The sequence below is a fragment of the Lynx canadensis genome, chromosome D3, assembly GCF_007474595.2.
Source record: "Lynx canadensis isolate LIC74 chromosome D3, mLynCan4.pri.v2, whole genome shotgun sequence".
In the NCBI taxonomy this organism is placed as follows: Eukaryota; Metazoa; Chordata; class Mammalia; order Carnivora; family Felidae; genus Lynx; species Lynx canadensis.
Window position 1 is genome coordinate 72072155 of NC_044314.2, and position 121896 is coordinate 72194050.

General features: G+C 45.7%; 2 protein-coding genes and 2 long non-coding RNA genes across 13 annotated transcripts in view; 2 read left to right on the top strand and 2 right to left on the bottom strand.

The window, feature by feature from the left end:
- LOC115527896 overlaps positions 1 to 6548 on the top strand; it is a 9319-nt gene extending 2771 nt beyond the window's left edge. Inside the window, exons 2-3 of one of the 2 annotated variants that reach the window (XR_003973096.1) lie at positions 427 to 1152; positions 2807 to 6548. This is a non-coding gene — a long non-coding RNA (uncharacterized LOC115527896). Of the gene's footprint in view, positions 1 to 426 lie in introns of both variants that reach the window. The other variant, XR_003973095.1, reaches the window with a different exon arrangement.
- Positions 6549 to 20842: 14294 nt separating this feature from the next.
- LOC115528406 lies at positions 20843 to 94007 on the bottom strand. 3 transcript variants are annotated; one of them, XR_004344286.1, is made up of 3 exons: positions 93857 to 94007; positions 77513 to 77733; positions 20843 to 20883 (listed from the first exon to the last, which is right to left on the bottom strand). It is a non-coding gene; the product is annotated as an uncharacterized LOC115528406 (long non-coding RNA). The 3 variants fall into 3 exon arrangements; XR_003973254.1 differs by lacking the exon at positions 20843 to 20883 and adding an exon at positions 63558 to 64521 and having other exon boundaries at positions 93857 to 94006; XR_004344285.1 differs by lacking the exon at positions 20843 to 20883 and adding an exon at positions 75003 to 75440.
- Positions 94008 to 94117: 110 nt separating this feature from the next.
- SMTN (smoothelin) lies at positions 94118 to 116385 on the top strand. Of its 7 annotated transcripts, XM_030336507.2 has the most exons (21): positions 94119 to 94269; positions 95956 to 96085; positions 100633 to 100781; positions 101171 to 101264; positions 101351 to 101429; positions 101525 to 101622; positions 102520 to 102840; positions 102929 to 103001; positions 103599 to 103670; positions 103751 to 104272; positions 104462 to 104634; positions 107766 to 107918; positions 108006 to 108081; positions 109170 to 109334; positions 109432 to 109494; positions 109717 to 109783; positions 110735 to 110908; positions 111101 to 111218; positions 111810 to 111961; positions 112917 to 113082; positions 116081 to 116385. In XM_030336507.2, exons 2-20 carry the CDS (start codon positions 96035 to 96037, stop codon positions 113059 to 113061), a joined length of 2745 nt encoding a protein of 914 aa, XP_030192367.1. In that variant the 5' UTR covers positions 94119 to 94269; positions 95956 to 96034; the 3' UTR covers positions 113062 to 113082; positions 116081 to 116385. The 7 variants fall into 7 exon arrangements, with proteins under 7 accessions (XP_030192366.1, XP_030192368.1, XP_035920218.1 ...); XM_030336506.1 differs by lacking the exon at positions 112917 to 113082 and having other exon boundaries at positions 94118 to 94269; XM_032595378.1 differs by lacking the exon at positions 103599 to 103670.
- Positions 116386 to 116544: 159 nt separating this feature from the next.
- On the bottom strand, positions 116545 to 119223 carry SELENOM (selenoprotein M). The gene is made up of 5 exons (XM_030292235.1): positions 118859 to 119223; positions 117621 to 117656; positions 117403 to 117437; positions 116972 to 117050; positions 116545 to 116894 (listed from the first exon to the last, which is right to left on the bottom strand). Exons 1-5 carry the CDS (start codon positions 118976 to 118978, stop codon positions 116736 to 116738), a joined length of 429 nt encoding a protein of 142 aa, XP_030148095.1. The 5' UTR covers positions 118979 to 119223; the 3' UTR covers positions 116545 to 116735.
- Between the last annotated feature and the right edge of the window lie 2673 nt (positions 119224 to 121896).

Sequence of the window (121896 nt, forward strand, 5' to 3'; positions counted from 1 at the left end):
TTCTATGTAAATTTAAATTCAGTTCTTGTGCTATCCATGGAGCCACTTCTTCCCCCTCCCCCCCCATCAACCACTGCCCAACAGCCTGAATACAGTCACATTACTCCCCCAGAATATGAGACTTAAGGCAGTTCCTTGTTTGCTGCTTTCCTAAGACAGTTTGTTCTCAAGAGTCAGGAAGCAGTCCCTGCCAGAGAACTGTTTCTGTTCTTATCATCATTAATTGTTAATCAGAAGGCTTTTTTAAAAAAAATTATTATTATTCCCCATTTTCCCATCTGTCAGCTTTTTAGCTAGGCTTACTGAGAATTAGTACCCATCCAGCAGCTGATAATCCTGACAGTAGACCCACTCTAGTGTTAGGAGTCCTGTGTTTGTAATTCTGTGCATTTGTTATCTTACCTGTTTTGTTCCTATCCCTTCCAGTCCTGTGCCTCCTGATGGCTGAGTGTTCACCTGGACCTTCTGACCACCTTCCTTGTACTGTTCCATCAGCCTATAGATCTGGTACCTGGAGTTTTGCCCATGGTGATTCCTTCACCTTACTGCTGAAGAAGACACCATTCCAGTGGACCATGGTGATCCAAGAGGCATTCAACCATCATGATGTGGCCTTCATCTCCACTCCTGTCCTGTTCTACCCAGATTCAGTACAGCCCTTTATAGTGAAGTCAAACTATTCAAGCCAGATAGCTGAAGCTATTTTATCACAGCAAAAGGCCCAGTTTGTTCCATGAGTGTGCATTTCGTTTCTTCAATTAAAGCCTTCAGAGACACATAATAAATTTGGACCAGGGGATTTTTAGTTATCAACACTGAAGAATGGTAACATCTTTCAAGAACGACGTTGGATCATACCCCACAATTTCGAATGATTGAAATTCGTGAAGTGTCTAGGGTCCTATCCAGATCACGGGACCCTATTCTTTTCCCACTTCAAGTCTGTAGTAGCCTACTGAATAGAAAGCAGATATTCTGACCAGCAGATACTGGAATTAAAACAAAGGCACAGTGAACTCAGCATCTTTGGGATTACTCAGGAACCAGAACTTTTCACACAAATGTAAGAAATTCTACCAAGGAATCCCTTTATCTAACAGCATCTCACAAAGCTCCAATCAGATTCCAGAAAAGGCCTCTTGATACATCCAGGTAGAACCTATCATGGTAATCCCTTATGTTTATATAGCACTTTATAGTTTCAAAGCACTTTTACATGCATAAATCTCAATTATCAAAACAACACAATAGATTATAATTTCTTTTTGCAAATGAGGAAATTGAAGTTTAAAGGTTATCCAAGGTGACATAGCTACGAAGTGATAAAGGTCAGGCCTTCTGACTCCCAGTCCAGTTCTCTCCATGGAATTAATTTAGCCTCTACTTTACCTGCAGTGTTAAAATGACTGGAGTTTGGTAACCCCAGAAAAGTTTCCCACTTCCTGATATGGTGCCCTCAGTCAGTCAGGATGTCATAAGTGTAATTTTATGATGGCTCCATCTAAGCCAGAATTCTATGGCACTACCCCTAAGGTTTAAGAGCAGACTGTCTCCTTAGTGGTAGATTTATCCAGTCAACATGGCACATGGTCATCTGACAGTAAGACTACACAACATGAAACACAAAGCTACTTCTAGATCCATTGTTCACATAGTCTTCTCACATTCCCAAATGGCCTGATTGGAAATCCCTTTTCATGTTTTGTTCTTTGTAAAATTTTTAAAAAAGTTTTATTAGTACTCTTGGACACTGAGATCTTATCTAAGGTCTTCTATCCCTCAAAATTTACTTAAAATGGATCCTCCATTTCTTTAGAGCAGTGCTGTTCACATATGTGTATGTATGCATGTATATGATGCATGCATACAACATCTATATGTAGAGCTTGTGTAGTCTTGTAAGGTGGTAAAATACGTGTTCCCTTCCCAATTGAGTGTAGCATATTAAAGGATCTCAGAAGACTTGCAACAAAGAGCCTCATTGAGATATTTAGCCTAGTGTGTAGTAAGTTTAATCAAGGACAGACTGTTCTTTTGGGAGCATTCCTTTTAATAGAGAAACTGCTTTGGAGCAGTATAGCCAGTGCTTCCTGATTGCCCTGAAGACTCAGGAGTAAACGGAATCTTTGAAACCCCCACCCTCTTTTCTTACTTTTGTCAATAACTGCTTGAATTTGTATGTCTTTATCATCTGAGAGTCCTACGTCTTGACCGTTACCTCTTATTTTCTGTGAAAGGAACCTCTAGAAGGTTTGTGGGGATATGTGGGAAGAGAATGGGGAAAAGTTTATTTTGCCCCCAAATTGGTTGAATTCCATGACATTTAACAACATATTTTTCTGTCCCTAAAATTGTGCTGTAAACCTAGTTTAAGGGCATTGTATCTCAGGTGGGTGAGGAGATTGGGAAGGGAAGGGAGGAGGAAAAGGATGGTGGGAGAAAAGGGGGAGGAGAATAATATTTTCATAGAATTTGAGTTGTGGCCCATTGAGATCTTCAAAGATCTTGAAGAGAAGTCATCTAGCCATGGACTTGGGATAATACTTGCAAAGAAATGAAAGCATTTTGCAGCTGTATGCTGACTGCAAAAATCCCAGTGCTATTGTCACTTAAAACCAATAGCCCTGTTCACTGATAGTCACAAACCCAATTTGAGGCAATCAGAATTTATAGCAGAGTTGAATGTTAACTTCATCATTCTGTAATGTGGTCCGTATTAAGGAAAGAATGAATAGGAAAACACCTTGGCTTACCACAGGCTTTGCTCACAGTTTCTGGTTTCTGTGACCTATTTTTTGTATTTCAGCATTTTGTGAACAACTTATTCTTAGATCATTGGTTTTCCAAAGGCTTTGTGACCATGAAGCCCTTTCAATGAAAACTATGTGGAAGCCCAGAATAAAAGAGAAGCTGCTGTAGATGAAGCAGGAGTGGGGGGCCTGAAACCTGCCACAAGCATCTTCCTTTACCACCATGGTGACCCCTAAGGAGACTTCTTTACAACACCTAGAATTCTTCAGAACACAGTTTGAAAACCACTGCCCTAGACAACATGTGCAACCTGAATGGCATTCTGATCTGTACCTCTACCCAACCCAGTCCATGTTCAGTCGATGCTGCACATTCTTAGGAATGCTTACTGTGGGCAAAGTCAGAAAAGTGCAAGAAGATGGGCATATCTTTGCCATCCCAGGGTAGTCAAGTGGGCTGAAAGTGGTATCAAATGGACCTAGATTAACAGCCCTGTACCCCCAGATGGATTTCAAATGAGTGATTCCTGGCATTCAATATAGTCAGCAATGCATATGTACTCTACACTGACACACTCCCTTACCCAACTTCTATCACAAACACCACATGCTCTAGTGGTACTTGAAATACATAACTTTGAAGTCTTGATCTCCTTGGATACCTGAATCGCCAGGTATTGAAGCTGGTACTAAAGTTGATGATGCCTCGTTGAGGCCATATAAGACCAACTTGTACATTGGACCTCCCATCATCAGCCATGGTACTCTACTTCGTGTGCAAGGGATAACCATTAACTATGAAAGCAGAACTGAAATTCTGGCAACATTACCTAAAAAGGTACCTGGTTATTCATGTTATTCTCAAAACTGCAAGTCACTATGACTCAACCAGTGGCAGTTACACTGCTCCTTGGTTTTTATTCAGTTTAACTGCTGTTTCCAGGATAAATGAGGTAATAACCTTAAAAAACAAAATTTCCTCCATCACTGGCATATCTGCTCCAAAATTATGAATATTCTGCTCTAACTACAGGTAACATCTGGTCCACAAGAGACAATTTTTGAACATCCTCTGATGTATGTGATTTTAAATGTGACCCTTTGGAAGATTTTCTTCTAACCAATGAGAGATGTTCTTTTATGATGGACCTTTTGATGTCAGGTACCATCAACTACAGGTGTTAGGATTATTTGGAGGTAGACCTTTTGACCAGGCCATATGGAGCTTGCTTGCTGGGCATCTCAAGTTGCATATCTACCTTTTTGCTGAAAATGTAGACTGACTTGAAAAAAAATCTACAAAGCCTGCAGCTAAGAATTTTATCAGTAGACTCAAGAGCTTCCTGCAGCTTCTTCCTAATGTCACAAGACCACAGTGTCTTGTCCTTGTGGATATTTTAATGGAATTTCATCTGTCTCAATATTGTTTTACACTGATTCAGAGTGGCTGACTTCATTCCTTGCTATGAGATACTCTCAGGCATTAAGACACTTATCTGTTTCTGCAGGATGGATTCAATTCATGAACTCCCAGACCAGATCATGTCAAACAAGTAGACTTCGATTTTTGTCATGAGAAAAATCTCATTCTCTTACTTCACAGTCTACTTAAGGGGCAGCTGTCCTCAACTACTTTAATGAATGCACTGGTTAAATGTTGGGAATGATTTCTTTGTATCTTTGTCTCTTACTCTTTAGACTAACCCTGATTACATGATTCTGTCTACAAATCATCAAACAAGGCCTGCACATCCTCAACTAATAAAAATCTAATGACTAGCTGCTTGTATATACAACTATTGTTTGTTAATAAGAAGTTATCTACAGACTCCATTTTCCTACTACCTTCAAAACATCAGCTCAATTTTCTCTTTCTCCTGTACATTACAGAAAAAGACATTGGTCTACACTGCCAGTCATTCCCTTTAATCCTGTCAAATGCAGTCAAAATGAGGGGCTTAAGGTGAGGATGATCATCTGTTCAAGAGTCTAATATGCTCTGTGTATAAGAATTGATAGTTGAAAATGCAGAAAGCCTAAAACTGAAACCTAGGATCTTACCTACTATCTCCCTGCTTCAGATCTCAATATAAGTCTCAGCAGCACCACCCACCAATCTAAGGCCTTGTTTTTAAGCTGATTCTCAGAGATGGACTGAGTTTCAGAAGGTGGAGACTTGATTACCAAAGAGAGTAGGGCCAACCTTGATGAATCTGGCTCTCCCAACCTTGTCATTCCCAGATGTAGCATAGACTCCTCAACAGAACCTCAAGTCTGAATTGAGAATATAGCCTTCTACTGAGCTGAAAGTTCCTGGGCAGATAAACAGGAAAATTAAAGCTGCTATACCTGACTGGCCCTTTAAGATCAGAAAATGGTATCCAGAGTCAACCCTATGGAATAACCCTGGAGGACTCAGGGTAAAAGCTAATTTACAGAGCTTTGATATTAATCTGCCCATTCTTCCAGATCACATCCTGGCTATTGGTGTGGCTAGCCCTGCTGAAGGTACTCTATTTACCTGCTTACCTGACTCAGCCCTCGTCTGCCTTTTTTGACACGTTGCAATCAGACCGGCTGTGCTTGAGAAGACTACAACTGGTATCAGCCTATCTTACACCCAGTTCCACCAGGGAATTTTGAACAGAAGCAACCTGCACCTCACCTCCCCCCCAGCCCCCAGGACTTACTGTTCATAACTGGAAGGACCATGCTATGTACTCCTTGACCAGCAGCCTTTTTGTTTGTTTGTTTTGTTTAGTTTTGTTTTTAATGCAGAGTAAGCCTCTATGCCTATATATATTTGATCATTTTCAGCACCTGAGATCCTTTCCACCCAATCTGAAGGAGTACAGCAGATTACAAGCTCTGTCCATTCCTCTCTTCTGCAATAATACAGAGATGACAGAAATGTTCCAGTTCAACTTGGCAAAAGACTAAAGAAACACAAGAGCTTTCCACTGAACTTAAAATTTACCACTGACTTCAGTAGTCTCACAGAACTATTTGCCAGTGGGAGGCTAGTTGTCCTGCTTCATGTCAGCAAGATGGTTGGGCTGTCAGATTCATGGCCACTGAGTTTTGCTTTTATTGAAACTTTATTGCATCATCCAAAGTATGCTATTGGATATGATTATTCCATTCAAATGGATTACAAGCTTCCTGAGTACAGGACAAACTTACTCATGACGTTTTTTCAGAATTCTTTTATTGTCAAGAAAGTAACAATGCCAGCTGTTACTGAACACAGACTAAACTTTTTTAGTATCTGGTCTTATCATTGGCATCAGTTGTTTTTGATTGACCAGCATTCATTCCATCTCATTGTAACAACTCTGATGTTTCTTGGAACCACTTCCCTGTTTCTAGTCCACATGGTTCAAACAGTCTGGCCTACCTTTAAGCTTCTTGGGTGGACATGTAATTCAGACCTGATCAATCAGCATGGTCCATCTCCTTCACCATAGTAATTGGTTCTGGAATGGCCGTGTGATTAAAGCTGGTCCAGTGATACTCAGCCCTAGGAGTTTTACTGAACTGTGGAGGAGAGGCTGAGGAGCTCTCTTTACTGAGATTGCTTGACTTTGTAGTATGAAAAGTTCTAACCAACAGGGCCCACCCTATCAAATGAGCCAGAGAATGAAGCCAGTGCAAAGGAAAGCAGAGCCAAATGATGGAGAGACTTGAGTCCTGATGACAATGTTTATGCCCCTGGATCCAACCGTGCCTGAAGCTAGTTTATCCCTATGGACTTTTCAGTTATGTGAGCCAATAAATACCCTTTTTTGCTTTAAGTTACTTTGAGTTGGGTTTCTATTGTTTAAAATTGAGTCAGCCCTGACTAAATACTATCTACCAATATCAAAACTTGACAAATCCAAATATTTATTAAACTAGAGGTCATGGCCACACTGAATATTATTTTCCATGCCAGAAGACAAAGTGAAACAAGAAGTGACAATGTTTAAGTTACTACAGAAGCATAAAAATTACATGGTAGAAAAATATAGAGGAAAACCTAAGTGTTTATCCATAAAGGATTGTTGAATAATATATGGTTCAGCCATATAAGGAAATCTACATGTCTGTTAAAATTAATAAAGTACATGTATTGTGTATGGACATGGGAAAATGGCCATGATATATTAAGTGAAACTATTAATAGAAAAATGTATAGTGTGAACTCACTTAAAAATTTGTGTTTATGATGCATAGAAAAGTCTACTAATGGCTTTCTTCGAATAGTGTAGATTACATGAGACTTTCAACTTTATACATTTCTGTATTTGAATATTTTACACTACTCACATTACTTTTAAACTTTATTTAAAATAAAAGAATTTTAAAAATTAAATTTATTGCTTATTGTTTGACTCTGGCAAGTTACTTACCACCAAGCCTATTTTGTCAAATAATATAAAATACCTGTCTTCATGTTAGTGAATATTTAGATAAATATATTCATCATCCAGTACTGAAACTGACAAGGTCATTGTACCTTGTTTGAGGAACTCAGAATTCAGTAATTGTTTTTTTTTAATTATCCAAGCCTATCTCTTTAAATGAGTGTATTTGGACTATCAGGATATCATAGTATCAGTGTTCATCAGTGATTCACCAGTTCTTAACTGATATTGATCTACTAAGGCCTATTGCAGTGTTCACACTGGGTAGGTAGAAGGGGGGAAAAATCACATTTTCTTTGAAATCCTTGGTTATTCTTACCTCACTACAGTCAAGTTCGATAGTGGCCTTTTTATTGCAAAGTCCAGTACATGTACCTCTTCTGTGAACTTCCAGCAGACTGCTCCCAACACACCTTGGCACTCTTTTTTCCCTTAGGTGTTGTGACATTTCTCATTTTCTTCCTGCCTTTCTGGCTATGCTCCACTGTAGATACTTTTCTTCTCCCCATCATTTAAATATTAGTATAATGGTCATCCATTGATTTTTGCCTCCCCTGAGTCATTTCTCCTTTCCTTTAGTGATAGATCCCCACTTTTCTTTGGGATGACTTTTGAGTCTTAGGTGACCCAAAATCAGGAGCCAGGTCATTCTGATGGTAGTGTTCCAAGGAAACTCTATCAGAATTGGTGCAAGGACATCCCTCTTGGTTCCCTGGTTCCTGTTGTCAAGGCCCAGCTATCCCAAGTTTTACTTTGATTTTTATAGACCCCCATGTATCCATAAAATATGTTCCCTTTTCATTTGTTAGCTAAAGCAGGTTTGTATTGCTTGCATCCAAATTACTGAATGATAACAGGAATTGATACCACGGAATTAAGCTTCAGACCCTGAGGAACATGGAAGATCTGGAACTGAGACTGAAATACAAGCAGCAAAAACTTGCTCTGTGTCCCAGGGTGGGGGAAATGAGCAATTCTTATTGGCAAAGGAGCCAGTACAGGTACATCCCCCTTGTCATTTGGAAGCATGTGCCGAGTGACAGCAAAATTTGGATAACCAGGTAGCTGTTGACAATAGAACAATTTTAAATGGATAAGAAAGCTGTTCTACTGGCAGTGTCTTTTCACTAATGTATACAGGTGTGTTGGTGATGGTTAAATATGCCAGCAGATGCATAAGTTGTACATTTCAAGGCACACCTTAGTTTAATAACTGAAGGAGACTATCACCCAGAAATCTTAGGTTTGACACTGAATGTGATACATGGAAATTATTTTTAAGTTCTCTCCTGGGGGAGAAGAATCCATTTTCTACAGTATATTGAATGGAAACATTTATAAAATTATTCATGTTGAAGAATGCATGTTCTGGACAGCCAAAGGATGTAACATAATGGACAGCTATATTCATTTGCCCAGTGCCTTTTTCCTCCTTTGAAAGCAGCACTTCACCTTCCCTTTGGGAAACTGCCCTTCTCCCATGTTACCAGAAAACAATTTGTAAGGGGCATATGAGTTCATGTTACTGAGACTTCCTCAGTTGCCCAGATTTCCTGATTTTCTTGAATGTTAAGCTTCTCTAATTCTTGGGAACTGCCTTATTATATCCTTCCAATAAATTCCATTGGCCGTACAGGCTGTTACATATGGCTGCGAAAGATATCCCTGTATAACCATATGCAGAGGCCCTTGTAGCCAGGGTCAATTTTTGTTACAGTCAGAGAACCCCAAGTGAATCAGTGCCCCTCCTATGTCTTGGGCTTTCTTGCCCTACTCTGAAAAATCTCAATTTCCATGGCTTTGGTGTCCAACTATATGTTGATAACTTCCAGAGTCCTATTTTCAGCCCAGATGTATTTCCTGAGCTCTAGATCTGAAAGTCCACCTGGCATTTGGATGTCCTTCTGCTTGATGAACACACAGATACTTCACACTGACCCCATCATTTTCCCCCTCAAAATCTGCTCTTCTAGTGTTCTGTTCTTGATAAATGGCACCACCCTCCACCCTGTTTATCAAACCAGAACACAGGAATTATTCTTGTCACTTCCTTCTCCCCTGTCACCCCAGACGTCCCTGTTAGTCATTAAACTCTCTTGGTGTATCATGTAAATAAATATACCTTAAAACTGTCTGCTTCTATCATCCTTGTCCAATGTATCTATTGCTAGGACTACTGTGCTGCCATTCTAGTGTCACTGTCTCTGCTGTTGTCCTACTATAGTCTGTTCTTTACAGAGCAGCTGGAGTAATCTTTGATACGCAGATCTGATTGAGTCACTCCCTGCCTAAAACCTTTTAATGGTTCTCCAATTGTTTCAGAATAAAATCTCAATTTTTATTCTGGAACTTTATCCATGTTTACAAGGCTTTTTGTTATCTTAACTCAAGCCTTTTATCTTTCACCACTTGAAACAGGAACAGCTCAACTTCATATATTGGAGTTTCTTATAATATTTCATATGAAAAAAGGATTCCATGTGGTTTTAGTTTTTATTTATTTATTTATTTATTTATTTATTTATTTTTGAGAGAGACAGAGCACAGCAGGGGAGGGGCAGAGAGAGAGAGGGAGACACAGAATCCAAAGCAGGCTCCAGGTTCTGAGCTGTCAGCACAGAGCCTGACACGGGGCTCAAACCCAAGAACTGCAAGATTATGACCTGAGCCAGTCAGACACTTAACTGACCACCCAGGTGCCCCGGATTCCATGTATGTAAAGAGAAGATTCCATTAAAAGAATAAAATCAAAACCCATTGGTATTCAGAACTACCCAATTGGGACACCTGGGTGGCTCAGTTGGTTAAGTGTCTGACTTCAGCTCAGGTCATGCTCTCAGTCTATGAGTTTGAGCCCCGCTTCGAACCTGTGCTGACAGCTCAGAGTCTGGAGCCTGCTTCAGATTCTGTCTCTCTCTCTCTCTCTCTCTCTCTGCCCCTCCCCCACTCGTGCTCTGTCTCTCTCCTAAAAATAAACATTAAAAGATTAAAAAAAAAAAAACTACCCAATTGATTACCTATTTCTGTGAATACTATATTTTCTTCCAAATATCTCTTTCCATGAAGTTTCTAAATTAAATATCATATGTTACTACTATATAGAACTACAGTAAATGCCTAAAACGCAACCAAATCCCGACTCAAAAGATACACAATGCCAGAGGGACTACAAATTTAAATGCTAAAATGAAATATTGGAAGCATTTTTAGGAGACTTTGTAATCTTATGATGGGGAATCATAAGCAAAACAAAATCTAGAAGCCCTCAAGGAAATTATAGACATATTTGACTACATGAGCAACTTTGGGGAGAACAAGTCTTGGTTCTATAAAAGACACCTGACAGATGGGAAAAATTTTCCAACACAAGTGACAGAAATAGAATTAATATCCCTAGTATACAGAGAATTCCTACGCATTGATTACTACAAAACAGTCATCCCAATAGCAATGCAAGAAATCTAAAAGATCAACAATAATTATCACTAACCATTTATTTAGAACTTGCTGTGCGGTAGACATTGTTTCACTTTACAAGTATTATTTACCCTTGGAGATAGGTAATGTCCTTATTTTACAGCTAAGAAAACAGGCTCAGAGGAGTAAAGTAACTTGCCCAAGTCATACAATAGGTGGTCCCACGTCTTGAGCTATGACACAAACCCAAGTAATTCGACTCTTGAGTCCATGCTTCAAACCATTATTCTCTCTGGCATTTCAATAAGCATATGAAAGCAGATCAAGTGTACACTTGGTCAGTGAAATGTAAATCAAAACCCAGTACCATTGGTCACCTGTCAATCAGATGCAAAATTTAAAAGAACAATGATCAGTGCTGGCAATAATTAGGATACATGACAACTTTGTACATTGTTGGTGCGAATGTGGATTGTTCCAGTCTTTTAAAATAATCTGGCCATATCAATTACAATTTTTAAATGCATCTTTTAACCTAGCAGTCCCACTTTGAAAAACTGTCTCAAAGAACTAAAAGCACTGAGATACAAGGACATCAGTAGGAGACATTAGCTGCAACACAGCCTGTGGTAACAGAAAAATGGAAACAATTTGAGAGTCCATCAAAGGGGAATGGTTGAATCATTTATAGAACAGCTACACTCTGAAGTATTATGGTGCTGTATAAAAGAATAAGTGAGATTTCTAGCTCTTGTGGCATGTCCATGATATGTTTAAGTGAAAAGACAAAGTTACAGAATAATGTATATCGTGAGCCCCTTTTTGTGAAAACAAAACCTACAAATGTCTCAGTGAATAAATGATCATGAAAGAAAGGTGGACACACAGCAGACTATTAGGTGTAAACTGAAGAGTTTGAAGAAATAGTACTTTCTACATATTGGCATGGTTTCACTAGTTGTGGGAAATATATGCCTTTTTAAAATAAAAAACGAACTCCTTTCTAAGAAATAATATATATATATTTTTTTTAATTTTTAACGTTTATTTATTTTAGAGAGAGAGAGACAGAACGTGAGTGGGGGAGGGGAAGAGAAAGAGAAAGAGACACAGAATCCGAAACAGGCTCCAAGCTGTAAGCACAGAGCCTAAGGTGGGGCTTAAACCCGGGAACGGCGAGATGATGACCTAGGCTGAAGTCAGATGCTTAATCACCTGAGCCACCCAGGCACCCCAATTTAAATATATTTTTTAAAGAAGCAATTAAATTGCAACTGGACATTTTGTAATTAAAATATGCTAATCGAAGAATGATCATCAAAGGGCAACAAAGAATATGGTTAGTTACATTTTACATATTTAGGGTTGCTTTTTGAACGTGCTTGGTTTCCAAGTGACAGGTCCTTAGCCTTTGGATAGGCCACTCTGTGCAACAAAGAGCTGTTCATTAAGGTGCCACGTTCTGACAAAGATTGGTTGTCTCCTTGTGTCTGTTCTGCCCAGAATAAACACATTTCCCAGCCTCCTTTGCATGTAGGTATAGCCCACTGACTACATTTTAGCCAATAGGGCATGAGCAACTGCTGCAACTTGTCCATAAAAGAATGTGTGCCCATCTCTTCCTTCCATTCTGCTGACTGCAATGTGGGCTTGGCGGCTGGAACTTGAGCATGTCATAGACTATGAAGGAGAAGGAGCTGTGTGTGAATGGTGATGGAGCAACAAGCTAGAAGGAGCTTAGGTTTGTGATGAATACGGAGCCACCATACGCCTGAACTGTTTACCTCTGGGCTTTGTTTATAAGAAAAGCTTCTATCCTCTTTACCTAATTGGTACTTGAGGTTTTCTCTCCTTCACAGCTGAACCTAATCTGCCCACAAATACTTTGATGGGAATATTTCTTAGTACTTTCTCAATCCATCTGTTCTAATTTTTATGCTACCGAAGCAATCTGCCCCCTAGCTGGACTGACAAAAAGTGCAGTGCCCTAGGTGGATGACTGGTCAGGTCAAGAACTAGGCATGTGTCGCCCATCATAATCAGTTGCTTTATTAGCCAGGTGCCCATTCTTTATGCTCCCGGAGTTCCCACTGCTGTGGACATCTATTGCTTTTGTATTCTCATTATCCATCGCCACTTCTTTTGAATTTCCCTCCAGGACTTTTTGTATGCTAACTACTCCTGGCTCCAGGGTGAGCACATAACCAAGGCTTACTGACCAGAGCCCTGCAGCCCCTTGATCAGGGTATTTACGTAAGGGATGAACACATGATCTAAGCCAAACCAATCGTATAGAAACTAGAAGTTAATTCTGAGAGGTGAGAGGATGGGGGCGGGGGTGTTTAAACAATGGAGAAAGGCATTTCTTTTTGTTTTGGATCCACCAAATTTAGAACTGTAAGGCTATCAGTCTGGTACTGCTGGTAACCATCTTGCTACCTTAAGGAGACTGCCTGAGAATGGAACATGCACAGGGGCCTAAGAAAGAGCATCCTCAAAGATATTGTCCCCCCGGGGTCCAGCCATTCCTGAAGCTAAACTAACCCTGGCCTTTTTTTGCAAGCCAGTAAATCCAACTTTCACCTATTTCATTTGAGTTGTCTTCTCTTTTCATGAAATGGACAAAGTCCTAACTAAGCCATCCCATTTCAATTTATTACCAGCACCTGACATGTAATGTTTAGAAAATATTATGAGATCAGTCCATACGAGGCAGAAACTTAGAACCTGTTAACTCCAGTAGATTGAGCCACAGAAGTTTCTGCGTTGGCAGAACTGAAGACACTGGCAAGCTGCTTAACCTCTCTGAGCCAATTTCTTTATTCATAAAAGGAAGAATAGCAACAGTCCCAATCTCAAAGAATGTGAGGATTGGGACACACAGTACTGAGCACAGTGCCTGGCACCCAATAAGCCCTTAGGAAATGGCAGTTGTTGTTAGTAGTAACATTGAGGCAACAATAGCCTGGAAGCCTCTCAGCTCAGCCAGCCAGCCATTCCCCTGCCATCTTTTTAATCTCAACTTGCCAGTGTCAATGGCATACATGCCATCATATTCAATCTCTTTTATAAGAAAAATCAATTCCTTATTTGCCCTATCACTCTTGGGAGTGCTGGTGGCAGCAAAACATGTCACATTCCATTTCTCTTGTGGGCTGAGGTCCTTGGATGCCACCCATGCCAGCTGGCCTGTTAGCAAATGTGGCAGAAAGCCTGGATTAAGGAGGCTCAATTCTCATTGATAGAAACATGTTCTTCCTCATCTGTCAGAGCAGGTGGCCAATCTGGGCATGCTCCAGACAGATGAGTGGCTCACCACTTCACTGTCACATTGAGACTCAGCACTCCCAACTGCTCCTCGTTTAAAACAACAACAACAACAAGCAGGGTTAAGTCACAGTTAAGAATCCTGATCATTCACACCAAGAATAAAAGGTATTTTTCTGTTTTCTGTTCAGGTATAATTCTGACTATCCCAGAAGGCCTATGGCTTTATTCCAGGTTGCCATCCTGGACTGCCAGGACTTCGAATCTTAAGGAAAGTAGCTGAAATCAGACCTAGTCATTAGGTCAGGGAAAATTGGCCAAAGCCAAATTTCATCAAGTGGCAAGCACTGAGGGGCCTCGGGAAGCCCCAGGCTCGTTATTGTCATTCTCCTGGGGCAAGAGCAACAGAACAGAAACATCCAGCTACGTTTGCCTGACTCAATGCCAGGCTTCTTTGGACAAGAACTCTGATTTCTCAAGTTCAGAAGATGTCTGGGACTGTCTGGATTTGGGGAGAAAATAGTTTTCCCAGAGAAGGTATTCAACTTCAGATGCTGTTTTAGATGGTCCAGGACTCTGGAGATATACACAGATCAGGGCTTCAAAGACTGCGGAGTTGGTGGGAGGGAGGGAGAGGATGATAGGAGGACCATCAAGCCCACTTCACTCTTACCACAAAGATTTCCTGACATGGTCAAAAGATAATGACTACAGTCCTCAAGATGGTGTTAACTTCTGTCCCATCTTCAGAACACATTGCCTGTAGCGTACTATGAATTAACATGTTTAAATCCTTTGGTTGCATTGTGACCAGCACAATTATGCTGAAGTATATTGTTGTGTGTATGTTACAAAATTCATTTTACAATGTGATCAGTTATACCACAAATTTTGAAAAGTTTATGACAAAACAAGCATGAAATTTGAGTCCAAGGCCACCCACACATATCTGCCGCCATCACCACTGAGCTGAGACAGCCCAGAAAGCCATCCCAAAGGCAGGGCTCAGCTGGGGTCTCCATGAAAGGCAGCCTGTGGCAGGAGACCATCAAACCTCCTGTGGTCCCTACAGAGGATCTAAGTAATTACATGGCTTCTTCCCATCACTCCCTGCCCCAAAGCAAAACCCCTAGCCACTCTGAGATATTTCATTTTCTCTAATGTTGGGAAATCTTTCAGTAATCAAAAGTAAATGTGGAAAATTTCAAGAAACCTCAAGTCTATAAAAGCAGGCATCCTTGGCCTTGGCTGACAAGCAAGTTGATACCAAGTTTTTTTTAGCGCTTCGCCAAATGGATTGCTGTTTCCTCGGGCTTTGGGCACCCAAAAAGGGAACGAGGGCTCAGGCTATATTTATGGCTCTTTGCCTAGATACCTCTCCCAGTCCCCTCTTTTAAGCAAAGAGCCCCACTCTAATCATATTTTGTCTTCCAGAGCCAGACCTTGCCTATTTGGACCTGTTTTATGATAAGTAGGTACTTTTGGCTTTACTTTCTGTGCTTGTCCTTGGGCCTAAGGGGGAGAAGCAGAACCTGCTTGTTCACCCTCCCTTGCTTCTCTCATTCTGGTCTTTCTTCCACTTAGAAAATTTGAGTCAAGCTTCCATGTTCCTCACATATGGGCCTTTCAGGAAACCAACTTCCTTTTACACATCTCTGTGTACCAAGTTGATATGGAGAAGATCCTCACATACTCTCCCCAACTCTGGTTCTCCCCCTTTTCCTAATCCTATTGTGTCCACCTTCTATCCATACCTTGTGAAATTTTTTATGGAGGAAGGTGCTCAAGATATATAGAGACATAAGAAAAATGGCTGTAAGAAATTTGAAAACTATATGCAGGTTATTACTATGAATTGAGTCAAAATGTGGTGTTACAGGTCCAGTTACATAATTTGTGGACCCCAGTGCAAAATGAAAAGACAAAGGCCCTTGTTCAAAAATTATTAAGAATTTCAAGATGGCTCAGGGTGCCTAGGTAGCTCAGTTGGGTAAAGCATCTGACTCTTGATTTCAGCTCAGGTAATGATCTCACAGTTTGTGAGTTTGAGCCCCATGTTGGGCTCTACGCTGACAGCACAGAGCCTGCTTGGGATTCTCTCCCTCTCTCTCTGTCCCTCCCCGCCCCCCCCCCCCACAAAAATAAATAAATAAATAAACATTTTTTTAAAAAAAGAATTTCAAGATGGCAGCAGCAGAGCATTAAGCCAATGTGAGGCCCTCCTGAGCACAGGACTCTTCTAAGTATGGGGTCCTAAATATGCATGCAGGCCCCATGCCCAGGAATCTGGTTCTGGTGGTATATTTCTCTCAAATACCCTTTGGTTAACAGCCTGAAACACATCCATGCCACTCAGTCTGCCAATTCTGGCCAGCATTTGGTATATCAATATTATAATATATACTAGTAATTATCATTTATTAGTGCTAAGAATGGAACTAAGCCCTCTGGCTGTTAACTCAGTTAATACTCAGAATATTCTAGTCATTACAGAGGAGGAAAACCTGAGTCCCTCATCTTGTAGGTGGTCTTCTACTCAGATTTCTAACCAAAACCCCATCCTCTAAATGACAGATCTCTTTCAGCCTGGAAATCAGTGGGACCCATGGTGGTGGATAAATAACAGAGGTAAGACTTTTATAGGCATTCAAACCAGGAGATTTTCACATAACAGAATAATAACTTTCATTTAAGAAAAAACCTTTAGTTCGTGCCAGGTGCTGTGCTCTGCAGTTTACACCGTCATCTAATTTTTTTTTTTTTTAATTTTTTTTTTCAACGTTTATTTTTTTATTTATTTTTGGGACAGAGAGAGACAGAGCATGAACGGGGGAGGGGCAGAGAGAGAGGGAGACACAGAACCGGAAACAGGCTCCAGGCTCTGAGCCATCAGCCCAGAGCCCGACGCGGGGCTCGAACTCACGGACCGCGAGATCGTGACCTGGCCGAAGTCGGACGCTTAACCGACTGCGCCGCCCAGGCGCCCCCACCGTCATCTAATTTGACACCTTTCTGGTGTGAGTTTTATTCCCTAGCCCTAGTGCAAAAAGTTCCTTAAGTCTTTATCTCTCTATAGGTCGTTTAATACTGCCCTGAGTCAGCTTGCCCACATACAGCCCCACCCCAGCCATGGGCTCTTTGTGATGTCAGAAAACAGACCCCACATGGAGGCTTCTCTGCCTTCTCATGACATTATGGCTGAGGACTTCTTTTCCTTCTGGTATCCAGGGACACTGGCCCTTACCTCAGTTCCTCAGACATACACCTGGACCTTCCCCTTCTTCACTGCCAATGGTTTATTTCAGTTCCCCCCAGAAAGAAGCAATGCAAGGACAAGCAAGACCCAGGTCACTTCCATGTTTGAACATGTTCCAAATCCTGTCCTCCTTCTGATTTCAAATTTTCCATGGCCTTGAAACATTAAACACTAAGGGGATGGGGGTATAAGGCAGAAATTCCAGCCTCCTTTTGCTAGGGCTCAGCTGCAGAAAGGAACTACTGACATTAGAGGGTGGTTTTTTTTTTTTGTTTTTTTTTTAATTTCAGTAACTTGCCACATTATATCAGATTAAGAAACTTTGGCTGAAAGGAGAAGTCACTGATCTCAGGTCCTATAGATAAGAAATGGCAGGGCTGGGGATTTGAAGCTGTTGACTCTAACCTTCAACTGTGGACTCCCTACCCCAGCATTAGAGTCACCCTGAGAAAGCTCATTTAAACTTCCCAGGCCACACACTGGCCTACAGAATGAGAAACTGAGAACAGTCTGCATTTTTTAACATCCTGTGTGTTACCTAGAAGCTTTGGGAATTTTTACTTAAAATTCCAGCCAACTTCACAATATTAACTGTGGCAGACAAACTCTAAGGTGCCCCCACTATGATCAGTGCCTTCTGGCGTTCACACCTGTCTTAGCTCAGGGTGCCATAAGAGAATACCATAGACTGGATGGTCTACTCAACAAAAACTTATTCTCTCACAGTTGTAGAGGCTGGAAGTCTGAGATCAGGGTGACCTGCCAATTTGGTTTGTAGTAAGGGCTCTCCTCCTGGCTTGCAGATGACTACCTTTTTGCAACAGCCTCACATGGCCTTTCCTCAATGTGTGTGTGAGAGGACAGAGTGAGATCTTTGGTACCTCCTCTTATTTCTTCTGTAGAGGTCCCATCTCCAAATACAGCCATGCCGGGGGTTAAGGCTTCCACACGATTCTGTTCATAACACACAACATTCAGTTCATAACAACACCTTTGAGTAATCCATTCGGCTTCAGTTGGACTTCCCCCTGAAGTGGGACTTGTGATTTGCTTCTAACCAATAGCATCTGGCAAAAGTGATGGGATGTCCCTCTGTGATTTCATTGCATTATATAAAACCCCATCTTGCTAGCAAAATTGCTCTACCGGCTCTTCTTGCTGATTTGTTGAAGTAAGTGGCCATGTTGGGAAAGCCCACATGGCAAAAATTACAGACAGCCTCTAGGAGCAAAGGGTGGCCTCCAGACAAAGGAAGAAGCTGAGGCCCTCGATCTTACAGCCTTGAGTTCTGTTAACAACCTTAGTGACCTTGTGAACAGGTTTTTCCCCATTCATGCCTCTTGATGAGAATGAAGTCTGGCCAACACTTTGGCTGGTGCCTTGTGAGTCCTTGAGAAGAGGAGTCAGCCAAGCCATGCCTGGACTCTCAACCCACAGAATCCGTGAGGTAATAAATGTGTGCTTCTCTAAGTCCCTAACTCATTTGTTACACAGCAATGGAAAGAAAGCTAATACATTAGAAAACATCACAGTCTCCACTAACAGGGCTCCCTCTTTTTTTCACTTCTACCTAGAAGAGCTTGTGTACCTACTGAGCATGACAAAGAACACATGCCAAATTGTCTATTAAAAAATTTTTTTTAATTTCTTGATTATGCAAAGTAATAGATATTCATTGTAGTACATCTGGAGGCACACCAAAAAGAAAATAAAAATTACCAGGAATAATTTCCTCCCACTCCCTCAGATAACCACAGATAACATATTGGCAAACAGCCTCCCCCAACTTGGTTCTATGCAGAGAGACCAGATAAAGTTACGAACAGAGAACACTCTGTATGGACTGTTTTGTAGCTTGTCCTTTCCACAGTGTCAGCCCACATTTTCTAAAGAATTTGAAGCATTGGAGGGGTGAACTTGTTCTTGGTATTTTGGGAGATTGCCAGACCCCACTTTTAATGACCTCAGGTTTTTCCCAGGCTGGGCTTTGGCAAAGGGGACTCATAAAGAGAAAAGTGAGGCCAGAAAATGGGTGACATGCCCAAAGCCAGATAGCCTGTTGTCATCCAGAAATTTCTCCCCCCTTCAAATGCCTCATAACATTGTAGTTGAGCTGTTATATCCCCAAATCTGTTACTCTAGAAAATCTTGGGAGAGTTCGGTTCGTGTAATCCACAACCTAACCTCTAACCAAGATGGGTGCTCAGAGGGGCTTGGAATAGAGACAGCCAGCACCCCTCTCCTGAGACCTGGCCGGCCCACCATTCATGAGGTCTGATTATCCCCTGGCCCCCAGAGCAGCTAAAACGACCCCTGGTGCACCATTTCAGAACTTTTAGGGTTTGATCTTTTGAATGTGAGAGGGAAGGTAGTAAGGAAGGAGATGAGAAAAGGAAGGCAAGAATCATTTATCCAGTAAATTTGTCACGCTTCTGGAAGTCCAGGCCTTAAGCTAGGTACTGAAGCCATGGAGATAAGTACCACAAGGTCCCAACCCTAAACAATACTCCTATATTTGAATGTGATACAACAAACAGGTATTATTCCTGCAATTAAAAAAAAAAAAAAGTTTAGCAAATATATTTTTTTAAGATTTATTTATTTATGGGAGAGTGCAAGCCGGGGAGGGGCAGAGAGAGGGAGACAGGAGATTCAAAGCAGATTCCATGCTGACAGGCTGACAGCAACCAGATTGATGCAGGGCTCAAACCCACACACTACAAGATCGTGATGTGAAGTCGGACTCTCAATTGACTGAGCCACCCAGGTGCCCCAGTAAAGATATTTTTAAGAATGCCTGAGTTAGTTTAGGGGCACCTGGGTGGCTCAGTCGGTAAGCGTCCAACTTCAGCTCAGGTCATGATCTCATGGTTCACGGGTTCGAACCCCATGTCGGGCTCTGTGCTGACAGTTCAGAGCCTGGGACCTGCTTCAGATTCTGTGTCTCCCTCACTCTCTGCTCCTCCCCCATTCATACTCTGTCTCTCTCTCAAAAATAAATAAACATTAAAAAAATTTTTTTAAATAATAAAAATAAATAAATTTTTTTTTAATTTTTTTTTTCAACGTTTATTTATTTTTGGGACAGAGAGAGACAGAGCATGAACGGGGGAGGGGCAGAGAGAGAGGGAGACACAGAATCGGAAACAGGCTCCAGGCTCTGAGCCATCAGCCCAGAGCCTGACGCGGGGCTCGAACTCCCGGACCGCGAGATCGTGACCTGGCTGAAGTCGGACGCTTAACCGACTGCGCCACCCAGGCGCCCCAAAATAAATAAATTTTTAAAAAGAATGCCTGAGTTAGTTTAACATTTGTAATTGTGTGATTATTCCAGTTGTTTATTATTATGTAACAAACCACCCCAAAACTTCATAGTATAAAATAACAACCATTTAATATACTCATGATTCTATAGGGTCAGAATTGCACAGAATATAGGATGGATGATTCATCTCTGTGCTTAGATATCTGGGACACCAACTGGAGTGCCTAATATGGCTATAGATGGCTGAAACAGCTCACCTAGGGCCATCTGTCTGGGTCCTCAGTTGTTCTCTGTGATGTATCTTCTAGGTCAGGATGACCAAGATGGCTCCCTCATGTTGATGCATGGCACCCGAGCTGAGAACAGTTGGCTAGCTGGAGGCAGGTTGGGTTACTTTCTGTGACGCTGCCTTTCCACATGACTAGCTTGGGCTTCGCCTCAGCATGGCAGTCTCAGGATAGTCAGACTTCTATGTCGTTATGTGGCTTCCCCCAGAGCAAGAATTCCAGGAAAGAGGAGATCCTGTAATCAAAACAGAAGCCACAGTGCCAAAGTCACATACCATTACTTCTATTTTATTTTCTGTTCATTAGAAACAAATCACCAAGTCTAGCCCACACTTAAGGGAAAGAGAACTAAGTTCTATCTCTTGAAGAGAGGAGTATTAAAGAATTTGTTATTGTTGTTATTTTTTAAGTAGGCTCCACGCCCAGTACAGAGACCAATGCAAGGTTTGAACTCTTAACCTGGAGATCAAGACCTGAGCTGAGATCAAGAGTCACTGACTCTTGGGGCGCCTGGGTGGCTTGGTCGGTTAAGCGTCCGACTTCGGCTCCGGTCATGATCTCACGGTCGGTGAGTTCAAGCCCCACGTTGGGCTCTGTGCTGACAGCTCAGAGCCTGGAGCCTGTTTCAGATTCTGTGTCTCCCTCTCTCTCTGCTCCTCCCCTGTTCATGCTCTGTCTCTCTCTGTCTCAAAAATAAATAAACGTTAAAAAAAAAAATTTTTTTTTAATAAAAAAAAAAAAGAGTCACTGACTCTTGACACTTAACCAACTCAGTCACTTCACCAACTGAGCCACCCATGTGCCCCAGGAGTATTAAAGAATTTATGGACGTATTTCTTCAAAAGCACCACATCAGCCATATATTTCACTACATCCTGGGCCTTAGACAGGCACCCCCTCCAATCCTCTGCTCTCTTGGAACCAGTTCAAATCTCCAGCCTTGTCTCATAATGAGCAGTGTGACTGATATCCTTTTCCCTCTGGTCTCTCCCAAACACTCCTGCTCTTGTCTTCTATCCACAAGAACTTAACAGTATATATTTTCCCATCCTTTAAACAGTCCCCTCCCTTAAATGAATTCTGACACCAATTGTTAAAATAATAAAAATTCTGTTTCTTACATGAAACTTTGTATGGAAGAAATTATTCTGAAAGGAAAGTCCCTCTCCAGCCATACTGTTAAGCAAATGTGAGGACAAAAGATATCTGAAGACAGGCAGGGACTCTGAAACTTTCTCTTATACACCCCCTCTGAAGAAAAACACTTGAGAAAGTACTCCAAAACTGATAAAGGAGTCCAGGGAAAAGACTAGCAGGAAAAAAAAAACAAAAAAAAACAACAAAAAACAGGTGCCTGCATAGCTCAGTCTTTAAGCATCTGACTTTTGCCGAGGTTATGTTCTCACAGTTTGTGAGTTCAAGTCCCGCATTGGGTGAGCTCCAGCCCTGCTTCAGGTAAGCACCAGCTCCGATTCAAGTAAGCCCCCCTTCTCTCTCTCTCCTCACTCTCTCTGCCCCTTACTCACTTCTGCCCTCTCTCTCTCTCTCTCAAAAAGAAAGAAAGAAAGAACCAAGAACAGTGGAACTAAAGCAAGAAAATGTTTGAAAAAAATCCAACCTAACAGCTATTCACCAGACTTACAATACAATCTGTCAAAACCAGAATTGGATATTAGCTGTCTTTGGGACAAAAACTGTAGGAAAGAAATAGATGTCATTGTGCAAATTAAGTAAAAATCTGAAAATCCTTAAAAGTGAAGATAAGAGCTTCTGGGTGGCTCAGTCAGTTTAGCGTCCTACTTCGGCACCGGTCATGCTCTTGTAGCTGGTAGGTTCAAGCCCTGCATCTGGTTCTGTGCTGACAGCTTAGAGCCTGGAGCCTTTTCAGAGTCTGTGCCTCCATCTCTCTGCCCTTCCCCTACTCACACTCTCTCTCTCTCCCTCTCTCTCTCTCTCTCTCTCAAAAATAAACATTAAAAAAAAATTTTTTTTAAGTGAAGTGAAGATACAAGACTCTCTGCCAAAAAAGGAGGATGTAGTTAAGAAAATCGGTGGAAGGAGCACCTGGGTGGCTTAGTCAGTTAAGCATCCAACTTTGGCTCAGGTCATGATCTCACCGGTTTGTGAGTTCAAGCCCCGCATTGGGCTCTGTGCTGGCAGCTCAGATCCTAGAACCTGCTTTGGATTCTGTGTCTCCCTCTTTTTCTCTGCCCCTCCCCTGCTCACACTCTCTCTCTGTCTCTCTCTGTCTCTCTCTGTCTCAAAAATAAATAAACATTAAAAAAAATTGGTGGAGGGAGGTGGGGTGAGGAGTGAGATACAAGCTACACTGGAAAATCATGGTCAGGCTAAAATGCACATGATTTTGGACAAATGATTGTGATTTAAACAGTGAGAAACAAAAATCACCAAATAGTCTAAAACAAAGCTGACTTTATTGCCTTCCTGGCACAGGAGAGCCATGCCACTCAAATGCAAGTTCCACAGGTCTCTCTGAGTGAAAACTGAAGTAAATAAAAGGGCAGGAAAAAAGAATGCATCAAATAAGGCAAGATTCTGATTTATGGTCTAGCTGGTTCACAAAGCAGATTGTCAAAACATGTTTGCACATGGTCACCCTTAAATTCGGTATCACAGATAGAAGGAATCTGATTTCGAATAAGTCCAAAACGTTACAAGATTCCCCTGGGTCTCAGGTCATTCAGCAAGGTGCTTGAATGTACATGTTTGAAGCATAGCAAAGTGCTGTTTGTTTGTTTTTTAACAAGTATGAAACTACCCATCCCTTATTGGACAAAAAAAAAAAATGGATAGAGAAATAAGATTAATATTCTGAATTCACGATTGACTTTGTTGAGTTTAAACTAGCAGGAATAAGTATTTTCACAGGATGTCTTTTTTTTTTTTTTTTTTTTTTATCCCTACAAGCAATCTGTCACTTTTATTGGATCTTTTCTTGGATCAGCCTTTCTCAATTGCTTTCTTCTAATGGGTTCAGGTTTAAATCCTTATCCTGTTCAATAAATCTTTTTTAAAGTGTATGTGCGTGTTTACTGTCTACTTAGCCATGACAGTTGTCTTCTGATTTTCATTTGGCAGGTGACAAGGTTTTATTACATGGAAATTTAAAGTTACAGCTATTAAGCAAACAAAGTTTAATCAAAAACACAAGGTTCCCTGGGAATGCAAGCTGGTGCAGCCACTCTAGAAAACAGTATGGAGGTTCCTCAAAAAACTAAAAATAGAACTACCCTACAACCCAGCAATTGCACTACTAGGCATTTATCCAAGGGATACAGGTGTGCTGTTTCGAAGGGACACATGCACCCCCATGTTTATAGCAGCACTAGCAAAAATAGCCAAAGTATGGAAAGAGCCCAAATGTCCATCGATGGATGAATGGATAAAGAAGATGTGGTATATATATACAATGGAGTATTACTTGGCAATCAAAAAGAATGAAATCCTGCCATTTGCAACTACGTGGATGGAACTAGAGGGTATTATGCTAAGCGAAATTAGTCAGAGAAAGACAAAAATCATATGATTTCACTCATATGAGGACTTTAAGAGAAAAAAACAGATGAACATAAGGGAAGGGAAACAAAAATAATATAAAAGCAGGGAGGGGGACAAAACAGAAGAGACTCATAAATATGGAGAACAAACTGAGGGTTACTGGAGGGGTTGTGGGGGGGGATGGGATAAATTGGTAAAGGGCATTAAGGAATCTACTCCTGAAATCATTGTTACACTATATGCTAACTAACTTGGATGTAAATTTAAAAAAATAAAAAATTAAATTAAAAAATTAAAATAATTAAAATAACAACAAAAAAATAAAAGTGAAAAAAAAAACCCCACACCGTTCCCATCCTTACTATTTCACAATCTCTTTTTAGCTATAGAAGGGAGGCACCAGGGTGGCTCAGTCAATTAAGTGTCTAACTCTCGATCTCAGTCAGTTCAGGTCTTGATCTCAGAGTTGTGAGTTCAAGCCCCACACTGGGCTCTGCACTGGGCATGAAGTCTACAGAAAGAAAGAAAGAAAGAAAGAAAGAAAGAAAGAAAGAAAGAAGAATTTGAGGGAGGCAAAAGGAGACTCTGGTTTCACTTCAGTTCTTTTTCTTCTATTAAATTCTAGTAAGATAAATTAAATGTTTTATTTAAAAAAAAATTTTTTTAACGTTTATTCATTCTTGAGACAGAGAGAGACACAGCATGAACGGGGGAGGGGCAGAGAGAGAGGGAAACACAGAATCGGAAGCAGGCTCCGGGCTCTGAGCCATCAGCCCAGAGCCCGATGCGGGGCTCGAACTCGTGGACTGCGAAATCGTGACCTGAGCCGAAGTCGGACGCCCAACCGACTGAGCTACCCAGGCGCCCCTAAATGTTTTATTTTAAAAAGCTGAGACTCCATATGTCATGGTGATGAAATTAATGATGATTTTTTATTTTCATCTGTATGTGTTTGTATTTCTGTAATTTTCTTTAAACATTTAACCACAGATGATCCTGACTGGCTAAGTCAGTAGAACATGTGACTCTTGATCTAGGGGTTCTAAGTTTGAGCACCACTTTGGGCATAGAGCCTACTAAAACAAAACAACAACAACAACAACAACGACAAAATTCACTCCACCCTAAAAATAAGTTATGTTTTAAAAGAATAATTACAGGGGCACCTGGGTGGCTCAGTCAGTTAAGCAGTTGACTCTTGATTTCAGCTCAGGTCATGATCTCATGGTTTGTGAGTTTGAGCCTGACATCGGGTTCTGCTCTAACTGCGCAGAGCCTGCTTGGGATTCTCTCTCCCCTCTCTCTCTCTCTCTGCCTCTCCCCTGCTCTCTCTCTGTCTCTCAAAAATAAAGAAATGTTTAAAAAGTTAATAATTATAAAAGAAAAATAAATAAAAATTTAATCACAAATATGCATTATTTTTGAATCATAAAATGTTATTTTATAAAAAAAATTCAAATATATATTTTAATGGATGCTCATGACAACTTTAACCTTAAAAATAAAACTGCCAGTTATTTTACCAGCAAAAATTGGCTTATTCAGGAAGGCAGGGAATTGCAATCGGGGACAAACAAGCTATGGCAAAACCATAGAGGCAAGTCCACAGAACAAAGAAGAGGAATGCTTTGTTATTGAGAAAAGGGGGAGATTGGAGGGACTCTTATAAACAAAAAGTCCATTGGGGTGCCTGGGTGGCTCATCTGGTTAAACTAGTGACTTGGGCTCAGGTCATGATCTCACAGTTCATCAGTTCAAGTCCCGCGTCAGGCTCTGGGCTGACAGCTCAGAGCCTGGAGCCTGCTTTGGATTCTGTGTCTCTGTCTCTCTCTGACCCTCCCCTGCTTGTCTGTCTCAAAAATAAATAAACATTTTTAATAAATAAATAAAGAAACAAACAAAAAGTCCATTGGCATAAACTGGGAGTTTGAAGTATGGTGGCTTTTCATTGGCTGAGCTGTGACAGTCTCTCCTTGACTAAGCTGTTGCCAGGGGAGGAGGAAAGCCTTCCTCCTGCTGGGATAGTAAATAAGTATCCACATGCAAGGTGTGTCTCTTCCCGTAGGGTCTGCAATTGAGAAGTGATAGGGCTTGAGAGTGCCCCCTGTCAGCTTCCTGACTTCATTCTTTTTTTTTTTTTTTAACATTCATTTTATTTTTGAGAGACAGAGAGAAAAGAGCATGAGCCAGGTAGGGGCAGAGAGAGACAGAGACACAGAATCCAAAGCAGGCTCCAGGCTCTGAGCTGTCAGCACAGAGTCCGATGCGGGGCTGAACTCACGAACTGTGGGGTCATGACCTGAGCCAAAGTCAGATGCTTAATCGACTGAGCCACCCAAGCACCTCCCTGACTTCATTCTACATGAGGTTTCCTTTTATTAATTTCCACACAACATCGTTCATAATAACAAAAAATGGCAAGCAATGGAAAGCTCTGTCAACAAGGGAAGAGAGTGGTTAAAGTATTGTATCCTCATAAGTGATGATATAGCTATTAAAAATATTGAGGTAGTTTTACATGAAGGGACTTGGAAAAATATTAAAGAAAGCAAATCGCAGAAAAAATATAGTTTCATGTCTGTGGGGTATAGAGAGCAAGATGGAGTCACTCATGTCAAGCAGTAACTCATGTTAAGCAGTGACATAAGCAGCCAAGGGTGTTGCAAGTAAGACCAGATATCACTGAAACCAGCATAGTCTGGTGGCACTCAGACAACCAGCAAAGCCAAGAAAGCCTGGAAAAAGCAAGAGCTGATAATCACTAGAACCAGAAATTGTCTGCAAAGACCCAGGGCTGATTAAACTCCTTTAAGAAGGGAGGACTTTTGGGGCACAGGCCAAGTCATGATCTCAGGTCATGATCTCATGGTTTGTGGATGCAAGCCCCGTGTCGGGCTCTGTGCTGACACCTCAGAGCCTGGAGGCTGCTTCAAATTCTGTGTCTCCCTCTCTCTCTGCCTCTCCCCTGCTCACACTCTGTCTCTCTCTCAAAAATAAACAAACATTAAAAAAAAAAAAGAAGAAGGAGGGAGGACTTTTGTAGCCAACTGTCAGATTCTCTAGATGCTGAACCTTCCATGTCTGACTGCATTTGAAAGGCAACTTCCGTCAAACCTTCCTCTTGGGGTGCCTGGGTGGCTCAGTCCATTAAGCAGCCAACTCTTGGTTTTGGCTCAGGTCATGATCTCGCAGTTTGTGAGTTTGAGCCATGCATCGGGCTCTGCACAGAGCTTGCTTCGGATTCTCTCTCTCTCTCTGCCCCTCCCGTGCTCATGCTCTCTCTCTCAAAATAAAGTAAAAATAAAATAAAATAAAAAGCTTCCTCTCAATTGATCTCTGAACATAATAGAGATCCTCCACTGCTTCAACATAAGCAATAACACCCTAGAACAGACGACCTGGACCAGACTGAGTCATCATTTCAACTGCAGGCTCACTGACCGATTTGGTATTCAGTTCATTAACTTCTTACCCCTTATTGTATCTTGTTGTGCTGGCTTGTATTGTGCCTTGCTTTGTGTGACATGTGTGAAGCCAAGGTAAATGCCTACTGAAATGTCATTGAGTTTGGAATCCTGGTTAACAATTACGTTAACCTCGCTTTATGATAGAATGAGGGTGACGTTATGGAAAGACATAACTTGTGTCTTTGTAGTATGCTCAAGACATGGGCTACAAGAGTTCAATTTAAATTACCTAGGTATAACTCAAAGGATTTGGAGATTAAAAAGAGAGAAACATAGAGATATATGTGTACAAGTGTATATTTATGTGTATGGAAATGCAACTTGACCCCTAAATGCAAACTGGTACTCAAGTGGAAAAAAATGATCTGATTTAGGAAAACTAGGTAGAGTTACTAAAGAAGGTACAGTATATCTTAAGAGCACATATACTGAACTGTATGAAATGTGAAATCTTTTAGGGGTAATTTTGACAATAATAAAATTTTACATTATGAACTGACTTTAGAAGCCATCACTAAACACCATGTTAGGACATAACTTCACTCCTTATGTGTGGACGAGAAATTAACATCTGATAACTGATGTTAACCTTTAGTTAACAGTCGCTGGGAGACAGACTGTTACTTTGTGTTTTTTTAAGAATTTTTTTAAACATGTATTCATTTTTGAGAGACAGAGGGTGAGTGGGGGAAGGGCATAGAGAGAGGGGGGAGACAGAATCCAAAGCAGACTCCAGGCTCTGAGCTGTCAGCACAGAGCCAGACGTGGGGCTTGAACCCATTGACCCTGAGATTATGACCTGAGCTGAAGTCAGACGTTCAACCGACTGAGCCACCCAGGAGCCCCCAGACTGTTACTTTTAATACTTACCCACATAGAGTTCTATATTTTGGATTTGTTAGGTTTATTCATAATTTATCACTTTCAAAAATTATAAAGATTTATAAGTCTTTATATAATGCACATTATCTTTCTCCATTAATATATATTCTAAAAATACTATTTTTAATGGTTGCATTTAGTTGGACATTTAAGTCTTCTAGTTTTTTATAATGATAAACACTCTCATACCTAAACCTTTGTTCATTTTTCCATTTATTCTTTTATGAATTCATCCTGGGGGCGGGGGGGGGGTGGGGAGTGGGGAAAGGATATGCATTGTTTAGTAACATATTTGTGGGGATAAAGTAAAATAATGCTGAAAAGAACCTCACTTCTATAATTTTTGCCACTGGGCTTGGACCCAGGTCTGAAAATCCCTGAAGGTTAAACAAACATCTGGGCCCCATTTCAGTTGCCACAGACTAGGCTTGTCCCTGAATGGTACATGGACCCTGACCCTGACACTGACTCTGAGCTCAGGAAATTCAGCCTTTTTTTTCTTTTGAAGTTCATTTATTTATTTTGAGAGAGAGAGAGAGAGAGAGCTTGAGCAGAGGAGAGGCAGAGAGAGAGAGAGAGGGAGAGAATCCCAAGCATGAGACTCCATCCCAGGAACCACTAGATCATGACCTGAGCCTAAATCAAAAGTCTGACGCATAACTGACTGAACCACCCAGGTGCCCCCAGGGAACTCACGTCTTGAGGGGAAAACTGAAAGAAATAGTTACAAAATAATGCAACTCATGTCAAAATGAAAGTGCAATGTCAGAAGTGGGCTACACTTCTCAAACTTTAACAGGCACATGCATCACCTAGAGATCATTTAAAAGGCAGACCCCTGATTCAGTACGTCTCCTGGAATAGAGCCTGAGATTTTGCATTTCTACCAATTTCCAGGTGATGCCAAAAGTGTGGTCATTTGCACACCACACTTTTGGTAGCAAGCGTACAAATAGAAGATAAACAGAGCTTTCCAGATGCCTGAACAGAATTTTGAAAGATGAATATGAATTGCCCAGTGAGTTAAGGAGGGAAAAGTTACCTTGATGAGGTGTGGGACCCAAGGAATTTAACAAAAATCCCCCACCCCTGGACAAGCAGAGCAAGACTAACTCCATTTTGTGCTACACCCACCATCTCATGTATAACCCCCATATGACCTACTTATTGCTTAAGACACTCCCCCACCCTAGTCAAGCCGCTAAGCACACCCTTACTGGAAATCGGTTCATATAGGAATGCGGAACCCCTAACCGCCAAACTTGCGCGCCAATTCTTAAACCCCACCTTTTGCCCACCAAACTTGCGTGCCAATTCTGACCAGAGTGACAGGCAAGTTCAAACAGTTACTATAGGGTAAATTGTAATTCAATTGGCTACCTGCGTGTGGACTGACATGACTATGCAACTTTCTGTGTGTGTTACAATCTCATTGGCCACTGGCCCCTATAAAACTGCTACGCCTCTTAACCTAGGGGTCCAAGTCCCTGCTCCGCTGTGTCGGGTATACTTGGGCCCAAGCTCAAGCTTGCAAATAAACCCTCGTGCATTTGCATTGGTATCGGCTCCTTGGTGGTCTCTCGGATTCGAAATCGGGGGCATTACAGAGGGACCACAAGGCAAATGGAGGGCAAAATACAAGCTAGCACACACACCACCCCCCAAAGTGGGATATGTGTTACTCCTCAGGCAAAAACAAAGGAAAAGAATTTTGGCTGCCCAAAAACAAAGGAAAATGGGAAAAAAATGGTTAAACTGAATAGAGTCTCAAGCAGTTTACAAGAAAAAGGCAATCCCATCAACAGCCTAAAGTCCAGGAACTCCCTACTGTCTTAATGTTAATGCTTTGATAGATGGCAAAACAACATTAGCTTGACAATAGCTAGGCCTTCAATAATCTGTGAGTCTTTAGCATATGAAAATCCCTTTGGAGCTCCCTCTCCCCTGACTCCATAAAATGGTCCCCATCCCGCCCCCACCCCTACAGTGCAGCTCTTCCTGCCCATGAGTCCTTTCCCCATGCTTTAATAAAATCACCTTTTTGCACCAAAGACGTCTTCAAGAATCTTTCTTGGCCATCGGCTCTGAACCTCACGAACCCCACCATCACCCCCAAATCTCAACACGCTGGCAAAGGGAAGGGCTTATGAAAAGACACAGAGGTACAAATGGCATGGTTTGTCTAAAGCACCAAGTTCAGGGACGCCTGGGTTGCTCAGTCACCCAGTCAGTTAAGCGTCTGACTTCAGCTCAGGTCATGATCACATGGTCCTTGAGTTCCAGCCCTGTGTCGGGCTCTGTGCTGACAGCTCAGAGCCTGGAGCCTGCTTCAGATTCTGTGTCTCCCTCTCTCTTTGACCCTCCTCTGTTCATGCTCTGTCTCTCTCTGTCTCAAAAATAAACATTAAAATAAATAAATAAAGCTCCAATTTCAAAAGGTAAGATTCAAAAGCACCAAGATCAAAAGGAAAGATCAAAAGAGCTTTCTGACCTTCCCTAAGGTGGCATCAATGGTGATGAAACAGAGGAGGAGGAGACTTCAGGGTGAACCCTCCAGCTGGATAACTGACTGGATATGAGAAGTAGAGGAGGGCATTGGGGTTAGGGGGATGGGTGCCCCCACCAAGTGATTGAATAAAGAACCTAGTGCAGATTTGACAGAGAAAGTAATGAGTTCATTTTGAGATTTGTGGAAAGGAGGTGGAGGAGTAGGAAGCACTGAGACATTAGTGAGCCCTCTGGGGACAAGCTGGAGCAGGTAACAGGCAAGTTGTCAATGTGCTGGGTAGTCAAAGCCATGCACTGAAAGGAGAAGGATTCTCTAAGCCAAAGGAATAGACTGAGACACTCAGAACCACCACTGTAAAGCTGCAAACCCATAAATGATGTTTCTCATCCTATAGTTGAGAATGTGGGGATAAAGCTAGATGCCCTAGACACCCCAAAATTATCATCAACACCTCACACAAAGAAATTGCATGGAAATGTTTATAGCAGCTTTATTCATAATTGCCCCAAACCGGAAGCAATCAAAATGTCTTTCAATAGATGAATGGATAACTAAACTACGGTACATTGATACAGTGGATTGTTATTCAGCAATGTAAAGAAATAAGCTATTAAGCCATGAAAAGACATGGAAAAACCTTAAATGCATATTACAGAGTGAAAGAAGCTGATATGAAAAGGCTATGATTGTATGATTCCAGCTGGACAACACAACACTGTAGAGACAGTAAAATAATCAGTGGATGCTAGTTGAGATATTGTGATTTATAATAAGAATTAAGCATTTGGCAAATCAAAACCACAATGAGATACCACCTCACACCTGTCAGAATGGCTGACATTAACAATGCAGGCAACAACAGATGCTGGTGAGGATGCAGAGAAAGAGGATCTCTTTTGCACTGCTCGTGAGAATGCAAATTGGTGCAGCCAGTCTGGAAAACAGTACGGAGGTTCCTCAAAAAACTAAAAATAGAACTACCTACGACCCAGCAATTGCACTACTAGGTATTTATCCAAGGGATACAGGTATGCTGTTTCGAAGGGGCACATGCAACCTCATGTTTATAGCAACACTATCAACAATAGCCAAAGTATGGAAAGAGCCCCAATGTCCATCGATGGATGAGTGGATAAAGACGATGTGGTATGCACACACACACACACACACACACACACACACACACAATGAAGTATTACTCTGCAATCAAAAAGAATGAAATCTTGCCATTTGCAACTATGTGGATGGAACTAGAAGGTATTATGCTAAGTGAAATTAGTCAGTCAGAGAAAGACAAATATCATATAACTTCACTCAAATGAGGACCTTAAGATACAAAACAGATGAACATAAGGGAATGGAAACAAAAATAATATAGAAACAGGGAGAGGGACAAAACATAAGAGATTGTTAAATATGGAAAACAAACAGGGTTACTGGAGGGGTTGTGGGAGGAGGGATGGACTAAATTGGTAAGGGGCATTAAGGAATCTACTCCTGAAATCATTGTTGCACTATATGCTAACTAACTTGGATGTAAATTAAAAAAAAAAAAAAATTAAATAAAAATACAAAAAAAAAAAAAAAAGAATTAAGTATTTGGTCTTCATCCCTGTTCTGACACAAAGCTCCTAAAAACCTTGGAATTTGCTAAGTGACAAGAGTGACAAAATGTGTCTTTGTTATGTGAATGAAGTGGCTTTTGGAAAACCCCTAGGTAACCTAAGGGTGGGGGCTCCTTCCCAAGAGAAACAACCACGTGATTAAAGGGTTAGAATTTTCAGTCCCACCACCACCCCCACCTCTAGGGTGGGGAGAAGGGCTTGATATTGAACTCAATCATACCTATATTATGAAGCCTTCAAAAAAACCCAAAAGGACAGGGTTTGGAGAGCCGCCAAGTTGCAGGAAATACAAGAGAATTCCAGAATGCCTTCTGGAAACTCTGGGCCTCTTCCCACATACCTTACCCTATGCATCTCTCCCATCTGGCTGTTCCTGAGTTATATCTTTTTATAACAAACTGGTAATTTGGTAAGTAAAATGTTTGTCTGATTCTTTGAGACACTCTAGCAAGTTACTAAAACCCACGGATGGGTCATGGGAATATTTGATCTATAGCCGATTGGTCAGAAGCACAAATGACAACCCAGACTTGTGATTAGCTTCTGAAGAGTTGGGGGGTGGGAGGTTGTGTCTTGTAGGACTGAACCCTCAACCTGTGGGATCTTAAGCTCTCTCCAGACAGATAGTGTCAGAATTGAGTTAATTGAGTTAATTGCTTGTGGTGTTGGAAAAGTACACACAGAGGTTCGTGGAGAGGGATGAATAATGAGGCACAGGGGATTTTAAGGCAATGAAATTCTATGATCCTGTAATGGTGGATACAATTCATTATTGCAATTCTCAAAACTCAGAACTGTACCACACAAAGAGTGAACCTTAATGTCTGCAAATTTTTAAAAAGTCACATAGGAAGTTGGGGGATCCTAGGAAGGAAGGCAGGCCATGATAAAAGAATTTGACTCTACAAATGTATGAGTAGGTGAAACAACTTCACTGAAGGGGATCGGGTACTGATCTAAACAAATCTTTGGAATAAGTCCAGTCTTAAAGGCAAAAGGAAATACACAGAAGCATTGCTCTATTGATATCATTGTTTCCTATGTGGGTACAGGTTAACAATTCTGATATAAGAATACTGGAATAGAATGGTTAAATAAATGGGTATCAGGTGGCAATTTTCTGTGTTGGAATAGGAGTTTACAGATAACCAAAGGTAGAAACCTGGAATGATCCATGTGGTATTGGATACATCAACATGAGCTCATGTTCAGCTCTCTCTCTATATATATACATATATATAAATATATAGCTATATATAGAAAAATGCATAGATGTGTGTGTGCGCATGTGTGTATATAGTTATAGTTAGTAAAACACAAATATTTTTTGCTTTATCAGCTGAGAGGGCCTAAAAGAAATGACACTCCTGTAGCCACAAGAATGCCTAATGTCCAGATCTTGGTTTCTAATGCTGATCTTCAATAAAAGGAACCAGAACTCCTTGCAGAAATAGTTGGTTCTAGGACAGGTGCAGGAAATACACAAGATGATCCAGGATCATCATATAATGCCAAAGAGTAAAGAAATACTCAAAAAAAAAATTAATGAGAATATGTCACAGGAACCAACTGAAACAGTTCCTGATGGCCAAAGCTAAAACAATTTGAGCAAGAAAAAAAGTAGTATTGGATTATGACACAAAGCAAAAAATAAATATCCATTAGTCCATAATGATATAAATGATTGAATAAATTAAGAAAAGGGAGAGAAGACGACAAGTCTTCTACACAGAATGGAATGAGCTGAATAGTGTCCCTCAAAGACTCATGTTCACTGGAACCTCAGAATGTGACTTTCTTTGGAAATAGGTTATTTGCAAACAGAATTAGCTAAAGATCTTCAGCTGTTTCACTGGATTTACAGTGAGCCCTTAATCCAGTGATTGGTGTCCTTATAAGAAGAGAAGAGGACACAGAGATACACAAAGAAGGCCATGTGAATGTTGAGGCAGAGATTGGAGTCATGCTGTCACAAACTAAGTAATGCCTGGGGTTACCAGAAGCTGGAAGAGCCACAGAAGGATTCTTTCCCAGATCCTTCAGAGGAAACATGGCCCTGCCGACACTTTGACTTCAGACTTCTAGACTCCAGAACTCTGAGAGAATACATTTCTGTTGTTTTAAACCACCCAGTCGGTGGTAATTTGTTATTGGCAGCTCTAGGACTAATACACAAGAATTCTAAATAATTTATGTAGATATTCTGCTCTCAAGGAGGGGGAGCATCAGTCTTCACCCATTAGGCACAGTCTGTGCATAGTGACTTCCTTGCAAAGTGTACGATATAGAAAGGGGAACAACGAGTAACTTGACAGTGGAGAAACCTGACAAACACTACATCAGCCATGTGATCAAGGCCAATATCAACAGTCATAAATCGTGTATGCTTACTATGAGGTAATGAAAATGGAGACCTCTGTGGTCTCCCTCCCAATAGCCCAAAATCATGAGACAAGCCTAACAGTGGAGCAGCCTAGAAAATACTTGACCAGTAGTTCTCAAAACTGTCAAGGTCACCAACAATCAGAAAATATGATAAACAGTCACAGCCAAGAGGGGCCTAAGGAGAGATGACAACTTAGTGTAATGTGGTATCCTGGAGGAATCCTGGAACAGAAGAAGGACATTAGGTGAAAACTAAGAAAATCTGGATAAAGTATGGATTTTAGTTAATTGTAATGTATCAGTATGATTCACTAATTGTAAGCAAATGTATCATACTAATGGAAGATGTTAATAATAGGGAAATCAGATGCAGGGTACTCCATACTATCTTGTCAATTTTTCTATGAATCTAAAATGTTCTAAAAATAAAGTGTATTAAAAAGAAAAAAAACTAAACACAAAGATGTAGAAAGTGAAGATCTTTCTCTTCTGTTTTGAAGTCTTAATCCTCAGAGGATTAGATTAATTAATACATTAATAAACTTGGTGCATATCCAAAAAAGAAAATTATTAACATCTCCCAGGGATGTGCTCCAGGGAGCCATGGTTGTCATCTCTGGCATCAACCTGTACATCCCAGCAACTCTTGTCTGACTGCACGAGCAGGATGACCCTGTCAGCCCTGATGACCCAAGCCCCTTGTTCTCAGGGAGTCAGTGCTCAAGAGCACCCTACAGAGATGACCCTCCCAGACCACAGCTGATTGGCCCAGGGGTGGACATCAAGTTCCAGCTGAGCAAATCAGACTCTGCCCTGGAACGTGCTTATTCCCTCAAAAGTCAGTCCTGCAGCATTGAACTGGAAGGAAAACAAAAACTCCAGTGGCCATCTGCTGGACAGACAGGGAGAAACAGTCAAGAGGCCAGGAATCTCTTGGACAGACAGTTCCCGCTCCAGCACATGGTGAAAAGGAAGAAGCCTGTCCCTGGCAACAGGTGTTATCCATCAAGGAAAGCAACATGGCATTTTACAGAACGTGTGCTATTTGTACACATGGCAAACAACTATTATAATCCATTTGCCTTAAAAGACAATGAAGAAAACCTGGGTGGCTCAGTCGGTTAACATCCAACTTCGGCTCAGGTCATGATCTCATGGTTCTTGGGTTCCAGTCCGGCATCAGGCTCTGTGCTAACATTTCAGAACCTGGAGCCTGCTTCAGATTCTGTGTCTCCCCCTTTGTCTGTCCTTCTCTCAGCTCACACTCTGTCTCTCTCTCTTTCTCTAGAATAAATAATATGTTAAAAAACATTTTAAAGAAAGAAAGAAAGAAAAGGAAACCAAAAGATTTCTTCACAGGGGAATTTGGTAGAAAGTTTAGTGCTAGTTAGGTTTTTCTTCTTCTTTTCCTTTTTTTTGTAATCATTAATTTTGAATGTGCTGGGGGAGTTATAAACAAATCCTTGCACCTATCAATAATATTTTAAAATAACAATAACAATAATGATAGCTTATGCTTACTAGTTCCCAGTTGCCTTTATAGGAACCAGACTAAGCATTTGACATACACTGTCTCTTTCATTCTTCATTAGCCCCAGGAATTAAGCACTAATATCATCTCCATTTTACACACAAGGAAACAGACGCTTGGAATGTTAGTATCTTACCCACAATCAAATAGTGTTTAACTTGTCAGCTGAGAAGTCACAGTGTCCCTAAACAGAAGGAAATGTAGAAAATGTTGAGGCTGCTGTGCACTTCTAAGGGGAATCCATTGAGCTGAACCTGTTCAATGCCGTTTGTTTCTGTAACAGAGCCGGAGCCTCCAGAAAACTCAGGAGCTCTGAGGGGGCAAGTCAGGACTGTGAGCCGGCCAACTGCATAGACCTGTCCTACAACAAAGCCCATGGAAGAGTGGGCCTAGAGCTCTCCAGTTCAAAGAAGCACAGCTGAGATGTGGCCTACCATGGGCAAGATTTGGAGCTGGACCCCCACAACAAGACCTGTAAGGCAGAGCTGAAGCTTAGAGCGAGTCACATGGGAGGTGTCATCATCTTTGATACCACCAGCCTGCTGAAGAACCCAGGCTTCATGAGCATGGCACCAAACCCGATGTATAGTTCCCAAGTTCAACAGCTGCTGCATAGGAAGGAGAGTGCAGTAAGAGAATGATGGCAGTGATGACCATGACAGAGCTGGTGAATGCTGGACTGGAAGTGAAAGATTTAAAACAAAATGAGGATACGCAGTGGAGAAGGTTAGTCACTGAAGTCTTGACTGCTTGAAGGCAATGATTTCAGACTGGAAAACAAAAATTGAAGAAATCTACATGGACATTGGGGAAAAGGAGGTGGGTGGAAAAGTTGCCTGGTGATAGTTAAGAAGTAACTGGTCTTCAAGGTGCATAAGAGGGATTTATAGTAGGGAAATGGGATGATTTAGATCTCCTCATAGACTGCAGAGGGAGGGAGGGAGAGAGACAAACCAAAAAACAGAATCTTTTTTTAAAAATTTATTTGTATTCAAGTTAGTTAATATATAGTGTAGTATTGGTTTCAGGAGTATAATTTAGTGACTCATGATGAGCACGTAACACCCACTGTGCTCATCCCAACAAGTGCCCTCCTTAATGCCCCTTGCCCATTTGGCCCATCCCCCCATCGACCTCCCCTCCAGCAACCCTCAGCTTGTTCTCTGTATTTAAGAATCTCTTATGGTTTGCATCCCTCTCTGCTTTTATCTTATTTTACCCTCCCTTCCCCTATGTTCATCTGTTGTGTTTCTTAAATTCCACGTATGAGTGACATCATATGGTATTTATCTTTCTCTGATTGACTTATTTCGCTTAGCATACTACACCCTAGTTCCATCCATGTTGTTGCAAATGGCAAGATTTCATTCTTTTTCATCACTGAACAGTATTCCATTGTATATATATACTACATCTTCTTTATCCATTCATCAGTCAATGGACATTTGGGGTCTTTCCATAACTTGGCTACTGTTGGTAGCACTGCTATAAATATTGGGGTGCATGTGCTCCTTCAAATCAGCATGTTTGTATCCTTTGGATAAATACCTACTAGTTCAATTGCTTAGTCAGAGGGTAGTTCTATTTTGTATTTTTTGAGTAACCTCCATATTGTTTTCCAGAATGTCTGCACCAGTTTGCATTCCCACCAACAGTGCAAAAGAGATCCTCTTTCTCTGTATCCTCTCCAACATCTGTTGTTGCCTGAGTTGTTAATTTTAGACATTCTGATGGCTGTGAGGTGGTATCTCATTGTTGTTTTGATTTGTAGTTCCCTGATGATGAGACTCTTAACTATAGAGAACAAACTGATGGTTGCCAGAGGGGAGGTAAGTAGAGGGATGGGTGAAATGAGTGATGTGGATTGGGAAGTGCATTTGTCATGATGAGCAACGGGTAATTTAAATCAATCAATCAATCAATCAATCAATCAATCCCATAGCCTTAAATATGGCCCTATTACTTTAGAGAGATTTTAGGTAAGAAATTCAAAATACTAGGTAATGGTGAAGAGTGAGGAAGAACAGAATGAACCACAGAATAGGGGTGTCCATGGAGCATGAGTGGAAGAAACTCCCTCTCTATGTTGTGTTTGCCATCAGAATTGTATATGGGAGATAAAGAAGCATGGCAAGTCATTTTGGGACCAGTCTTTAGGGGTGTCAAAGGAACAACAACAGCATCAACTCTACATCTCCCCACCCACAGAGATGTCAAAAGTAGTTCTTTGTGATGTTGAAGCCACCCCAGGGCTACCATTGGCTGGAACAGTGCCTTGGTGACCAAAGCCAAAGGGTGTGGCTCCTTGTTGCCTAAGGGAGGGTGGGGGGGGGTATGTGTATATACACACAGAGAGGTCAGGAATCCTGGGATAGATCACTGGGAGGCTTAAATATGGTGATGGGATGTGCACACCGGAAGAACCTAGCATAAATGTAGAACAACCAAGCATAAGAATGAAACGGCCAACCCCACGCACCAAAGGAAGGAAGGAGCAGAACATTTCCTGTCAATCCAACAACAAAAAAAATGACAAGGTGCAAAAGGGAATCACAAGGGCAACGTTAGGCCTTCAACAGAATTCAAAAAAAACAAAGAAAGCAGAAAAGCCAACAATAATAGTCTGTTACTACAGGATGAACAAGAAAATAAATCAAAATCGGCTGGAATATAAAGAGACTCCAGAGAGCTCCGATGATTCAAGTAATGCCCTGTGAGTGGCAGGGGCCAGAGATTTGGACCTATCTCCTGTGTCTCATGAGGATGCAGTGAATTGCCAACTACAGAAAGACCAAATCTGAAAAATAGAGGGTATACCAGTGGTGATGATGGCAATAAGTCAAGTTATCAACAAGGAAAAAAAACTTGAGAGCTGAGTCTTTTTTTTTTAATGTTTATTCATTGTTGAGAGGCAGAGAGAGACAGTGCGAGTGGGGGAAGGGCAGAGAGAGAGGGAGACACAGAATCTGAAGCAGGCTCCAGGCTCTGAGCTGTCAGCACACAGCACAGAGCCCGACGTGGGGCTCGAACTCACAATGGTGAGATCATGACTTGAGCTGAAGTTGGACACTTAACCAGCTGAGCCACCCAAGCACCCCTGAGTCTTTTTTTTTTTTTAAGTTCATTTATTTTGAGAAAGAGAGAGCACTAGCAAGGGAGGGGCAGAGAGAGAAGGAGAGAGAGAATCCTAAGTGGCTTGTATGATGATAGCTTGGAGCCTTATGTGGGGCTCCACACAGGGTTCGATCCCATGAACCATGAGATCATGACCTGGGCCAAAATCAAGAGTTGGACACTTAACTGACTGAGACACCCAGGCACCCTGAGAGCTGTGTCTTAAATCCAGATCTATCTGATTCCAGGGCCCATTCTTTTGAGACCAGTTGATACAGACCTTTCAAAACAATTCATGGGTTATAGTGGAATAGAGCACAGGCAGTCTTTGCCTCAGTTTACTCATCAGGGGTGCATGGCTGGCTCAGTTGGTAGAGCATGCAATCTTGATTTCAGGGTTCTGAGTTCAAAACCCACAATGGGAGTAGAGCTTACTTTAAAAAAAAAAACAGTTCCTCATGAGTAATACCTACCTCATGATGATTAAAAGAAATACAACCTATAAAATGCCTTCATAGTGTTTGACACATAATAGGCACTTAAGAAACCAGTATTTCCAGTGTTAACTGAGTATAAAATCCAACCAGCAGAAATCTTAGTTGGCCAAAACAAGGACTGTTTGGCCCAAACAAGGACAAGGTATATGTGGGGGAAGGGGTGGGGGGGGGGTGCTCTTTGGTTATCCTACTCTTTTTTTTTTTTAATGTTTATTTACTTTGAGAAAGAGAGAGAATCCGAAGTAGGTTCCATGCTGTCAGCATAGAGCAGGACGAGGGGCTCAATCTCACAAACCATGAGATCATGACATGAGCCTAAATCAAGAGATGAAGAGTCAGACGCTCAAGTGGCTGAGCTACCTAGGCATCTCTATCCTACTCTTGTTTTTCGGAGGGGATTTCAAAGATTAAAACACACACACACACACACACACACACACACACACACACACACTGTTGCCATGTCTTGCAATGAAAAGCCACACAAGTTTTTAAGATTTTGAATTAGCCACAAACATTTCAAACTTAGGAGATCACACAGAAAAATACAGATTCCCAGTTTCTTTGGACAAATTGGAAGCCCTGGCAGCACTAGACGCTTATTCCCCAGTGCTGCAATCACCGGAGCTGAGAGGTCTTGTTTAGACAGAGGGTATGCCCTCTGTAGGCATGTGTCATAGTCACTACGACCCATAATGTTCCTAACGTGGAGGCCTCTGAGATGGCTCGCAATGTTCTTTTCTAACATTTTATTATATCAAACATACAGAAAAGCAGAAATAATAGTACAATGAACTCTGTATTCATTTCTTATGGTTGCTATTAGAAATTACCATAGATTGGATGGCTTAAAACAACAGAAATTTATTTTATTTTTTTAAGGTTTTTTTTTCAGAAATTAATTTTTTCACAGTTCTGGAGGAAGTCAAAACATGAGCAGGGCCATGCTCCCTCTGAAGGCTCTAGGGAAAAAACTTTCTTAGCTTCTTCCTAGCTTCTGGTGATTTCCAGTAATCCTCGGTGTTCCTTGGCTTGTTGGAAACAATCTCTACCTCTGTCTTCACATAATGGATTCTCCCTGTGTGTCTCTGTGTCTCCAAACCTCTCTCATTGTATCCTCATAGGATTGAGGGTCCCTTCTAATCCAGTATGACTGCATTTTAACTTGATTACACCTGCAAAGGCCCTATTTCCAAATAAGGTCATAATCAACAATACTGGAGGTTAGGACTTTAATATATCTTTTTAGGAGACACAATTCAACCCACTACAACTCCCCATTATCCATCACCCAGCTTCAATAACTATCTATATATTGCCAAAACTGCTTCATATATGCCTCCCGCCCCCTACTTTTGGCCCATTACTGATTTTTTCCCAGCCTTATGGAGGTATTTATACAATAAAATTCACCAAAGATAAGCATACAATTAAACCAATTTTGGTAACTTTATAAAGTTATACAACCATCACCACAATTATTTTAGAATATTGCCAGAACCCTAACACATTCCCCTGTGAGTGCAAACACTCACCTCCACTTCAAGCTCAGCCCTGGGCAAACAATGACCTACTTTCTGTGTCTACAAATGTGTCTCCTCTGGGCATTTCATTTAAGTGGAATCATATAATATGAGACCATGTGTGTCTGGCTGTTTTCATTTAGCATAAGGTTTTCAAGGTTCATCCCTGTTGTAGCTTGTATCAGTATTTCATTACTTTTTATTGCTGAATAATATTCTATGCTGAATAATTTTCCATTGTTACCATATTTTGTTTATCCATTCACCAATTGGTGGGCATTTTGCATTGTTTCCAGTTTGGGGCTATTATGTGTGATGCTGTCATGAACATTCATGTACAAATTTTTGTGTGGACATATTTTCATTTCTGTTGGGTTGATACCTAGAAGTGTATCTGCTGAGTAATGCACTAATTCTGTTTAGTGCCTAGTGTTTTCCAAAGCAGCATACTTTTTACATCCCTATCAACAGTGTGTAAGGATTCTGATTTCTTCATATTCTCACCAATACTTGTTATCGACTTTTTGAGTATGGCCATTCTAGTGAGTGTGAATCATGGTTTTGATTTGCATTTATCTGATGACTAACGAATTTGAGGCTCTTTGCATGTGTGTATTGACTATTTGTGTATCTTCTTTGGAGAAATGCTTATTCAAGTTTTTTGCTCATTTTTGTTTAAGTTTATTTATTTTGAATGAGAGAGAGAACAAGCATGAGCAGGGGAGGGGCAGAGAGAGAATCCCAAGCAGGCTCTGCACTGTCAGCACAGAGCTAGACTCTGGGCTCAAACTCACAAACTGTGAGATCATGACCTGAGCCAAAATCCAGAGTTGGAAGCTTAACCAACTGAGCCACCCAGGTGCCACTTTTGCCCATTTTTAAATTGGGTTATTGGGCTTTTTTATTATTGAGTTATAAAAATTGTTTATATATTCTAGATATCAGTCCCTTATCAGATATATGATTTGTAAATATTTTCTCCCATTCTTTGGGTTTTCATTTCATTTTCTTGCATTGTCAATTTGTTGTCCAAAACCGACCTCCATGCTTTGGAGCCAAAATATAACATGAAGACAGAGTTTGGGATAAAGAAGAACAATAGCTTTATTGCTTTGCCAGGCACAGGAGGCTGCAGCAGGATATGGCCTTCAAAACACTGCACACCTGCTGAGAGGAAGGGACTGGGGCAGGGGGTTATGGGGAAATACAGGATCTAGCTGGTTTTGACAGGAATCGTGTACTTGCTGCCAGCCTCTGTCAGGTCTTTAGGGTGGTACTGAGTTCTTCAAACAAAAGGCTAAGAAGGGAGGACGGGAGGTTTGCAGAAGAGAGGAAAAATGTTACTTTAAAATAGAGCCTCGAGGGACACATGGGCAGTTCAGTTGGTTAAACATGGCTCAGGTCATGATCTCATGTTTCAAGCCCTGTGTCAGGCTCTATGCTGACAGCTGGAGCCTGCTTGGGAGTCTCCCTTCCTCTCTCTCTCTGCCCCTCCCCCTCTCTCTCGTGCTTTCTCATTCTCTCTCTCTCTCTCTCAAAATAAATAAATTAACATTTAAAATAAAATCGAGTCTTATTGAAGCATTAGGGTAGCCCTTTTGATTTTTGTTCAACTTTATGCTTTTAAACTGTTCCACTTTGAAGCATAAAAGTTTTTAATTTTGGTGAAGTCCAGTTTCTCTCTTTTTCTTTTGTTCCTCATGCTTTTGGCGGCATATCTAAGAATCCATTCCCAAATCCGAGGTCATGAGCTATAACCCTATATTTTCTTCTAAGAGTTTTATACTTCTAGCTCTTACACTTATGTCTTTGATCTATTTTTCACTAATTTTTACATATGGTGTGAGATAAGAACCAAACTTCATTCTTTTGCATGTAGTGATCCAGTTGTCCCAGCACTATTTATTGAAGACTATTATTTTCCCATTAAATGACGTTGGTGGCATCCTTGTCAAAAATCAATTGGCCATAGACACATGGGTTTACTTTTGGACTCTCAATTCTATTTCATTCATCTATATGTTCTTCCTTATGCTAGTAACACACTGTCTCAATTATTGTTGCTTTGTAGTAAGTTTTGAAATTAGGAAGTGTGAGTTCTCTAACTTTTTTTTTTCAAGATTGTTTTGGTTACTCTTGGCAATTCCATGTGAAATCTAGAATCAGCTTGTCAGTTTCTACAAAGAAGCCAGCTAGGATTCTGATATTGTGTTGAATCTGTAGATCATTTTGGAGAGTATTACCATTTAACAGTATAGACTTTCCAATTCATGAACATGACATCTTTTTCCATATATTTAGATTTTTCTCCCATTTCTCTCAACAATGTTTTTTTTTTTTTTTTTTGGAGATGTTTTGTGCATCTTTTGTTAAATGGTTCCTAAGTATTTTTTCCTTTTTGATGCTATTGTAAATATAATTATTCTCTTAATTTCATTTTAAGATTGTTCATTGCAATTGTATAGAAATACAATTGGTAATTTTGCATATTGATCTTGTATCCTGCAACTTTGCTGAACTTGTTTCCTACTATAAGCTTTTTTAATGTATTCCTTTGGATTTTCTTCTTTTTTTAATGTTTATTTATTTAGAGAGAGAGAACATGAGCAGGGGAGGAGCAGAGAGAGAGAGAGAGGGGAGAGAGAGAATACCAAGCAGGCTCTGTGCTGTCAGCACAGAGCTCCCAGATGCAGGGCTTGATCTCATGAATCATGAGATCATGACCTGAGCTGAAATCAAAGAGTCTGACACTTAAACCAACTGAGTCACCCAGGCACCCCTGTTCCTTTGGATTTTCTATATACAAATCATGTCATTGGCAAATGCAGATTTACTTTTTCTTTTCCAGTTCAATTATTTTTCTTGCTTAATTTTTCTGGTTAGAACCTTTAACACAATGGTGAAGAGAAGTGCCACGAGTGGACATTTTGTCTTATTTCTGATCCTAAGGGGAAATTTTGGTGTTAAGTATGATGATAGCTGTAAGCTTTTCATAGTTACCTTTTATCATGTTGAAGTTCCCTTCTATTCCTATTTTATTGAATGTTTTTACCATGAAAAGGTGTTGGATTTTGTCAAATGCTTTTTCTGCATCTATTGAGATATTCATGTAGTTTTTGTTATTTATTCTATTGATATTATGTATTACATTAATTAACTTTTGGATGTTAACCAACCTCGTATTCCTGGGATAAATTCCACTTAGGCACGGTGTATAGTTCTTATTTTCTGTTGTTGGGTTCTAGTCCATTTTTTAAAAGTGTACTGTGTTATTATTATTGAGTTGTAAAAGTTATTTATATGTTACAGATACAACTTATTTATCAAATAATATGGTTCAAAAATATGTTTCCCAATCTGTAATTTGTCTTTTTATCTTTTTATAAATGTGTGCTTCACAGAACAAAAGTTTTTCATTTTATTAAAACCCAATTTAGTTTTTTCTTTTGTGGATCATTATTTTAGTTCATATCTGAGAACACAAAGGTTTTCTCCTGTGTTTTCTTCTAAAAGGTTTAGAGCTGTAGTTCTTAAATTTATGTCTGTGACCTTTTTTCAATTCATTTTTCAGTATGGTGTGAGGTAAGGGTGTAAATTCATCATTTGCATATTGATATCCAATTGTACCAAAACCATTTGCTGAAAAAAAAACTACCTTTTCTTTATCAAATTGTCTTGACAGTTTGTCGCAAATCAATTGACCATAAACATAAGGGTTTATTTCTGGGCTCTTGATTCTATTTTATTGATATATATCTAGCGATTTGCCAGTTGAGTTTGTATTTGGTCAGTGTAAGTCCTCCAACTCTTCTTTATTTTCCAAATTCTTTTGCCTATTTTAGAAACTTGCATTTCCATATAAATTTTAGGATAGGTATGACAATTTCTACAAAAATCCTCCTAGGATTTTACTGGGATTGTATTGAAAGTGTAGATCAATTTGGGGGAAATTGCCATCCTAACAAGTCCATGATCATGAATGCCTCTCCATACATTCCAATATTCTTAAATTTCTCTCAGCAATGTTTTGTAAGTTTTGGTGTATAATCTTGCACTCCTTTTAATAAATTTATTCCTAAGCATTTTATTCTCTTTTTTTATGCTAATGTGAATGGAATAATTTTTCTCACTCCATTTTTAAATTATTTGTTGCTAGTGCAGACAAATACAATTTTGTTTTAAGATTTTATTTTTTAGGGGTGCCTGGGTGGCTCAGTCAATTAAGCGTCTGACTTCAGGTCAGGTCATGATCTCATGGTTCCTGAGTTTGATCCCCACATCAGGCTCTCTTCTGTCAGCAGAGCCCACTTTGGATCCTCTGTTCCGCTCTCTTTCTGCCCTTCTCCACCTCGTGCTCTCTCTGTCTCTCTCAAAAACAAATAAACATTTTAAAAAGTTTTTAAGATTTTATTTTTTAAGTAATCTTTACACCCAACATGGGGCTCAAACTTACAACTCTGAGATCCAGAGTCCCATGTTCTACTGACTGAGCCAACCAGGCACCCCTACTATTTTTTCCTTTATATTAACTTTGTATCCTATAACTTTACTAAACTCATTCATTAGTTCTTACAGTTTGTGTGTGTGATGGGAGGGAAATTCCTTAGGATTTAAAAAAAAATTTAAATGTATTTTAAATAATCTCTACACCCAATGTGGGGCTTGAACTCACAAGAGCCTCATGCTCTTCCAACTGAGCTAGTCAGGTGCCCCTCTTTAGGATTTTCTATATGATGACCACGTTATCTCTGAATAAACACAGGTCTACTTTTTTATTCCCAAAGGTGCCTTTAATTTCATTTCATTCTTTTTGCCTTGATGCCTACCTAGAACCTCCAGTACAATGTTGCATACAAGTGGCAAAAGTGGACACACCCTTGTCTTGTTTCTGATCTTAGCAGAAAAGGCATTTCAATCTTTCACCATAATGATGGTAGTCATAGGTTTTTCATTAAATTCTTCTTTTTTCTTCCAAGATTTTATTCAAATTCAAGTTAGTTAACATACAGTGTAGTATTGGCTTCAGGAGTAGAATTTAGTGATTCACCACTTACATACAACACCCAGTGCTCATCATAAGTGCCCTCCTTAATGTCCATCACCCATTTAGCCCATTCCCCTACCCACCTCCCCTCCAGCAATCCTCAACTTGATCTCCATAGTTAAGAGTCTCTTATGGTTTGCCTTCCTCTCTGTTTTTATCCTAATTTTTACTCCCCTTCCCCTATGTTCATCTGTTGTGTTTCTTAAATTCCACATGAGTGAAATCATATGGTATTTGTCTTTCTCTGACTGACTTATTTTGCTTAGCGCAATACTCTAGTTCTACCCATGTCATTGCAAATGGCAAGGTTTCATTTTTTTTGATGCCTGAGTAATATTCCATTGTATATATGTACACCACATCTTCTTTATCCATTTATCTGTTGATGGACATTTTGGGTCTTTCCATAATTGGCTATTGTTGATAGTGCTGCTATAAACATTGGGGTGCATGTCCTCCTTTGAGTCAGTACTTTTGTATCCTTTGGATAAATACCTAGTAGTACAATTGCTGAGTCATAGGGTAGTTCTATTTTTAACCTTTTGAGGAACTTCCATACTGTTTTCCAGAGTGTCTGCACCAGTTTGCATTCCTACCAACAGTGTAAGAGGGTTTGCCTTTCTCCTCATCCTCACCAACATCTCTTGTTTCTTGAGTTTAATTTTAGCCATTCTGACAGGTGTGAGGTGGTATCTCATTGTGGTTTTGATTTGTATTTCCCTGATGATGAGTGATCTTGAGCATTTTTTCATGTGTCTGTTAGCCATCTGGATGTCTTCTTTAGAGAAATGTCTGTTCATGTCTTCTGCCCATTTCTTAACTGGATTATTTATTTTTTGAGTGTTGAGTTTGACAAGTTTTTTTATAGATTTTGGATTCTGGCCTTTTATCAGATATGTCCTTTGCAAATATCTTCTTCTATTCCATACGTTGTTTTTTAGTTTTGTTGCTTCCTTGGCTGTGAAGAAGTTTTTATCTTGATGAAGTCCCAATAGTTCATTTTCACTTTTGTTGTCCTTGCCTCCAGAGATGTGTCTAGTAAGAAGTTGCTATAGCAAGGCCAAAGAGGTTTCTGCCTGTGTTTTACTCTAGATTTTGATGGTTTCCTGTCTCCCATTTAGGTCTTTCATCCATTTTGAATTTATTTCTGTGTACAGTGTAAGAAAGTAGTAACCTTCTATTCTAAGTTTATTGAGAATTTTTATTATTACTAGGTGTTGGATTTTGTCAGAAGATTTTCCTGTACCTATTGAGATGATTGTGTAGGTTTTGTCCTTTATTTTCACTGGTTTTTATTTTTTATTTTTTATGCCCAATGGGCTTCTTTCATTTACGTTGGCATCTTGGCAACTGTAGGTTGTGCCCCTTATTGTTTACTTAATAAAAAAATGTTTATTTATTTATTTTGAGAAAGAGTGGGTGAGGAGGGGAGGTGCAGAGAGAGAGAATCCTAACCAGGCTCCACACTCAGTACACAGCTCAATGTGGGGCTCAATCTCACAAACTGTGAGATCATGACCTGAGCTAAAATCAAGAGTCAGACACTTAATTGACTAAGCCACTCAGGCATCACTTAATAATTTTCTTTATTAAAAAAATTTTTTTAATGTTTATTTATTTTTGAGACAGAGAGACACAGAGCATGAACAGGGGAGGGTCAGAGAGAGAGGGAGACACAGAATCTGAAACAGGCTCCGGGCTCTGAGCTGTCAGCACAGAGCCCGATGCGGGGCTCGAACCCATGGACCGGGAGATCATGACCTGGGCCGAAGTCGGATGCTCAACCAACTGAGCCACCCAGGTGCCCCAATAATTTTCTTTAAATTAGGGTGCTTGACTGGCTCAGCCAAAAGAACATGTGACTCTTGATCTTGGAGTCATGGGTTTGAGCCCAAGGTTGGGTATAGAGATCACTTCAACAAACAAACAATCAAACAAACTAACTTAAAAAAATAATTTTATTTAAATCAACTCACTTGAAAAAGTTGTTTCAGGAGCGCCTGGATGGCTCAGTCAGTTAAGCATCTGACTCTTGATTTTGGCTCAGGTCATAACCTCATGGTGGTGGGATCAAGCCCTGTGTTGGGCTCCCCACTGAGCTTGGAGCCTGCTTGGGATTCTCTCTTTCCTTCTCCCTCTGCCTCCCCCTTCCCCACACTTGCACACATGCTTCTCTCTCTCAAAAATAAATAAATAAATAAATAAATAAATAAATAAATAAATAAATAAATAAATATTTTTATTTTGAAATAATTATAGATTCACTGGAAGGAGCAAGAAATGTACAGGGAGGTCCCATGCACTCCACCCAGACTCCCCAGTGGCAACATCTTACATAATTTAACAATTTATGGACCATGCTTTTGATATCAAAACCGGGAAGCTGATCTCGATATAATCCACAGAACACATTCAGATATGCACCTGTGTCTGTGTATGTATATGTGAGTATGTGTGTGTGTGTAGTGTTATGCAGTTTTATTGCATGTGTGGCTGAACCATCATAAGACTCCCTCCTGCTTCCTTTGTAGCCACACCCACTCCACTCCCTACCCATCCTTCATCCCTGGCAACCACTAATCTAGTCTCCATCTCTATAGCTGGTATTTAATGAATGTCACATAAATAGAATTGTGCAGTACACATTCTTTTGAGGCTGACTTTTTTCACTCAGCATACTTTCTTTGATGTTCAACCAAATGATTGCCTGTATGAATAGTTTCTTAGGGTTCTTTTTGTTTTTGTTTTATTTATTTATTTATTTATTTACTTACTTATTTATTGCTGAGTAGTATTCCATGGTCTGAATGTAGCATGGTTTTTTTCACCATTCATCCACTAAAGGACATTTGGGTAATTTTCAGTTCGGGGATATTATGAATAAAGCTTCTATGAATATTTGTATACGTGTTTCTGTAAGAAAGTAAGTTTTCATTGATGGGTTGTATGGTAGGTCCATTTTTAGTTTTTTTTATTTTTAATTTTTTTTTTTTCAACGTTTATTTATTTTTGGGACAGAGAGAGACAGAGCATGAACGGGGGAGGGGCAGAGAGAGAGGGAGACACAGAATCGGAAACAGGCTCCAGGCTCTGAGCCATCAGCCCAGAGCCTGACGCGGGGCTCGAACCCACGGACCGCGAGATCGTGACCTGGCTGAAGTCAGACGCTTAACCGACTGCGCCACCCAGGCGCCCCGGTCCATTTTTAGTTTTGAAAGAAACTGTTTTCCAGAGATGCTGTACCATTTTATACTCCCACCAGCAATATGAATGATCCCATTTCTCCACATCCTCATCAGCATTTAGTGTTATAATTCCGTATTATTTTGTTCTAATAGGTGTGTGGTGATTTTACTTGCATTTCACTAATGTCTAATGATGTTGAACATCTTTTCGTACATGCTTCTTTTTGCCATCTGTATATATCCTCTTCGATGCAATGTCTGTACATGTTTTTTCCCCATTTTCTAATCAGAGTGTTTGGTTTTCTTAATGTTCAGTTTTCGAGAGTTCTTTATATATTCAAGATACTATTCTTTTGTCTGATATGTGGTTTGTAAATATTTTCTCCCAACCTATCATTTGTCTTTTGATCCTCTTATTGGTCTTCTGTAGAGCAAAAGTTTTTAACTTTGGCAAGCTCCAATTTATCAATTTTCCATTATGGACCATGCTTTTTAAAATAAGAATTGTGGGGCACCTGGGTGGTCAGTTGAGCATCTAGCTTCGGCTCAGGTCATGATCTAGCAGTTTGTGGGTTCAAGCCCCACATTGGGCTCGCTGCACTAAAGCTGCTATCATTGCAGAGCCTGCTTCAGATCCTCTGTCCCCTTCTTTCTGCTCCTCCCCCACTTGTACTTTCTCTCAAAAATAACTAAACATTTAAAAAATAAAAATAAAAATTGTATATATTAAAGGTGTACAACACGATGCTTTGATGTACATATATAGTGAAACAATTACTACAGTGAAGTTAATTAACTTACCTCCTCACATAGTTACTCTTTTCTTGGTGATGAGAACATGCAAAATCTGTTAGCAAATTTCCAATATTATTAACTATAGTCATCATGCTGTACAATAAATCTCTAGGTTTACTCACCTTACATAACAGCAACTTGTACCCTTTGACCGATATCTCCCCATGCCCCCCACCCCACCACCCCAACCCCTGATAACCACTGTTATACCCTCTGGGTTCTATGAGTTTGACTTTTTTAGATTCGACATGTAAGTGAGATCATGTAGGGTTGTTTGTTTTTTTTTTTTCTTTCTGTGAATAGCTTATTTCACTTAACATACTGTATGGATCAATGCTTTTGGTATGAAATCTAAAAACTTTTTGCCTAGTTCTGGGTTTCAAAGATTTTCTCCTATGTTTTATTTTTCCCAGATGTTTTATAGCTTTATGTTTCACACTTTAGTTCATAATTCATTTTGAGTTGCTTTTTATAAGGTGTGAGGTTTTCTTTTTTCTTTTTTTCTTCTTGCCATTTTGGCACCATTTACTGAAAAAGTTATCCTTCCTCTATTGAATTGCTTTTGCTCTGTGTCAAAAATTAATTGGGCATATTTATGTGGATCTATTTCTGGATTCTCTATCCTATTCCATTGACATTCCCTGCATTAGGTCCTGTGGCTATATAGTATGCCTTAACATTGGGAAAGTGATTCCTCCTATTTTATTCTTTTTAAAAATTGCTTTGGTTGGGGTGCCTGGGTTGCTCAGTCAATTGAGTGTCTGACTCTTGATGTTGGCTCAGGTTGTAACTTGCTGTTGTGGGATTGAGCCCCGTGTTGGACTCCAAGTTAAGCATGAAGCCTGCTTGGGATTTTCTCTCTCTCTGCCCCTCCCCCACTCACATATGGGCACTCTCTCTCTCTCAAAATAAATAAACTTCAAAATAAAACAAAATAAAATTGAGCCCTTTCCTTTTCATATAAATTTTAGAATAAGATTGTCACTGTCTAAAAAAAATATTTTTTGCTGAGATTTTGATAGAAATTTTGTTAGATCCATAGATGAATGTAAGCAAAATTGACATCTTTGTAATAATGAATCTTTCAATTCATGAACATGATATGTTTCTCTAAGTATTTAGGGCTTCTTTGATTTGTTTCTTCAGAATTTTATAATTTTCATCAGACAGATTCTGTTCATATTTTGTTGGACTTAGGCCTGAGTGTACAATTTTAAATGTAATGATGGGTTACATTAGTTGATTTTCAAATAATGAACCAGATTTGCATACCTTGAATAAATTCCACTTGGTTGTGGTATATTATTCTTTTTATTCATTGTTGGATTTGATTTCCTAAAAATTCTTTGAGAATTTTTGTGTCTAAATATATGAGAAATACTGATCTGTAGTTTTTTCTTTGTGAGCTGCTTTTGTCTGTATTTGGTATAGGGACAGTACTAGCCTCATAAAATGAGTTAGGAAGTGAAAAATTTTCTTTTATATTCTGGGAGAGAGTGTGCATAATTGGTGTTAATTCCTTGACTGTTAGGTAACATTCTCCAGTAAACCATCAGGGCCTGGAGGGTTTTTTTTTGTTTTGTTTTGTTTTTGAGAGCATTTAAAGTTTTAATTTTTTAATAATTAAAGCATTATTAAGGCTATCTATTTCACCTTGACTGAGCTTTGGTAGATTATAGGTTTTGAAGAATTAGTTCATCTCTTCTAAGTTCAGTTGTTTCTGAACTTAGAAGTTGTTTCTTCAGTGAAGTTATTTGTAGTATTCTTTTATTATCCTTTTAATAACTGCATGATTTGTTATGATATCTCCCATTCCATCCTGATATTGATTTCTCTTTTTTGTCAGTCTTGCCATAGGTTTGTCAATTTTTAAATATTTCCCCAAAGAAATAGCTTTTTATTTTATTAATTTTCTCCATTGTTTTTCTGTTTTCTTTTTTGTTTGTTTGTTTTTCTGTTTTCAATTTCATTTCTCTCTGCTCTTATATTTATTATTTTCTTCTCTCTGCTTTGGGTTTATTTTTCTCTTTCTAGTTTCTTGAGGTGGGAACTTAGATTATTAATTTAGTATCTTTACTATTTTCTAATGTAAGGATTTTTTAGTGCTATCAATTTCCCTCTCAGGACTGCTTTAGCTACATCCCACAAATGTTAATATGTTATATTTTCATTTTCATTCAGTTATATATTTTTTAAAAATGTCCTTTGGTAGGGGCACCTGGGTGGCTCAGTCGGTTAAGCATCTGACTTTGGCTCAAGGTCATGATCTCACAGTTTGTGGATCCTGCTTCAGATTTTGTGTTTTCCTCTCTCTGCCCCTCCCCTGCTTGCACTCCGTCTCTCTCTCTTAATAATAAATAAACATTAAACATTTTTTTTAATTTCCTTTGATATTTCTTCTTTAACCTATGAATTATATTAAAGTGTTTAATTTAATTTCCAGGAGTTTGGAGATTTTCCTGTTGTGTTTCTGTTACTGGTTTCTAGTTTGATTCCATTATGGTCCAAGCACATACACTGTATGATTTCAATTTTTAAAAATTTGTTTAAGTTTGTTTTATGACCCAGGATATGGTTCACCTTGGTGAATGTTCCTTGGTCACTTGGAAGGTATATATATTTTGTTTTGGTTAGGTGGAGAGCTCTATAAATGTCCTTTAGACCCTTTTGGTTGATGGTGTTGTTCAATTCTCCAAATCTCTTCTGATTTGTTTAGTAGTTCTATCAATTGCTGAGAATGATATGCTAAAATTCCCAATTCTAATTGTAGATTTATCTATTTCTCCTTCTGGTTATATCACTTTTGCTTGTATATTTTGAGCTCTGATGTTTGTTGCATATACATTTAGGATTGCTATATCTTTTTCATGGATTGATCATTTTATCATTAAATATTGTCCTTCTTTGTTTCTAGTGATTTTCTTGCTCTGAATTCTAATTTTTTGACTATTAATATAGTCATTCCTTCTTTTTAAAATTAATGTTTGCATGATATAACTTTTTTATCATTTTACTTTCAACCTACCTATACACTATGTTCGAGATGAATTGCTTGTAGACAGCATATAGTTGGATCATAATTTTGAAGTAACTATTGATATGTTAGGCTTAAGTCTGCCATTTTATTATGGTTTTCTGTTTTTTCCCTTTGTTTCTCATCCTGTTGCTTTTTACTACCTTCATATAGGTTAAACTTTTAAGTAAAGGTAACATTTTTAGAGTTCCAGTTTGATTTATGATGTTTTTGAGTATATTGCTTTGAATACAGATACAATATACATATGAAGTGTGCAATATATTGTACAGAATGTATAACATACAAATTTATATATTTGTAGTGTTTCGAGTGACTCTCCTAGGTATTACCATATAATTATGTAATTCATCACAGCCCACTGGTGTTGATATTTACCACACTGAGTGAAGTCTAGAAATGATATTTCCCATTTAGTTCTCTTTACCTTTCCACTTTTTTGAGATAATTGTCTTATATAGTTCCTCTATATACATTGTGTGCGACATCAGATGATATTATAAATTTTGCTTCAATCATAAAATATGATTAAAAATCATGAGGTGAAGGATAGTTTACTTTTATTTCTACCCATTCCGTTGCTCTTTAATTTCTAAACGTTCTGTCATTTTCTTTCTGATGAGAGAATAAACTTTACCCATTCTTTAGGGGCAAGTCTGCTAGCAGCAAATTCTCTTAGTTTTCATTCATCTTAGAATGGTTTTATTTCCTCCTTCATTCCTCAAGGATAGTTTCACCAGATATAAGATTTGGGGTTGACAGTTTTTTATTTTATTCAGCAGTTGAAAAATGTTGTGCTATTTACATCCTGATTCTATGGTTTCAGATGAGAAAGTTGCTATCATTGAAGGTAATATTCCTTTATTGGTAATGTATCATTTCTCTCTGGTGGCTTTTATTTTTTTCTTTGTCTTTGGTTTTTAGAAGTTTATTTTTTTTTTTTTTTTAAATTTTTTTTTTTTTCAACGTTTATTTATTTTTGAGACAGAGAGAGACAGAGCATGAACGGGGGAGGGGCAGAGAGAGAGGGAGACACAGAATCGGAAACAGGCTCCAGGCTCCGAGCCATCAGCCCAGAGCCTGACGCGGGGCTCGAACTCACGGACCGCGAGATCGTGACCTGGCTGAAGTCGGACGCTTAACCGACTGCGCCACCCAGGCGCCCCATGGTTTTTAGAAGTTTAATTAAGATGTACCTTGATGTGGATCTCTTTGAGTTTATCCTATTTGGGGTTCATTAAGCTTCATGTATCTATATTTTTATGTCTTTCACCAAATTTGAGAAGTTTTCAAATATTGTTTCTTTGAACACCTTTTTAGTCCCACACTCTTTCTCCACTTCTGGAACATGATATGAAAGTTAGATCCTTTGTTATCGTCCCACAGATCCATGTCCCACAGATCCATGAGTCTCTGTTCAATTTTTTTCAATATTTAAAAAAAATTTTTTTGAAGCAGTTTTAGTTTCAAAGTGAAACTGAGATGAAGGTAGACAGATTTTCCTTATTTGCCATGCCCCATACATGCATGGCCTTTCTTATCAATATTCCTCACCAGAGAGGTACATTTGTTAATAACTGATGAACCCATAGTAACACATCATTATCACCAAAAGTCCATAGTTATCTTAGGGTTCATTCTTGGTTTTATATAGTCTATCAGTTTGGACAAATGTATAACAATATGTATCCTTTGTTCTCTACATATTCATCCCTCCCTACCCCTAACCCCTGGTAACCGCTTATATTTGTACTGTCCACATAAGTTTTGCCTTTTCCAGAATATCATATAGTTGGAATCATACAGTATGTAAATTTTTCAGATTGACCTCTTTCACCTAATACTATGCATTTACGGTTTTACCATGTCTTTCCTTTCATTTCTTAATTGCTCATTTATTTTTAGTGGTGAATAGTATTTCATTATCTGTATGTACCACAATTTATTTATCCATTCTCACAAAAAGATACCTTGGTTCTTTCCAATTTTTGGCAATTATACATAAAGCTGCTATAAAAGTTTATGTATAGGTTTTTGCGTAAACATACTTTTCCACTTCTTTAGGTAAATAGCAAGGAGCACAATTGCTGGATTGTATGTAAGAGTATGTTTAGTTTTGTAAAAAACTGCCAAGATGTCTTCCAAAGTGGTTGCCATTTTGCACGATCTTTTCATATGCTTATTTGCCATCTTTATATCTTCTTTGGTGAGGTGTCTGTTAAATGTTTGGCCAATTTTTTTAACAAAATTTTAATCAAAAAAATTTTAATTTTTTTACCTTCTTATTGTTGAGTTTTAAGTGTTCTTTGCATATTTTGGATGAGTCCTTTATCAGATGTCTTTTATGTATTTTTTTCAGTCCTTTTTCTCTCTGCTGTGCAGATTGAGAAGGTTCTATAGTCCTGTCTTCAAGTTCACAATTCTATTCTCTATCATGTCCACTCCCCTAATGAGCTTTTATTTTGGTTATTGTAGTTTTTAGTTCTGTAGCTACCACTTGGTTCTTTTTATAACTTCTATTTCTTTGTTGAGATTTTCTGTTTTTACATTGTTTCAAGAGAATTTATAATTATTGTTGGAGCATTCTTATGATGGCTGCTTTAAAATCCTGTTTGTCAGACAATTCAAACATCTATTTCATCTTATAATTAGCACATGTTAAGATTCTTTTCTCATCCAAATTATGATTTTCCTAGTTCTTGGTATAATAGATGATTTTTTAAGTTTTATTTATTTAAGTAATCACTGCACCTAATGTGGGGCTTGAGTTCATGATCCCAAGATGAAGAGTCACACACTCCTCCAACTGAGCCAGCCAGGCACCCCTGACAGATGTTTTTTTATTGCATCCTGGACATTTTGGTATTGTATTAGGGGGCTGTTGATCCGACTAAAATCTTCTATTTTGGTAATCACCCTGTTCACGTGTAGGTTCTGGCCTATTTCTGTGGGCTTGAGTTCCACTGGCAGCCTAATTTTCTGAGCCCTTGTACAGCTATAATAATCTGCTTCACTCCTCTGGTGATGTTAAGGTTCCTGCTCAATCCCTTATGGTGCCATATGTGGGGGAGAAGTGTTATTCTGGGTCACTTGCTGTCACCGAGGACCTTCTGGCAGTGGTAGGGTTGAGCAGATGCCGCTGGGCCTAGGACTCCCTATGCCACTGGATACCAGAAAAGCAAGGAAACACAGGATTTTGCTGCTGCTGCTGCTTGCTGCTGCCACTGTGGATAGATGGGACTGCCCACCAGTGCCCTGGTTATGGAATGGAAGTTATTATGGCTGAGACTTTGCTCCTGCCCCTACTGGCAGCAAATGAAGCTATCCATATGGGCCACAGTTGTGGAGTAGGTCAATCATGTTACAAAACTGAATGACATGTATTACCAATTTTAACTCCTTCTAAGAACACAATGGCCACGCTAATATGTTTGGAGGACCAGTTTTAAGTTTTCCTCTACAATGCATGTAATGATTGATAGGGAAATAAAAGGTATTTATCCTTGTACCACCTGAAATCACTTCATGGACACCTAAGGCCAATTTGGGGAACCAGCCCTACAGCACACTGAGACTGAAGCTTTGTTTGCCCTGCCTGACGGTGTGGTGAGTAGAAATAATGTCCCAAATGACCTAAGGCTATTTTGTGCCAGGAGAAACTCTAGAATGGGTCTTTGATGCTGTCACCTCACCACATTACAGGCCAAAACCATGATCTGGTTGAAATTCAGAAAACAGCTTGGTGTGTGCAAGCTCCATGTCTCACCTCAAGCAGCAGCCAAATGCTCATATGCTTCCACATTTACCCACTTACATGCTAATCCACTTATATGATTGCCTGCTTACATGTTTACTTATTTACAAACTTTCTGCCCACACATTAGGTGCTTCCTCCCTGACCTCGTTCCACAATTACATCCTGACACACTTACCAGCTTACGTGTTTACCTCCTTACATGCCACACACGTATCTCCTTGCACATGTACCTCTTACGTACTAACACACTCGTGTGCTAACACAATTACTCCTCCAGTCGCTTACACAATTACAGACTCATTTGATCGCAAGCTTACACAATTACATGCTTATCACCCACTCACACAGCTCCAGTTCCAGATCTGGTGTGGTCTCAGCTGCAAAGACACCCGGTTTAACAAGGAAAGGAGGTTGGATTTCAGGGAAGGAAGGCCCTTAGTCACACTCCCAGCAGTCAGGCCCACTCTCATCTCTGGCTCCCGCCTCATACCAGCCTGTTCTTGCAAGAGCCCCTGTCCACACCTCTGACAGTTGCCAACATATTTCCTGTGGTCTGAACATTTTTGGTGGGATATTTTTCCTTCGTCTCCATGTGTGTCAAGTTGGAAGAAAAACAACCAGCATTTGGGACACTTGCACATTCACAGCTTTGTGTGAGGCACCCTGTGTACATTCTCCTCCCCAGTCTTTTGGCAACTGGCCTGCTCCATGAACTGATCCGTTCCCTCTGGTGTGAGTCAGAGTTGATTTTCAAATCAGTAGACACTGGCTTCATGGATGGTGTATGGATAAATCTCCAGGGAAGAACATCCTGAATATGGCTAGTGGAGGGGAAAGAGAACTGGACTGGGGAGTCCATTGGCCTGAATTTGGTGTCCAGATGGGCCTCTTCTAAGCTGTGTGATCTTGAGGAAGTCATTTATCCCCTCTGAGTCTCTGTTTCCTCATACAAGAGAAGGGATAACTGGGGACATAGAGAGGCAGAGACTGGGTCCTTCTGCCTTTCTTTTCTATCCCTGAGTCCGGGTACACAATAGACTAGTAAATGCCTTCCAACCGGAACAATCTTGTCCAGACATTCATACTCCGCTGAGCGCCAGACAAGTGATAGGAAAGTGACAGAGCAGTATTCTCAAAGTGGGGTCCCCTCTACCTGTATCAGAATCATTACAATGCTGTGTTAAATACAGATTCCTGGGCCCTAGCACCTCTGGGGATAGGACCCAGAAGCCAGCAATTTAACAACTTGCATAGAGAGAATCGCATGCATAGTGTGTGGGAAATAATTTACACTGCTCCCTTTTCTCCACAAAATGGATTCTTGTTCATCCTTCAAGTGAACGTCAATGTCGCCTCCACCATGAAGCCTGCCTAGACTCACCCCAGATAGAATTAATTGTATCATCCTCTATGGGATATCTTATTCACATTTGTGTCCCAGACCTATCCCAGGAGCACATAGCAGATGGTCATAATTAAAAATAACCTCCCTCCCTTGACCTGTAAGGCCCTCAATGAACTGATCCTTCCCATTTCTACCTGTCCTCCATACCCCATCAGTTCATCTCTCCTGCCTCTGCCCTGATCCTCAATGTTCCTAGCAGACTGGCCTTCATTCTGTATCTTAATCAAGCCAAGTTTTGTCCAGCCTCTCAGCCTTTGCTCTCAGTCCTTCCTCTGACTGAAGCACTCTTTCTTCAGATCTTTGCATGACTGGCTCCTTCCCACTGCACATTCCAATTCTAGATCAAATATCATCTTCTCAGAGATACCTTCTCTGCTCACCCAGCTGAAGAAGGTCCCCAGTAACATCTGTCTCATCACACCATTTTCACTTTACCGCACATTTCTTTTTAAATGTTTGCTGTCTGCCTCTCCCCAGGGAACATAAGCTCACGAGATGAGAGATCTTTATAAGTTTAGCTCTGTAATTCTTAACCAGGGTTGATTTTTTACCCCCTGCCCCGGGTCATTTGGCAGTGTCTGGAGACATTCTAGGCTGTCACACTGGGCAGGAGCTACTGGCATCTAGTGAGTAGATACCAGGAATGCTGCTAAACATTTTGCAAGGTACAAGACAAGACAAAGAATTACCCAGCCCCAAATAATAATAGTGCCAGAGTGGAGAGATCCTGGTCCAGCTCATCTCTGATGCCCCAGTGCCTGGACCAGCACCTGGCAAATCTTCCGCAGTTCAAACATTTTTGTGGCATGAACGAATAAAATGTTTCAATTAAACGTTGGATTTAATTTTGAAGCCCCAAAAGTCCTTAGAGAGCAATTAAGCCACAAGTTTTCACACTCTGTTTCTGAAAGCCTCAGGCTATGGAGCAGAGTTTCAGGAATTCTGTACACCATGAAGAATTTCCAGCTAAATGCTGACGACGTAAATTTTGTGACTACGGTCTGTTTTATATATTGGGGTCCTGATTGTCTGACAAGTTCTCCTGCTTACGAAAATTGTTCCCAACCAGCCCCCTTATTTCACCAAGCTGGAAGCCAGGATACAAAGAAGCTGATAGGCCTGGGTCTCCCGAGTACCTGGCTGGCCTTGGTCACAGACTGGCCACAGCTCTGTGATTTGCCAAAGACACAATTTAGGAGCAAGTTGATGTGATATTAGCAGTTACAGGCATCAGAGACTTATGGGGTGGGTTTTTATCTTGGCTATGCCTCCAACCAATTGTGTGACCTTGGAAAAGCCACTTACCTCTTTGAGCTTCAGTTTCCACCTGAGGATCTACAAACTAGAGATAATAATAGCACCTCCCTTATAAGGGTGTGATGCAGATCTAAGAAGTTAATATGTGAAAAATGTTCAGAACACTGTCTAGCACAAAGTAACTGCGATATGTCAGGTGGGTGACCAGCTCATCCCAGTCTGCCTGGGATTTTCCTGGTTTTAGCACTAGAAGCCCTGTGTCCCAAGAAACCAATCAATCTAAGCAAAGAGGAATAATTGGTTATCCAGGCTGCAGTGCATGTTTAATTTTTTTTTAAATTGTCTGATGTTCAGTATCTTCCTATATTAATGTTGTTTGACTTTTCATTACTTAGTATGTTTCATATAATGAGCATGAGAGAAGGATTACTGACAAATCATTTACACAGATGGGATAGCAGGGGACAACTTTAGCCTACTTTCTTCTTTTTTTTTCCCCCTAGAGTGTTTCCCCTTGCCACATATGGTAATGACATTAGTGACTTTTTGCATTGATTTATGAGAACATTTTTCCTGAGTACTATTTTTCTCAACACTTTAATATTATCCCCATTTTTTTTCAGTTTTATTGGGATGTAATTGACGTACAGCACTGAATAAGTTTAAGCTGTACGGCATAATGATTTGACTTAACCCACTTCTTAAAATTTTTTTAAGTTTATTTATTTATTTTGAGAAAGAGAGAGAGAGAGCATGAATCGGGGAGAGGCAGAGAGAGAATCCCAAGCAGGCTCTGCGATGTTAGCATGGAGCCTGACATGGGGCTCGAACCTATGAACCTTGAGATCATGACCTGAGCCAAAATCAAGAGTCAAGACACCTAACCGACTGAGCCACCCAGGCACCCATTAACCTACTTTCTAATAATGAAGCAAATGAAACTGTTGACCTTTATTTATCAATTCATGCAAGGAGACCCACAGCACCTCTACTTAGAAAGCACTTTTTTTGGCGGGGGTCGGGGGGTGCCTGGGTGGCTCAGTCGGTTATGTGTCTGACTTCAGCTCAGGTCCTGATCTTGCAGTTTGTGAGTTTGAGCCCGGCATCGGACTCTGTGCTGTGCTGACAGCTCAGAGCCTGGGGCCTGCTTTGGATTCTGTGTCTCTCTCTCTCTGCCCCTCCTCTGCTCACACTCTTGTCTTTCTCTCTCAAAAATAAATAAAACATTTAAAAATTAAAAAAAAAAGAAAACACTTTTTAAAAATGCTTATTTATTTATTTTGAGAGAGAGCACTCACCTGAGCTGGGGAGGGGCAGAGAGAGAGAATCCCAAGCAAGCTTCTTCGTGCTGTCAGCACAGAGCCCAAGGTGAGGCTCGAGCCCACAAACCACAAGATCATGACCAAGAGTCAAGCATTTGGGGTGCCTGGGTGGCTCAGTCAGTTGAGTGTCCAACTTTGGCTCAGGTCATTATCTCACAGTTCATGGATTCAAGCCCCACATTGGACTTTCCACTGATAGTGTGGAGACTGCTTCAGATTCTCTATCTCCTTATCTCTCTGCCCCTCCCCCTTCTCAAAAATAAATAAACATTAAAAAACAAGAGAGAGGGGCGTCTGGGTGGCTCAGTCGGTTGAGGGGCCGACTTCAGCTCAGGTCATGATCTCGCGGTCCGTGGGTTTGAGCCCCGCATCGGGCTCTGTGCTGACAGCTCAGAGCCTGGAGCCTGTTTCAGATTCTGTGTCTCCCTCTCTCTGACCCTCCCCCATTCATGCTCTGTCTCTCTCTGTCTCAAAAAAAAAAACAAAAAAAAAAAACAAAAAAAAAAACAAGAGAGAGAGTCAGATGCTTAACCCACTGAGCCACCCAGGCGACCCTAGACAGCACTTTTATAGCTGTTGGTTTCTTACTGGATGTCCTCAAACAAGAGAACTTTGTTTCTTTTTTCCACAAGTCTGTATTTCCAACAGTTTACTGCTTCATACTAAATTTTCCCCAGTAACACAGAATCTTGGAACTAGAAAGAAGTTTATATTTAGTACAACTGTGCTATTTCCCAGATGGGAAAACTGAGTCCAGAGAAGCCACTCCCTTTTCTGAGGTCCCATACTAATGAAGCATGACGTTTGGGCTCAGACCCAGGGTTCGATTCCTGGGCCAGGGTGTTCTCAGAGGTTCCCAAACTGGGTTCCACATCCAGTGGAAACATTAAGTGTCACAGAGAAGTGGGTAGCTAAGGAGTGAGAGGGAACCTGTGTCACTCAGCAATCAAAACCCTCCTCCTTCTATCACAGAAGCTCCACTTTCATGTGCTAAAAAAATATTTTTTGAAGGCCACTCAATTGTATTATAAGATTGACATTTTCTTCCCTGGAAAATTTGCTCCCATGGAGAAAACTTAACTACTTCTTTGAACCACGTTTTTCTTTTTTACGTGATTGGAAAAGCAGACGCGTGGCCCTTTAAAAGCCAGCAGTTAAAATGAAAGGCTCATTCACTCACGGGAATGAGCTGGGTGAGTCAGGGCGTTGGTAACAACTAGCCCAGATGTATAATCTTGTGCCTAACACTTAGGAAAATGCTGCTGTTAGGGATCACTTAATAGAACCTTAGAGTGAGGGTCCAGGGGGATCCCAAGGTAGACAGTCTGCAAGAAGCAGGATGGTGGGGGACAAAATGCAGTGAGATCACCTAGAACCCAGGCCCAGGGTGCTGGGCAGGGCAGGAGTTGCTGTTGGTGAGTTCTGCTTCTCCCTACCCTCTCCAATATGATTTTAAGCTGAAACAGACAAAATCCAAGACCAGGAAAACATCCTGGGTTGACCCCCCCCCCCCAAAAGTGGAAGAAAGACAACAAGAAATGGCAAAGCAAAGTTCACAACCTTTGTCCAGAGCGATTCTGGCTTAAAGGAAGGGCGAGGAGGCATCAGCTGATTCCCCATAGCAGAGGTGAAAGCTCAAACTTGACACTCAGCATGACTGGGTTTGAATCTCAGGCTCACCCACTCATTAGCTGTGCAACCTCAGGAAAGTTACCTCACCTCTCTGAGCATCCTTTCCTCATTGGCAAATGTAGATTGAAATGGTACCGGACATATAGGTCCGGTGAAGGATTAGGAAAGAGGAGGGCGGCGACTGGGTGGTTCAGTCCGTTAAGCTTCTGACTCTCGACTCTTGATTTTGGCTCAGCTCATGATCACTGTTTGTGGGATTGAGCCCCCTGTTGGGCTCTGTGCTGACAGCACGAGCCTGCTTGGGATTCTCTCTCTTGCTCTCTCTCTTTCTGCCCTTCCCTGGCTCACACTCACACGTGTGTGCTCTCTCTTTCTCTCAAAATAAACAAACTTTAAAAAAAAAGAAAAGAGGAGGTCTCTGCTCCTTACGGTGCTTCTGTGCCAAGGGAACAGTTGTAGCCACTTTCTATGAAGCACCTACTAAGTGCCCGTGTATGGATGCCAGAGCCTGAGCTGTGCAGCCTCTGTCTATTGGGGATACTACCTGGTACTGCAGTAGTTCAGAGTAGGGCTCTCACCATTGTAATTTGTATCCAAAATAGTTTTGAGTCAAAGAACATTCTGGGAGACCCAGAGTTCATCAGTCTTTGCCATGGGTTACTCTGTTTGGCCAGCCCTCCCCACACAGCAAGGGCTCAAGAAATATTTGTTGAATGAGTGACTCAATGATGGAAGAAATTAATGAAAGATGAAATGTTGGTGAGTGTCCCCTACTGGATGGAGGGAGATTTGAAAAAAAAAAAAAAAAAAAAAAAAAACCCTCAGGAATTCATGAACATAATGTTGAATGAAATAAGCCAGATACAAGAGAATGTTCAGTGTGATGACATTTGTATGGATTTCTAGAATGGGCAAGATAAATCTGTGATGATAGGAGTCAGAATCGTGGTTACCTGAAGATGGAAGGAAGAGAGCTAGGAAATGGCAGAGCTGGGGTTTAAACCAGAGGCCACTGCCAGCTAAGCCCATGTTCTTAACCCCTTAGACAAACTGCTGCTCAGAAGCCATACAGCCCAGTTTCCCATCAGATTTTGAGAGCTCCTTTACAGTCTCTGCCAAATGATTGGCCAGGTTCCACTTGCATATTTCCAGTGACAGAGAGCTCATTACCTATATGCTTGCAAAGGAGAACTTGGGAGGAAGAGTTCTAGTCCTTATAACAGCCTCTGCTTTCTCCTGCTTGACCTCAGTTATCTTGTGACTGCCACACCTAGGGACTTTTATCCAGAAGTGGCCTTTCTCCTTGTCCAGTCCCTCCGGCTCAATGGGAAGGGTAGGGGTCGTGGTGATAACTTTATAGTGGATTCTCTCACACACGCCATTCTTGTTCCTTTGAAGAGAAGAGAAGGCAAAAGTGTCATGGAGGATGATTTGGGAACAATTCAACAAATGTAAAATGTACATATTCTATAACCCAACCATCTCTCTTCTTGCACATGCATCCAGAGATGGAGGGGCAAAGAAGCACAGAGCAGCAGGGTTTGTGAGAATAAAAACCTCACAAACAATCTAAATGTCCATTGATGGAGGACTGGTTACAACACCAGAGTATGTCCTTCCACTGAAGGATGCCAGAGCAGTTTAAAAGGTTGGGAATGAGGTATCCACCCAAGAGAAATGAGAACACATACCCACATAAAGACTTGCATGCAAACATTCATAGCAATATTATTCCTAATAGCCTCAAACTGGATACACTCCTAGAGTCCACCAACTGGCAAATGAACAAGCAAAATGTAGCATATCTGTACAATGGAATATTAGCAAAAAAAAAAAAAAAAAAAAATTAAAGAAAAGAAAACATGAGGGATGCCTGGGTGGGTCAGTTGGTTAAGTGCCAGACAATTAACAGCTTAGGTCATGATCTCATGGTTTGTGGGTTCGAGCCCCGCATCGGACTCTGTGCTGACAGCTCAGAGTCTAGAACCTGCTTCAGATTCTGTGCCTTTCTCTCTCTCTGCCCCTCCCTGACTCATGCTCTGTCTCTATCTCTCAAAAATAAACATTGAAAAAAAACTTTTTAAATTTCTTTTAATGTTTATTTTTGAGAGAGAGACAGAGTGCGAGCAGGGGAGGGACAGAGAGAGAAGGAGACACAGAATCCGAAGTAGGCTCCAGCCTCCAAGCTGTTAGCACAGAGCCCATTGTGGGGCTCGAACCCACCAGCTGTGAGATCATGACCTGAGCCGAAGTCGGATGCTCAACTGACTGAGCCACCCAGGCGCCCCTCCTTGGACAATTTTTTAACTTAAAACAAGCAAGCAAGCAAGCAAGAAGAAAAGAAGCAATGCAAAAGAGCCTAGAGGCTACAGTCCATCCTCCAGCCCATCTTTTACAATTATTGGGCCCATGGATTTAGGAAATTGTCGTTTGTAAGCAGTAAATTGGATGTGTCTAAACTTAGAAAGGACTTCAGGAATGATCTAGTCCAGTTCCTTTGCTCTATAGGTGGAGAAACTGAGGCCCAGGGAGGGACTGCAGCCTGGCCAACGCCAAAGCTTGTTGGGCTTGGGCCAGGGCTGCAGTCCAAGCCCCGGATGAAGCTCCTAGCTCTGCCCCCGCACTATACTCTGCACAAATTGTTTCGTGTCTCCGGGAAGGGGGAGTTTATAAATTTGGCCACGTTTTGGAACAACAGAGCCATAAATGGACATGCCCGCAGGAGGCTGGGAGGTACCTGACCTTTGAGGCTGGGGGTGGGGAGGGGAAGGGAGAACAGGGCCAGCAGCCTCAGCCCTGGCCCAGATTCTTGCATCCAGGAGAAAAGAAAACTGGAGAAAGGAGCTAGTCCAGAGGGAGGCTGCAGATGAAGCAGGTAAACACGGAGGGCCACATGGACCTGGGTCAAAGGCCCCCCGCCTACCACTGTTTGGCTGGGTAACCTTGGACACATGCCTTCACCTCTCTGAGCCTCAGTGGTCACCAAACCTGGTAAATGATGAGAACGTGTGGAAAGGTTATAAAAATGCAGATGATGAGGCCCCAACTCCAGCTTACAGAGAATCAGATTCTCCCAAGATGGGTCCCAGGCAACTGTATTTTCCAGAAGCATCTTGTGGTAGTCTGCATCACTAGAGAACTGGAATTCAGGAGTCACTGACATCAGCCTTAAAACAGGCTTCTCAAAATCATTATTTTTATTAGACTCTTGCCCATAGAGGAAAACCCAGGCTGCCTAGCATGCCATTCAAGGCCTCCATGGCAACAGAACAACTTCACCCCCTCCCCACTTCAGCCCTTTACATTCATCCCTCCGTTGTTTCAGCAAACAAGGTTGAGTATCCCCTCTACAGCCCCACATAAAACCAGGTCTCTGCCTTCCCTGGCAGTCCAAAGTGGGAATAAATCAAATTCCACACTCCATGATTCTCTTCCTTTTTTAAACACATTCACATTCACACTTTCCAAACGAGACAGTTCCTTCAAGTTGGACAGTCCACCATCCCATTTGGCTTCTCTTTTGATGGAAAATCCATATCCCTTCTTCCATGAAGTTTTCCAGCTGTTCTCTGACCGCCCCCCCCCCCCCCGATGGAATCACTACCTATACAGGGCTCTACCCTCTAAATGAATGAGTAAATAAATGAGTGGAATTCTTGATTGATTTGCCTCCCGGCCCTGGCGCAGTTTGTAGCCAATAAAAATGTTTGTTGCAATACAATGAACACTGGATTCTCTGAGCCAACTCTGATCTGAATGCAACTACCACTGAAAAACATTCAGTCAGTCAACATTTACTGAACATGTATTATGCACCGGGCATGTGTAAACAAACCAGATCACTCCAGATGGGGTTAAGTGCAAAAATGAGTGCTCTGAGAGAGAACAATTGAGAGGTGCTGTTTCAAAGAGGGTGGTAAGGAAGCCCCTAGGAGCTGAGGCAGAGCTGGCCTGCAGAGCCCTAGAAGGGGTGACTTGATTTGGGTTTGAGAAGGGCTCTTGGGCTTCTAGGTGGTGAGTGGAGGTGGGGTGGGGACAGTGCCAGAGCCGAGTGATGTGATTAACAATGGTGTGGAGAGGTGGGGCCCAGCCACACGAAGACAGATGCCACAGGGGGGCCTGCAGCTTGGGTGGGACAGCTCATCTTCCAAACTTTAGAGTCTTTGATGCTCTGAGCCTTATATGTTTTAAACACACACACACACACACACACACACACACACACACACACAATTAAAGAAAACAAAATCCCTCAGAGCCTCAGAAGTTGGCTAAAGCCCATAGGATTGTCTGTTTTTTTAAAAAAATATATTTTCCCACTGAATCTTCAGTTTTGTATTTCCAGCAGCTGGCATCCACCCAAGGGGACAAGTTAGCTGAGACAAACAGGCTTCCGTCCCTCTGTCATTGTCCTCTGGATCGCTCGTGGCTGCTAAAAGGGTCATTTCCTGAGGCCTCAGCAGGGCTAGGAGGGTGAGGTGTGGGGGCCAGGCCTTCCCACGGATGCAGCTGGGTCAGCTGCATTTCCCGAGAGGACATTGCTTTGGGGGAGGGGGTGGGGCAGGCAAAAAGCAGCCCCGGAGGTCAGGCAAGCAGCTCCAGCCCAACACTTCATTAGTAAGTCAGTCACTTGAGGTTTAACAAAACAATGTGGTGAGGTTCCCAGGCTAGCCCACAAGAAGAGCCTGTAGGTCTGATATTGGAGAGTCATTTGTGTAGGATGAGAGGAACTTAGCCCAAGAGAGGTTCTGGGCCACCTGATTTCAAGACTCACCAAATTCAGGCTAGGTGACCTGGGAATGATCCTTTAAGGTGAGGCTGGGCTGTGAACACAGAAAAGCCCTTCCCTCACTGGGAGGGGCAGGGGGCCCTGACTCTGGGACAGGGGACTCCAGGCATGGAGCCCACTCAACTCCATGACTATCTAAGCCACACACAAATTTTAAGTTACTAGGTTCAGCCCCTCCTAGTTACAATCTGGTTTCTTAAACTGATGCTCTGCCCCTGTGATGCGGAGGCTGCCAAGGCTGTGTCTGTCCCAAACCCATCAAATAACCTCCCACAAACCCATTAATCTTGTATCAGGATCATGCACCTTCCTCTCATGTCACTGTCCCTCATTGCTCTCCCAGTGCTCATTACACTGGCTTGGTTTGGGTTTCTCTTTCCTGCCCCGTGGCCTTTGCCCATGCTGTTCCCTCTGCCTGGATCAAGAGGCAAAGTGCTTCCTAGTTCCTTTTTCCTCCTAGAGCTAACGCCAAATAGCAGTAGTGATTTGTGCAGTAATTTGCATGATATCATCTTCCTCCAAAGCATCATTAAAGACGTTCCACCATTGGCCTCTAAATTGGCCACAGAAAGGGAAAGAAAGAAAAAGGACAGTATGTGGAGGGGCTTTTTGGCCCGAGTCTGGAAGAGGTGCACATCCCTTCTGCTCACATTTCATTGTCTGAGAACATGGCCCCTCCTAACTACAAGAGAGACTGGGAAGTAGGGTCTAGCTGGGCCTCAAAGAGGAAGAGATGGATATTCATGCATACTAGCTGACTATCACAGAAATGTGGCTCCCTGACACGAGAAGAAAGGGGTGATGGAGGCCTGGACAGGAAAAAGCCCCTGCTGTTGCAGTACACACCCTTCACATCCTTCCCCAGAGGGAGAGATGTGTCTCCTGGGCCTGTGTCCACCTTTTCCTGTGAATGTAAAACTAATTAGTGGTCAACTCCTGGAGCAGACATAGCCCCTATCCCATGGACGATCACCTCTACCCACCAAAGGCTGCTCACTGAATGCCTGATGGTGTTGGTCTGGCCTCAGGAGCACACTGGAAGTGCCAAGAATTGGCACCCCCAGAAGTAGCCCTTGGCCATCGAAGGATAGAGAATTGGTGGATAGACAACCCAACTCCCTAACCCTTTGGTTGGGATGGCTGAGGTATGGCCTACACGGTCTCTGGGAGGTCCCTAGTAGGGCGGAGCTCCGGTTGTTCACCACAGTAACTGTCCTGATAATGCTTCCCCTACTGGCTCACTTCCACTCCCTGTCTCGCTTCCCCACTCCCTGAAAGGAATTCCTGGGTTCACTTCCCAGATAGATTCCTGACACTTAAATATTTGTTTTAGGGTCTGCTTCTGGGAGGACCCAAACCAAGGCAGCTCCCCGTGCTCAGGAACAATGACCCATACTCTCCTCCCCTCCCATGTCCAGCCTTGTGCTTCAGGGATGCACAGACATCCTTTTGAATTACTTTTAGAAACACACAAAAACACATGTCAATGGATTGGTCATCTTGGCCAGGGCCTTGAGGCCAGGGAGAGGGCCTCACGTACTTGAAAACAAGCCTCGGAGGATTTATCTGCCCATTCTGTTTCTTTCCCACACACAGGAAAATCCTGGGCAGGCAGAGCTTCCTGACTCGGGGTGGGGGGGTGGTGGGGAGAAGCCGACAGCGCAGGGTGAAGACTCTCCGCCTTACAAAGAAAATGTCTGGGTGGTTTGAGGGAATGACTGTTACCTTCCTCACTGACTGGAGAAAGGGAAAGTTCAGAATTCTGAGTTCTAGTCCTCAGTCTGCCACTAGTTTACTGTGCCACTCCGGGCTGTTCCCTCCCCCTGGGCCTCAGATTCCCATCTATACAGGTAGAATAATTGTGCACCAGGATATCTTAGCATTGCTACATTCTGCATTTCTTCTGAACTCAGATCCAGGCCTGGCACACTATTTCACTTGTGAAAACTTTTAAGGGATTCAGGAAGTTAAAGCATACAAGTATGTGGAGTATTTTGGAAAACCAGTATTAGCAACAATTAAGAAGAGTTATAGTGATTTGTCCTGTTAATGGAATTTTCCATGGAAAAATACTTTTAAACATATATTTTCTTAATAGATTGGCATTCACTAGCAACTTTTCTCTTTTCTTTTTTCCAGGCTCGCTCTGGTCTCTACTTTACAGGCCAAGTTACTTTGACCAATGAGATCATGTTGTTCACTCTCTTAAAACTCATTCATGGATACACAGTGTCAAGCAGGGCCTCCCACAGTGCTTTGCACAATAGCAAATGATTGATTATTGAATTGAATTTGATTTCCAAGCTACTGTGGCCCAAGAAGACACCTTAGGAATGCTTGTTAGAATTGTGTCTAAAGTAAAAGCTAAAAGGCTATGAGTAAACGTGAGGGAAAGCTTATCTGAGAGTAAGGTGCTTGGTATGGACATTGTGGTGTTGGTTTTGGTACTCAGTTGGCCTTTTAGCTTCATTTCAGCTTGTAGATAGATGAAGTCATTGCACAAGTTACTCCAGTTAAGTGAGCTGCTATTGTGCATGCGGACCGTATTGGTTAGGGATGCATTAAGCTGCAAGTTGTAGGATACAGTAGCTTAAACCATAACCACATTGATTTCTTGCTTGTCTGCAAATCTGGATGCAGGTGGGCATAGAGTTAGTCCACCTGCTTAATGATGTTATAAAGACACAGGTCCTGGGCGCCTGGGTGGCGCAGTCGGTTAAGCGTCCGGCTTCAGCCAGGTCACGATCTCGCGGTCCGTGAGTTCGAGCCCCGCGTCGGGCTCTGGGCTGATGGCTCGGAGCCTGGAGCTTGTTTCCGATTCTGTGTCTCCCTCTCTCTCTGCCCCTCCCCCGTTCATGCTCTGTCTCTCTCTGTCCCAAAAATAAATAAACGTTGAAAAAAAAATTTTTTTAAATAAAAAAAATAAATAAATAAATAAAGACACAGGTCCTTTTTAAAAAAAAAAAAAATTTAATACTTATTTTTGAGAGAGAGAGAGAGATTGAGAGCTCATGCATGAGCAGGGGAGGGGCAGAGAGAGAGGAAGACACAGAATCCAAAGTAGGCATCAGGCTCCGAGCTCTGAGCTGTCAGCACAGAGCCTGATGTGGGACTCGAACTCACAAACCACAAGATCATGACCTGAGCCAAAGTTGGACGCTTAACCAACTGAGCCATCCAGGCGCCCCAACACAGGTCCTTTCTACTTTTTCACTCCTCTAACCTTATTTTCAGGGCCTCACGGTCCCAAGATGGCTGTCATTTCTATAAGTATCATCCTTGTTTAAGGAGGGTAATACCCCTGAGCTCTCCTCTCCCTTTTGATCCTTTTATGAGGAAAGCTTCCTAGAAGCACCCTAGCATACTTTCCCTATGTCTTACTAGTCAGAACTAGGTTACATGACCGTTCATATTAGTTACCCATTGCTGGGGAACAAATAACCCCAAACCTAGATTCTTAACACTGCCGTAAATATTTTCCTATCTCTCAGTTTCTGTGGGTCAGTTGGGGATGGTGTAGTTTGGTGGTTCTGAATCAGGATCTCTTAGGGGTGATTTGTGCCTGTGTCTTCATTTATAAAGATGACTATATGATGACATGGAGAGTTCGATGCCACTGAAAGAAAAGTTTAACATTACTCACAGTTCTCCTAGAAACAAGAGGCACAGCACGTGTGTGGGGCCATAGGGGGAAGCACCAGTGTTGGTCAGGAGGCAGAAAGGAGCAAGAGAAAGCCAAGGCCATAACCTTCATTAGGGTTTCCGCGGGATAGGCAAGGAAAGGCAGGGTAATGTTTGGGTAGTTTGGGTAATTCCAGTGGGCTCCGGGGCACAGGGGCTGTCCCTAGTTGTCTAGTACCTGGCTTTGGGATGATCTAAGTCAAGGGAAATATTAGCTTGGTATATGAGTTAGATAAAGAAGTGTCAGGGGCGTATGGACTCAGGATTGGTTGGTTTGTACATAAAAGGTGGGCTCACCAACAGGTTGTTTACTGTCTCTAGGAATTAGCTAGCCCTGGGTGGGGCAGTCTTTTCCCAGCCAGCAAGGCCCCCCAAAGATGTTTAAACATCATAAAATATAGAAAAGTTAAAATATGATTAATACAGGGGTGTCTGGCTGGCTCAATTGGTAGAGCATGTGACTCTTGATCTCAGGGTTGTAAGTTCAACCCCCAAATTGAGTGTAGATATTACTTAAAAAATCTTAGGGCACCTGGTGGCTCAGTCAGTTAAGCATCTGACTTCAGTTCAGGTCATGATTTTGTCATTTGTGGGCTCAAGCCCCCCATCAGGCTCTCTGCTGTCAGCACAGAGCCTGCTTTGGACTCTCTCTCTCTCTCTCTCTCTCTCTCTCTCTCCACCCTTCCCCTGCTCATGCTCATTCTCCCTCAAAAATAAATAAATGTTTAAAAAATAAATAAATCAAATCTTAAAAAATATATGATTAATACAAAGATATCTCTGGCTGATGCTGCAAGTCAAAATGTTGGCCCACATTCAAAGGTTTGACTGGGGCTGGAGCCACTTTCCAGGTCTCTCACTCACATGCCTGGCATGTTGGTGCTGGCTACTAGTGGCAGGACTTAGTTCCTCCCATGTGGGCCTCTCCACAGGGCTGTTGAGTGTCCTCACATCATGGTGGTTAATTTCCCCCAGAGCAAGTAATCTAAGAGAGCAAGGTAACAGCAACAATGGTTTTCATGACCTACCCTCAGAAGTCACTCTTTGAAATGAGTCACTAAGTCTAGCCTACATTCAAGGTTGTGGGGATGAATTTCCACCTTTTCAAAAGGAGGGTGTCAAAAAATTTTACAGACATATTTTAAGGCCACCAGACCATTCCTGACTGCAAGGGAGTCTCGAAAGGCAAAAGAGAACAGGATTGTTGTGACTAGCTTAGACTAATCATGACTGACTCATAGCCTGGGATACAATCCCACCCCAGACAAAAATCAGTGTTCAGTTAATGAGGAAAGAGAGGGAAGGCTGGTGGGGAAGCATTTTATCTGCCACAATGGTGATGATAAAGATGAAGGGGACTAAGGTTTCCAGGTATCCTGATATTGCATGAGATATATTCCTACTAAAACATTATTTGTTGCTTATATGAAAGTCAGTTGTTTTTTTTTTTAAAGAGAGAGAGAGAGTCTCAAGCATGCTCTGCACTCTGTGGCGTGGAACCAGATGCAGGGCTCAATCCCACAACCCTGGGATCGTGACCTGAGCCAAAATCGAGAGTCAGACACTCAACCAACCAAACCATCCAGGTGCCCTTCTGAAAGGCAAATTTAACTGGTGTCTTCTATTTTCATTTGCTAAAAATCTAGCTCCCATGGTGGGAAATAAGTCTTCAATGGTCATGGAAGGAAGCCAGTGAGGAGGTGGCACTTCTTAGGAAGGAGGAGCTAAAGGAAGCCTGGGGGTGCCTGGAAGAGGAACAGATGTTTCAAAGCCTAGGGTAGGTTCCTTTTGGTGGGGGAGAGCAGGAGGGTGAGGTTGAGGCCTTCTGTGGTCCCAGTCTTTCTCTCCTCTGCTCCCAGGCCACCTCCGCATCCACCCAACACCAACACCAACACCCCCAACACCACCATTTCCTCCATTTTGATCTCAAAAGATATCCGGGAAGCTCTAGCTAGAGGTATCTCTCTTTTCAACACCCTGAAAAACCAACTCATAAAGCCGAAGTAGGGGCTGCGGGCAGCGTGGCAAAGTGCATGAGTGGTGTGAGAACTTGGAGCCTCACTGTGTGACCTCAAGCAAGGCCCTCCCCTCTCTGGGCTTCCCTTTCCTTGGCTGTATAATGATGGTTGGTCTAAATCGTCTCCAAGGGCCCTTTTACTTGGCCTACGTGTCTCCTTCCCAAAAAGGAACAAAAAGACATGGGTGGTTTCTCTCGTCCCATCTCCAAGCCAAATTCAGACGAAAATGTCCAGGGTGACATAGATTTAATATAAACAGTGGTGCACTGATACTCACAAATACCCCAAAAGGAGTCCCAGATGAGCTATTTTTATCCTTAAAACACACACACACACACACACACACACACACACACACACACACACACATACTCCAACCCCCATCACCCCCACCCATAAATTCTTCCAGTTGGTTTTTACAAGAAGACAAGAGTTCCAGTTAAGAGTGCTAATTAAACAGCTTTGACTGTGGGCAGAAGGGAGGCTGGCGAAAATCTTCTCTCTGGGCATGATGTCATCATAATTGTGCATTTCTCATGACCCAAGAATGTGAGTGTGTTTGCACTGCACGTTGAAGCCAGTGATGCAAGTGTGGCCTGGTAAACAGGCCCCAGACAGGCAGGCCCTGCAAGGAGCCGCCGTGCAGAGGCCTGGCGGAGGCCCAGGTTGCTCTTAACTCCTTCCTGGCAGAACTGGCTGGTGGGCTGCTGAGGTTTGGCTAGGGAGCCTTCTCTACTCAGCCCTTGCTTCTCTCCCAGCCAGGGTCCCTGCTGGTGACAAGCTCTGAATGTGGAGTCACTGAGACCTGCATTCTACCCACCTGCACCATTTGCTTGCTCGAGGGCCTGGGGTATGTGACTCCTCTGCCCTGAGCCTCAGTTTTCTCATCTGAGAAAATGGGGAGATGAATCAGGGCTTCAGTCCCTTGTCTTCAACTCTACAGTCCACAAAGCCCAAATATCCAAGGGCTTTTCCATACATTTGAAGAAAACTCGTGTGGAGGCCAAACCTGGGGCCCCACTTAGATTCAATACTTAAACTTCTCACTACAGCAATATTCATATATTTGATTGGAGATGGGTGGGCCCAGTCCCCACCAGATTAAAAAAAAATTTTTAATGTTTATTTATTTTCAAGAGAGAGAGAAACAGAGTGTGAGGAGGGGAGGGGCAGAGAGAGAGGGAAACACAGAATCCAAGGTAGGCTCCAGGCTCTGAGCTGTCAGCACAGAGCCCGATGCAGGGCTTGAACTCATGAACTGTGAGATCATGACCTGAGTCAAGTCAGACACTTAACTGACTGAGCCACCCAGATGCCCCCAGCTCACCTTTTAAAACCCCCAACATTCTGAGTTCTGAAACCTGACCAGCCCCAAGAGTGTTGATCAGGGGTTGTAGGCCTGGGGCACCTGCCTTTTGTTCACTGGGAGACGTACTAAGACACTGCCTTCTGCTGAAAAGTCCTCCCTGAGCACAGGGCTTAGCTCTGTGTCAGCTGTGTCCCAAGCTGCCAGCTCAGTGCCTGGAACACAGCAGTCACCCAACCAACAGCTATTGAATCAATAGCTGAAGTTACTCATACCCCATAAATGCCGGGGTGTTGATCAAGGGGAAACTGAGGCCCGAGCCTCTGAGATAGCCTTCCCTGGATCCTTTCCCACAGAGGGAGTTCTGACTTTCCCCAAAAAAGGTAGCTGCTCACATTTCTGTGTTGGCCTGCTCACAAACAGCTTGGTGACCCCCCTCTGACATTCCAGAGCAGCCTCCTCCCCGGCTGGCTGGTTTGCGGGCATCAACGAGTTTTCTTTGGCAGAAGGTTCAACTGATTGGAAAAAAAAAAAAAAAAAAAAAAAGGCAGGGCGGGGTGGGGGGGACAAGTTGAAAGCTGGAGGTGGGGAAGGGGTGGTCACAGGGTAGAGTGGGGGCTTCTGGGGAAGCTGAGATCTGCCAGCTGGCCTGAGACTGTGGACCAGATTCTGGGACCCTTCTGAGGACTGTGACTGTGTCAGTAAGCTCCTGTCTTAATCCTAGAACTGGAGAATTACCCAGACCTGTGCAGAGCTGCCAGGATGGAAAAGGCCTCCCTGGTGTGGTCTGACCTATTCCCAGCTGCTGTGGAGCCCCGAGTAACTCCCTTTTCCTCTCTGGGTCTTCACATGATAAGGTTGGAGAATCCAGCAAAACAAAGCTGACATTATAGACACACACTTGAGTCCAGGCCCAGGCTCTTCCTCTGATTGGACAGGGAGTTAGAGCCAGTCACTTTCCTTCTCTGAGCCTCAGTCACCTCATCTGTAAAATGGCACTGAGTTATAGGGATTGTGTCCTGATGAATGTGTTTGGCACATAGTAGTGATAAAGGAATGTTAGTAAATTACCCTTGGCCTGGATAGCCCTCCTGATCTGATGTTCTATGTTAGGCACTAAGCACAGTAATAACCTCATTGTCTGAGCACCCACTATGTTCCAGGCACTGTGCTAAGTGATTTACAAGCATTATTTTTTTCCATCCTCCCAATATCTCTCAAATGGGTACCAGCACTATCCCCATTTGTCAGAGGAGAAGATAAGGTTCTGAAAAGTGAAGTGACTCTCCCAAGGCTGCACAGTTAGTGAGAAGCAGAGCTGGATCTTCTGGACTCTAAACACTTCATACCAGGCTTCAAGAAAGATCTAGCAGCTAATTCTGTGCTCAGCTCCTTGAAGCAAGAGATTCCAAGCCCAGCTGGGCCACACCCTGATGTAACATATGACCAGTGCAGGGGCCTCAGTTCCCCTATTGGAACCATGGGGAAGATCCTCCTTACTCTGCAGCACTGAGGTAAGGATGCTGGTGACCTTGAGAAGGATTTGCAAGCTATGAGATAGGACAGGCACTCTCAAAGGCTCAGAAATGGGGGACCAAGGGAAAGAATTAATCCTTTCTAGTCTCCCTAGCAAGTATCAGATCAACCATGGAGAGACTGGAGTAGGGAAAGTGAGTGAGGGATAGTTGCATTGGAAAGGCTCTGGGTTAAGGGAACTACTCAGAAGCTAAGAAGTGAAGAAGTGGTCCCAGCCCTCCCCTAGGACCTGACCTTCACCACAGTCTGTCCGTCCATAAAGAGTTGGGCAGAACTGCCTCTAGAGTCCAATGGATCAGAGTTCAAGTCTCAGTGCCACCCATCTCCACTGGGCATCCTTTGGACTTCCCCTCTCTTCATGTCAGTCTTCCCAACTGTGAAATGGAGGTGATAACAAGAGCCTCATCAGGACTGTAGTGAAGACAAGCCTTGCCCAAGGATATTGGTTGAATAATTATCTCCTGGCACCTTGTCTGCAAGGCTTCTAGTCTGGAAGGAGAGACTATATATAAAGTGTCTGGCACAGGTAGGTGCCCACTGGATGGATGGAAGGAAAGAAGGAAAGAAGGAAAGAAGGAAGGAAGGAAGGAAGGAAGGAAGGAAGGAAGGAAGGAAGGAGAAAAGGTAGGAAGGAGAGGGAAAAAGAGGGAAGGGGAGGGGAGGGAGGAAGGAAGGAAGGTATGGATGGATGTGATGAGTATCTTACTCTAAGTCACACAGTCTGGAAGTAACTATTCCTGACCTCACACTGGGCACCAACGAAAGCACAAGAGTTGGTTAGAGAGAGGCACTCCCTGAGCAAAGGTTTGGAGTTAGGAATTATTACAGCATGGATAAGACACTGGTCTCACTTGCTCAACAGGATCCTATGAGGAAGGGGATCTGATTACAGGCTCTCCCAGAGTCCTTTGGGGCAAACCCAGCAGTTTGTATGGGGAGTAAGGCCCCACAGCCCAGAGGAGCAGGCAGGAGCAAGCCCAGCCTGGGGGTCAGGCCTCAGAGGGCCTGGTATGGCCATATTTGGTTTTCAAGGAACTGGGAGGCTTCTTACCAGCTCTGCTGCCCACGCACGGGAGTAAGGCCACCCACAGTTGCTGAGTCAGGCAGACAGCTGGGGTCGGGAGCAGAGGCCCCACAAACAGGCGACTGTAGCACAGTTGTCCAGAGCCTGGTCTCTAGAGTCAAGAAGATGTGGATTCAAATCCTGCCTGACTCTGATAACTGTGTGACTAGGCCAGCCACATCACCTTTCAGAGATTCTGTTTCCTTTACCTGTAAAATAAAATGACAGCAGTAAGGACGAGCACCATGACTGAGTTTGCTATGTGCCAGTCTGTGCTGAGGGTTCTGCCTGCATTATCTTGCTTAATTCTCATCACGATAGAGAAGTATTTTTATTGTACCCATGAAACACAACACGTGAGACCAGTGTTTCTCATTTGTGCCTCAATAATTCCTGATCCCAAGCCTTTGCTACAGTCTCCTCCACCTGGAGTGCCTCTCTCTCCCTCACCAGCTCTATGTGTTCTTTGGTGTCCAGTACGGGATTCTGACTGTGGGACATGGCTATCCCCAGACGAGGAAGCTGAGGCACAGAGAAGCGAGGTCACATGCAAGTAAGAGACATAGCTAGGAATAGCTAGGAAGTACGGAGCAACTTCCCCACCTTCCCATTCTATGATATCATCACTTCCCTACTCAAATACCTCCACCTGCCCCTATAAAACAATTCTCCCCTTTTCCAGTTTCCAATTTGCTGCCAAAGCCTAACAAAGCCTGCTCAGGCCCTCCTAACTGCCCCATGCAGAAGGTAGGCTAGACAGCACCGCCATTTTATGGATGGGAAAACCGAGGCTCCGAGAACTAAAGCAACTTGCCTGAGAATTAGCAACCAGCCAGAGGGGCAACCAGAATTAGGCTGCAATGCTGACTCCCATTCCAGTGCTCTCTCCATCACAGTAAGCTGACCCTCCACGTTTTGAGAAGAGAGCTTTCACCTCTCCTCCCAGTCAAGCCACCTCTAGACAGATGTAAGGATAAAAGAGAAAATGGGGGTGCCTGGGTGGCTCAGATTCTTGATTCTGGCTCAGGTCATGAACCCAGGGTCATGGGATCTAGCCCATGTCAGGCTCCATGCTGAGCGTGGAGCCTGCTTAAGATTTTCTCTACCCCGCTCCCCGCCCCTCTCTCCCTCCACCTCCTCCCCCACTCATGCTCTCTCTCTAAAATAAATAAAATATTTTTTAAAAATTAAAAAAAAAAGAGAAAATGAATCTGAGGCCCACTTGAAAGGAAAGGTCAGGCAAGACTAGTAGGGCATTTCGCAGATAGATAAAGAAATCTGGCCTGATTTGAAAATCATAAAAGAATGAAGTGAATGAACAAGCTATAACAGTTCTGAATCAGATCATCCCCTCATGACATGCAGGAGACCAGAACAGCTTTCTAACTCATTAGCTCATCTCATTCGTTTCGGAGGTACCTCTTGCCCTACCATGTGTCGGTAGCCGTGCTGTGCTGAGAGCCAGGCGAGAACTCTGCCCCAGAGGAATCATTACCTGGGTGCTTCCCAGACTCGGGGATTTTACATCCCAGTAAAGTGTTCTCCCCAAATGCGGCCACATTATGTTATTTGTCAAAGAACATTAAAGAAAAGGAAAAATAAAGCATTACTTTCTACTCTCACCAAAAAATTTAATAAGGACTAATCTCAGAATCTAGCAATTAAAAAAAATTACCTTTATAACTCACCACATTGTTCTAGTTTTCTCCCTAGCCGCAGGCCGATGCAAACTGTATCTAAGTGGGCATTTGGCAATTCCCAGATGAGTGGGAGAGAGAAAACATCTACAGAAATCATTCAGAGTAGCTATATTCTTTGGGAGTCTTTGGGTTGAGAGCTACATAAAACTATCCTGGCTACCTTAATACAGATTTTTGGGGAAGGGATTTTATTGGTAGATTGGATTCTAGGGATTATGTAGTAGACAGTAGGGTCAACCAACCAACCTACACCTGGCAAGGACAGAAAACTCCAAAAACAAATAGAATTAGGTCTCTCTCGGTTACACTCTCGCTCTCTGCTTCTCTCTGTTACCGTTCTTCCCTCTCTAGTGGCAGATAGGGTTCCCCCACGTAGCAGAGAAAGTGATGGCTAACAGCTTCCATGTTTCATAACTCATGCCACCATAGACAGATCAATTAACTTCTCAGTTCCAGTAGGGGGGAGGGGAGGGATCCCGGAAAGTGTCTGATTGGCCCAACTGAGTCAGGTGTCTATCCCTGGACCAATCAACTGTGGCTTGGGATTGGTCTGTAAAAACATGGCAGCTTCCATGAAAAGTCATGGTTGGAGTCAGAAGAGGGAAGAAGATCTAGGCCAGAGGACTGGGCGGAAAATACCACAAATGTCCATTGTGGAGATGGTAAATGCCCTAATAAAGGTGCAGATAAAGTATCACAGGAGTTCAAGGGAAGATGACATGATTTCTAGCTGTGGAGATCAAGTAGACCTTCTTGGAAGAAGATCTGAGCTGAGAATATGTGGAATATACAGAGATTCTAAACGTCATTTCAAATTCAAAGAGAAAAATAATAAGTACTGGTAGAGGAGAAGGTGTCATCTGAAGAAGCTATATATTAATGCTTTACTTTGTCAAGATTTTTATTATTTTTAAAAAATGAGATATAATTCATATATCAAATTTATAAAATATTTTATTATGAAATAACTTTAGACTTATAGAAAGTTGCAAAAGTAGTTCAGAGTTCTGCTAAAGTCTTCACCTTCTGTACCCCTCACCTAGTTCCCCCTAATATTAACATCTTACACGACCTTGATACAACAATCAGAACCAGGAAATTACCACTAATAGAATACTATCAACTAACCAACAGAGCTTGTTTGAATTTTGCCAGTTTTATTTTTGCTGTAATCCAGAATCCCACATTGCATTTAATTGTTATGTCTGCTTAGTCTCCTCTAATCTGTGACAGTTCCCCCAATCTCTCTTTTCTCTTGTAACCTTGACACTGAAGAGTGATGGTAAGTCATTTTACAAAATAGCCCTCAATTTGAATGTCTAATGTTTTCTCATAATTGGATCAAGATTATGCATTTTTGGCAAGAATGCCACAGAAGCAATGCTGTACCCTTCTTAGTGCATCATTCAGGGGCTATATTCTGTCAACGTGATTTATTACCAGTGATGTTAACATCGATCACTTGCTTAAGGAGGCATCTGGCAAGTTTCTCTGTTGAAAAGGGCCCGTTTGTAATTAGTAAGCATCTTGTGGGGGAGATAGTTAAGACTACACAAAAATATAAATTTCTCATCATTTAAAAAGTGCTATCAAATGTACACTTTCTACTTTTATTCCGCAAACATCAGCTGTACACCCACTAAGCACTGGCCCAAGATAATGACTTGGTTATGTATGGCCCCATGACCTTGCTAGACCGTAGGATCCTTATCTGTAAAATGGGTATAATTCTGTCTTACCACCCAGGGCTGCCAAGGATAAAGTAGAACCATGCTTGTTGAAAGTATTCTGTAATGCTAGCTGGGATTTTTCATTCTCCTTCTGGGGATCTCCACTTTGTTGTCACTTCCACCTATCATAGGTCTTCATTTCCATCCTGCCTGCATCCATGCCTGCAGGCTTCTGTCTGTTCTCACTGACCAGACTCCCTCAGCCTATTTGCCAAGCCTTATTTGTGATGTCATTTAATAAGTTTTGGAGACAAAAGGTGAGCCCTGTAGAGGCTGACAATTTCCTCCAGAATCTCTGCTTATAATTTTGGGAGGTGTCTCAAGGTGTTGAGTGACACCTGGGACCCATGGGTGGCAGGTGGGAGGTCCTTTCTTCCATGATAGAAATAGGTGGAAGAAGTAGGAATTGCCTTCCTCCAATAATGTGTTGGCCCTGAAAAGGAAACTCTCACACCCCACAGAGTATTGAACAAGCTTGGATGGATACTTGTCTCTTACAGAGAGCTCTAACATGGGCATACTTTATTTATTTATGCATTTATGTATGTACGTATTTATTTATTTATTTAGGAGAGAGAGCAGAAAGAGAAGGAGAGAGAGAATCTTAAGCAGGCTCCATGCCCAGTGCAGAGCCCGACATGGGGCTTGATCTCATGATGGTGAGATGACCTGTGCCAAAGTCAAGAGTCAGATGTTTAACAGACTGAACCACTCAGGCACCCCTAAGATGGGCATACTTTAAATTAACAACTTCATAATGCCAAAGGATGAGCTCACCCCTGACTCAACCTCCTAATTTCTAATTTGAGAACAAGACTTTAGCAAACCAAGAAAGAGGCACAAGTTAAGTAGCAGGTCTCACTAACCTTAGCTGTCACAGTCACTCCTGAGGCTGAATTCAACCTTTTTAATTTTTTTTCCTAACATGTATTTATCTTTGAGAGAGAGAAAGAGAGAGAGTGGGAGTAGGGGAGGGGCAGAGAGAGAGGTAGACACAGAATGCGAAGCAGGCTCCTGGCTCTGGGCTGTCAGCACAAAGGCCAACATGGGGCCTGAACTGACGAATCGCGAGATCATGACCTGAGCCAAAGTCAGATGCTTAACTGACTGAACCACCCAGGCGCCCCGAATTCAGAGACAGGAGCCATCCATGCTTGGCTGGTTCTTTGTACCAGATCATTATGAAGATCAATATGATAGAGGATGAAAGTGCTTTGGAACTTCTATAGGACCAAGTCAATATTGCTTCTCCCATTCTGTCCCAAGGGCAGCTTTTAGGAATTGCTTGCCCAGAGCAAAGAAGGAAGGTTGAAGCCCCCCAGCTCTGACATCAGCACGAGCCACCCTCTGCCTTCCTTCAGCCAAGCAGATGAGCACCTCAAAATAGAGCCCTCTAAGTAGAGACCCAGCAGCATACAGGGCATTCCCTCCATGGTCCTGAGCAGTTTCCTCCTGGACAAGTCACAGGCCTGGGTTTCTCCCACCCATCTAATATCTGGGACACAAGCTGCTGTAGGTTGGACTCTTGCCCCACTAGCACCTGGGCAGGAATTTGTAGCAGCAGCTCAAGACTATTTGCCAATTTTATTGACCTCTCCCCAGTGGGCCCTGGGAAACACCATCCCCTGTAGACCACTAAGGCAACAGCTCTTCTCAAAGGCCTAGTAACCTTCAGGTTTAAGAGACTTCCTCCCTCCTATCACCCAGTTGATTCTTGTGGCCACAAACCCAAACTACAATGTGCACATGAATCCCCCTGAAAATCTTTTTGAAATACAGATTCTGGTTCGGTAGGTTTGGGGTGAGGCCTAAGACTGTGTTTCCACCAAGTGCCCAGAAGATGCCAAAGCTGCTGGTCCACAGACCACACTCTGAATGCAAGAAGTGTTTACTTCTAACCAACAGGCTGATCACAAGGAGGTCTGGAAAGCAGAAAACAATTTGAACTGAAACAACGCCTTTGTTGTTTCTACCTTGAAGTTTTTATAATCTTGATACCACTTCTGATGGCCTTCCAGCAGAGTCTCATTTTGGTCAATGTGATCCAGGGAGGTTTCTAGTTTTTGCAAACAAAGGACCTTTCCAAATACCACAAAGCAGTTTGCCCCCCAAGGTCAGAAAGGTTTACTCTCCCTCAGTCCACTCCTTATCTTCCAGCCCCAACCACCACAGCCTGGTTAGAGCCATCTGCTTCTCAAAAGAATCAAGTCCTTAGTAGGGGGACATTTAAATCTCCAACAACATAAAAGGGGTTTTCAAACATTACCCTGGGGATTCCTTATTGCCCTCTCTTAATATTTTTCCAGAAAGAGGGGCATCTGGGTGCCTCAGTTGGGTAAGTGTCTGACTTCAGCTCAGGTCATGATCTCACAGTTCTTGAGTTTGAGCCCCACGTCAGGCTCTGCGCTGACAGCTCAGAGCCTGGAGCCTGCTTGAGATTCTGTGTCTCCCTCTTGCTCTCTGCCCCTCCCCCATTCCTACTCTGTCTCTCTCTCTCTCAAAAATAAAATAAAAACATTGAAAATATATTTTTTTCCAGAAAGAGACCTGAGGTTCCTTTCTGAGCTTCAGTCCCTTGTTCTCCTCCCAGCCCCTTAGCTGTCTTGTGCATTAATTAGCTGGTAACTAATTACTCCCTAATTGTCAACCAGCTGACCCATTACAGGTTCCCACCCACATCAGTGACAGGACAGGGGGGTCAGGGCGAACCCCCTTCCTTTTGGCAGAGACCTGGCTGGGTTTACTTCTCCTGACCCTGCCCCCAGAAGGGGGAGTTATCCACCTGATTGGTCAGATTCCAGAATCCTGACTGGTCTTTGGTGGGGTGTAAGGCATTCTTTCCAAGATCCCAATCTCCACAGGTCCACTGGGGACTTAGGGCGGAACCCCTTGCAGGATTCACTTCAGAAGGGAGCAGCTACCCTGGGGGAATGCAGACCCAGGCTGGAGACGAGGGAGAAATAAAAATGCAGATTACCCTGTGAAATTTCCCGATTTTCAAAGGTCAACAACAAATTCAAAAAGTGTTTTTTTAATTTTTTTCTAATGTTTATTTCTTTATTTTGAGAGAGAGAGAGAGAGAGAGTGTGTGTGTGTGTGTGTGTGTGTGTGTGTGTGCATGCGCCAGCGGGGGAGGGGAAGAGAGAGATGGGGAGAGGGAGAGAGAATCCCAGACAGGCTCTGCACTCTTAGCTCGGAGGCTGATGCAGAGCTTGATCTCACAAACCATGAGACCATGACCTGAGCCAAAATCAAGAGTTAGATGCTTAACGAACTGAGCCACCCAGGTGCCCTTAAAATTTTTTTTAAATTTTATTTTAGAGAGAGAGCACGCACAAGCGGGGGAGAGAGGCAGAGGGAGAGAGAGAGAGAGTCTTGAGCAGGCTCCATATTCAGTGAGGAGCCCAAGGTGGGGCTCGATCCCACAACCCTGGAATCATGACCTGAGCTGAAATCAAGAGTCAGACGCTCAAACGACTGAGCTACCCAGGTGCCCCCAAAAAGCTTTTTAAAAGCCCTGTAGGCCAGACACATGTCTATGGGCAGGACCTGGCCCAATGGGCACCATGGGTACGGTGAGGTTTGGTGAATATCTAGAGGTGTAAGGGTGATGGAGAGGAGTGAGGAAGGATGCTACCTACATCCCGGATTCTGGAACACCCTTACTGGCAAAGACGTGCTCCAGGAGGAACTCACTGCCACAGGCATATTGAGCAGATGTGCTCCAGGAGGAACTCACTGCCACAGGCATATTGCAAGGTTCTGTGCGAGGTTGGGGGTTACAAAGCACACTGTGAGGTTTCACACTTCTCCAAGGCAGGATGGGCAAATGGCAGGAGACCTGGGTTCTAGTCCTGGCTTGCCCTCCTGTAATTACTTTGTGTCCTCAGGCTAGTTCATCATCTCTGGGATTCACACACAGCCTGTGTTAGCAACAGGTTAACGAAATCATGTGAGGAAAGATTATGAAGGACCTTGAGTGTCTGTGTAGGGAGTTTGGGCTGGATCTGATTAGGGGGTAGAAGCCACTGCAGGTTCTTGAGCAAGGGAATGACATTCTGAGTAAAGTATTTCAGGAAAATCAATCAGGCCACCAGTGCAGAGAAGAGGGTCCCATATCATCCAGGTGTGGTGTCGTGAGACAGCAACTAAAGCTTATGCAAATCAGATCTTATCATCCCTAGCTCAAAAGCCTTCAGTGGCTCCCTACAGTCCTCACATTGAAGTCCTTCTTACTGTGGTCCATAGGCAGGACCAACTTCACAGGTGTATGATCTGTGCAGTTCCCCAGGGCCCCGTGCTTGGGTTAATGCTCTACTGTTACCATCTTGAAATTCTTAATTGTTTGTTTGTTTGTTTGCTTTTTTAACAAGGGGCTTCATGTTTTCATTTTGCACCAGACCCCACAAATTATATGGCTAGTACCACCCATAGGGACCCTTTGGTCTGGTTCCTGCTCCCCTCTCCCTTCTCATTCCCACCCCCCTCCCCCCACTCTCTTACCCTTCAAACTCCAGTCACAGACTGTCAGCTCCATAATACCTGTCAAGTCTCAGCATATGCTCACGAACCTCTGACTGACTGGCTGCAAAGGGAGGCTCAGAGATGGGTTAAATGGGGAAGAAGGGGAGGCCACCTCTTTCCCATCTTGGACCTTTCCTTCTGTGTGAGCAGACATTTTCAGAATGCCCAGACCACACACCCAGCAGGGTCTGCTCGGGCTCTGGCCTTTCCCCAGCTGGAGCCCATTAGCTCCAGACCCTCTTGCCCTGCCCCTTTCTCAGTGATGGGACAATCCTAGAAGTGGATTGGGAAGGGAATGAATTTTACAGGGCCAAACTGTAGTCTAAAGGAAGCAATAATGAGGGCATTTTAGACTTCTGTCAGCAGAATAGACATGGGTGCTTGGGGGCTTTGTGCTTATAAAGGTTTGTTGAGTGACTAATATACAACCGAGGGAATTTTTTCTTCTCTTAACCAAGTAAATAAAACCATTCACACACACCACAAGAGGTAGGAGGAAGGGACAGAATTTGCACAAAACATAATAAATGTGCTGACCCTGGCAAGGTAAGATCAGAAATAACATCACATCTGTCCAGGTGGCTCACATTTATTAGGCAGTGCCCACATACCAGGATCTAAGCTAAGCTCTTGACGCACATAAGCTCCTGAATGTTCACCCCACCCTATGAGGTTGGAACTATTCCTCTCCCCATTTTGGGGATGAGAAAGCTGAAGCCCAGAGAAACTAAGTAACTTGCCTAATGTCACACAGTGAAGAAGTGAGAGTTGAGACTTATACCCAGACCTGTCCAACTCTAGATCTGTCCTGAATGCTTCACTACCACAAAATAGCTACTAACTGGCTCGCTGTATGATTTCAGGCAAATTCCTCAACCTCTCTGAGCCTCAGATTCTTCACCTATAAGTTGTCCCTTATTTAAACCACCCTGTGCTAGGTGCTGGTAATAATTTTTTTTTGATGTTTACTTTTGAGAGAGACAGAGACAGAATGTGAGTGGGTTGGGGTAGAGAGAGAGGGAGACACAGAATCCAAAGCAGGCTCCAGTCTCTGAGCTGTCAGCACAGAGCCTGACACAGGGCTCAAACTCATGAACTGTGAGATCATGACCTGAGCTGAAGTGGGACACTCAACCGACTGAGCCATCCAGGCACCCCTGGAATTAATTCTTTTTAGATATTAGGTCTCTGCTTGACCCTTCATGACAGCCTGGTGAGAGAGAGAATGTGGCAGAAACAATGCTTTATGTTCTCCACCATATTCCCTCTTCCTGGGCACAAAGGAAGGGCGCATCCTCATCTTCCCTTGCAGTTAGTAGAGTCATGTGGCTACATTCTGGCCAATGAAATGACATGTCACCCCTGGGCAAAGCAATTAAGAGTAGGTGAGCCTCATTTGATTTTTAGGCTCCCTTTCCACATGCAGAAGATTCAAAAATGGATTCCAGGGAGGGCCTGAAGGAGTCATTGCTTGGAAGAGAGGTGCCTACCAAGAGAAATGGGTTGGGAGAGGGCTGCTCTTTATCAGACTTTATGTGAGTAAAAAATAAACTCTGCTTGGGTTAAGCCACTGAGATTTTCAGTTTGTTACATTAATTACACTGAATGAAACTGTATACCAGGGGGGACCTGGCTGGCTCAGTTGGAAGAGCATGTGACTCTTGATCTCAGGGCCATGAGTTCAAGCCCCACGTTGGGTGTAAACATTACTTAAATAAATAAATAAACTAAAAAAAAAGGGGGGGGACATCTGGGTGGCTCAGTCAGTTGAACATCTGACTTCATTTCAGGTCATGATCTCACAGTTAGTGAGTTCGAGCCTTATATCGGGCTCTGCTCTCAGCACAGAGCCCACTTCAGATCCTCTGTCTTCCTCTCTCTCTACTCCTCCCCCACCTCTCAAAGACAAATAAACATTAAAAAAACAAAACAAAACTGGGGGCCCCTGGGTGGCTCAGTTGGTTGAGCATCCAACTTCAGCTCAGGTCATGATCTCACAGTTCGTGGGTTCAAGCCCTGTGTCAGGCTCTGCTCTGGCAGTGTGGAGTCTGCTTAGGATTCCCTCTCTCTGCCCCTCCCCCATTTGTACTCTCTCTCTCAAAATAAGTAAACTTAATAAAAACCGTATGCCAGTTATTAATTGCTACAGCAATGCTGCATAACAAATCACCCCAAACTGAGTGCAATAAAACAGTAACCATTTATTTAACTCATGATTTCATGGATTGACAATTTGGGCTGGGCTCAGCCAAAGGTTCTTCTGGTCTTAACTGGGCTTATTCATCTGTGGTCAGCTGTTGGATCAGCTGGCGACTGACTAGCACAGCCTCAGCTAGGACAACTCATTCCTGTTCCAGTGGTCTCTCATCCTCATGCAGGACAGCCCAGATTTGTTCATGTGACAGCTGAGAAGGTTCCAACAGAACAAGCAGAAGCTACAGGATCTCTTAAAGTCCAGGCTCAGAACTGGCAGTGTCAACTTCCCTGAATTCTATGGGCCAAAATTAGTCATATGGCTGAGCCCTGATGCAGGGGGTAAGGAAATAGATTCTCCTGATGGGACGGGGTTTCAAGGTCACATTGCAAATGGGCTTGCTTACAGGGAGGCAAAGCATTGAAGTTTTCTTTTTTTTAATGTTTATTTTTGAGAGGGGGGAGGGGCAGAGAGAGAGGGAGACAGAGGATCTGAAGCAGGCTCTGCACTGACAGCACAGAACCCAATTCAGGACTCGAACTCAAGAACTATGAGATCATGACCTGAGCAGAAGTCAGACACTTAATGGACTGAGCCACCCAGGCACTCCACATTGAAGTAATTTTTGCAAACTATCTACTACAGGAAGTATTAGTGCCCCCATTTGAAAGACAAGGAAACTGAGGCCCAGGAAGATGAAGTAGATAGTGAATGGAAGAATTGGGATTTAAGCAAAGCCTGAAGCACTCTTCAAGCCCCAAGGTTTGCTAGTGACTGTGAGAAACGGACCTCTTCGTCCAGAAGGAACCTTTCCACCTCTGCAAGCTGAACCTAGACTCTAGCACCCTAGCCTCCTGGGGGAAGAGGTCCCAAAATCTGGAACTTGCTCTAGCCTTTGGAAGAACAGGGCATCCTTACAGAAATTTGAGACTGCAGAACATCTTGAGCTCCAAGCCTGAAGCGTCTGTGACTGCAGTAAAGTGGGGCTAGCAGATGATCCTTCCCCTCCTGGCCTTCATACATCAGATGTCCCTAAAGACCTACTTTGCTGTGTGACCCAGGCATAGCCCACACCCCACTCTGTGCCTCAGTATCAGGAAGCAAACTGTAAAGAGAGAAGAGTTCAGCCTCTGGAATCACAGCACTGGCCTCCAATCCTGACTCTTGCTGTTTGTCCTGGGCAAGTCCCTTCTCCTCTCTGAGCCTCACATTTCTCTCTCTTCTATAAAACAGGTACAAGAAGAGTCCCCACCATGGAGGCTGCTGTAAGAATTGAATGAGTGTGGGGCACCTGGATGGCTCAGTCAGTTAAGTGTCTGACTTCAACTCAGGTCATGACCTCACAGTTCGTGAGTTCAAGCCCCGCGTCAGGCTCTGTGCTGACAGCTCAGAGCCTGGAACCTGCTTCCGATTCTGTGTCTCCCTCTCTCTCTGCCCCCTGCCCTGCTCACACTCTGTCTCTCAAAAAGTGAATAAACATTAAAATAAAATTAAAAAGGAAAAAGAATTGAATGAGTGAATACATAATGTAAATGCACGATGTAAACAACCCACTATCCTCAAGGTGGGCGCCTACTATCTGGCAGGTGGTATTAGTATCATCTCAACCAAACCCCCATTTTACAGAGAAGAAAACAGAAGTTAAGGCAGGTGATGCAATTTTCCAAAGCCACACAGCTAAGAGCAGTGATGTCCCAGCATACTCAGGTTTATCTGATTCCAGAAGCCAAGGTCCTAACTTCCCTAGAGTTTGAGAGTCCTGGGTTAGAGTTTGAGAGTCCTGGGTTTGAGTCTCAACTCTGCCCCTTCAGCCACATGACTTTGGGCAAGTCCCTTTTCTCTTTGGGTCTTTTTTTCCTCATAAAAATAAATGATTTTCCCATAATACCTCAAATGGGAAAATACACAGAAAATGCTTAGTGCAGCATCCAGGACAGACATGTATATGCTCAGCAATTAGAGGCTGCCATAATCATTAGAGGAGAGTTGCTTAAGTCTCTGTGCCTCAGTTTCTCTATCCATCAAATAGCGTTAATAATAGTCTTATCTTATTGGAGTGGCCATGAGGAATAAGTGAGTTACTGTGAGCTAAGCTTTAGCACAAAGCTTGGCACATGCATATACTTCATAAGCACTCGCTTTTATTTTTAAAGTCCTGAAACCTGTTTCAGGCCAGCACAAGACAGTAGGGGACCCTAGCAATCCACTGGCTGCAGCTCCAGGCATTGCCTTTGCTGCCACTCAGCTATTATTAGGCCCAGAGTCCTCCTTTCAAATCCAGATGGGGAGCTAGAAGGGTGGGCAGGGCTGGGCCTGGCTGGCGGATGGCTGGGAAAGCTGCTTGGAGGCCGGTTTGGGTTTGGGCCCCACCCCGCCTGCCCTCCCTCGCCTGCAGCCGGTCCAGCTGCCACGTCTACACTTGGCTCTGAGGTCTGCACCAAACACTCCCTCCCACTGTGGCCGCCTCCTCTGGGAAGGTTCAGAACATTTCCACAGCCTCAGCACTTTACCCACTCCAGAGAGACCAGGTCTGCGTGGAAACTATGAATTGGACACTGCTCACCTCTGGAGCCTGCAAAGGGGCCATCTACGCTCTGGCATAGAGGTCTTCATGCTTTCAATGAGATCTATTGGGTCCATCAAGGAGAAAGGGACACACAGCTGGGTTCAAATCCCAGCCCTGTCACCAACATGCTGTGTCAACTTGGACAAGTGACCTTCCCTCTCTGAGCTTCAGTTTCTTTATCTATCAAATGGATATAATCTTAGCACCTACTGCACAGGGTGGTGATGATGATTAAATGAGTGAATGGCACATAATAGGCACTCAATATGTGCCAGCTATTGTTATTTCATGCTTGGGCGTGCCAAGCCAAGGGGGAAATAAGAGATTTGGGATGCTAGGGATCTGGGGTGCAGAGTGGCTCCACATCCAAATTGCTATGTGACCTGAAGCCTGTTCCTTGTCCTCTCTGGGACTCAGATTATCTATTTGGATCATAACGCAGGCATCTAGGATTCTGTGATGCCAAGATGCAGCAGCTATGCTGAATAGTTAAGAAATAGGATAAGGGCCCATGTGGGCAGGTACAGATCCCAAATGGCAAAAAGCAGGGTACTATGGTTAAGAATAAAGATTCTGGGTTCAAATCCTGCATGAAGTGCTAGCAAGGCTTGGCCTCACTGAGCCTGTCTCCTCTTCTGTATAATGATGGTCCTACCTCACAGGGCTCAAGCTGTGAGGGTCTTGGTAATAACAAAATAGCCTCTCATGTATTATAAGGGTGATCTAGAGCCATGCTCCAACCCATGGAGCCCCTGTCATGAACCTAGATGGATGTCAGGCATCAGGGAACTCCCAGAAATCACAAGAGGTCCAGGCCAGCCCATCCAGAATCCTCTCCTTTTTCCATGAGGCTGAGTTCCTGGGGTTCATCACTGCATTACTTATTTTGAGAGAGAGAGTACAAATGGGGGAGGGGCAGAGAGAGGGAATCCTAAGCAGACTCCACACTGCCAGAGCAGAGCCTGACACAGGGCTTGAACCCACGAACTGTGAGATCATGACCTGAGCTGAAGTTGGATCCAACTGATCTCACCCATGCCTAACCCTACATCCCTCCCTGTAACCAGCAGCCCCCTGGATGCCCTCATAGACCCAAGGTTCTGGCCTTGGCTGGCCTCACAGGTACTTGTGAACGTATCCCAAGGTGGGGCCTCCCTGAAAGTCCTGGTATTTTATGTTGTCTAGTCTGGGGGGAGAGAACTTAGGGAGCTCAGGCCATAATTCCTACATTGTGCAGATAAGAAAATCAAGGCTCTGAGAGGACCAAATCTTTGCCTGGGGCAGAGTCAGGGCTAAGACCCATCACCTTTCTTGCCTCCTGATCCCAGGCCTTGGCTGTTTTTGCAGGACCCTAGATGGGGGGGGGGGGGGGGTGGTGCGGAGAGGAAGCCAGGGTAATTCAGGGATCTGGCACTGCTGGCTTGGTAAAACATTTATTCTCAGACTCAAGCACTAGAGCAAAATATTACCCTTGGCCCCTGAGCTGCTCCAGCCACTCTCTGCTCTGCCAGTCCAGGATTAGATCTGGAGGGATCTGGATCCTTTCTATTATAGCCCCTTGCTCGGGAGGACCAGAAGCAGGCCAGTCCAATCCCATCCTTTTTCAGATGGATAGAATGAGGCCCAGGCCTCCCCAGTGCCTACAAGATATGTTCACTCTGCTCACCTGGCATTCAAGGCCCTTCACAGATGGGATGACCCTTATCTCCATTTCTTGCTCCATCCACAACCCATCTCTCCTCCTTTTCCTACTTACAAACCTCCTGTCCTTTACTCACACTATTCCCCTACCACAATGCCTTTCCCCCTCTTCTCTGGGTGATGAATTTCTATGCATCCTTCCTCAAGGATCGGTTTGCACATCACTTCCTCCAAGAAGTCTTCCAGGATTTCCCCCATCCTAGAGGCAGCAAGATGGAGGAAAGGGCCTTAGGCATGAGGCAGAATTCCACTCATTTGAGTGCTATTACCAGCCCAAGGTGCCTTCACCTCCCTAAGCTTCCTTCTCTGTAAAATCCAGGTAATACTTGTCTCGCACAGTGCTCAACTTGCAATAGGGTAAACCCTGTGTTTGACATGCAGCAGGTACTCAGATAATGCCAGGCCCTCCTCATGGGTTGTTTACTCCTTCCTAAACTGTGGCTGAAAGCTTCTCCAGCACTGCATGCGGCTACCCTTTGATCTTTGTTTCACCACCACCACTATTCCCCCCCCCCCCCTTTACAGGGAGGAAGGAAGAATCAGGCAGGTAGGTCTGGAAGAGGACCCCAGCCCTGAGGGCTTGACGGCAGGGAAGGACCCGAGCATCTCTTCCTTGCTGCAAACACCTGGTGAGCACGCGTGACAGATTAAGTAGGTGGGAGCACACTCAACTGTGTGGTTCCTCCCAGCCTGCAGGAAGGGGCGAGGGGTGAGGGGCGGGACTAGCTCGAAGCAAGCCATTCATTGGAGCAGACAGCCACATTCTCAGGCAGGCCCTGAGAATCCCAGCTAGCCTAGGTGTGCCCCACCCCAACGGGCTGTTCCAAGGGGCACCCCAGGTTTGAAGTAGAATCAAGTTAGCCTTGATTGGGCTCTGTTTGCTCCTCCTCCCATATGACCTTCACAAGTCTCTTCCCTCTCTATGTTTTGGTCTTCCCATGTGGAAAGTGGAACCACCTCTCAAGATGTGGGGATCAAAGAAGATGACACTTTTTAAGAGTCTGGGAGTCTCTCTAGATGGGGGTGAGGTGGGATGGGTGGTCCCAGAGGATCTGGACAGCAGGGCTGTGGGGCTCTGCTGGGACAGTACGCTGAAACCACTCCCCCACAACCCCACCTCACCATGGGTAAAAGCAGATTCTGGACTTAAAAGGTGTTGGTATGAATCACACAGTTCCACTACCTATCAGCTGTCGTCCTCAACTGTAAAATGGGGCATTAACAGTTGGGCTCAAAACAGTCGTTATAGGGATTATATGCCTGGTACATGGCAAGTGCAAAATAAATGTGTTGGTATTGTTTTTATTTGACATACAGGACTCCAGACCTCCCCTCCCGGGTTCCTTAAACAGGCAGGGTCCAGTGACCCTGGATCTGTGGATCTGTGGGAGGGTCCTGGGCCTCCAGCACGACATGAAGTGGCTTTCCCCAGTGGGTCTAAGCTCTTGGGTCCTCTGGCTGATTCCAGGTGTTGTCTTGGGCATGTTGTCTCTGGGCCTCAATTTCCCCCATTTGTTGAATGAGACCATGGACTCTGTATTCCCCATTTAGGACTAGCGCAACCAGAAGCGCACCCTCAGGGGGCTGGGGAGGGAAAAGCATGACAGATGAATGAAACGTCCGTTCAAAGGTGTATCGACTGGGGAAAAGTTACTGTGATTGATCCTGCTCCACCTGAGATGTTCTTTGTGATGCACCAACATAGGGTCGAGGTGCTGCCGGTCACAGTCCCTGCTCTGAGGTGGCCGGGACCAGGTGTCCCAAAAGCAGCCTGGGCGGCAGCCAAGCCCAAATGCTAACGCGAGAAGGGGGCGGAGTCGGGGGAAGGGACAGGGTCTCACGAACAAAGAGGATGGCGGAGAGGGGCAGTTCTGAAGATTCCGCGAATCTTCAGACGGACGGTCCCGAGCCACTTACCCCGGCTTTCGGCGCCCTCCCCGACTTTAGTGCAAAGCTGCGTCCTCCTGCCGACTACCGCCCAACCAGCCAAGGCCCCGGCGGCAGTGGCCCCAAGACTACAAGCCCCTACAGTCCTGCCCTCGAGGGGCGGGGCCTGCTACAGGGGCGTGGTCGTCAAATTGAATTTCCCCAATGGGGCACGAGGATGGGCGGGACCCTCCCAAGGATTGGCTGCCGTGGCGGCTCGGGGCAGGGCTGGCAGGGCCGCTGGCGCGGCTGGACGGGCGGCGCTTGCAGAATCTCGGGGACGGTTGCTGAGGGGGACTGGGATCCCGGTCGCGGCGCCTTCCGCCTGACCGTTCCTAGTCTATCTGTCGGATCCCGAGTGACCTAACCTGAGCCCGCGCCGGACGGGTGGGCCGGACTGAGAGGTGGGTGTGCAGGCCTCTGGGCGGCACCAGGACCCTCGACGGGTCCTGGGGGTGGAACCCGGATATCTGAACTAGGGTTCTGGGACTCCCAGACGTGGAAGCTCCCACCCATCCACGGGGGCTCTAAGCCATGAGATAAGGTTCTAGACTGCGGGAAAGGATATCACGGACCTCCAGGAGGCTCCACAACCCCCAGGGACCCTAGACTATGGGGGCACACGCCTTGGGGAAGGTCCCACATTACTCTGAGGCTTCTCTCAATCCCCGGAGACCCCAGACTATTTGTATGACAGGGAGCCCTGTCCCGCAGCAGCGGCAGTCCCTAAGGACTTCCTGGGCGTCCTAGATTATGCATTAGCGACCCCTGCCCTTCAGTAGACATGGGGGAATTCAGTGTCCATGGAACCTAAGTCTGGTGATTGCTGAGTGACACCCTTGGGATTACCCCAAAGTAGGTAGATAAGAGGCAAGGACCCCCCCCCCCAGATGAAAGATGGGTGGTTGACACCCACCCACGCCTAAGGGGATGGGACAAGCAAGCAGCGACTTGAACTGGGGGTCTGAAGAACCCCAACTGTATGAATTAGGAGCCCCCCTCAGACCCCTTTACCGGATGGGGTGACTCGACAAGTGACTGTTCTGGGGAGGGGGAAGGCATGACTGAGAGATGAATCATTGGGGGGGGGGGTGGCAATCCTGGGGCCATTTCAGTCACCATACATTAAGCACCTATGGTGTGTCAGGTTGTGGGCCCTCAAATTCCATAGACATGAGGGCTGCAGGAAGAAGGAAGGAGCTGCACTAGGAGGTTGGGCCAGGATTTAGGGGGCCATTTTGATGCAATGATGGAGCAAAAAAAGCCCCTAGGGGCACTTTGGAAGGGGGCTTCAGAAGCCAGAAGTGGCCAAGATTTTGATTAAATCCGTTCCTGCTCTTTGGGTCTTTGGAATCCTACCTTCCCCTTGTGACAAATCCCCGCCCTCTCCAATCCTCAGTTTGCCTATCCAGAGGCTGGACGTGTCAGGTTCTGTAGGCCATTCTAGCTGGGGAATTCAATTCTAAGTGTGTAAATTGGCAGGAGGAGCCGGTTGCCTGGACACCTGGCTTCATGAGGTCTGGGCAACTGGCATCAGGGGGAGGGCAGGAAGGGGAGGAGAAAAGAGGAGTGTGTATAGAGGGCTGCCCTCAAGAACTGGAAGACAGGAGGTTACCTCCGATGGATTAAATCACCTGGGGTAAGGAGGGCAAGTGGCAGCAAGGATTTGGATATGGGCTCAGCCCACAGAGACTGAGCTTTTGGTCCGAGTGGGGGCTGGGCAGGCCCTGGGGATGGGTGGGTGGGGCAGGAAATGAGTCTGGCAGGCACCCCCTGGTGGTGAGCACGGCTGTGGTGGACCTTCTCAATCCTCTAAACTCTCTGATGCTTAAGACAGGGTGAGGGCCCAGTTTAGGCCACACAGCAGGCTGGCATTGAGTTCGCTGTGCTGGAACCAGGGACTCCCACACTTGGTTTAAGTTTTTCAACATACCACCCTAGGGCAGAGAGCAACCCCCAGCCAGCAGCCACAGGTAGCAAGAATGGGACACCAACAGATTATCATGGGTTAGAGAAACTGAGGCACAGGGCCCAAGTGCCTATGGTTTCTAGAGGTCCCAGCAGGCCTGATTCATGTCTGTCCCCTGCAGATTCCTTGAGCTGGTGTCAGGTGCCACAGGCACCAGGGATCTCACCAGGAGGGGACGGACAGAGCTAGGAGCCATCGTGATGGCAGATGAGGCCTTAGCTGGGCTGGACGAAGGAGCCCTGCGGAAGCTGGTAAGTGGCCCGATCATCCCTGCTGTGATAACAGGCAAGCCAGGTCAGAGGCAGGGCCTGTCCAGGCTACCTCTCAGCTGACAAGAGGAGGGGAGGGAGGAGGGGGGAGGATGAGGGCTCAGGGGAACAGGGCTAAACCTGTTATGCATGGCTGATGCAGAGGACCCAGTAGCATGTGCCTGTCTGTGCCAGGTGCTGAGGCCTGGTCCCTCCCAGTCCCCCTACTGCTACCACCTGTTTAAACAGTAACTGCTGAGGACTCGCCCATGTGTAACCACAGGTGTGGGGAGGCTAGATTTTCTCTCCCAAGCAACAGCCTGGGCAGTGTCCACCCCTGGAGGCTGGCCCAATGATAATAGTAGCAGCAATGATTAAAAATGCCAGGGCACAGTAGGGGTCAGGCTGGGTGCTAGACCATCTCACAGAATGGTCACAGCAGCTCCAAAAGCCAAGAGGGCACTGTGGCTCAGGTGAAATAACCTCCCTTAGGGCACCCTGCTAGGAAGATAGAGTGCCAGGATCCAAACAAACCCCAAAGAGGGCCATGGGGGACCATATCTTGGGTAAGTCAAGGTCAGAAGAGCCCATAAAAAGAGACAGGCTTTGGGGGCCCTTATAAGCTCTGTCACTTCTAGTCTGTCATTTTTTTCTGAGCCTCAGTTTCTTTACCTGTAAAATGGGAGCTGGAGATGTGTGCAAACATATATGTAGGTCCTAGAGTTGGCATGGGGATGGAATGAGGCATGGGCCCAGATCTTAGGGTGGAAGAAGGATGGGCCCACTCTTTCCTCACTTTCTTGACGCCCTATCTAACCATAGCCTCCCCCTTCCCCCATTGCCATGCACAGAAAGGCTTTAGGGCAACAAAAGAGGGCAGACATGTACCCACTATCAAAGGCAGGGAGCTGCAGCACTGGAGGGGCCAGAGCTCTGCGCCCACCCTCCCAGCTCCGCCCTTGACCCTTGTGAGGGTGGACAGTGGAGGGGGAGTGGGATTAAAGATTTACCTTTCCTAAGAGAAGGCAAGTGACCTACCCACCCCCATACCATTCTTCCGGACGCAGGGGTCACTCGGCAGTGTCCAGTGCTGCCATAACCTACCCAAGGCAGTCAGACCAGCACCTTAGACTCTCTGGGTGTCTGCCATCACCACAGCCAGCTGTGTGCTGGATTGGTTTCCCAGGGGTTCCCACCACGTCAGCTCGACCTCCCCCCTCAGGTCAGGAAGTCAGATGGGGGTAAGTAGACGCAGAGCGTTCCAGAAAGAAAGCCAGGTCCCCGCGCATCTCCATCTCTAGGGGTCCACTCTGAGGCTCAGGGTTCTCCAGTCGCCATTCCCTAACCCCATGCAGAGTTTGGGTGCTGGGTTTTCAGAGAAGCCAGAGCGGTAGCTGTAATCGGCCCAGCCCCGCCCCCTCCCTGGGAAAGGACTAAACCACTCGCTGCCCCTCGTCTAGGGGCGGCAAAACCGCCCAAAGTCTTTCGCACCCCCAGACCGGTTCCTCCACGGCCGGCGCCCCGCCATTACTTCGCCCGGGCATTGCCGAGGGTCCCGCCCAGAGCTCCGGCCTGGCTCCCGCCGGCCTCGTGGCAAGAACGGCGGCGTCCCAAGCCGGGCCCCTCCCCGCGGGATCGGGCCTTATAAGGGAAAGCTGGCCGGCGCCCCAGCTTCGGGCCGATTGGGGACCCGGGCAGCCGCTTCCGGCCTACGCTCCCGCACATTCCTGTGGACGAGGCGGGGGTGCCTGCGCGGGATGGGGGCACTTGGGGACAGGCACGCCGCGTGCCCCTCCGCCACATACCGGACGCCCTCCTCCTCAGTCCCGGGTTCAAGTTCAGGCTCCGACGCTCCCTAGCTGGGTGACCTAGGGAAGCTGCTTAAGTTCTGTGAACTCCGATTTCTTCTCCACAACGAGAGACATTAAAGCAGGCGGTGGCGGGGGGCTTCCTGTCTGGCTCCCGACTGGGCGCCTAGTGCTGGGCTCCCCGGGAGAGGCGTGGGCCGTGCCCTGCCTGGGAGGGCGGGCGGTTCCGGAGCCTTCGGACCTTCAGCGCCCCCTGGCGAGGCCTCGCTCCACTGCCGGCCCGTCCCCCATGGGACTGAGCGAATGCCTGGAAAGTCTCCTGTATTGTGCTAGTGAGGAGACTGAGGCCCAGGGAGAGCCAGAGCGGGTCAGACCCCACCCCCCACTCCCAAACGGCGAGGGCAGAAAGGCCCGGAGACCCCCCCCCCCCCCCGCCCCCCAGGAGGAGGAAGTGCCCTCTTTCCTCCCGGGAGAATTTCACTGGGCAGTTTCAGAAACCGCCCTATCCCCTTCCCCTTCCCTCTGGTGGACAATGGCGCTTTGTACTTCCTTCCCTCCCTCCCACAGCCCCCTCCACACACAACGGTGGGGCCCGAGAGGGTAGGGAATATAGGATGCACAGCAGGGTTACTGTGGGCAGGCCTTTGCTTTCAGGCCCAAAGAGGAAAGGTCATGCTGGGGAATGATCAGTGGAATGAGGTTGTCCTTCCCCCAGCCCCATCCCACCCACTTGGGGAGAGTATCAGACAGGGACCAGGGACTTCTACTTTCCAGATGGGGATAGTGAGGCTCCTAGGGATTACAGAGGTAGCCAAGTTTCCACATCAGGCTGTTTTCAGAGATAAGAACCCAGTCTCTGGAACCCAGGGCATTGGGAAGGGGTACCCAGGAGACAAAGGGCTAGTCATTTTATCTCTTAGCCTCTTTACCCTCTGTCTGTCTCTGTCTCTACCCTCTGGTCTATCTCTAGTCTAGACTAGAGAGGGTTCCTAACATAGTATGCCAAGGTGCTTGAGGTACCCACCATGGCAGACACACCCCAGCAACAGAGCTATCTTCAGCCCAAGGCAGACTCTGGAGTCCGAGAAACCTGGGTTCAAATCCTGGCTCGGGTCATTTGGCCTTTAGCAAATGACTTCTCCCCACTGAGCCACAGTTTCTTCATCTGTCAAATGGGAGTAATAAGGTACCTAGGATTTCTGTGAGATTAGGACAAACTGCGGACTCAGCGCAGGACCTGTTAGATAGGTTCTCAATGTTACTGATATCTCGTATCTTGTACTCTTTTGCCCTTGCCTCTCTCTCCTTCTGAGTGGCTGGAACCAAGGAGGGGGTGATGTTTACTGCATGTACAGCTATGAAGGGGGGACCCCAAGTCACTGCCCCCATCCCCATCCACTGCCCTGAGGTGGGAGTCATTGTTCCATTTGGCAAATGAGAAAAACAAGACACAGAGAGGTTAAGGACATGCTCCTGACCACCCAGCCAGGACTGGACTGAAGCTGGAGCAAGCTGGGGGTTCTGGCCTGAGCCTCAGGGACCCTCCCATAGCTCTTCAGCAATGTGGAGCCTGAAGGAACCATGGAGGGATCTGTCCCCCGGGGCTCTCCCTACTCTTTTCAGACTGGGACAAGTGATGGCAGAGTTGGGCCAGCCCATGCACCCTGTTGTAACTTGGACCCCCACCTGGGAACAGGAAGGAATGATGGGGGAGGAGCTATAAAGAAAGGAAGTAGAGGATTCCTGGACCCTCCCCCTGAATGATTTGGGGAGTGGGGACAGAGGAAATCACTTTGCCTATACTTGCTCCTATTTGGCTCAGGCCCATACTGGGGATTTATCTCAGCCATTATCTTCCTGGGGTCCCTGTGCCAGTCCTCTCTCTCTTGAGATTGGGCTGGGGAGGTGGGTGGTAGCAGTGTAGGGGAGGCAACAGAATTGACTGACTCTGCCCAGAAAAGGTGCCCTTTCCTGAGAGTGGTTAAACCAACCATCTCCAATTTCCCAGGAATTAAGGGGCTAAGAAGCTGGTGGGAGCACCTGTCCCTCATTGCCCTCTCTAGGGCCCTGGGTAGACTCTAATGCAGCTCTATTATCTGAGGGACTGACCTTCCTACTCTGGGCCTTGGCCCCTTTGACAGTGGATAGCGCTGGGCCAGTACAGGCAGGAGAAAATAGCCCCCAGCCAAGCAATAAACTAGGACTCCTGAGCACCTGCCCTGCCTCAGTTTTCCCATCAGTCCAGTGTGGATGAGGCTGCCACCCCCAGCAAGACTGTAGTGCTTTGGGACTAGAACATGGGAGTCTTCCTTGCTCACAGGGTGGACTCCATCTGCCCTAATCACCCTTCCTTCCCCAGGGACACTGTTGGGGCCCTGTAGGGTAGCCTCCTTCTTCCTGCAATACTCCCTGGCCCTTGGGAATTTGATGAAGGACTCTGAGTGACAGGAGTTGAGTCTCAAGAAGGAGTGCCTGGCTTGGCACCTGGCACAGATGGCCAGTTGCTGGCTGCCCACTCTGTGAACCATAGTGCACAGTAGGCTGTCCAAGAGCTCTGGTTCCATAAGCCAGGTCTCCCTGAGACCCTGCGTGGGTGGGAGGGCAGGCTCGTGACAGACATGTGGCAGAGAGAGTGGAGACAGACCACTCATTGTGGCCCAGGCCAAGCTGTGGGCAGCTGGTGCCCGCCCTCCGCCCCTGGCAGCCAAAATGATTTGCCCCTCACCCCCGCCTGCCCCACAGTTGGAGGTCACAGCGGATCTGGCAGAGCGGCGGCGCATCCGCTCAGCCATCCGGGAGTTGCAGCGGCAGGAGCTGCAGCGTGAGGAGGAGGCCCTGGCATCCAAGCGCTTCCGTGCTGAGCGGCAGGACAACAAGGAGAACTGGCTGCAGTGAGTGGCCAGGGAGGGATGGTCATGCAGGTGGGAGGAGTATGTGCCAGGGCTCGGCTTGTGTTGTGCAGGCAGGCACGAGCACAGGTGTGTCCGCTGCCCATGTGGGTGTGCAAATGGCAGTATAGGCAGGCATATGGAATATACAGGGATGTTTATGGGCATGGACCACTCACCAGTCATGGAGTCCTGGACACACCCACGTAGATAACACGTCTGAGCCTGTGGTATTAGTGCTCACGTACATGGGCATGCATGTGCCAGCATGTAGCCAGAGGGTGTGCTTAGCTACCTACTCCTCTGTGTACCCTGTCCTGCCCCTACCCTCAGCCCACATCCTCCATGACTTGGCTATGGCAGTAGGAGTTATAGTCATGATGTCCCTGCAGCTCTCAGCAGCAGGAAGCGGAGCAGCAAGCTGCTCTGGCGCGGCTGGCAGGGCGGCTGGAGTCCATGAATGACGTGGAAGAGCTGACTGCACTGGTGAGGCCCAGGGCAGGGGATGTGGCAGGGCAGGGGAAGACCTGGACTCCACAGTCCAGCACCTGCGGCCTGTTTCTCACCCATAGCTGCGAGGTGCTGGTGAGTATGAGGAACGCAAGCTGATCCGAGCTGCCATCCGCCGCATAAGGGCCCAGGAGATTGAGGGTATGTGCCCTGCCCTGGCCCTACCCTGTGTACTGCTGCATGCCACCCACAGCACCTGCTGGCCACTCACCTGACATGTTTTCCTTCCCTTCCAGCTGCCACGTTGGCTGGGAGGTTGTGCAGCGGACGTCCCAACAGTGGCTCAAGAGAAGAGAGCAAGGGGCGGGCAGCACACAGGCTGGAACGGTGTGAGGTAAGGAATGTGAGCAAGGTGGGCGGGTAGCCCAGTGTCCTGTGCCCACAGATGCTAGCAGCACAGAGCACCTACTTGTCTTTGCTAGACTGGTACCTCATGGGGTGGGGAGGTGTTTGGGGGACACTATCTGCCTAGTCTCTTGGATAACCTCTGGCCACATGTCCCCCAATCCAGACTTTGTATCTTCCCCTCAAAGCCAGACTGTCTACACAGCTCCTGAGTGTGTCTCCCTTACCAACTTGCTGGCCTGCCTTCTTCCATAACTACATTTCACCCCACCATGGCCATCCAGCCTCCACTCAGTAGCCAGTGCAATCTCCCTGAAATGCAGATCTGAACCTGACCTCCCTAGCTTAAACCTAGCCTGAGGCTGTCCTTCTCCCTCCAGACAGCCCACATCCTTAGCTTGACTCTACATATCACACCCCAGCTGACTCTGTGGAGCACTGTTCTCCAGGAGTATGGGTGAGAGGTCGGGCCATGGAGGTTCCTTCAGTGGCCAGCAGAGGCCGCTGGTCCCAGTTCTTGAAGGACTCCCCCTCCCCGCCACCCCGCCCCAAGCTGCCCCCGCCACACACACACTCTGATTAACCAGGCCAGGATCAGGGGTCAGAGGCCTCTGCTCCAGGGATCTGTTAAGGTTGGGAGTCCCCAGGAGGTCTCCTGTCATCCCCAACCCCTGGCATAGTATCTAGTCCTCTTTGAACCACGCTTGACCAGGCAGTGCCAGGAGGTTAGGAAGTGAGTATCAGAGACCTCCCATGGTGTGCCAGTGCCCCTGCATGTGCAGGTGTGCCCACAGGAAGCTATGCCTAACCCCTCTGCTTTGCATGCCCTGCCCTGGGCACCTGCCAGCCTGGGGAGCCTTGACTGCATCCTGTGGGTCTCCCACAGGTGCCGGAGCGAGAGAAACAGAAGCAGCAGGCAGAGATCCCAGAGCCAACCCCAACCCCCCAGGGCACCAGCCGAGATGTGACCACAGTGACACTCCTGGTGCAGGCCCCACCTGGGGGCACACCCAGCTTACCTGCCTCACCCGTCAGTTCACCTACCACTGCTTCTCCTGAGCCTCCACTAGAGCCTTCTGAGGCCCGGTGTCCTGCTGCTGAGGCTGTGGGCAGCCCCGAGTCACCCTCCAGCCCACCCAGGGCCACCAGCCCTGAGCCCCAGGAGCTGCCAGCCACCCCCAGCACTGAGAGGCAGGTGGTCAACAAGGTGAGTCTGGATGAGGGACAGGGATGCCAAGCAGGTGAGCTCCTCAGTTTGGGAGTCAGGCCCTGCCCATGCTATGTCTCCCCTGCAGCTCCTGCCTGGCCCCACAGAGCCCCCAGCTGTCCAAGGCCCCACCAAAGGTCCCTCCGACACAAAGAGAGCAGGTGAGGGTCCCCATAGGGGTAGCTATAGGCCTCCCCTTCCCTGTCTGGAAAATGGGCTCTAATGCCTAGACAGCTTCAGCTTCCTCAAGAGGAAGCAGTCCCTAACACTCCTCCCACTGCCCTGAAGTGTCCCCACCCCCAGCCTGGCCCTCCCCAACCCCCATCCCATGGCCAGAGGCCTCCCTGCAGCCTTGAAAGGCAACGGGCCTCAGGCACATTCTTTTCCCCAATAAGGGAGTGCGCCCATCTCCCAGCTGAGGCCATGGGCAGTGCTGGACGGGGCGGGGGGGTGTCCTGTATCCCCATCAGCAGGAAGGATCTGGGCACCCTTCCTCCAGCCTAAGCCTAGCCCAAGCCCCCAGGAGTGTCCAAGTCATCCTAGGGTCAGTGCAGGAGGAGAAGGAGGAGCCTATAAGAGAGATACAGCTGAGTGGGGAGGCCAGGAGCTATGGGAGGTGCAACATGGGACGGGGAGGCTGGAATACAGGAAGGGGTTGGGAAGCTGAGGAGGTGTGGAGGAGAGACTTATGAGAGGCGGAACTTCCATATCCACTCTCCTCTGTCTTTCCCCACCTGGCCATCTCTCCAAACTGCCAGACCTGGCTGGACCCCGTCCCTGCCAACGCTCCCTGTCCATGCTCAGTCCCTGCCAGCCAGCCCAGAACCGAGGTACTACCTGTTCCCACTATTGCAGACTTGGGGCAGTCCCTGTCCCACCCAGTCACTGATAACCCTCCTGTCCCTTCTAGAGCCCACCACTCTTGCCAGTGGACCTTCCTCATTCCAGCGGGCTGGCTCCGTGCGGGATCGTGTGCGCAAGTTCACATCTGATTCTCCTATGGCTGCTGGGCTTCAGGAGGGTCCACCCCGGTTGGTCCTGGGTCCCTCGACCCCCACAAGACTCCTGGGCCCCTCCCACATCAGCACTACTCCTGCCTCCTCTTCCAACAGCTCCTCCTCACGGGGCTCCAGCGACACCTCCTCCCGACTCAGCAAGGAGCCACGAGGAACAGCCAGGCCCCTGGCCCAGCTTCAGAGCTGCCCCCGGGAGGAGGGCCCCGGGAGGCGGGGCTTGGCTGCCAGGCCCCTTGAAAACGGAGCAGGGGGGCCCGTGGCCCGCTCAGAGGAGCCCAGTGCCCTGCTTCCTGTGCCTATCGGCACTGCCGAGCCAGGGGCCAGTATGAAGACCACATTCACCATCGAGATCAAGGATGGCCGTGGCCAGGCATCCACAGGCCGAGTGCTGCTGCCCACAGGCAACCAGAGGGCAGGTAGGCCTCCCCCCTGTCTCCCCACTGCTGGGGATGAGCATTTGCAGACAGCTCTGCATATAGAACGAGTGCTGTGGTCAGGCTTCAGGGTGTCTCCAAAGGATGTGCTGGGAGCAAGGGGCCCCATTAACCTTGGCTGGCATTGCCCTCACCCCAGCTGATCTAACAGTGGCCCTTCTCCTCCTCCAGAACTGACACTGGGACTACGGGCGCCTCCTACCCTCCTTAGCACCAGCAGTGGGGGCAAGAGCACCATCACCCATATCAGCAGCCCTGGGACCCTGGCGCGCCTGGGTAGCGTCACTCACGTCACCAGCTTCAGCCATGCCTCCCCTGATAGCCGGGGAGGCTGCGGCATTAAGGTGAGCCCATTCTTACCCCACCAGCGTCACCATCCATCAATCTTATATAAACTGCTTCAGGATGTAGGGCTAGCAGGATTCCTCTGCTTCATTCCTCCCCCACTGAACACATGGGGAAACTGAGGCCCAGAGAGAGAAGGTGGCAACCTATAGTCCAGAACCAGTTGGTGGCAGAGCTAAAGGCAGACCCTAGTGTACCAAGCCACTAGGTGTGTCAGAAGCTTACTCTGTACTGGCCTCAAGCTTCTCACATGCTGATCTCTGGTCTTTAGTCCAAAATAGGTTGGTTGATTCCTAATGAACAGATGGGAAAATTCAAGCTCAGAGAGGATGGTGAGGACTTGCCCTCTCTTCTGATGGCCCCAGTGCCCCTGCTCCTACTCCATACTGGAGCTCAGCCCCAAGAAGCAAAGCTGCTGATCTGCTCATCCAAGATCAGCCTAGCCTGTTAGGAGATTGGAGATTAGTGATTACCATCTGCGTCAACATCTCTGGGGGAGGGGGGGTTGAACAGAAACATTGATGGGGGGACAGGCAGGGGGTGCCAGTCAGGTGAGGCAGCAGCCTAACAGGTGCCACGGGAACTGAATACGCCGCATCCCTCCATTATTCATTCCTGAGCCTGGGATCAGCTGGCTGGAAGCTCAGCTGGGGAAGGGATCCCCAGTGGGCCGCCTGACTGTCCAGGTAATGTCCTCTGTGCTGCACCAGGGACTGAATGGGACTTTGGTTGAGGTGAGATGGCTAGAGCCAGCTTTGGGCCTTCTCAGGCGTAACAGGGAGAGGGTGGGGGGAAGAAAGCACCCTTACCCCACAGAGCAGGACTTAACTGCTCTCTGCCAAGAGAGTGAGGGGATGGTAGCTGAGGCCCTTGGGGTGGGTGGGAGGTGAAACAGTGAGCCCTGCATGTGATACCACTAACGCATCTCAATTTCCCCATCTAGAATCAAGGGAAAGCAGAAAAGTACCTAAAATGTGCTCAAAGTCTGTGGTTGTATCCAAGCACCACAGACAGGCCAGAGGATATTTATCTCAGGGACGAGATGCTTGTTATAGCAGATTGCTCAAAGTCCCGCCTCTCTGTGCCTCCATTTCCTCCATTTGTTCAAGGATTTCTAAAACAGCATGGCATGAAGGCAAAGGAGTGCAGGCTCTTGGAGTCTGGCAGACTGGATCCTCACAGCTAATGCAAATGGTAGCCCAGGCAGGCCCATTTATTGCTTCCTGCCTCAGTTTCCCCATCTGTGGGGCATGGGGCCCTGGCCTAGGTAATTCTTCAGAACCTGTGCAGCTTTGCTGTGTTGCCAGTCTGTGATCTCTGCACGGCCAGCACCAGGCCTGGCCGTCTGCCTGCTTGGACAGGCCACCCCTCCCCCACAACCCCCTCCACAAGGAGCCCAGAATAGGTTTCTATTTGGGCCACAGCCCCAGCTGGCGGGTGGCAGGCTGGGAGGCTGGGAGGCCAGCAGGGGCGGAGCAGGCCCACTGCCCTTGCCTTCGCCCTCAGGCCAGCTGCAAAGACTCTGACACTGCCAGCCAGAGGCAACTGTCCCTACCACTGTCCCCATCGTCATCCCACCACAGAGCCCCTGCCATCACCATGCCGGGGGTACCAGGGCCCGGGTCTGAGCTGGCTGCAGCCCTTGAGGAACGATTGCACTTGGCGTTGGAAGAGCTGCGGGCAGTGGCTGAGGCAGGGCGGGCGGCAGTGACCCAGGCAGCTGAGGCAGCTGCCTCGGCCATGGAGCCAGTGGCTCGGGCAGCTGAAGAGCTGCGGGTGGAGACAGCAGCACTGAGCCGGCGGCTGGATGCACTGGGCAGGCAGGTGGAGGTGCTGAGCCTGCGCCTGGGGGTCCCACTTGTGCCTGACCTTGAGCCTGAGCTGGAGCCCAGTGAGCTGCTCCTGGCTGCTGCCGACCCCGAGGCCCTCTTCCAGGCGGCTGAGGATGCCGGGACCCCTGTGGCCCACCCGCCTGCCTTCAGCACCCGCCGCCGCTCCTCTGCTGGCCCTGCCCGCAGCAGCAGTCTCGTAAGTCCCTATGGGCTGGGGGGACAGGGGTGGTTTTGAGCAGGTTCTGCCCCTGCTGACTGACCTTTGGTGTGCCACTACCTTCTCTGAGCCTCAGTTTACATATCTGCAGAGGGGACTGGAGTGCTAGTGCTCTAACACTCAGGCAAGAGAGTGCCAGGCTCCTGGCCCTGAGGCATGCATGGCGGCTGCCCTAGCAGCCCCTGGCCAGGGCCCAGTCCCCACCCCCACCCCTACTATGCCCCAGTCAGGCTGAGTCTCCCTAGAGCAGCTGCCACCTCAGCTCTCCTTACCCTTACAGCAGACTGAGAGGCCCTGCCAGGAGGAGAGGGGCTGTGATAGTTGGGCTGGGGGCTTGTCTGCAAGTGCTTAGAAGATGTCCTGGGAGGGGTAGGGTGCTAGGTTGGGGCCATAGGCCCTTTAGAGGGTAGTTCCCAGTATGGAGCAGGGAGCAGGAGCAAGCTTCAGAGAGGACTTGGCTCTGGGCAGTCCCAGTCAGACACCTGGTCAGGAGCCCAAGGGCCCTGGTCCAGCCCCTTTGGGGTGTGTGTGTGTGTGTGTGTGTGTGTGTGTGTGTGTGTGGCATGTGCTGCCTGGGCACTGGCCCAGGAGGGCTCAGGCCTTGGGAACTTCCAGGACAGAGCACAGCCTGCTTGGGAGGAGGCTGGGAATGAAGCAGCAGAAAGAACTCAGGTTTAGGAGATAAGCTCAGCTCAGACCCCAGGCTACATCACACTTCTAGGACTGTGGGCAAGTCATGCAGCTACCCTGAGCCTCAGTTTTCCCTTGTGTTAAATAGGGACAGTAAAATCCCTAGTGCTTATACAATGCTTACTACCAAATGAAAATCACCGTTATTGACGCTGTTAATTATATTAACGCAATTCCACGTACACGGGAAGCCCTACAACAAGGCTGTCAGTGCCTCTTCTCTGAGTCTGACACCAGACGACCATCTTTGCACAGGCAGTCTGACTGGTTAGTAGTTATTTCCAAGGCTGTGCCAGCAGACCCACGGCCCGGTCCCCTAACCATTGGCATGGGCATGGTTGGTTTTGTCCACACCCCTCCTTAAAGTCCATGCCCACTCCCCACCCTGCAGATGGAGCCAGAGCCGGCAGAGCCCCCGTCTGCAGAAGTGGAAGTGGCTAACGGTGCTGAGCAGACCCGGGTAGACAAAGCACCAGAGACGCGGAGTCCCCTGAACACTGAGGAGCTGATGGCCATCGAGGATGAAAGCATCCTGGACAAGATGGTATGGCCAGATCTGGTGGACTAGGGGTTGGCAGGGGGCAGGGACCAGCAGGCACCAGGTGGGTAATGACAGGGGTTCTATCTGCAGCTGGATCAGACTACAGACTTTGAGGAGCGGAAGCTCATCCGGGCTGCGCTACGTGAACTCCGACAAAAGAAGAGAGGTAGAGAGCCTGTTGCCCCACCCTAGATCCAGTTGCTCCATTCCCCAGCTGCTCCCTTTACTCTGGGGTCCATTCATGGACATGCTAGTTCAGTACCTGCCCTACCCAGCTTCTTCTCTAGACCCAAATGTTCCCTTGCCTCCTTCTCCCTGGATCCAGCTTCTCCCTTCCCTAGCCACATCTCTCCCCCTGACCACCCCAGTTATACTGTCCCCAACCAGCTTCTCTTCTCCTTCCCAGACCCAGGTACTCCCTCTCCTAGCTACTCCTTCTTGGATCCCATTGCTTCTCCACCTACTGCCAACTACTCCTTCCCTGAATCCAGATACTCCTCCCAGCAGCTGCTTTTCTCTCCTTGAGTTCCACTGATGACCACTGTAGCTTTGCCCCTACCCAGCTTCCCCTTCTCTGAGCCCAGCTACTTCCTCCCTGGACCCAGCTATTCATTTGCTTGGATTCTAGATTTATTTCCTTCTCTAGATACTCTGAATCTAACTGCTTCCTCCAGGCCCCATTGATGGCCACCTGGCTCCTATGCCTGCCTACCTACTTCTTTAGGCCCAGTCACCCCTTTTGCCAGCTTCTCTCTCAACTACTCTTTCCCCGGATTGAATTACTTCTCAGGTACCTCCAATTACTCCTTCCTTGGATCTAGATATTTCTTCTTCTAGCTGCTCTTCTCCCACCTAAGACTCATTTAAAGACCCACTCAGCTACTAGCCTCACTCAGCTTCTCCCTCCTTGAATTCTGCTACTTCCTCGCTGGATCTGCATATTCACTCTGGAAGCTACTCATTCCCATAGAAATTCCCTTCTTGGATCCAAATACTCCCCCTTTGAGTTCAGCTCTTCCATATTCCTTTGTTTCTGCCTGAGTCCATTGCCACACACCACCTCTCCCCCACCCCCTGCCAAGTTATAGCTATCCCCTTACCCTCAGCTACTCCTAGAGAGGGTCCTTGTCCCCTGTGTCTTCAATATTTCTAACGAGTTGCCCCCCCCCACACCCCATCTTGTGTGCCCATGCATATGTGCTCTGTGGGTGATGGGTGGCCCTTCTGGGCATGCATGGGGCATCCCCCACCCAGACCAGCGGGACAAGGAACGGGAACGGCGGCTACAAGAGGCACGGGCCCGGCCAGGGGAGGGCCGTGGCAACACAGCTACTGAGACCACCACGAGGCACAGCCAGCGGGCAGCCGATGGCTCAGCTGTCAGCACTGTCACCAAGACTGAGCGGCTCGTCCACTCCAGTAAGAGGCCAAGCAAGGCTCAGGGCTCCAGGTGGGAATATATCCACCCCACTGGCCCCATGGCTCATATTCTTCCTCTCATCCCCTGCCCCTCCAGATGATGGCACACGGACGGCCCGCACCACCACGGTGGAGTCGAGTTTTGTGAGGCGCTCGGAGAGTAAGGCCGCCTGGTGTCGCCCTGTGCCTGACTGCCTGCCCACCTCCTCAGACTCATCCTCAAGCTCTCTCTCCGTACCTTCATCTGTGTGTCTCTCTGTCCAGCAGTCACTTTCTCTTCTCTGCCTGAGGCTACCACCATCCCCCCCACAATAGCCCGCTGCCCCATCTCCTGATGTCCAGGCCCAAGCCCTCACCCTGCTCCTCTTCCCCTTTATTGCAGATGGTGGTGGCCGTACTATGGTGCAAACCAAGACTTTCTCCTCTTCATCATCCAAGAAGATGGGCAGGTGAGCATAGGTACCCATCCCTAGACCACAGAGGAGTCAGTGCCACATGGGACCTCACTATATACCCATTCTGCAGAGGGGTAGACCAAGGTGCTTTAAGGTGATAAGCATACAGCCAGGGAGAGTCAGAGTAGGAGTCAGACCACTCCTGCTCCCCTTATGATCTCACCTATTCCTCAGCCACACCACTGAGGAGGCCAGAGATTTGCTCAGGGTCTCACAGCTCTTAGTGGCAGTGATAGCATTGAGCCCTTAGAGAGGCCTGCCTGCCAATGAGCTGCCTGGTGGCACTGCCACTTCTCAGTGTCTGCAGACCACATCCCATGTCACAGAGCACCTTTGCACTTTAGCCCCATGAGGGAGGAGTACACCTCTATCATACAGAGTGTATCAAGGCTGTTAGGAGCAGAATTCATACTGGAAACCACAAGCGTCCAAGAACTCTGACTCAGAAAGGCCTGTGTTCGTGCACTGCCCCCCATGCCCTCTGAAACCTGAGGCCAGGGGCCTGTTTCCTCATCTTTAGTGGAAATAAGGGTCCCTCCCTCCTTGTGAAATTTAAAATGGCACATAGGAAAGGCTCAATAGACATAAGATGATGATGATGATGATGATGATGATGATGATGATGATTATGCTGGTAGGTATTATTAGTTGCTAGTGCCCAGAATCTGAACTCATCTGTAACTTGATCATGCAGTGAGCCTTCTCAGAGAATTGCCCCCAGGGCCAAGTCTGTTGAAGGAAAAGAGTGGCTCCCACCTTCTTCACCTTTGAGCCTCAGTCTACCCTGTAAAATAGACGTGATAAGGACGACTTCCTTGCGGGCCGGCTTGTGGGTTGTGGATATACCACAGAGTGTAGAGTCTGGAGCACGACAAGTCCCTTCCCTTGGCAATTGGGGGTTGAGGCTCAGGAGCGGCCTAACAGTCGCCTCCTTATCCCCCCCAGTATCTTCGACCGCGAGGATGAGGCCAGCCCACGGCCCGGCAGCCTGGCCGCACTCGAGAAACGCCAAGCAGAGAAAAAGAAAGAGCTGATGAAGGCGCAGAGCCTCCCCAAGACCTCAGCCTCCCAGGCGCGCAAGGCCATGATTGAGAAGCTGGAGAAGGAAGGCGCCTCTGGGTGAGCGACAGTGGGCGGGGCGGGGCGGGGCCTAATTAGTGCATGGGGCGGGGCCAGAAACGGGAAAGCGCTGTGGGAGCAGAGCTGGGAGGAGCCTGAAGGACAGGGAAGGCGGGGCCTGGAACCCACTGGGTTGGCCACCAAGGCAGCACGCCTTGTGACCTGCCTGACCTGCCTGACGTGCCCCTGCAGCAGCCCTGGTGGACCCCGTGCAGCCGTGCAGCGTTCCACCAGCTTTGGGGTCCCCAATGCCAACAGCATCAAGCAGATGTTGCTGGACTGGTGCCGAGCAAAGACACGTGGTTATGAGGTGAGCTCTACAAGGCCAGGCAGCCCGGCTTCTTTCTCCTACCCGCAACCCCCACCCTGCAGCTCCGCACCTCCCTCTTGGCAGAACTCCTCACCCCCTGTGCTTTTCATAGTCCCCATACCTGGCAGGGACGATGGAAGCCCTCTTTTGGGATGAGGAAACAGGCTCAAAGGAAGACACACAACATATCCTAGATCCAAGAATAAGTGATTAAGTGGGAGGGCCTAATGAGGGCCCAGTTCAGAGCCAGACCTCACCCTCCGAGTCCCCCCTCATTGCTCTTGGGGGTAGGGGTGGAGGTGAGGGGGCTTGGTAAATTTCTGTAAGTAAGGAAAGGAGTGAAGGAGACATAACCATGGTCTTAGCTGGGTGGTGCTGGGCCTCCTGGTTGCTCTGTGACTGTAAGTAGTAGACAAGGGAGTTGACAAACTTAATTAAAGGATGCTCATGTTCCCACTGCCCATCCCCTGTGCAGCCTTGGGCAAGCTATAGGGCCTCTCTGACCCCAGTTGCCCTATGCCTGGAATGCCAAATGCTGGGGGCAGAGAACTCATAGGGAAGCTGACCAGTCCTCCCACCACCCATACGTAGCACGTGGACATCCAGAACTTCTCCTCAAGTTGGAGTGATGGGATGGCCTTCTGTGCCCTGGTGCACAACTTCTTCCCTGAGGCATTCGACTATGGGCAGCTCAGCCCACAGAACCGGCGTCAGAACTTTGAGGTGGCCTTCTCATCTGCTGAGTAAGTGTGGGCCCCAGTCCTGCTGGTGTCAGCTGGGCATCTGGGACTGGGCATCTGGGCCAGGCCCAGCTGCCCCAAGGCCCCTTGAAGCTGGCCAGCTGCACTGTCAGACAGCGGCTGAGACCCCCTTCCCCAGAAAGCCCCTGTCCTCTCCACCCTGCCCACCTGCTGCTGAGTGTGCCAGGTGCCCGCCGGAACGAAGGAGCCACCGGCCCGCCTACCAGCCCCGGCCAAGGCCCACCAGGTGGCCCTGTCCATATCCCCTCCATCCTCCCTCTGCCCCTTACTCCCTCTCTCTCTCCCTTTCTCTGTCCTGCTCTCCTCCCACTATCACCAGAGCTTCCTGCTCCCACGGGATCCCGGCTGGAGATTCCAAAAGGAGGCTCCTGGCCTGGGCACCGTGCCCGTCCAGCCTATATAGGTGTTGCCAAAGGCTTATATAGGACATTAGCAAGCCCTCCACTTTGGAATCGTTGCCCCGTCTGCTCACCTCACCCTCAGCACCCTCCATCTGTCTTTCCTTCTCTCCTTTTCTCTTTCTGGTTCCCCCAGATTTCTTCCTCTTCCTCCTCCCCCACCTCCTTTCACGCCTCCCTCACCTCCCCTCCCTGGGGCACAGCCCTCCTCTCCAACCTCAGTGCCAACGCCATTGCCCCCCACCCCATTCCCGCTTTCCCCAAGAGTTCTCTGCACCTGTGACTGGTCTGGCCCCCCACCCCTGTCTGCATTGCACACCATTAGTGATGGGTAGTGAGCGGCACGTCCACAATGGGAAAGAGGCATGCGGGGGGGGGGCCGGCAGACTGCAGCACTGAGAACGTAACTGAACTCTTGTCTCTGTGTGTATGTGTATGTGTGTGTCTCTGTGTTCTCCCCTTTCTCTTCTCTGCCTCTTCCCCCTCTCCTCTCCTGGGCCCTGCCTCCCTGCCCCTTCCCGGCCCCCTACCCTCCCCAGGACCCATGCGGACTGCCCGCAGCTCCTGGACACAGAGGACATGGTGCGGCTTCGAGAGCCTGACTGGAAGTGCGTGTACACGTACATCCAGGAGTTCTACCGCTGTCTGGTCCAGAAGGGGCTGGTAAAAACCAAAAAGTCCTAACCCCTGCTCAGGGGCCCCACGGTGAGAAACGCCTCCTCGCCTACCTGCACTGTATGCTGGAATCTGCTCAGAGGGGCCCAGAGAGAGACTGGGAGGTGGGTGGGAGAAGCAAGGGGACCCCGAGAAGAGCCAGAAGGAGCCAGACATGGCCCTGTCTTCTGGTAGTTCAGGGCCTAGCAGGCAAGACCATTCTTTTAATGGGGCAGTGATGACCCACATGAGCAGGACTGAGATGGAGGAAGCCCAGGAAGGAACCCCAGAGGAGGTACCTGACCCAGCCTACAGGTCCAGGACAGCTATCTGAAAAAAGTGCAAACCAAGCTAGGATCTGAATAACAAGTTCAGGCTAGAGGAGGGAGAGGGAGTCCCAGGCAGCAGGGTGAGTCTATGTACAGGGCTGGGGGTGAGAGAGATGGAGAGTGTAGCATACATACTCAGGAAGGGAAGGAAGTTTAGGCTGGGTTTGAAGGGGAGAAGAGAAGGAAGTTTAGTCTGCATATGAAGGGCAGAAGGGAAGGAAGTTTAGTCTGGGCTTGAAGAGAAGGGGCCACAGGAGTTTGAACTTCCTCCTAAAGACAGGAGTCGTAAAAGATTTCCAAACAGAGAAGGGGTCTGGTTAGCATTCTAGAACAATGTCTGGATGAGGGATGGGGGTGGTGAAGGAATGTGCTAGATAGCTGGAGCAACTTAGAAGTAGGAGAGGCTGACTGATGGATTCAGTTTGGGGGTAGGGGGAGAAGGAGGCTCAAGAAAGCCTACTAGGCCTCAGGTTTGGGCACTGGGGAATTGGTGGTGCCACACTCCTTGGAGAGCTCAAGAGCAGGGCCAGTATAACAGGAAGATGTTTCTGGTTAGGGTTCTGGGTCTTCAAATCAGCTATGACATTTTCTCTCTAGTTACCTTACCTCATGGCTACAGTAGGAATTCAGGTCCTGAGCTAACTGTCCATTCCAGACAAGTTGCTCAGAGAAGGGAGAGAGTGGCTCAGAGTCTTGGAGGTTTTAGGTCAAGAGACTACTGGAAACTAGAACTCCATATTCCCCACTTAGAGGCTCTTTTCTCTACCCCATCACTTTTCCCACCCATTGTGCAGAGAGAAGAAAACTCAAAGACCCAGAGGGAGGGGATTCCCCAAATGAGTCAGGGACAGAGCTAGGGATGTACTCAGATGCCCCTCAGGGCCTGGAGCCATGTGGGGGGCAGCCCACATGTGTACACATCCACCCATAGATAAGCCGTGCAGGTGAGAGGAGGATGGGTTTGGTTTTGTCTCCAGGTCATATATGGACTTACAAGCTGCTGCCCAGCAGACTGGCCTGGAGGGAAAGGGGCCCAGCCCAACCCTGATCCAGTTGGAAAGTGTGACTCAGCTGTGCTGTTGCTCGAATTGCCCTCTGTTTGGCCTGTCACTGGGGCAGCTGAAGCCCTGAGCTGTGAGCCCCAGTGTAAACAATGGCTTTATAAGGTCTCCAGGGAAGACACCAGAGGTGGGAGGGAGCTCCACGCTGGGGAGCCCAGGATCCCTGAAGAGATAGCCACAGTTTGAAGAAACTGCACAGAGAGGCTGCCTTCTTCACCATAGTATAGCTGGGAAAATAAGTCCGGTCTGGGGCAGAGATGCCAAGGGCACATAGCACATCGGCAACAGAGTCAGAAACCCCCTCACTCATCTAAGTGCTCCCAAGGTCTCAAATGAGGCAGAGAACTTGTTGCTATAAAGATGGGAAAGTTGAGTCGCAGAACAGGGCAGGGCTTTATCTAGCACACACAGGTGATCAAGGGTACAGTGTGGACTGAAACAGAGGTCTTCTGCCTCCCAAGCTTCTTTATGAAGGAGTCTAGGTGAGCTAGGAGTAGGCTACAGTCCTACCATGGTCCCAGGTTTGACCTTGAAGGCACAAGATGGAAGGTAGTCCTGGGCCCATTGGTGTGTTACCGATAGGAGCTGTTCTTCCCTGTATGCTTTCCCTGCCAAAGGAAACTCAGTTAACGTGGACTTATGGGAGGGGGCAAGGCAGAAGAGGACTTGCTCTGGGAGAGGAGGGGAAATGGAGCCAGGGAGCAAACTCTAGCTTTAGAGCTCTGGGGCTGTCAGTTGCTTAGTAGCTGCAGTCCATTCACCCCAGAGTGGGGAGATGACTCTTCAGTAGGGAAGAGGGGCTCCAGACAGGTGTCAACACCCAGGGCTGGGGCACTTAAGTCCCAGGAGGCCCAGCCTTGTACCTACCAAGCTATGGGAACTGAAACAAATGAATTCTGCTCTGTGACTCAGTCTCCCTCTGTAAAGTATGGCTGGAACTCTGGAGGATGACAGATGGATGGTCCCACTCTTGAGCGTGTTGTAGGTGTCCTGTCTGTATTGCTTGGGACCCTCATCTGCTTCTCCTGCTCTACCCAAGGAGGGGGGTAAGGGTTAAAGAACTACACACACACACACACACACACACACACACTGTCTTCTATCTCCTGTAGCAGGATTGTCCCCTGGGGCAAGGACAGGGGTTCCCAGGCCTCTCTACAGGAGGTACCAGGCCAGGCATCTGAGAGATGCCCAGAGGGTCACTGGGGCGGGTCCTGGCTGCAGAGAAAGATGTGCCATTGGTAAGGCCCCTCTGGATTCAATGGCCCAACCCAGAGGCTTTTGCCAGCTGGAGTGTGCCATTGAGGGTATGCAGGAAGTGGCCCTCCAGAGAGAATATGGGTGAGGTCTGGAGTCAGGAACCTCCAGGGCTAGGGGTAGAGACCCGGACCCTGCCCGGAGTGGGATGGGGCATGGCTCTCCTCCCATCTCCACCCACACCTGCTAGGCCTAGCTCCCCATAGTGATGCTTCTAGGCTTGGGTCAGTGGGCCCTGGGGTTTCCTGTCTTCCCAGAAAGCTTTTATCCCTTCACTCAATCAAGAATCTGGAGTTTATGGAAGACCAACAGGCTGCAAGCAGTGAAAAGACCTCCGGATAGAGGGTAGCCACAGGAAATGGGGCCAGCACTGACAAGTACCCCCGTGCCCCCTTCCTGCAGGATGCTGGTGGACTGCGTGCCCCTGGTGGAGGTGGAGGACATGATGATCATGGGCAAGAAGCCCGACCCCAAGTGCGTCTTCACCTATGTGCAGTCGCTCTACAACCACCTGAGGCGCCACGAGCTGCGCCTGCGCGGCAAGAATGTCTAGCCTCCCTGCCGGCACGGCCAGCCTACGGCAAGATGACCCCACCATCCAGGCACCATCCCCTCCCTCTGCGCCTGCCCACTGCTGCCCTGTCTGTCGCGACACCTTGCCCCACATACACACGCTGCGTTTTGATAAATTATTGGTTTTCAACGACCCTGACTCCTCTCAGCCTGTCTTGGGGGTTGAATGGAGGGTAGCTTGGCAAGGTGTGCACACATCCCCACTCCAGCAGCCAAGTATTTGGGGATGCTGGGAGTCTTAGGGGGGCTCCTATTCCCCACCCTCCCGCAACAAAGAAGGAGTCGAGTCTCAGTTAAGGCTGAAGAGGATTTAATTGAGCTGGGGAGGGAAGAAAGGGGGGTTAGCAAGAACCCCCAACTCCATCTCTGCCGGCTCTGGGACGGGGCGTCGGCCCTCAGCGAGGGAGGTGTTCCCGGGACGCTGAGCGCTTCATTCTGTCCCCAGGGCTCAGGCGAGGGAGGGAGCGGGCCCGCATACCCGGACCTAAAGGTCAGCGCGGGCCGGAGCGCCTTCGTCGGGCCTGGCAGGCGCCCGCAGGTACTCTGGGGGAACAGGTTCGTCAGGCGCCGCCTTGCGGTAGAAGCCGAGCTCCTGCACAAGCTCATTAATCTCCTCGCGGGTCATTTCGCTGAGTGGGATTCGCTTGAAGTAGAAGAGGGAGGTGAGTGCACCTCGCCCGGCCCTTAGCCCCGCCCCCCATCTGGCTTCCAAGGCCTCACCTCCAGTTCTTCGTAGCGGTGGCCCAGCAGGACGAGCTCTGGGTCTGCCCCTGGGAGATGTTTCATTACCATGTTGTGACTGGAGTTGTTAAGGTGGGTTGTGGTGACCTGAGGCAGGTGGGGTCTCCCACCTACGAACAGAAAGTGAATAGCGCTGCTTCTTTAGCCCAGGTAGGGTAGGGATCCACATTTACATGTGAGGAAATTAGAGTTCAAAGAAGCAAAGGGCCCTCTTTTTCTGTGTCAGTGGCAACCATCACTAGTCAATTTCTCTTGCCTACCACCTAGAAATTCTCTGGCCAGTCACTATCAATCAATTCCACTTGTCAGATGAAAACCATTTGTCATCCCTATCTGTAAAGTTAAGTGGAAGGAGATTCTCCCAGATCCTCCTCCCCATTCTCCCTCCCCCAGAACGGAAAAAAGGATACTATAAAGGGATATCCTGGGTGACGAAGGCCTTCACCTGGGGAAGAACCAGAGCATCAGACCCCAACCACCTTCAAACACCAACAGGAAACTGAACCCTGCTAAGGTCACACGCCCTTGACTCCCATCCCAGGGAACTTCCCCCACCCAATCTTTAGGATGTTACCCTCCCCTCAAGTTCAGTGGTGACAGAGCTAGAGACCCCTTCCTTCAAACTTACCTCCTTCAGGCGATTCAGCTGTCATCCCCCACAGGTCTGGAGGGAGACAAAAAGGGATAGGTCAGAAGTCCTTCATGTCTGCCCCAACCACACCCTCCAGACCATTTTACCCTCGTCCCAGAGTTGGGTGGGGCTATGGATTACCCCTGGAACAGCAGCTCCCAAGGTATGGACATGGAGGTTCCTTATGGGCAAAAGGGGGAACTCTGTAAAGATGGGAAAACTGAGGCTTATGAACATCAGGAGAGAGAAGAGCAAGACCAGAGACCCAAAGGGCACTTACCAGCCTTGGGGCTGTTGCCTGCACACCTTACTGACTGTTGACTCACTCCCAATCAATGCCCAAAGGAAATGATTACTCTACTTCTTTCAGGCAGTAGAGACCGGGGCCTGGTCTTTGGCCCCTAAAGCCTCAGGGTGAAGGCAGACCGGAAGTAAACAGCTCAGAATTGCCCTGGGAGATCCCATTAGAGATACCTGCCATCTGGTCCCTATCTAACCCCATGAAGAACTGCCCCTCCATTTGGTTGCTTCCCCAACATGGGAGGGTGGGTGCTCTCCCCCAGCACTCCCAGAGGGAGAGTGCCACCTCCCAGCAGGAGTCCAGACCCCAGGAACACCCATTCTAGTCTTCCCTCCTCCTCCCCCTCCTTTTGTCAGACAGTAAACTAAGGCCCGTAGAGGATCTGTGATGATTCAAATCACACACAAAACAGGGGCTCTGACGGGTAATTTCCCCACAGAGGAGGATGAGGGACTACTGCTGAGTTAAGTGTTGGTAATGCAGTTGGCTTTTGCGTGGTGGGGCAAGCGCCCAGAGTCTTCCTTCCCTCAGGCAAGGGAGAGACAACCGGAACTGGGGTGGGGGAGGAATTCCAGTAAAAACTGGAATAATGGGAGGATGTAAAGTTGGGCTCCAGAGGGCAAGTTTAGAAGAGTCACAGGCCCGGAGTAGAGTTAGGGGACAGGGCCAGTGTGTCTGGGGACCCGCTGTCCGGCCGGCCGGATGGGAAACTGGGGAGGAGTTCGTATTTCCAGGCCGCAAGATCGCATGTCTGGGGGCTGCCACGGTGGGTGCTGGGGCGTCCTGAGGCTGGGGAGAGGGGAGGGATGGTTCTGGCCCTGAGGGGAAATTGGGAGTCGGGAGGGTCGTCGGGTCAAAATGAGCGGTGATTCCAAGGCTAAAAGGCCACAGGGTTGTGGTTAGTGGTCCCTGAGCTAGGGACCAGCGCACTTACCTCTACCCGGGCTCGGGCCAGGCCGTGCAAGCGGTTCCAGTCGGGCCGGAAGGTGGTGACGGCAGCCGCAAGAGCCGCAAGAAGCAGCAGCAGGGGCGGTGGAGGAAGCGGGAGGTGCATCGGAACCGGGCCGAAGATGATCCGCAAGAAGGAGGCGAACCGCTGGGCCCCTGCGCCACGTCTGGGTCCACCGGCTGGCCCCGCCCCCACTCAAGGCCCCACCCAGCTAGGGACCACGCCCCTAGCTGTCGGTCTCCTCCCCAGGGGCCTCTAGCTCTCTCCCAGCGAGGTTCGGGGTCTTCTCTGGTCCGAAATCTCCTCTGGCCCTCAGGCCTCTAATTTTCCAGCCCCAAGAGTGTCCACGCTCCCTCTGCCTGCCGAGAGCGTAGAAGCTACGGCAGGATGAGGCCAGACAATGCTCCCTTACGCCGGCAGGGGGCGCGGGAGGGATGCAGACAAGGGAGTTTCTGGGCCAACCACTCGACTCGAAGATGGGGGAAACTGAGGCTTGAGGAATTCTTGTTTGTGTCTTTTATTGCTTTGGATGAAATTCTGATCTAGGTTTCAAGCCCCTGGAGTACACATGATGGCGGACTGTGCAATGTTACGTACTTTGTAGGGGCTGGGAGGATAAAAGTGTTAATACACATAAAGCTCTTTAGAACAGTACCGGGAACATTGTTTGTTAGCTTTCATTATTTCATTTTTTTACCTCATAAAGGTCCTGTGCACTCTGTTTTGCAAGTTGAGAGACAGGCTTAGAAAAGTAGAGCGATGAGGTTGTGGATCTGGGATTTGAACCTGAAACATCCCTGTGCTCATCTCATCAAACCAAAGATGACTGGATAAGGACACCACCTCCCCTCTTTAAGCCTGAGGCAGACACAGCAAATTAATCACCGTGCTCTTTCTTGTTAAATCTAGACTGGGAATCAGAATCCTTCTCAACATCAAGCCAAAGCTGCATGATGACTTTCATAGACCCTTAGGCATTTCTGCCTTCCTGGCCCTTTTCGTCCATTAAAATAAATAAATAAATAAATATCCATTAAATATTGCATTTTACAACTGCTTTGATTTTAAAAAATGAATACAATCTTGACTGCATTAATTATGTTTTTTTCTTTTAATTTTAAAAGAAATGAAAATTAAAACATATTCATAACCTCTAAAAGTGTCATGGGCCTTAGACACTGAGCCTAATGGATGAAGTCAGGTTTCTTTGCTTATACCCTGCTATTTCACATTCATTGAATTGATTGTAAAGATATAATAATAATAGGATTAGAGTTGTTATTTAATACCCATTCTTTGTAAATACATTAGGGGCTGTAAATATAATTAGTTTTGTCCAGACTATTGACATGATAAGCTATGTCTAACACTCTATTTACTGCTGTGGAAATGTGAATTCATCCAAGTTTTCTGAGGGGCAATTTGACTCAACAAATCAAAACCCTAAAAGCATTTCTTCTATCCAGTCATTCCACTTGTCAGAATTTGGCCCAAAGTAATCATCAGAGAAGGGACTAATTGTTAGGTTATCAAAACATTGTTTACCCAGCTGTGGACTTCGGGGTCCATGCTCTGGCTCAAATTCTGGTGCCCAAGGCATGGGCAGTGGTGTCTGTGGGAGGAGCTGCTGAGTGTCGCTGGGCACTGGATTCCCTGTACCTTCCGGCTTTCGCGTTTTGAGGCATGGATTTATGGAACAAAAAGCAAAACTGGAGTTTCCCTGAGGACGAGAAAATTCCACCCATGGACTGCAGCAGCCCCTCCTGCCCAGAAGTTTCTAGACTACTGGCATGTCCTACAGATTTCAGGTGTGCCATACCCACCTCTACAGTTGTATAAGCCAGTTTTTTGCAATAAATCTCTTAATGTATGAAAAACAAACAAACAAACAAGCAAGGGAACCCAGCTGGTTTAGTCAGTAGAGCACGCAACTCTTGATCTTTGGGTCATGAGTTCGAGCCCCACATTGGCTGTGGAGCCTACTTAAAAATAAAATTAAAATATTAAAAATATATATTATTAAAAAAAAACACAAAACCACTGTTTATAATAGTGAAAAACTGGAGTCACAACCTAAGCATGTCACATCAAGGAATGAGTTAAATAAGTGATGCTACCTCCAAAGGATAGAAAATCACGCAGTTGTTTTAAATGATGCAGCATAGTGTTGAATGACATGGAGAATGTTCATAGTTATGGTATTAAAAAAATCAAGCTATAAAACAGCAATATCAGTTGGGAGTTGTGACGCTCTGGGCTGCAAGTCATTGAAACCCCAAGTTAAACTGACTTAAACAATAAATGAAATCTGTTGGCTCAAATAACAAAAAAATTTAATGGCAGGGAGGGCTTCAGGTGAGTTTTGATCCTGTTGATAAAGTCACCAAGACCTGATCTCTCTCCATTCTGCTTTCCATTCTGCTTTCATCCAACAGGACCACAGCCTTCTTTATTCATATCTAATTAAGGGAAGATGATATTTTTTGGTAAACTTCTCAGGAGAGAAAGCAAGCGTTCTTTCCCAATAGCCCTTAGCAAAAGTCTCCTTATATCACACTAGTCCATACATGATCCAATCATATGGCTAGGGGAATGGAAATTGCTCATTGGCTTAACCAGTTGAGACCCATTCCAGAAGCCTATCAAGGATATGAGCTCCAATGGATGTTGTAGCATCAACAGAGTAGCCAACCAATTTTATAAAACACACATATAAAGATACATATGCCTAGACCGAATAACAGAATTTAGAAGGAAACACCCCAAGAAGTCAAAATGGTCATCTCTTGGTAGATGAAATTACAGGGTGAATTTTTTCTCCTTTATACTTTTTCCCATATTTTCCATAATAAATATGTATTAGCTAAATATAAACAGTAAACATTGTTTACAAAAATAATGGGACAAATGCCATGGGTTCCCTCAACCTTACCCCATACCTCAGCAAGAGCCTCAGAGTGGCTGAAGCCAGTGGTCCCATGGAGCCTGTGGCTTTTCTGCTGACAGAGCCAAACCTCAGTGCC

Excerpts from the sequence above, each read along its gene's own strand:
- SMTN (XM_030336510.1), top strand. The coding sequence starts at position 96,035 with ATGGCAGATGAGGCCTTAGCTGGGCTGGACGAAGGAGCCCTGCGGAAG. Across the intron at positions 106,664-107,765 it reads CTGCCCGCAGCAGCAGTCTC|ATGGAGCCAGAGCCGGCAGA; the intron begins GTAAGTCCCTAT and ends CCCACCCTGCAG. Across the intron at positions 108,082-109,169 it reads ACTCCGACAAAAGAAGAGAG|ACCAGCGGGACAAGGAACGG; the intron begins GTAGAGAGCCTG and ends TCCCCCACCCAG.